General features: G+C 39.4%; 8 protein-coding genes across 11 annotated transcripts in view; 3 read left to right on the forward strand and 5 right to left on the reverse strand.

Moving 5' to 3' along the window:
* The window catches only part of LOC128357563 (uncharacterized), a 17,653-nt gene extending 13,151 nt beyond the window's left edge, over positions 1-4,502 (forward strand). The window contains exons 20-29 of the mRNA XM_053317927.1: positions 225-474; positions 827-916; positions 1,582-1,689; positions 1,743-1,756; positions 1,800-1,908; positions 2,022-2,192; positions 2,309-2,486; positions 2,592-2,715; positions 3,603-3,862; positions 4,249-4,502. Of these exons, the coding sequence (XP_053173902.1) occupies positions 225-474; positions 827-916; positions 1,582-1,689; positions 1,743-1,756; positions 1,800-1,908; positions 2,022-2,192; positions 2,309-2,486; positions 2,592-2,715; positions 3,603-3,862; positions 4,249-4,502 (1,558 nt within the window). The remainder of the gene's footprint in view (positions 1-224; positions 475-826; positions 917-1,581; positions 1,690-1,742; positions 1,757-1,799; positions 1,909-2,021; positions 2,193-2,308; positions 2,487-2,591; positions 2,716-3,602; positions 3,863-4,248) is intronic.
* Positions 4,503-7,782: 3,280 nt separating this feature from the next.
* Positions 7,783-15,464, forward strand: LOC128357810 (protein-glutamine gamma-glutamyltransferase 2-like). Its single transcript, XM_053318196.1, has 15 exons — positions 7,783-7,948; positions 8,320-8,505; positions 8,655-8,888; positions 9,152-9,270; positions 9,454-9,582; positions 10,607-10,775; positions 11,283-11,415; positions 11,596-11,699; positions 12,273-12,361; positions 12,591-12,744; positions 12,932-13,020; positions 13,520-13,703; positions 14,003-14,163; positions 14,754-14,890; positions 15,218-15,464. The coding sequence occupies exons 1-15, from the start codon at positions 7,939-7,941 to the stop codon at positions 15,381-15,383; spliced, it is 2,064 nt and encodes a 687-aa protein (XP_053174171.1). The 5' UTR covers positions 7,783-7,938; the 3' UTR covers positions 15,384-15,464.
* Positions 15,465-16,598: 1,134 nt separating this feature from the next.
* Positions 16,599-19,851, reverse strand: LOC128357564 (kelch-like protein 10). Its single transcript, XM_053317928.1, has 4 exons — positions 19,362-19,851; positions 17,968-18,611; positions 17,539-17,688; positions 16,599-16,949 (listed from the first exon to the last, which is right to left on the reverse strand). Exons 1-4 carry the CDS (start codon positions 19,792-19,794, stop codon positions 16,599-16,601), a joined length of 1,578 nt encoding a protein of 525 aa, XP_053173903.1. The 5' UTR covers positions 19,795-19,851.
* Positions 19,852-21,626: 1,775 nt separating this feature from the next.
* Positions 21,627-29,242, reverse strand: rprd1b (regulation of nuclear pre-mRNA domain containing 1B). The gene is made up of 7 exons (XM_053318198.1): positions 28,579-29,242; positions 27,818-27,947; positions 27,454-27,587; positions 25,483-25,601; positions 25,195-25,321; positions 24,788-24,963; positions 21,627-24,064 (listed from the first exon to the last, which is right to left on the reverse strand). Exons 1-7 carry the CDS (start codon positions 28,727-28,729, stop codon positions 23,915-23,917), a joined length of 987 nt encoding a protein of 328 aa, XP_053174173.1. The 5' UTR covers positions 28,730-29,242; the 3' UTR covers positions 21,627-23,914.
* A 3,430-nt stretch (positions 29,243-32,672) lies between these two features.
* LOC128357811 (taste receptor type 1 member 1) lies at positions 32,673-36,973 on the forward strand. Its single transcript, XM_053318197.1, has 6 exons — positions 32,673-32,836; positions 33,494-33,809; positions 33,894-34,649; positions 34,749-34,967; positions 35,365-35,485; positions 36,048-36,973. Exons 1-6 carry the CDS (start codon positions 32,691-32,693, stop codon positions 36,971-36,973), a joined length of 2,484 nt encoding a protein of 827 aa, XP_053174172.1. The 5' UTR covers positions 32,673-32,690.
* Positions 36,974-41,802: 4,829 nt separating this feature from the next.
* Positions 41,803-42,487, reverse strand: her12 (hairy-related 12). The gene is given in 3 exon segments (XM_053318199.1): positions 41,803-42,207; positions 42,321-42,433; positions 42,436-42,487. Coding segments are annotated over 3 exon segments (570 nt in total).
* A 4,458-nt stretch (positions 42,488-46,945) lies between these two features.
* Positions 46,946-47,627, reverse strand: LOC128357814 (transcription factor HES-5-like). The gene is made up of 2 exons (XM_053318200.1): positions 47,504-47,627; positions 46,946-47,389 (listed from the first exon to the last, which is right to left on the reverse strand). The coding sequence occupies exons 1-2, from the start codon at positions 47,564-47,566 to the stop codon at positions 46,946-46,948; spliced, it is 507 nt and encodes a 168-aa protein (XP_053174175.1). The 5' UTR covers positions 47,567-47,627.
* A 5,010-nt stretch (positions 47,628-52,637) lies between these two features.
* On the reverse strand, positions 52,638-101,195 carry ubr4 (ubiquitin protein ligase E3 component n-recognin 4). 4 transcript variants are annotated; one of them, XM_053318191.1, is made up of 104 exons: positions 101,071-101,195; positions 97,769-97,866; positions 97,539-97,642; positions 97,226-97,355; positions 96,820-96,962; positions 96,510-96,609; positions 95,725-95,866; positions 95,438-95,562; positions 95,020-95,144; positions 94,823-94,882; positions 94,441-94,631; positions 94,040-94,139; positions 93,678-93,815; positions 92,760-92,877; positions 87,912-88,099; positions 87,615-87,771; positions 87,444-87,529; positions 87,091-87,260; positions 86,548-86,827; positions 85,725-85,857; positions 85,378-85,457; positions 85,107-85,235; positions 84,541-84,723; positions 84,068-84,190; positions 83,750-83,979; positions 83,280-83,398; positions 83,085-83,182; positions 82,728-82,885; positions 82,336-82,542; positions 82,116-82,217; positions 81,935-82,035; positions 81,453-81,840; positions 81,218-81,281; positions 80,885-81,076; positions 80,325-80,395; positions 79,754-79,901; positions 78,298-78,531; positions 77,930-78,100; positions 77,619-77,801; positions 77,297-77,455; positions 76,922-77,074; positions 76,482-76,709; positions 76,092-76,249; positions 75,325-75,499; positions 74,958-75,159; positions 74,530-74,693; positions 74,192-74,408; positions 73,729-73,945; positions 72,965-73,028; positions 72,737-72,871; positions 71,856-72,030; positions 71,528-71,659; positions 71,153-71,274; positions 70,686-70,797; positions 70,281-70,411; positions 69,806-69,983; positions 69,337-69,441; positions 68,746-68,883; positions 68,322-68,490; positions 67,869-68,073; positions 67,681-67,794; positions 67,287-67,496; positions 67,050-67,199; positions 66,715-66,942; positions 66,385-66,463; positions 66,027-66,269; positions 65,704-65,872; positions 65,318-65,462; positions 64,967-65,052; positions 64,781-64,868; positions 64,482-64,675; positions 64,104-64,343; positions 63,871-64,009; positions 63,628-63,753; positions 63,276-63,404; positions 62,830-63,179; positions 62,495-62,585; positions 62,269-62,353; positions 61,661-61,788; positions 61,247-61,376; positions 60,970-61,130; positions 60,664-60,773; positions 60,211-60,352; positions 59,945-60,026; positions 59,629-59,802; positions 59,390-59,511; positions 59,074-59,271; positions 58,820-58,900; positions 58,581-58,668; positions 58,320-58,447; positions 57,850-57,957; positions 57,573-57,689; positions 57,248-57,438; positions 56,863-57,036; positions 56,641-56,740; positions 56,248-56,466; positions 55,997-56,110; positions 55,651-55,793; positions 55,414-55,539; positions 55,123-55,317; positions 54,733-54,957; positions 54,460-54,550; positions 53,915-54,077; positions 52,638-53,490 (listed from the first exon to the last, which is right to left on the reverse strand). In XM_053318191.1, the coding sequence occupies exons 1-104, from the start codon at positions 101,193-101,195 to the stop codon at positions 53,426-53,428; spliced, it is 15,474 nt and encodes a 5,157-aa protein (XP_053174166.1). In that variant the 3' UTR covers positions 52,638-53,425. The 4 variants fall into 4 exon arrangements, with proteins under 4 accessions (XP_053174166.1, XP_053174165.1, XP_053174164.1 ...); XM_053318190.1 differs by having other exon boundaries at positions 67,654-67,794; XM_053318189.1 differs by having other exon boundaries at positions 79,709-79,901.
* Positions 101,196-104,684: the final 3,489 nt, after the last annotated feature.

Genomic DNA, 104,684 nt, shown 5'->3' on the forward strand with positions numbered 1-104,684 from the left:
CCCCATAAAACCTTCCTAATATTCCCTGTATTGAGCTGATGCTATGAAAAACCATCACCAGGTATTCAAAGGACGAGATAAAATTAGTCATTTGTAAATATCATTGAAATAGATATGACATTAAATATATTGTTAAACTGTATTTATGTGCTGCAGTATGCTGAGTGTCATTCTGTTAGTCTATGTTTGAAATTAATAATTGGTTTCTGTCTCTGTGTTTCCAGGAGGTTGCAGCGTGTCCTGGAGGAGCTGGTGTTCACAGAAAGGGAGTATGTCCGCTCGCTGGGCTACATCCTGACCCACTACCTCCCTCTGCTGGATACACCAGACATCCCCCAGGACCTCAGGGGCAAGCGAAGTGTCATCTTCGGCAACCTGGAGAAGCTTTACGACTTCCACAGCCACTACTTTCTACCAGAGCTGGAGGCCTGCCAGAGGGAGCCCGCCATGGTGGCCCGCTGCTTCCTCAGACATGTGAGTAGTAACTGAATAACTTAATGAATAATTTTATACAATACCTAAGATTCATTCAGGAAGCTCAGTTTTATTGTTTGAGATTTTTTTTTTAGCGGATTATGTTTATTTTGTTTTGGTTATTATTGTGTAATTGATGAAACTGAAAAAGTTATTTAGTAAATTCATGGAAAAATATAAAACTGTGGTACACAATACTGAACAGAACTTTAAATCCTGCTTTTCAGACATGCACAGTAACAGGACAATAATAGCGGATAAATATAATATAAATATAATAAAAAGCAACAAGTTTAGGTTGTCATAATAACATTTATTTCCTAATATGGTTTAATTTGGGTTCTTTCCACAGAGTGAGAGTTTTGGCTTGTACGCTCTGTATAGCAAGAACAAACCTCAGTCAGACGCCCTGATACTACACCGTCGCCATGACATCTTTAAGGTCTGTTTATATGTCCTGTCTCTCTCTCAACTGAAAAATATCAGTTGCTGAGATTTCACACAAGCTTCACTTTCATAGCACACAGTATTTATACACCTGCTGACAGAGTTTGAAAATGTTGAATTCCCCCTTTCATACAACACAAGAAAAACACAATAATCGAATCTGTGCAGTAACATAGAGAGAGCAACTCATACGTTTTAATACTTTTTCTAATTTTGTTTTTTCAGAATGACTGATGAGAAAAATGTTCCTTTTTCTGTGACTGCACAAAACAAATCATTTTACAAATGTTGGATGTCATACTTCTTCCTATAATCTTACCTGGCATATGTAATACCCCTGAGACTTCTGGGGTCCTGAATACTATTTATGAAGTTCTGCAGTATTTGAAATATGTTTTTACACACAATATACGTTTGTGATTATCCTCTCAGGTTGCTCTTCGGTTCAAAAGATTTTAACAGCTGCTTTCCTTTGAATCCTTGCCCTTGAATGAACCTGTTTGAACAGTTTTAGTAATCTCTGTGTTGGACACAGCATTATACAAAGAAATACAGTTTCAGCTATGGCTGCAGTGGTCAATCCACTACCAACCCTGATAGCACAAGTCTCAGGTGCTACCCTTTCAAGCTCTGCAAGTCCAACTTTGTTTCCCCTCACAGAAAAAGCAACAGGAGCTCGGAGACATGATGGACCTTTCATCGTACCTGCTGAGGCCAATCCAGAGAATCAGCAAATACAGCCTTCTGCTGCAGGACATGCTGGCTCTGGCTGGTTCATACAGGCCAAAAGACATGATCCAGGATACACTACTTGCATCAAGTGTGGGTGCACAAAGTGTTTGTGGCCCCGGTGTATCTGTGCCTGATCTGACTAGCAGTGAGAGGGAGCGGGAGAGGGCTGAGATCCAAGCTGCTGCAGAGCTGGTTCGCTTTCAGATGCGCCACGGTAACGATTTGCTCACCATGGATGCCATCCAGGACTGTGATGTAAGATATTCAAATGTCAGATATGATATACAGTACCAACAGCACAATAATTCATTGAAGTTAAAAGTATTCTTTTCTTTCCCGTTCTGCTGAACTTTTCTCTGGTCTGTCAGGTGAATTTGAAAGAGCAGGGCCAGCTGATTCGCCAGGACGAGTTCACAGTTTTCTTTAGAAAGAAGAAATGTGTTCGCCGCATCTTTCTTTTTGAAGATCTCATCCTCTTCAGCAAGACCAAGAGAACAGAAATTGGAAATGACGTTTATGTCTACAAGCAGTCGTTTAAGGTCTGCATACATCTTTGTTTTTCGAAATGCTGTTGCAAACTTTATACATTACCCTGTTTTTAAGTTTTGTACATGTTCTACAACTTCAGATGCATTTTTTGTGTTTTCTCACCTAGACAAGCGACATTGGTATGACCCATAACTCTAGTGTGAGCAGTCTGTGTTTTGAGATCTGGTTCCGCAGAAGGAAGAGTGAGGACACCTACACTCTAAAGGCCTCCAGCATAGAGGTGAAGAAAGCCTGGAACACCGACCTGGAGAGGATTCTGTGGGATCAGGCCGCTCACAGTAGAGGTAGCAGCAACAAGACTACATAACTTTTTATATGATACTAAAGAGAAGACTTCCCACAGTATTTTACAGATTTAAAATATATATTGTGAATACACTATGTTCCAGAGCTGCGTATGCAGGAGAGGGTGTTCATGGGAATGGGCCGCAAACCTTTCATGGACATTCAGCCTAGTGATGCTGCCATCTGTGACCGAGCTGTCAGCTGTACTCTGCCTGGGAGAAGTAAGGAGCTGCTCACATCACATTTGTATCGTTACTCAACAGGGCTTCAGATCTTTGATGACATTTTTCTGGTAAATTATGATGTGAAGTTTGTAAATACTGGAAAAAGTGCTTTAAGTCACACTAGCGGAGAGGCTCCTGGGATCAGTGTACTACCATGACATTTTAAACATTCATAGTCCCAAAAGGATGAATCCTAATAACTTCTGATACCCTAGACTTTCCTCTAGCATCACCATGAGGTTCATATTTTTGGTTTTGAGTGAAATATCTAAACAATTACTGGAATGATTGCCATAATGTTTTTACACACATTCATGTCCCCCTCAGGATGAATTGAAAAAAATGGCTCTGACTTTTCACCTAGTGACACCATCAGGTCAACATTTTAATTTGTCCAATACCTTTTTTTTCCAAATACCTGCAAAACTAATGACATTTGCATCAGCTTCAGCTGTACTTTGTGTTCAAATCAGCAAATGTTAGCATGCTAACATGCTAAACTAAAATGGTGACCATGGTAAACATTATACCTGCTAAACATCAGCATTTTAGCATTGTAAACTTATTAGCATGCTGACATTGGCATTTACTAGAAGCACCACTGTGCCGAAATACAGCCTCACTGAGGCACTTGTGTGTCTGTAGATAGATTTTTACTTTTTAAAACACATTTTACTTGTTTTTACAACTTTTACCTTTTGTTTTCACTTCTAACTCAACAAGTTAGCTAACAAAGTGACTAAATGTGACAAAACTAAACTGTAGTCCAGAAATAACTGCAGCATTCATGCTTGTGCCCTCATTGCTCATTGATCCATCTCACAATTATTTTCTCATCAATGACATCTGTTTATGTGTGTCGTCAGTCCCTGTGGCGTGTTGTTCACACAGGGGCATAGAATATACACGACCGCACTCCATTGGCTCTGGCAGCACCGCCTCTACCACCCTCAGCCAATCATCTTCCTCCTCGGGCCGGGGGTCCCTGCCACCCACTGGTTATCCTGGGAACCAGTCACAGGGATTGGAGACCAGTCCTGCCGTCTGCTCCTCTCCCGAGGCTGTCACTGACAATGAACTCAACAACCATCATCTTCATCTTCATCATGACTGCGAACGCTGGAAATCAACCCATCACCCTCTGAGTGTCTGTCAGTGTCTTGTTCGAAGTGTTCATTACATGTTTTTGAAGTTGAATCTTTAGCTTAATAGCACCACAGATCTTAAAATAAACACAAAATGTTATGATAGAAATTACAATGATTGAATACACGTTTGTATGATTATCATCCTCAAGTACAATGACATTTGAATATGAGTTTGTACTCTTGAAGCCACTGCAGGTGGGATTTGAACATTTACTTTGGCACCATCTGGTGGCAGCATTGAGAATGACACTGTGACATTTTTGTCTCAGTGACCTATTCAGTTTTGCTGCCGTTTTGGATTTATGGACTGAAATTGACTTAGAAAATATACATATTCTCAATGTGTAAGCTTTCAAGGTCTCTCAAATATGTTTTTTTTTTTGCTTTAGTGGACAGCACTGATTCATCTGGAGAATGCGTCAACCCCTTCAGCAGCTCAGACCGCAGCTGTTTGTCTGCTCTTGGTGGAGAGGTAGTGGACGACTCCTCCTCATTCGTATCCCAGAGTTCAAAGCCCCGCCCGTCACTTTGTCGGACCCCCAGCTTGAGGAGAAACAGCTCGCCAGCAATTACCAGAAAGAAACCAGGTGTTGCCCCCAAACCTCCACACCTGGGTGATGCTCAGGTACAGGTGAAGGTGTAATGATATAACCGATTTTTTTACTGTATACATATTTTTTATGGGTGTGGACTCAAATGGTGTCAAACAGACGTTGTTTCTCTAATGTTAGCAGTTTTAAAGATGTGAAGCGTGTGTTAGTGCAAGGACAAAACACTAAATAAGAAGTTCTGTTCCTGAAAAAGAAAACTCAATATTAGCTACAGGCCTATGCTGTGGGGTTGTTCAGGACCACTATATGGAAGTATGATAAAAACTTTTTTTTTAACTTGAATTGCAGGGTGATGAAATTATAATCGGAAAATCAACAGAAGTTTAACCCTGGATTGCCAGCAGGTGGTAAGCATGTAGTATTCTTTTTATTGTGGGGGCCATTTACTATTTGTTGCTGCCAGACAAAAATTGCTCCAATTATTTATTAATTAATTAAATATTCTGTATAACAATAATATCAGTGTTGAAGTACAAAGAAGATGAAAAAATATAGGTAAAGCCGTCAAGGAAAGCAAACTTAACTCACCTTGTGTTGAAGGGAGGATAGGAAGACGTCTAGTTTATAAGGATCAGTCTTCTTGCTGCTATCCACAGCTTCAGGAACTTTTGATCCAACACTGACAAACACGATGAATTCATAACCACAACATTGTGTTTGTACATTACAAAGAGTTAGTGGTAAACATTTATTGTATTACAATATCTTACAATATACTTTCTTCACCATTTCTAGCATCATCATCAATGGCCTCTGAATTAAGAAGAATTGTGCCATAAATATTGTTGCAGATGATCGTTGCGCTGAAGCTGTTCAACCCTGTCAGAGGTTTTCTGGTCGTCCTGCAGACGATTTTACATTATGCAAGAAAGAAGAAGAGACTGCTGAATGAAGAGATGGATTAGTGATGTGGTGGAGAGATTCATCACGGCAGGAGAGATTTGTGAGCTGATTTGGGTTTTTTTGGGGGGGTTTTCACAAATATGAATCACTTCAATGCAATCAGCTGCTGAAAGACTTGACATATAAACATTATTTCATTTCCTATCCTCACCACCAGCAGTTCAAAATATATGAAAATTTACTTGTGTAAAAAACATGAAACACTTGTGAAAAAAAATCTGTTTTTCTGACTGTGTTCAGTAAACTAAGTTTGTTTTCGTATGAGGAACTATCTCTCCTACATACTGCGAGTGACTAAATGACTTTATTGTTTATTGGAGTAAAACCTGCTCATTATGTATAAGCATCATGTGTTTGTGCCACTCCACAATAACACAGCATCATGTGGTCTGGAGATATATTTTTTGGGATTCTCTGTGCTGTACAATACATACACAATACATTTACTTATATGCAGGGATCAATGTTGTATTTCTTCGTGTTGTGGAAATCAACAGCTTGTGTCGAACAAACACGCAGGACCAGCATCTGTATTTGTGGGAGCCCCTGTCAGACCAGTGTTTCATGCTATCAGGAAAAGCTTGAGATATGATTTTGTAACTTTATCCTGTTTACAATTGAATAACATTGTTTTGATTATAAAATAACAAGTGAAACTAGGATTAAGTTCAAGTATCTCCGGCAGGTTTCCACTGGCCATAAGCCCAGGACTGGCTGAAGACCATGACTTCATGATTATGACCATAAATGGAAACATTCATAGATGTGTGAACAAATGTGGAACCTTGATTGTGTTGTGATTGTGTTTCCGTTTATTTATGTCTGGCTTTTGTTTTATACTACTGCTGCAGGAACATTTACATTACTTGTGTATTGAATAATTTATCAGAAGGGATAGACCACTTGCTAACTGCAAAACCCATTCACATCTAAAAAAAGAAAATAGGAAAAAAAAGTGTTTTCACATCTGGATAAGAGCACTCTAAAGTGGCACTAGTTATTATTTCAGTAAATGCGACATTATGATTGCATACTAATAAACAGTATATGACTAATAACAAACAGGCAAAAAAACACTTACTGTTATTTAGGGTCCACTATTGGTTCCAAACTGATCAATATACCAGCATCACCCTCATGAAAATGACCATTACATTAAATGAAGTATCTTACAATCCTTTTTAATGTGTTTTTTAATGTTTTCTTTACACATTTTTAATGAAAAGTGTCTTTTGTGAGCTCTTTGATTTTATTGTATGTGCAAAATGTACAGTAAACAGATTGTACTGGGATCTTGGAAAAACGAAGGCCATGATATTGACTTCTGTTTTCTTTTAAAGCCACTAACTTTTTATGATATGATGCATTTTTTTTGTTTTCTATCGCTTTCTTTATTGGTAACTTTTTGAATGTGTGGTCAGTGCAGTTGTTTTATTTCTTTATTTTTCGAAAGATGTTTTTGTGTGGTTTCTTCCCTCTAAATTCTGTGCCACCTTTGTGACCAGACAGACTGCAGTATCATGTGGTTATTACACCATTCTTTACTTCCTTATTTCACAGACACAGTATTTCTGTATTAAAATAGCCATAGACACTTGCTGCAAAACCTGTCATTGCCAATGTAAGCTAGTTTAGATTGGTGATAACACTATTGCCCAAAGTAGAAATGACTAGTTCTTTATTTTATGTTTTTCTTGATCAAATTTTTCATGAAATACATTTTGTGGTCAAATTTGAAGAAATGTAGTATTTCTTTTTTTGGTTTATTTTCTTGTTTTGTTCCGTTGGTCTTAAATAAGAAACTGCGCAATTAAGTCACATAACACACCATAACCTTTTCACTTCTTCTTCTAGAAACATTAAACCCTAAAACGTCCCATTATGCTGACTTGAGAAAAATGTGTTAAGTATGTTACTGCAGAAGAATTTACATAAAAGTGTAATATGCTGTGTTCTTGTTTTGCATTATAAATCATAATTATAGTATAATAAAGTCTTTAATTAAATTTGAATTAATAAAGATGTTTATGTTGAATCATACTGTTATATATTGCTGCAACTACAAAAATGCCATAAATAATTTATTTAAAAAAACAAAAAACTTATGTTGTCTTATTTTTCTGTTTTCGGAAAAAGGGTATCTCGTGTTGCATTGCTGTATTATTATATAGTGTTAGTACTCTGATGTACTATGTTACACTCAACTAAATCAACAGAGAACTGAGATTTGCTGACCAGTTGCTGATCTGTTGCTGCCGTTGCCGTTTGAACGGAAAGCTTTTGTTTCCCATAGAGATATTTCACAACAACTTTCAGGTCGTGATCAGATAGAAGAATAAAACGGAAGGAGTACGGGAAGTCTCTCTGTCCTTGCTGGCTAAAAACAGAACTACTGGTGTGTCGAGTAGACGTATGGGGGCGTCTCGATCAGGTTTCACAGGCTACAAATATCCCCTCGGAACTTTTTACACTCCAGGGTCATTAACCAATAAGCACAGACTGCAACTGGAGTGTCTTTGATGACTTTGCACACAGACGTCGAGGGACAAGAACTTCAGTACAGACATGAGTCAAGGTAAGGAGAAAGAAAAATGATTTCGCTCGTATGAAATGTAATTTTATAAGCGCACTGAATGATCTACAGTTGAACATGAGTTACTTAACAGTGTCAGCTTTGACTGTGTTTCACACTGAGAGTCAAGTGTGAAATATGATGAGTAGGAATGGTGGATCACATTAGATATCTCAGACCTATAGCATGGAGTAATACTGTTTCATCACCGAGGAATGTCTCACTGATGATTTCTTTGATTTATGAAGAAACTTTGAGATGGTGATGAATTTTAATGGTCATCAAATTATCAGATCAAATTTTGATATTTTTGACTTTGCATATAAACTTTTTAATTCATGAGAGAAGTAAGTTGTTTTTCCATCTCTGCACAGTCTTGGACATCGAGTGCTGTGATCTGGACATCAAGAATAACAGCAGGTATCATCATACAGAGCAGTGTGGGGAGGAGCGCTTGATTGTCAGAAGAGGACAGCCTTTCGATGTTATTTTACATCTGAAAGCTGGAAGTCATGAGTTCCAAGCAAGTGAAACAAGCTTCACACTCATTGTTGAAACTGGTACGTTCCATGTTAAGTAGTGATGAGGTTCACAAGTGTGATATTTGCAAGTGGCATGCATACATGAGTGAATCAACTGAGTCAACGTCAAGATTTGTGTTTCCATTTTGATCCAGATTCAGTGCTCATTCCCATCTTTGTCTCTCCAGGTCCATTGCCCAGAAAAGAGTCTGACACCAAGGTTTGCTTTGGTCTCCATGTCTCCACGGTGGACACTGAGTGGAGCGCCTGTGCCACTAGTGATCCCTCTAGAAACACAGTGTGTGTGACAATCTGTTCCTCCCCCAATGCCCCAATAGGAGTCTATTCTCTGACTATGGACCAGGAGGGGCAGAAGACCAGTTTAGGACAATTCACCCTTCTTTTTAATGCGTGGTGCCCCCGTGAGTATAGTAGACATTTTTTTTCTCCAAATCATTTGAGATTTTATTTGTGTTCTGGGTTGAATTTCAGTTTATATCAATTTAAACTGGTGCTTCACCTGCAGCTTGTTTTCATTCCTTCTTCATGGTCCATATGTATAATTTCCAAAACTAAACTTAAATATTTACAACAGCCCCAAAATATCTGCCAAATGCTATCAGATGTGACGTATTAATGTAGTATGCTGGCCTGAACACGTTGGTTTGACTCTGTCGACTCACAGTGGATGCTGTTTACATGCAAAGTGAGATGAAGAGGCAGGAGTATGTTTTAGCTCAACATGGGGAGGTCTACAGAGGAACATACAAACGGATCAAAGGGACACCCTGGAACTTTGGACAGGTACACAGATTTACAAGGAACATCATTCAATTAAGTTCAGTACTCAGTACAAAAAAAAATTTAATCTCTGAAATATTCTTCACTGTGACCTGAAAAGAGCAATAAGCATGACACTATTTTAATACAGTTACACTTACCAACCTCTTAAAGTAAGTTCATTAATAATTGACCCTCTATTTTAAGTTTGAACCAGGAATACTGGATATCTGTCTGAAGATCCTGGATGACAACCCCAAATTTGTGTCTGATGCCAATGAGGACTGCTCTGCCAGGAGAAATCCCATCTATGTGACCAGAGTGCTGAGTGCCATGGTAGGTCTTTGTCGCACCCTGTAATAAGCCCTTTCTTTGGCAGTGCAGGCAGAGATTGCTATAGTGCCCCAGAAAACTCTGCCAGCTCATTTATATTCAGAGTACTTTATTGTTCTGCAGGGTAACCTCTCTACATATTCCAGAACTTTCCCTTACTCCCCGGCAACTTTTGTGTTAGACAGCCACAGAAAAAAAGAAAGTAACATAATGCGTAGCCTTCATTCCAAGCTAAAATGTGGCTATAAGCAGAGTAATAAACTAATAGTTTAATGTCTGCCAGCATGTTATTCCTGCTGCAATGCAAAAATAGCTTAAAGAGAAATCCAGGGCTATTTCTACTGAGTGTCATTATTCAAGGTCACTATACAATAAATTAAAGCTAGGTATGTTCCCAGACAATGTTAATAACCATGACTGGATCATGCACTATGTTTAGGGCTATATGATATATTTGAAAATGTGCTCACACAAAGCCAACATTACAAATATGTTATCTTCCTTCACTTTCTCTCACTAAATTCATGCACTGGTTTTGAACTGAAATATCTAGGGTGCTTTGATGTAGCATGACTAATCAGTGTCCTTTCTATCCTTGATGGGCTTTTTAAATGTTCACATTTAAAGAAAACAATCTGATAGTCTTTCTTTAAGCCTTTGAAGAAATATGTGTAATTCATCAGGGGAATTTCTGTCTCTGTCTCTTCACAATCAAGCTATTTTATATTACTATATATTTCTCCACATGCACTTTTCAGATAGCTACTCAGTTCTTCTTCTACTTCATTTGAACATCTTCAAATGAAGAACTTGAGGTGTATTACAGGGAAACACCAAAAATAACATCACGTACATATTGATGTGATACATACAAACTACTCAGCAGGCTGTGGCAAAATGAAAATAAACATCCTCCACTAACGATATGATACGATATGAAACTATACGATACAATATGATACAATATCGTCCACTTCTCCATTGATGCATTCTTTCTCTCTTGTCTGGTCTCTATCTGTGCCCTCAGATCAACAGTAATGATGACAGTGGTGTGCTGGTGGGAAATTGGGGAGAGATTTCAGATGGGGTTCATCCAGGCCAGTGGATTGGCAGTGGAGACATTCTCCATCAATGGGCTGAAAGTGGCCCCGTCCGCTACGGCCAGTGTTGGGTCTTTGCTGCTGTTGCGTGCACAGGTTGGACCACAGTATAAAAGAGTCTTGTTTTGATTCAAATGGTCATTTCATTTTTTTCTTAAATTATTGAACATTTTGTCAGTCAAATCATTTGGAGGTTGGTTTTGTTTTATTGTGTCCTATATTATATAGAGTTATTATTCACACGGTATATTGTTACATTACAATATGTTTGTTAAACTTTCAAAAGATTAAATAAACCAAGTCAAGTCTGATGTAATATAGAAGCAATTTCTTAAATAAATTACACCCTGATGGTACTGTACAAACAGTTTTCTGCTGTACTTATAAACTCACCACCTGTTTCTTCTATCCCACCTCCACAATCCAGTTTTTTTTAAATCAAAAGTCTAAATTTAGAACTTAATCTCACGGATTTGTAGCCATCTACCTCATGTGACATTTTTATGTGCTGTCTTCATTGTTTATCTTTGATGACAGACATTATCTCAAGTGTGTGCTTCAGTAAGCTGGTGTGATGAAGAGTTGCTTTCCTCCCTCTTCCAGTGTCCCGTGCCCTGGGCATCCCGTGTCGAGTGGTTACTAACTTTGGATCGGCTCATGATACTGACGCCAACCTGGTGATAGAAAACTTCTATGATGAAGACGGTGAGAGAATATCTGAAGGTGATTCTATATGGTGAGTGTATTATCCCGTTAATACATGTGCCATCACACAATCGTGTTTTTTTCATATTCTCTCTCTGTAAGTCTTCGATTATTGCTACATGATCAAACCATTCTTTTCTTAAACATATTTTCACAGATTGAAGCAAAGTGGTCATGTTATTGTTTTGTATTTTACCAATTTTCTTCCCAGGAACTTCCATGTTTGGGTGGATAGCTGGATGACTCGCCCAGACTTAGGACAGAAATTTGATGGTTGGCAAACCAGTGATCCAACCCCACAAGAGACAAGTGAAGGTGAATTTTAATGTAGTTTGTCCTTTACTTTTTCAATGCATCAGATTTAAATGTAGATCTGTGAGCTGACTTTTTCATGCTACCATGCGAGACCAGCTGCAGAAGCCACACACAATAATAGAAACACCTCGTATAACATGACTCTAACATCCAGACGCAGGGTTTATCCACCCTAGTGAGTTTCAACTTCTGACAGTAGTGCCAGCTTTTGTTTATAGTTATGGATCTGTGCCAAACTTGAGTCATCTTATGTTCTGCATGTTCACAGGACTCCTCTTAAGACTCCTTGACACAGAAAAAACAGGAGCTTTCTTTTTACTATTGCACCTGACGCAGAAAATGAGTCCCTTTTAACACTCTTAGACCTGTCCATGCTCTCTTAAAGTGTTGTAAAGTGTTAAACCAAACACCAAAAATTGTTTGCAAGGACAATTTAGTTTAGTTTAGTTTAGTTTTTAGTTTTAGTTAGGTGTAGTTTAGTTTTGTGCTTAAATGACTTGTGTGGCCAGAATGAAGTGTTGGGTGTCTAAAGTTCTCTCTGAAATCCACTGTGTTTCCACATCTGTGCTGCAGGTATTTTCTGTTGTGGACCAGCCTCACTGACGGCTATCAGGGAAGGAGAGCTGACCATGAAGTATGATGTTCCCTTTATTTTTGCAGAGGTGGGTTTTTGCCTGATCTTTTAGTGTCACAGTTTAGAGAACAATTCACAAATGTAAGCTGGACTTGTATTTATAAACAAGAGCAGCTTCATTTGAGTTCTGAGACTGATACCATGTTTGTACATGTACTGTATGTATATAAAATGTTTGTATAATATATATTTGTATAGTTGTATAATATCTGTGTTTAGTGTTATCACATGTTATGTCGTGTCATATGTGGAATCAGGTTAATGCAGATGTTGTGGACATGGTGCGCCTGTCAGATGGACAATTTGTCAAGTTCAGTGGATCAACAAAGTCTGTTGGACGTTACATCAGCACCAAAGCTGTGGGCTCAGATAAGAGGCACGATATCACACACCAGTACAAGTATACTGAAGGTACTACACACACACACACACACACACACACACACACACACACACACACACACACACACACACACACACAGAGATGGCATCAGCTAAAACAAAAATATAATCACACAAGTTACATGTCTGTTAAATCTAAATGATGATTGTGTTAAAGGAGTCTGGTTCCAAAGGTTTATAATGATGTTGTACCTAGGTTCGAAGGAGGAGAGGCAGGTGTATGAGAAGGCCCAGCACCACAACAAGCTACAGCAGCGAGGAGAAGAGCCAGGGCTCCATCTTAAGGTTTTTTCTATTCATACATAGATCTACAGTGGATACAGCATATAATGTAAACACATAATAGAAAAGGAATTAAACTCTCAGGTAACTTAATTAAAATGTTTCTGCCGAGTCTGGTCAGATTCATGGGTATGACAGACATACAGTACACACAATCGTGTCAAATACTGCTGCTCATTAGTCATTTGTTTACATGGAAGATAAATGTTTCATGTGTTCCCTTGTACAGCTAGTTGGATGGATGGATGGTTACATAGAAGCTCAATTAATATTTTTCACTTTATATTCTGCATTAGCTTTACATTTTTAAAACTTAACCATAAATATTTTATTATTGTTTCACCAGACGTTGCCATTTTACAACTGAGTTGACGTATAATGATCACAGAATCATTATTTTTCAACAAACTACCAGTTTATTATCCGTTAAAAAAAATGTGTTCCTATCATTGTGTTCTCCATGAATTAATTTAAATGAATCACCTTATGGTTCTCATTTCAGATCAAGCTTGCTGATAACATGATTGTGGGCTCAGACTTTGAGGTGTGCGCTGTTCTCACTAATAACTGCATAGAGGCAAAGTCCTGCACATTCCTGTTCTTCGCCAACACTGTCGGCTACAACGGAAAACCAGGAGAGGGCTGTGGCTTCTCTTCAGACAAAGTGGACGTGCCCCCTGGAGAAGGTCTGATCCTCTCACAGACACCACAGTGTCTGAGCTGTAAATTTAATATCACGTAGAAGTTACCCCCATATTGTGTATATGTCCCTCCATGAAACAAGGTTTTTATCTGCACCCACAAAAAGATTAAAAGTCAGCTAAATCAAGTTCATTCAAATGTACCACAGAAATATTTCTCTGGATATGGTCATACAACTTCCTTACAACATTTGTTGATTAAACACAGCCTTCCAAAATCCATTTCTTATGTGGAAATTGTAGTAACCTTATTAATGTGATGCATGATATGTGTGTTTTGTTAGAGAGGCTTCTGTATCTCACAGTGAAGTATGACAGTTATGGATCAGTGATCACCTCTGACCGGCTGATCCAGCTGTCAGCCATCACCATCGACAAGCAAACCATTGACTACCACAAGGCTGAGAAGACCATTGTGTTAGATGAGCCTGAGATAGAAATCAAGGTATGGATGGACAGACAGAGGAAATATGTTCATGAGCAATAAAAGCTTGTACCATTGTTACATTGTAGGACAAAAAACCAAGTGAATAAATTAGTAAATTGCATTTAAGGATTATTTACATTCTAGACAAACCAGTTTTTCAATAACAAGTCAGCCCTCACACAGACACAATCACACATTCATAACATTGGTACAAAGTACAATTTTATTCATCAAATTCAGTTTAATTTAATACTTTCTGATGACTTCAACTGATAAAACAGCTGCTTTTTCTATGTCAGTGTAGTACAGACATATGTCATTAGTGGCATCAAATATTCAATCATTTCCTTCCTCTTTGTGTTCAAGTTAAATAACGATGAGTGAGGTAGTATCACAGAAATGCTTGGATTTAACTAGAAATCATTCAATTTTTCTACTTTTATTGGTTACTCTGGCATTTATATCAGGTTAAAAAAACAGTGTTAAGTATTTTTAATGTTTGCATTATTTGATCATTATAATAAAATTGTACATTACATCATTTTTCAATGAATCATACTATACCAACATGCATGATGAAGCCTTTTTATCTGCCCCCTTTTCTGCAGCTGGAAGGAGAAGTCAGAGTAAACCAGTGTGTGACAGCAGAGCTCAGCTTGATGAACCCTTTACCAGAGCCACTGCAGGACTGCAGCTTCACAATAGAGGGGGTCGGCCTCACTGACAGCAAGCCCATAAAAGTGACGTATGTCAACTCTGTCCCACCTGTTGATACAGCAGATATGAGTGTATTATGTCTTTTAGCATTTATACATGACCGTGTGTTGTCTGTTTTTATGCACACAGTAATTCCCCATCACTCACTGATTCCTAGTTTTCAAATTAAAAGGGTTACTCACCACCACAAGTAATATAAGATGCTTTATTGTGATTTTTGGTGATACACCCAAAATCACAGCATTTATATAATGATGCCATGTGCACAAACTGAAACATTTTATATGTATACATGAGATTAAAACTAAGCAGAAAACGGAAACCTCCTCTCTAACTTTGATTATCATTCTTGTAGGATGGAAGATGTGGGCCCCAGACAAGAGGCCAAAGCCAGTGTTGGATTCTGTCCCAGCATTACTGGCTCCAACGTGCTCCTGGTGAACTTTGACAGTGACAAACTGAAGAACATTAGGAGCTTCATCAATGTAACTGTGGAGGAAAGAGCTTGTACAGAAATCTAAAAGCACTGAAAGCTTTTTTACAAAGTTGTTCTTTGGACTACACAGGTTCACTCTTAACATACTGCCATGAATTTCTTTTAAATGCACTTATTTGTATTCATTTATATACTAGAATATACAATACTGATATATACTACACTATATACTATCCACAAGAAAAACTTTTTTCCTGAGTTAACTTTATTAAGAAACTCAATGATCCACATCCACTAACATCATGTACAACGTCTCTGTAGTAGGCTACAATAGGATCAATAGATACAGTATAACATACTGATATAAACACATTTACTTTACTTGAATTTTGATTTAACTGAATTAAAATGTGACAAAAAAGTGATTGTTGCTTCAAGTGCCAGTAGATTGTTTAAGGGATCAGTGCTTCCTCGCCTTCTTCGAGGAAACATTTTGTTGTTGGTGATGCAGAAAAAAATCAAGTTTGCCAACTGAAAATAAAAATGTTGTTGTTAAGGCTGTGTTTAATTGTTGTCTTGTGGGCCAAGAGTCCCTGGAGAATCAGAATAAATTGTGAATGACTATTTTAAGGTACTTGTACTTTACTTGAGTATTTTCATTTCATGCTACTTTATTATATGTCCCTACAATTTAGAGGTAAATTTTTACTCCACTGCATTTCAGATTACTATTTTGCATAAGCTTATAAATGACACTTTATTGGTAAAGATAGTGATAGCCAGTGGTTCACAATCCTGCTGGCATGTGGGCCCTTACAAGAAATCTACATGTATTTGTGTCTGCTTTTCATGTTTCAGATGTCTATGAGTTGTTTGCAGTTCCAATAAAGATGGAGGGACCATTGAGAGCCTCAAAAATCCAGTATGAGTTAGGTTCTGCTTACAGAAAAGTATGATGTGTCTGAGTAAACAATGGAGAGTAAGACTGTTACTGCAAGCAGGACCAATTACCAGGTAAATAATTGCACATCAGCATTTTATTAAGATAGACTTAACAAAAAACCCAAACCAATCCTTTAAGGTGAGCACAGAAAAACATTCCTCTCTCCCTTCACCATGAAATAAGGGGGTCAAAGGTCGTGCAGCTTGTACATAGACTTATTTGTTTGTAACATGAAGTTTAAGAGGTAAAAAAAAGCTGAAAATCCTTGCAACCCCTTGATTAACATAACACAGCTTTAGTTTGATGTGTAGATATTTATTTACAGAATAATATAACTCAAGGTCAGCTGGATCTTCATCAATGCACTGCTTCCTCCTCCTCCTCATCGGACAATTGCAGTTGGTAATAAGGGGCAGCGTACTCTGCAATGTTGGGGAATCCGTACACCACGCAGCAGCTCAGAGCGCTGCGGGAGATCTCCATGTCATGGACGGCAGACCACTCACCAGCTTTGACATCGTAACACTCAACGTCAAAAGTGGTGGTGAAGCCGTTAAAGCCCCCGATCACAAACAGGCAGTCATCAATCACTGCGATGCCAAAGTTGCTGCGGGCGCTCAGCATGGAGGGCACAGAGTGCCAGGTGTCGGTGTGAGGGTTGTAGGCCTCAACAGTGCGCAGACGGGTCGTTCCAGTGAAACCACCAACCTGTTACATAAAGGATGAAATATGAAGACATGACTCTGTCTACTGATTTTCTGTCTTTTTGTGTCTCATTTTATACTCAATACTTGGAGAGAAAGGGCACCTGACCTCAACATGTGTGAATAAATAGTTGATCTACTCTAAAGGGTAAAACTGATAACAATATATTTGATTAAAACTGTTGATATTTTCTGGCAAGATGTTTTTAAATGTATATACATATACACATAAAGGTCCCATGATGCACTGCATCTATTCTGTGCATTACTGTATTTAGAACTACTAATAAAAAATATTTTAGTATTTTTTAGTCTGTTTATTATTTTCTCAATTCATCATTTGGTCTATAAAATAGTGAATAACATTTAAAAAGCTGGAAGAAGTGAATATTCATAACTTTGCTTAAACAATTAAAAAATAAACAATTTAAATAAACAACAATTAATATAAAGATAAAGGTTTCTATAGGGACATCATAACAGAGGTGTTCTATATAATATTGTCAAACTATATTAATCTTATAATAGTCCTATTTGAAACTCTGCTAAGTACATCTTCAGCTCTTCTGTGTCTCAGTGTTCAGTTTTCTTACTGCAAAGATTCGGTCTGCATAGGTGATGATCCCAACTCCACTGCGTCTGCTTCCCATGGAGGCGATGACCGTCCACTGGTTGGTTTCTGGGTTGTAACATTCAGCCGTGGACAGGCACTCGTTTCCATTGAAGCCGCCACAGATGTACACCTGAAGTGAATTAAAGAGGTAATAAGTAATCTTTTATAGACTTAAACATGTACTCTAAAACATTAACATAGTATCTATGTTTTCTACTGTATATTTACACAACATTAATACAAATATTAAAGGAAACATCTTGTGAACAGGAATCTCAATCTTATAATCTAAATCTTAATCTACATTTAAATTTTTCCAGCTCAACTTTCTGTGTTCCTTCAGACATGTGCAACCTTTGTGCTCTCAACATATAACTGTTATTTTCAGATGCTCTTTAGTTCCACACACCTTGCCATGGAGGGTGGTGCAACTGGCGTCACTCCTCTGCTCGTGCATGGGTGCAATTACTGTCCACTGGTTGGTAATGGGCTGATAACGCTCTGCAGTTTCAAGTCGATAACGTCCATCAAAACCTCCCATGGCATAGATGCACCCATCCATCACAGTGACACTGACATAGCAGCGGCTAAAATGCATTGGTGCCACCTCCTGCCAGGTATGTGTGCCCAGATCAAACTTGCGCACAGAACTGAACTGTTCAACACTGTCAAAGCCGCCGACACAGTAAACTGATCCATTGAGGAAAGCAGCGCCATGGTAAGCCCTTGGAGCTTCCTCACTGTTAGTTACATTGACCCAGCGGTGAGCACGGACATTATATGCCTCAATGCCATTGGTGGGACTGCCACCACTCCAGCCTCCAACAGCCAACAGGACAGCAGGGGGCAGACGTGGACGGGCCAAAGGGTTACAGAACACAGAGTCAGAGAAACTTTTTGTTCTGAGGTCGAGCATGGCCTGCATGGTCTTGAGGAGAATCGGTCGACACTCTTCACTCGCCTTCACCACTTCATTGTTGCTCACATTGTCTATGATATAGGCTGGACTCATTAGGGCCAGCCTGACCTGTACGGGGACATGAAGGCAGAAGTTGAATTCAAATTGTCTAAATTAGAGTCGGACTGACACATCACTGTCACTGATATTACAAGCTCCTTTTATCTTGACGTATTGATCAGCATAAAGCAGAATGGACTTGGCAGAGATGGGATATAATATTCATAAGTATGTTTTAATTAGTGTCCAATCCCATGAAAATAAAAGTTGTAAAATTTTAGTAACCTTAGAAAGAGCCATAGGGAGTTGGTCCTCCGCCATGTTTCTACAGTTAGCCCAGAACAGACAAACCAAACACTGGCTCTGGAGAGGGCATTTCATATTTTTTTGTGATTTTCTTAGTCACTGAAGGTTCTCCTACATGCTTGGAAGGGGACGGTTAGGGAAGATGTATTTTTTGCAATCTGCTTTTCCACCACTAGAGGCCACTAAATCCTACACACCAATCCTTTAAGAGACTTCTGGAACTCTTAAACTTTAATTGAAGTTTGATAAATAGTTTTTATTCTTACATTTGTGAGTAGGAGTAAAGTATTGTTACTTTTATCTCATTCAAATAGATAGATTTAAATTTAAGTAAAAATAATTAGAAGAAAAAGATACATTTCTAGATACAGATTGATTTTGTCCTCTCTTCTAATGTCTGGCCTAGATTTATTATCACCTGTTCTCAGATTTTTCTACGGTAGTATTGAATACAGTCCAGATGTTTTGTTAATGAGTCATTAGGAGAAAAAAATACATACTAATCAAAAGTGGATGTAGTTGTGGTTGAGTAATTATTCATCGTTCACTTACATTAGACAACAGCAGAGAGATGTAATTTCTGCGTTCCTCAGGCACATATGCAATCCAGCGGAGGATGGCCTCAAACACCGTCTTCTCCTGCTTCACATTGAGTCGGTCATTCTCAATGATTTTAGCAAGGTCCTCCACAGACAGCTGCAGGAACTCTTCTGATGTGGCAACAATCTCCTCAAAATGAGACAGTGTGAAGAGGTAGGCTTTGTGTTTCAGGTCGGGGTAGTAATACACATTTGTGAACCACCAGATGCCAATGCAGTTCTCTGGGGTCAGATGCTCTTCCAGAAAGTCACAGCACGCCACGGTGATGCCTGTGACATTGAACCGGTCTGCTGCTATAAGAAGATCTTGTACATTCTCTTTGGTCACATAAACAGAACTGGTGTAGGCAAACTCAATGATGACCTTCATCATTTCAGGCGTCACACTGTAAACTTCAAAAACCTGATTGTCTGGATTCGACCAGCGTGTGAAGAGAGCTCTGTAGGTCAGAAACAAGACAAACTCAAGGGACATAAAATAATAAATGATGGTGCAAATGTCTTCAGCCTGCAGCATCATCTTTAAAAGGAATATTTTTCAATTGTTTTATACTTACTGTCACTGTGAGCTGTTAAGTTCCCCAAAATATTCATCAATACTAACCAATCAACAACCAAACTTAACTTAACTGATAGCCTAGTACTGATCTAATTAAGAAAAAGACACTACTTGTAAATCAGTGTGTAAATATTAAGTTTAACTATGGTCACATTGCAAAATATTACAATCAAAAAGACTGGCGGTAAAAATCTGCATCTAAAAGGAAATTTTATTTTGTACAATTGTGCGGAATGTGTGCAGGCATTAAACCTGCACTGTTTAGTAAAAACTTAATGAAAACCATAAGTATCCTGTAAAATGTCTTAATGTCGCACATGTTCAATCATCTATTTTTAAATGTATTCTCTTGGTTCATACACTTTCACCAATTCAATGAATCATTGTCATTTAGTAATAACAGGGTTTTCTTCCCAGTTAGTTCAATTTTGTTATACATTTTGCAGAATCTCGGTGCTAACAGTTGAAAGCCAACTCACCTGAAGTTTGAACTGCAGTTGCAGAGGATGACTTTGTGCGCTTTAAATTCTACGCCGTCCACTCTGATCACTGCATCGCAGAGCTGTTGCTCCAGACGGAGCTCATTATACACCGAGCTGTTGTCATTCATGTTTGCTTTTAAGTATGAAGGCTTGTACTCTTTCAGTTTAAGATGCAAGTGTGTCTGGCTGTGTAAGTGGAATGATCTGTCACACAGATTATGACAGGATTCTAGAACTAACACTTTGTCATAATCAAGACCTGACACCGACAATGCGGTGCGGAAGAAATGTAAACCGATGTGTTTCGGGACCATGTATACCACTAAACTACAATAATGATAACTTTACCGGATTTGAAACACCTCGATAAAACCATAGACTGTATATAAGAAAACGAAAACGTTTGTGAGTTCAACATGTCGACTCTGTCTGGTGGTTAATCACTTATTTGTTTTGGTTAACCACATTATTTTTTAAGTTCCACTTCACGGAATACACCAGCAATAAGAGAGAGGGGGGTTAACCTAAAAGATAAATAAGACTTCTTAAGATATCTGCAAATAATTATGTATTAGTTTGGGGAGTGTTAGGGTGGAATAGGGTAATGTGAGACAGTTTTTGCAATTCTGATCGTTTTTACATATGAATCCAATATATTATATCAACACCATATATCATTATGAAATCCCTGAGATGTTTCCTTGTTAAATTAGAAGACATTTTTTGGATATTCTACTCAAAAGGAACATGGCACTTCTATTTATATTCCTTATGCCAAATTCAGAATTAGTAGATTTTGTAATGTGGGACACTAGTTTTTATGGTTAGAAATACTTATTTATACAAAGCAACCTTATCTGCCAGGTTAAAAAACTCATAGCCTGTATGTTCACGTGTCATTTTATAACTTAGACAGTACACATATACGAGTTAGCTTTAAAATAATTGAATAGAAAAACAGATAAATGTACAGATAAAGTTGAGTTGTCCCACTTTAGTCAATGTCCCATATTACCCTAATCCACCCTATGGGCCCTTTCATTGTGCCATCCCGGATAGACATACTCGTGTGTGTGTGTGTGTGTGTGTGTGTGTAACATAAGTTTATTTTGCTTTCAATGACTTAATACAAGAGCACAGATTTGTTCAAATGGTTCCAGTTTATTGGCATCCACTTAAATCACTTTTATTACAGAAAAACACTACCCCTACTGGTAGAGTCCTGCTAGTACAGTACGGTTCTGCGTAAACGCATACCGTACCACACAGCAGGTAAGTAAGAAAATATCTAACTAATATCTACAGTGAAGCACACCTGGGTCAAAATGTTGCCAAAATACTTCCTGGTGTGCAATGGTTGTTCAGAACTTTCTTTTCATATGCATCGTTAGTTTACCACTGAACTACATTTGAAACTGAGCCAAATGACAGATCAAAATTCCTACAATCGCTGTTCTTTTTCTTTTATAATTTAACATCCAAAGCCACAGAAACTTTATCTGACATCAGGTGCCAATAACAGGCCCAAATATCTGTTATGGGTCTCTGTCGGTGACTGTTATGAAAACGTCCTTTGGTTTAACAAACACTGCTGAAGCTGCTGCGATTCACATTTTAACCTGTTGTTTGGAATATTTTTTGGTTACAGTTGGCCAGGAGACACAAAACAATCAGAGATTTCCGAGAGGTTTTGCAGCAGCATTTCTCACCTGAGCCTGTTGCATCAGCAGGTAATCGTCAATACCGTCTTCTCTTGAACTGAAGACAAAGCTCATCTCACCAGCAGCAGAAGCCACAATCAGCTTCTGACAACTTAAATGAAATGAGGAGTTTATCTAGGTAAACATCTGTGACTTTTTATCATCAGACATAATCAAGGAAAATTTCTTTCTGTATACAAATAAGTGAAAATTAAATATAAACTAAACAAATGGTCCATGTTATTCTGGCCTTGGCAGAAAACTGTTCACAAAATCATTACAAATTGCTGTACCAAGGGTTATTTGGGGAACACCTCACTCTTCCTGACCTTATTATCTCAATTTAAAAAAAAAAAAGGGGGACTGCAGTGGTGAATCTGCAGTTGTTTTTTGTAAAATATTAAATCACTGAATGTCTATACACGATTGGGGCTGAGCAATATGTATCAGTTATTATTGCTCATTGTGATCATGCTGTGGGTGTTTCATATTGTGAGTCATTTATACACAATGGTCTTAAAAACTTGAAAATGCAGCTGAAAATAAATGACAGCTCCAGTCCATTTCACATCACCATCTAATGAAATGAACATAACTACACAAGCTGTTCTGATTCTTTACACCAAAACAGATGTTAGGTGATATATAACAATATATAACTATATCCTCTGACCTATTTTTCTTTGAAGTCCATATTATCCAATCTTACACACACTAAAACTTTTAATTTATTTACTTTGCTCTACTTTTTTGCCCTCTCAGGAGATACATTTTTTGAGTTTTGGGGTTTCATTTTTTATACAAGACCGTTTCTTGGAAAGGAAACTTCGTTGTTTTTTCAAACTACCAGTATTTCTTCTCAAAACCTTGTCTAGTACACACTTGTTAACATAATTAGCCTTATACTATTTCAAGCACAAACGTCCAAATTGAAGCATGAAAACAAACAAACAAACCTAAATGTATGGCCGTTTTGAGTCTCAAAGTCTGTAAATGAGAATGAACGATTGCTAAACGCAGTGTGAAAACCAAGGCTTGTGCAAACAGGATGATACTGTCCCACATGTCCTGTTTAATCACTGACTCTTGTCAAGTGTTACTGAAATTTGTTTGCTATGTCACTGCTGCCAACCAAGAACTCATGAAACAACCAAAAAAGAACATACACTGAACCCAACCTGAACTGTACACACACACACACACACATCAAATACACCTACATGTATCAGATCACCAACTGAAGGCCATAAAAAGAAACTAACAGTACATTCTCATCACAGTGAAAGCGCAACCTCTGAGAATTGTGAGAGCAAACTGTTGCTCGCTGCATCCAAAATACACCCCACAGAAAGACACTTGACAACCAACATTTCTATCGGTCTAAGCTTTTGCGTCTTTACCCCGCCCCCCCTCCTAAATCACTGACATTTCCAGCATTAAAAAAAATTAAAACTAACAGGAAACTAACTCGTTCCAAGCTGGTGGAGTGGAATCCTTGACGGTAGAGCGGGAAAAAATCCAGGCTGACAGAGTCTCTGTTCTCTGTAGAGCACTTCACCAAACCTTCCTTCTCATGTCCCTTCCTCCCTCTTGTTCTGCAGATTTGGAGTTAGCATGTGTGCTAGCTACTCTGCTCGGGAGAGGTTTGACCACATGTGCCTCCTTGCAGGGAATATTTTGTGTATCAAACATGGGGCTGGGTTTGGGCGGGGCGGGGGGAGCACGGGGGTAGTTTGTCTGAGCAAAGGCCTCTCAGTCGGTGGAGAAGAGGTCTCCGGCCGAGGGGAGCGGGGCCAGACCCCCGGTCACATTGGGCAGGAGAGAGAGGTCAGGGAGACTCTGGATGTGCGATTTGAGCTCTTTCCTCACTTGGGTCACCCTCGCCAGTTTCTGTTTATATTCCTGCAGAGAACAATCGTGAAAACACAGCATGGAAGATTACTCACTCATAACAGTTATCACAAAAATCTACAAAAATGTTTTCTGGCAGTTTGAAACACATATGGGTCACACTGTGGAGCTGTAAGGGATAATTAAGGTGTTTCATCTTATTTGTGTAGTTCTGGTTTAGTTATTACTTTCGATTAAAGTAACTGATGAAATCTAGAAATATGTACAGTCAGGAGACACAAGTATTCAAACGATCAGACAGCTTATAAACTGACCCTAGATTAAAACACAGTGAATATGTTTTCATGTGGAGACCTAAATCAGGTTGGCTATTCACATCTAGCTCCGCTGCAGTCTGAGCCAAAATAGGAACAATAAAGCAAAACCTGTTGGATTCACAGTTTATAATTGGCATGAGTTGAAAGAGTTCAAATACAAACTGCACATAGACTTCACTTTCCATTTTGCATCATATTACACATCTCTATTGGACATAATTTTGATTACATTAAAGTTATTTTAATGCCAATCAAAAGAAGAAAAAAAATATATATATATACACATACATATATATGTATATATATATATATAATACTGACTTTCTTGTCACAAGGAAAGTTAATTAAAAACATCTCACATATGTGGAAACGCTCTCTTATCTGATTTAACATTTATCAGTAAGTGATTGAAACACCAGCTTGTCTCCAGTGTGCTGTATATAATGTGATGCCTTGCCTCTAGTTTCTTTTCTCTCTCTGTCAGCGCCTCCTTCTGGCTGCTGATGTATTCAGTCAGCATGCGAGCCAGCTGTCTCCGGTCCTCCAACTCTGCAGCCAATCGGCCGTTGTACTCTGCCAGCAGCAAACAGGCTTCATCCACTGTCTTCGACAGCTTGTCTGCTGCCTCCTTGTCTAGATTGGGGCCAAAGTGGGTCATTAAGAGAGTGACATTTATATATATATTATATATATATATATATATATATATATATATATATATATATATATATATATATATATATATATATATATATATATATATAGATATATAGATATATATATATAGATATACACATATACATATATAAAACTTTAGACATGTTACTCTCTTTTTTCTGATCAAGTCGAGCTGTAAAGTCTTACCAGTGATTTTCTCCAGAAGAGAAACGTCCTGCACCTCCTGCGGCAGCGAGGCGATCTTCTGACGAACAGCAGCGTCACCTGATGCAGCGTTCTCCAAGTCCTGCAGGGCCTTCACCAGCTCTTCTGTCTGCAAGTTTGTTTAAAGGGAACAGAGGCAGCAAGTTAAAGGAGAGATCAAGTTACACAGGAAGAGGAGAGACAGCAGAATAAGACAAACAAACACCTTTCTACACTAACAGTTATTTTATTCCTGCTTGTTATGTAGTTGAAGCAGTGTTGGCCTCCTACCAGCTGAGTTGCGGTTGCATCTGAATTACGGGGGGAGTTGTGGCTTCTGTAGTCGTCGTCCTCATCGTCTTCCTCTTCTTGGATCTTCTGATAGCTTCGTTTGATGGCCTTCTTCTCTTCTTCAGGGTTAAGTTTAGACACCATAGAACAGAAAAATATTCATGTGAAACCAAACCAAGTAATTGTGTTTTAGTTATTTTTTGTGAACATTTATGACTGTAAGTTCAACGACCTCTCATGGTTGTGGTGATTAACTTTTTTTTTAAACCTGATTCCTTATGAGCCTATAATAAAGCTTAGACCTTCTTCTTTTCAGAAGTCTTCTTCGCTCTTTTACAATATGCATTACAACATAGCAAAAGACATTTCCGCAAGGCTTAAAATGAACCTAACCTATAGTCTGTCACAGGCCATATTTTGAGTTTTGTCTTGGTTCAAAAACTGACATCCCCAGAAAAGTTCTCATCTTTCGTGTAGCATCTACAGATTAATTCCATACCCCATATGTTATAATCTACTAAAGTTAGGCACAATATGAGATGAATAATTACCTGTTTTTATTAGCTTCACCACCATCTTGACTGTAAGGGAGTCAAGAGGAACAATAGAGTAAGTTTCAGCTAAGAGAGGCAGGGAGGGCTTTTATTTTGTGTAGTGCGTTACAACAAAATCCACAATGCTCGGTCACAATGCCATTACATTATTCTATGCTTCTTAAAGAAATATGAGACTATACTATACAAAAACACTTTATATGTGAAAAATTACATAATACTATACAAAAAACTTTTTTTATGAATCTCTACAAATCTCCACTGGTTGCACCTGGCAGTTGTGATGGTGTTGCAGCAGGTGCTTCACCACCCACATGTCCTCAGACACATCTGAGATCTGTATTCGACAGACTGTGCTCTTAGAGTTAAATAAAGATTGACTGATTGATAGTTCTACATATTACACTGCAGGTGAGACATCAGCATAACTAAACTTCTTAACAAAATCAATAATTATATTAAATCATTTGCCTTTTTTAGGATTTTTGAATGTTGAATTACACTACAGTTAACTTTAAAGTTGTTTGTATTTTTTGTCGTTTTATATATTTAACTTGCTGAGGATACGCAGGACTATAGACAAGGAGCCTATAGTGCTGCGTATCCTCAGCAGTACACTTAATTAAATAATAACTGGGGTGCGCTGTTGGTCGAGTGGTTAGAGCGCATGCCATGTACACAGCTGACCCAGGTTCAGATTCCGGCCGGAGGTCCTTTGCTGCATGTTAAACCCCTCCCTCTCTCCCATGTTTCCTGTCTACCAACTTCTCAGTAAAGGTGTCTATGCCAAAAAAAATCTTTAACAAAAGATAAATAAATAATAACTGCAGTCATGTCTGGCTTTTGAATGGCTAAAAAGTTTTTCAGTAAACAGTTGAAATGAATAACATGGACTACAGAGTTTTATATACAGTAGGTGTCAACTATATGCTTGCACTTGGACAAACAAATGGAGCCACACTTACACCACCAATGATACTAAGTCTTGTCTTAATCCATACTAACATCGATAGAACCAGTACCAAAAAAAGTGATCTGTCTCACGTCAGATTACGTTCTGGACACATGAAAAGACTTCATGCAGAAAGCACTTCAATACTTCAGAACATTAACGTGATAAACATTTACTTACTTTTAAAAACTGTCCCATATTTTAACATGAATGTGATTAAGTAACTAATGGTAAATAGTAATAAGAAATGCTTAATGTTTGGCTTAAGTTGTGTGGCAATTAAAACATGCTTAGAAGTAGAGTACTGATGATGCATTCACGTCATAAATCATGACACACTGCTCTTCCCCACATATTATAATAGCAGCTTCTAATAATAAAAAGTGTCAGTTTCAGTGTCTGTGGTCCGGGCCCACACCTAACAAATACTGTTTATGTGTCGCTGCTACAAAGAGATCATCTAACCTGGAGGTCTGGGGCTGTTGGAGTCTTCAATGGCCAGTTTAAGTTGTTGAATGAAGTCGGCTCTGTAGAGGCTCCTCTCCTTCCAGATGTTCAGCAATCTCTCCATGTGTTTTTTACAGTTCTCATCTGCATCACTGCAGGGAGGAAAAACGAGGCGTAAAGAGAAATACATTAAAATAAAGAAGAACGATTTAATACATTTCTCAACACAGCTCATGGATCATTAGAAAAAACAATGATTGAATCAGTTGAATGAAACATCTTTTGAATCATCCCATTATCTGTTGTATATTTTAGGCTGTGAGCACTTCCCCTGTCTACACACACACACACACCATCTGAAAGCATACAGTGGTCACGTCACCTGGCAACATGCGAGCAGGCGTCAACAAGAACAGACTCAAAGTCTTTGGTGAACTCTGGTCCTTTCTTCTTGCTGTTTTGGATGACATCATTGGCCAGGTAGAGGAACGTCAACTTCCTTGTGCTCTTAGCTGGAGGACAAGTGAAAGTGATATTTCAAGATTCACAAAGGAAAATCAGCAAAGACATTCTAAATATTTTGCAATTTAGTGTAATTTACTCTTATAATTTACCCATTTACTTAAACATACATGTCATTCAGTGCATTGATTGATTTTTAGATTAGCTCATACCTCTTCACTTAAAAAGCAACAGGCTTTCTGAGTGTGCTGCATTCTAGTCTATCTTGGTTAAAAACCTCTCAAACATCTCTGGTTTGTTCAGTGGTTCAAATCAAACAAAGTGTAACAACTTGTCAATTTGGTCTAAAAGGACATGATGTCTAGATACTGTTAATTATCTGCAGGAAGAAAAAACCAGCAACAAGGCACATCAACTGTCTTGACTATATCTTGATGTTGATTTCCCTCCTCTGCACTGAGCAGGTTTAGTAATAGTACATTTTTCCATTCTCCTTTTCTGTTTAATCATGAAAAACACCAAACATTTGCAGTTCACAGCTTCTGAAAAGTTGAGATTCGATTGCTTGATTCTCTCAATGTCATATCCTTGTAACTGAACACAGCATTTCAAACCACAGACCACATCCCCTCTTTGCAAAGTGATGGGTCCACTTAAATTGTATGCACAGTTCCACAGTACCTTTCTTCAGCTCTCTGTGCCACACTTTGACGATGAGACCGGAGTGTTTGCGGTGGTGAATGATCCACAGAGATAGAGTCTGGACGCTCTGCTGCGAGCTGCTCAGCTCCGACAGCTTTTTCTCCAGGGCGGACTCAGAGAAAGACGACATGTCTGTGTATGTCTCTGTGTGTGTTTTGATGTTTCCGACCTGCTCCAAAGCGATTGAGCTCTGAGCTAGTGTGGAGAAACTCGCACTGTCATCAAAACTGAAGTTGTGTCGCTAACTTACAGACATGCTCCTCCACTACTACTGCTTCTAACGTCGTGTTGGCTCTTCACAAGCTGAGATTACTATCCTAAATCTCCTCTGTAACTCACAAACCTGCAGCCACTGCCCCCCGTTTATCAGCAGGTACTCCTTTACAGTCTCGAGTGTTTGTTTACAGCAGCAGCTAACGCTAGCCAGACGAGCTAAGCAGCCATCTGCAGCTTGAAGCTGCGAGCTAACCTGCGCTTCAGTCCGAGTTTAAATCAACCAAGCGTCGCTAATAGTTGTGCAGAATGTAGATTCAGTGCGCCAACAGATTTAACAAAACCGCGAAAGATTGACGACGCAAGAAACTCACGGTTTATCTCTGCTTTGCCTAAACTAATCACATTTGTTTTTTCCGAAAAAATGGCAGCTTGCACTTTCACCTCGACATGTGCGTCGCACTGCAGTGACGTGGACAGAGCCGGTGTTACATTTGGTGTCCCATCAGATACGACCTGCAGTGTTGAAGTATACTGAATAGATTCCCTTTTAATTTATAACTGAAGTGTCAGGAAGGAATAGAGTGGTCTTACTCTCCTTAAACTGATTATGTTTAACAGATATGGACCGCCAAATATGTCTTGTGCACTTGTGGGTTTATTGTCCCTGTGTTATATAGCATATGGGGGTTAACAATGTTAAAAAATAATTTAAATGTTTAGTTTCATTGAAATACAACAACCTAACACACCCATGCACCATGAGAACATAAACAGGAAAATATTCCTGTACTGTATGTGCATTTTTTTAACCCTTATATAACAATATTGTCAATTTTTATCTCTCAAGTGTCCTGAGCTTTACATCTGGAGGAGTCTGGCCGTTGTTTGTCTTTCTGACAAAGTTCCTGGTCATTTTGCTATCTTAAAAGAAAGGAAGAACTAGATATATCACACCATGTATATGCCAACATGTGACAGCCAACCCCAAAAAGAATGTGACAAGCATCCCCAATTTGCCACCAGGAAAGCTAATCACATGTTTCAGTTTAGCTAAAAAAAAACAACAACAACTACCTAACTATCACTCTCTCTTCATACTTTTGAATGGTAATGATTGTTTTATTACAAAATCTTTGTGTGAAAGTCTATAGGAGAGAAACACTGAAGAGTTGGATATTTACATTTTCATGAAGAACACTTAACATCCTCTCATCTTGATGTCAAGCAGTTTATAACAGAAATCACCTCTGAAATAACATCAATCCTGAAACATTCAGTACCAACACTTTTTAACAGCGCCCTCTAGGGACCAAGATCTGATGAATGTGTCAACCAACCCTGTTCTCCCCTGCAAACTTTCAAGGTAAGACCTTTTGTTGCTTGTGTATTTTGAAATGACAAAACTTGTTTTCTCAAGACAATAAAATAATTAACTATTAACTATTGATCTTGAGAGAATGGCATTTTTTTTTATTTAAGTATGGCCGTTCTTGGCTTCCATACAAACATGATATTCACAAAGCCAGATTTCTTCAGATTCTTCCAAACAACATCTTGTTTTTTGTTGATGATTCTGTCTGAACAAAAAAAGCTTTAAAACACTTCACCTATTCAGAAACACTGACAGATTATTTAAAAGTTCTGTATCATTTCACATCATACAATTTCATTTCTGCTTGCGTTTTTGTGATTTTCTTTTTTCCAATACTGCCTGTATTGTTATTTGCATTGTAATATTACTGTGTTGTTAAGAAAAATATTTAAAACATTGAAAAACTTAACCATTACCATATAAATTCTGTATAGGCCATGCCAATAAATGCATTTTAAAATACTGTAATGTTAGTAATAAACATAAACGTATACATAGTATTGTTAATCATACAAGCTAAATTAAATAAGTAATTAATTCTTAAATTAAAATTTGAAATTATGTAGCTTCTAAAAACACTGATATTAATTACAGTAAATGCAATAGAAATGTTCTTAAATGAACAAAATAATCCTCTTCAGTATATAAATTTATCAGTTTTATAAACAGTGTTTCAATATGAATATGATTCATTTATAAACAATGAAGCCTGACAGTGGTAGTAAAATTACCTACCACATCAGTCATTCATACATGACTTTGTAAAAAACAGTCAATTTGACAGAAAGGTAAATAACACTCACATAACAAAGACCACAATCAACACAGCATATGTTATTAAGACATTACTTGAGTCGTTTGTAACGTATCATCACAAGAGCTGATGAACAGGGGAAATTAAATGGTCATAAAAGGATATTGTCTTTTTTTTGTTAAAATGGTAAAGCTCACACAATGCAAATATGTTCCTTCAAATTTTTATGTTTGTACAGACATGGACATTTACATGCCCATTTGCCTCCATAATAACGCGGTTAACAAAATGCACAATATTCCTGTCAAAACAATGGGTTTGGGTCCTGAAGGCAGGTGAGTGTCAGGCAAATAGTTTGTCAGTCCAACAGGTGTACTTAACAAAATGAGCCTCAAATATCAACCAACATGCAAATTCAGCCCCAACATTTTAACTATGCAGCAAAAACACAGGTACAAGTAATGACAATAATTTACAAAGGTGAGTTTGAAATTGCCAATTGAACAGGAGTGAGCCAGCATTGCTCATGATTCATACAGTAATCACTCTCTTCATTCTAAGACAAGTGAAAATGTCTGATGTGAAAAAGCCTGTCAGTAGGAAAACTATACCCATATTTTATTTTTGCTCTCTTTTCCCCGGTTAGGAGAGACTAATCAAAATTGGGTACGAGTATTGTAAGTATTGTAAAGCAAAAACAAAACGACAATCAAATGTCCTAGACAGCTATGAGTGAAGAGTAAAAACAGTTTTCTGATCAGATGATATTTTGTCTATCAAATCTTTTTCAGGGGTGAGATGAAATGATTGTCTTTGATTATTGTGCAGTGTATGAAATTGCTATTTCCATGGAGACCCTGAGTTAAACATGAGCTATTAATGAAAAAACAAAAATACAATTCTCAGGAAGAAAGACAGTGATGCCAGGTTTGCATGTAAAATCTAATCAGAATTGCCAGTAAGGCCAACTGCTGTTTTTTAAAAGCAAAAGTCCTTCCTAACAAGGTCAAACATTTGCCCTGATGAAGGTCCAAAGACAGAAATGTTGGCTTTATGTTAGATATTTGCAATGAAACTGAAGTCTGCAGAGCCTTGTTTTCCCAAGATGTGATGTTTTGCTCTTCTTGCTAGTTAGTATCGTGTCATGAGTGCTGTAAAACATCAAATCAAAATTAAAACTAAGACAGATATGATAAAAAAGAGATCATCAACATAGATCATCCAGTCAAGGTGTAGACAGATACTTTGAATCCTTGAGTGACCGTCTTGAGTGCTATTTACAAAGCTGACTTGAATCAGAGTTTCTGTTCAAACTCTATTTAATTAAACTTTTTGACAGATGAAAGATCATTTAATTTGGCTTAACCCACTTCTTCAATAATTCCTGCTATGACTTATAGATCTGCACAAACTGTCTGTGTTTGCTCTGGGTTACAGTTGCATGTCACTTGTCCAGGATTAATGGAAAAACACCGGTCTCCTTTTGCATGGCTTATTACATTTATGCAATTCATTTTAATAGGAGTGAAAGTCTACAGTCACACAAACAAATCAGACATGCAAATACGCTTCAGTCAACCAATACTCCCCGGAAAGATGCAAAAGTGATCCTTTCACCTTTCCATAATGATCCACACTTTGAAAAGCAGCCCCTGATCCGTTTTGCAAGCCACACTGAGCTCCACAGCAGCTGCGTGAACGTGGAGGTAAATGGATCTGAGCACTGTTTTTGTTTCCTTAGGCTGGCTGATGCTGCAACTAGCTGATGGGGAACTGGATTATGTCTCTCAGGGAGAGGGAATGCAGCTGCAGGGTGACTTCCTCATCGCTGGACTCTTTCCTCTCCACTATACAGATGGACCAAGTGGTTTGCCCGCTCTGATACCGTGCAATAAGTGAGTTTCCTGGACAACAGGCATCCACTGATCAAATGCATATCACCTGTGGTCCGGCTACAAATTTACTCTGAATTGTCTGGAGTGTTAATGATACTGTGCGACAAAGCTTTCATTGACTTTATTTGTCACATACACACAAGCAAATGCTGTATTCAGACGCTCTTATTGTCCTGTTTTTCATATTTTTTTCCCTGGTTTTTGAGTCTATATTAAAACAATAACCAGGTGCCCAAATGAACACTGAAACAGGGGCTTCTTCTGTTATCATCAAATGTGTTTATAATATAATTGATGTGGGAAAAATTATACAATCCTTGCTTTGAGAAAAATGTATTTAAAAGTGTAAAAGTAAGATAATATGAGACTTCAGCCAATTAAGTTATTCAAATAAAGTCTTGGTTTGACTCATTTGGGTGTCTTCAACTTCACACTAGCTTTAGATAAACGTTTAAATATCTTTTCACAGAAGGGGGACTGTGGATTTTGTTACCCATTACTTAGATTGAACCTTAATTATAAAGGCATCTCTTCATGCCCAGTAAGAACAGAAATGATTAGAGCAAAAACAAAAAAAACATTAATTTGAGTGCCTGATGGGTTTTGGGATATACTTGACAAACTGTGAACCTGACCTATAAATGTTATCTTGTCTAGCGGTACAAACAACAAACATGGGTTTCACCTGATGCAAGCCATGAGATTTGCTGTGGAGGAAATCAATAACAGCACTGGACCACAGTCTCTGTTACCAGAAGTCAAGCTGGGCTACCAGCTTTACGACATCTGCTCAGTACCAGCGGGTATCCTGGCCACTGTGGACCTGCTCCAGCAGCATCACCACAGCATCTCTACACCCAAGACAGACCCAAACTACAACAACAGTCAAAAGGCTGTGGCTGTGATTGGGCCGGACAGCAGCAGCAAATCTTTAACCCCCGCTGCTTTACTGGGGGCCTACCTCATACCACAAGTAAGTTTTACTCATGGCTCTTCAAATATTACCCATTCCACCTGTCACTGAATCATTATCCACATCCTCTTTGCTCTGCTGTAGATCTCTTTTGAAGCATCAAATGAAAAGTTGAGCAACAAGTACCTCTATCCAGCCTTTTTCCGCACAATTCCCAGTGACAAGAACCAGGTGGCAGCTATGATCCAGCTGCTGGTTCGTTTCAACTGGACTTGGATTGCACTGTTAGGCAGTGACAATGACTATGGCCTGGATGGCATGACAAGCTTGTCTGAGGAAGCACCTCACCATGGCATCTGCATTGCCTACCAAGCGGTCATCCCCTCACTCACAGCAGACACAATCCAGACCATGAGGAACATGGTAGAAAGCATACTGACAACCCAAGTCAACACCATTGTGGTCTTCTCCAGCAAGTCAAAACTCCGTGGCTTCTTCCCCTATGTTGTTGAGCGTAATGTGACGGAAAAGGTGTGGATTGGGACGGAGGACTGGTCAGTGGCTACTCTCATATCAGAGATACCTGGGATCCACACCATTGGCACTGTGCTCGGTGTGTCTGTCAAATATGCATCCCTACCAGGTTTTCAGGAGTTTGAGAGAAAGGTATTTGAGGCTTCAATGAAATACAATAACACACAGGAAGTTTTTGATGACAACAGCTGTCTACAGAGCACAGACCTGTACACCCTTGCCAGGAATAAGTTCTCTTTGGAGAGCTATGACATCACCTCTTCCTTTAATGTGTATAAGGCAGTGTACGCTGTGGCTCATGCTCTGCACCAAGCACTGAGTTGTGACACTGGACAATGCCAAAGGAGGAGTGTGTATCCATGGCAGGTGAGCAGATGTGAACTGTGTTTTTACCAAAAAAGAACATCTCTGAGCCATCTTCTTGTTTTTTCGACACCGATCTTTCCTCATTTGTCTCCACCACAGCTTCTGTCATGGCTCAAGCAGGTGAGATTCTCTCTGGATAACACCTCTGTGTACTTCGATATGAATGGTGACCCACCCACAGGATATGACATTGTGACCTGGGTGTGGGAGAGGAAGGACTGGTCTCTCCGAGTGGTGGGCTCCTTCAGTCCAAATCCCATTACACTGACGATCGATGCAGATCAAATTGAGTGGCACACCACCGGAGCTTCAAGATCAGTAAGGACAATACGCAGTATTACATAAAAACACTAACTTTTCAAATTATTTTATGTTTCTCCATTCAGTGAGAAAATAAATAAGTAATTCATTCTTAAATTAAAATTTTAAAATGATGTAGCTTGTAAAAACACTGATATTAATTACAATATGTGTGTGAAAAACTGTGTTGATCTCAGAAAGATCCCAACACATTTCTGGAATAAATTGCTTGTTTTGCTGCCTTCTCAATGTGTTTTGGAGAGGAAATATTTCAAAAGCACTAAATAATAACCAGGAATTGCAACTGAAAATGTATATTCCAGTGGATTACAAACCTACTGCACGAAGTCATGAATTGTTCATCTGATCTAATTTTAATTGCAATCTCTCTCCTCTCCATTTTCTCCATCTATAGGTGCCACAGTCCATCTGCTCTCCTCCCTGCCTGAAAGGCCACAAGAAGCTGCTGACGGGGCAGCACACATGCTGCTTCGACTGCCAAGAATGTCCCATTGCCACATTCCTCAATATAAGCGGTAACACATTGAGAAAGACTTGCAGGAGAAAAAATATATATGAATAGAAAAGAAAAATTGTACAGGTGTGAAGAAGAGGAAGATGAGATGAAATTAGAAACAGATAACACAACAAGCCAGGCAACATTTTTGCAATTCATAGAATTAAGAAAATCTTTTGTGACAGGGGAAAAAAGTATGTGTAGGACAGAAAGCATCAGATTGCCTACCAGTCAGAATTTTATCAATTTTCTTACAGTTTAAAGATTTTTTTCTACTTAAAATTTACAAAGGAAGTGAACAAAATATCAAGAAAAATATAGAGAAGCGTTTTCAGTTGTTGGTTGTGACTTTGACCTGCAGGTGGCGCACTCACACTGCATTATGAAGCAGAAGCCAAACAGACTCAAGAATTAAAATGAAATGTGTCACTGTGCCTGCATGTTTTTTAAGACTTATCTCACTTCTCTTGTAGAAGATATTTTATCTTGTGATTCTAAACCAGTGTTCATTTTGAACTCATCTTTTACGTCCAAATTTTTTCCAAAGTGACCTTTATTTCTGTGCTGTTTGTCCTCCTCAGAGTCCACTACATGCCAGCAGTGTCTGCCAGAGCAGTGGGCTCCTGCAGGCAGTGAGGAATGTCTGAGTAGGACCGTCCTGCTGCTCGCTTGGGACAACCCTCTCTCCATTGCCCTGCTTGTCTTTCTGGCCGCCTGTGTTCTCATGACCTCCAGCACTGCACTAATCCTAATGCTCAACCTGAACACGCCTGTGGCCAAGTCTGCCGGAGGCCGCACCTGCCTGCTGATGCTGGCAGCCATGACTGCCGCTGCCATGAGCTCTTTGTGCCATTTTGGCCAGCCATCTCCTCTGGCCTGCCTCCTCAAGCAACCTCTATTCAGCTTCAGCTTCACTGTGTGTCTGGCTTGCATCACTGTGCGCGCCCTCCAGGTGGTCTGCATTTTTAAATTTGCATCCAACCTGCCACCAGCCTATGACAAGTGGGCCAAAAAACATGGGCCAGAGTTAACCATTTTCCTAGTGTCTGTCATTATCTTGCTTATTTCTGTGGTCCGCGTAGCCCTCGACCCTCCACAGCCATCCCAGGATCTTGACTTCTACCAGGACAGCATTGTTCTGGAGTGCAGTAACACTCTCTCGACTGGTGCTGGCTTTGAGCTCGGTTATGTATCACTGCTCAGCGTCCTCTGCTTCTCTTTCAGCTACATGGGCAAAGACCTACCAGCCAACTACAATGAGGCTAAGTGTGTCACCTTCAGCCTCATGGTGTACATGATCTCCTGGATCAGCTTCTTCACTGTCTACTTCATTGGCAGAGGCCCGTTCACCATGGCCGCTAATGTTTTTGCCATACTCTTCAGCGTTCTGACCTTCCTTGGGGGCTATTTCCTGCCCAAGATTTATATTATTGTCCTGAGGCCAGAAATGAATACTACTGCCCATTTCCAGAACTGCATTCAGATGTATACCATGAACAAAAGATGAAGTTGTAATGATTTATTTCAATAAAAAGCAGATGAAGAGAAGCTACAGAGAAAGTCTACCAGGAAAAGTGACAGGAAAAAATTCCCTTTGATATTGATCTGATAAGAGTTTAATATGTGTATAGTGTGTGTTCAAATAAAGCTGCATTACATTGTCTCAGAATAAAAAACCTCTGCTTGAAGATCAGAGGTCATGCTTACGTATATATCTGTCGCTTGGAGAGACACTTGCTCAGGGACATTTTAACTTATAACTGTTTTTCAGTTATATACAGCTCTTGTTAACTTAGTCTTACTTACTTAACCAACTGTTTTAGTCTAATCATATTATTAAAATATGCAGCAAGGGGTAGTTTCACAAATATTATTTAGATATAATAATGTTTATATGTTAGAGTTCCACAAGCAAAAGTACATTTCTCTGAAGTTTCCTCAAAGTAACAACAGACTGAGAGAGGATTAAAACTCTTGGTAAAGAAATGGTTAATGAAATGTCAATCATAGGTTTGATTTCCTAGTTTGTGTAACTCACTTTTGTCTGTTTGTTTTTGTTTGTTTTGTTATTACATGAATATCGGGTATTAGGGCCAGGCAAAAAAAAAAGAAAAAGAGAATGAATAGGCTTTATGTTATTGATATGATACATTTATCAGTTACAAATACAGTTGCACCACTTCAGAAAATCACCTTCACACGCCAAAGATGTACACACTCCAGCTGCTGGCATAGTCAGTGGCTCTACTAACTTGGTTTGATCCTGCGGTACTGTGGACAAGTCTCTGCAGTAAGTTGATTTCATTCTCTTTTCTTTTTCTTTTTTTTTTGCCTGGCCCTAATACTCTGTGGTAATATCAGCCATTATACCACCATATTTGTCCTTTGACTTTAGCTTTGTGGTATTTTTAATCCCAGATCATTTGATATAAAACTACTATAACAGACCAGCCAAGGAGTCAGTGAAACATTTTCAATTAAATTAAATTAAATTCACTTTAATTGTCATTCTTATGCAAGTACATCCAATTTCAACACTAATTTCAATAGTTACATCCCAGTTTCAAATTATTAAATTATTTATTCTTTATAAAACAAACAGAAAGCTGAATTTGAAAGAAGAAAACCAAGCAGGCAGTGGCCGGCCACAAAATAAAAGGATGTGAGAGTTTGCTATTGAAGAGAATCAACAGGTACTGTGTTTTTTTTACCACAGCGCCCCCTGCCAGCTGCATGAGGGATATCAAACTAATAATTATTATTGGTTAAGTTATACTATATATAATATTAATAATAAAGTTTTTATGTTTTTAGGTAAGCTAGTTTATAGAATTGGGTTGGGTTGCTGCCAGGGGTTGGGGGTGTTAGTTAATTGTGTGTATGTATGTAAGTGTATATGTTGTTTGTTACCCTTATTCAACAATAAAAATAGTTGATAACAAAAAAGATTTTGGTTTTGATTAAGTGATTTGTAAAGCTTTTATAGTTTATAAATGTCAGTTCAAGTCACCAGAACAAGTGATATGATACGTTTTTCAGGGATTCAACAACAAGTGGCAGATGGTAACAGAAAAAAACAAGTTTCAGAATAGCGACACCTTGGCATAAAGTCTTGTTGCATATTAGATAAATAAATGCACAATTGTCCTGTTCACACACACACACACACACACACACACACACACACACACACACACACACACACACACACAGTCACTGTGCTGCTGTTAGCTGTTGTTTGAGAGAAGAGATGAAAAGGCCTTTTGTAGCTGGGAGGTCAGCCCTATTGACCAGTAGATGTGTGAGTAGAGTCCGAGCCTGGCGTTCCCACAGTCTGTCTGTCCACTCACAGCTTAATACCCTCTGTCAACAATTGAAGTGTGCCATGGGTGAACAAGCAGGAGTTTTATTGTCAGCACCTAACGGACACACAGTAAAGTTCAAAAAGTTTTATTTCACAAGTTGACTGATCCATTTTATTTTGGACACTAGGTGTATCCTCTGAAAATCAAAAGCTTGGGATCAAAATTACAAGCAGGAGTCAACATATTTGAAAGCACACTCTAGATGGCATTCAAATTACATAAATGGTATGTATTGTTTACTTCAGCAATATTACATTTTATTAAATTCCTCACAATATTATTAGTTTATGTTAAATGTTCTAAAAGGTATCATCTCAATGTGTAACAGTGACACTAGAAGATGTTCAGAGGTGTTTTGAGATATTTGCTGAAAAATTTGAAAGGGAAAAACTGCAATGCAAAAATCTGAAATGTCCAAACAATTGCAATGTAAGGTTGAAGAAATGTCTTTGTTCCCAAAATGTGGATTATTTCACATAAGTATTTCTGAATTTACACATCTAATTAAATCTCAGAAACATGCTCACTTGTATTATCTTTTCCTTGCATGCCACCTGAGCATTGAATCCTGCCTTTCTTTAATTATTCCCTGGGTCCCCATCAGGAACCACAGCCTGTGTTCCCCTGTGTAACTGGACTGTGAGATAAGAGATAAGAGACTGACAGCACATTATTCTCAGGCTGATATATTTATTGGGACTGGTTTTATCTCTACTGGCCAGTCTGTGTTAACTCCACCTCTGAGTTATTGATTTGTTTGTCATTGTAACAAACCCCAGCCCTGTCCAGTGATGCTAATATATCACTATAAAATGAGGACAGACTCGACAGAGAGATCACAGTGTACACTTTCATCCAGAAGGAGCTGCCCACTACACCTGCACAGATGTGGCTCCTTGCTCCACCAATTACTCTTCTGGTCATAAAATCAGGATCTCTGAGAAAGATAAAGTGAGTGAGTTGCAGCAGATATTTTAACAGTCAGATAGCATGTGTGTTACTGATTTGAATCATGAGCTTACTTACTATCTCCTTTTCCCCAGTTAAGAAAACATTTCAAGAGTTTGAGCTTCCTTTGCTCCAACACAGAGGCCTCAGTCGCTCCTCTGCAGGGCTGCCAGCAACAGGAACAGCTCCTCCAGACCCAAAGAGCCAGCAGGTCTTCTCTAGTCTGTTCCACCCTCAGGCCCACCATGCTGCAGGACAGCAGCATCAGCAGCAGACGAGGCCCGTGTGGAGGCCTTGACACTGTGAAGCCTGAGGGGAGCTGCACTCTCCCTCACTATGTGCGAAATATGCATTTCCAGCCTGCTCATTCATGCTGTTACTGAGTGTTTTTGTTTCATCATATTGATGAGCTTATGTGTAATAGGTACTCTGCCTCATTGTAATAACAAGTTCTGTCTTTTTTCATCAGTGTCTTGTTCCTGTAACTGAAAATGTATTCATTGTGTGAAGTTGGAATTTCGCTGAAGTTTAAAGTTTGACACATTATGTTTGAAACTAGCATGGTTAATAATGAAGATTTCAGCTGGCCACATATTCTCTGCAGCAACAGTTTGCTCTCTGGGAAAGGAAAGAAACAGAGCAAAAACTAATTTGTGTGCTGTGCATTATTATAATGTAATATAAATAAATGCTGTGTATTGGAAATAGGATTTAATTAATAAAAATGTGCCAGTAAATGTTTACTGTAACTTAAATTTTGATGTCAATAAAATATATATTTTACTTTTCTTTAAATTTGTGTGGATCTATGAATTTCAAATACAGTATGTACATTATTCAAGAAACAGAATGACCTCAGTGTGTGTGTGTTTTTTCATTGTTATGGTGGCTTGATTTAAACAAGATTGAACTTGTAAGCCTTGATTTGATGTTTTTTCATCAATTTTCTTTGGTAATTGGAGATAAAATTCATTTTGTCATGTGAAGATCAGTAAATTCCGGCAGATACTTTTCTTCTATGATTTACGTTTTTAAAATAATATATTAGTACACACACTTACTCAACACTTGCTTGTGTCTTAATGTGTGAATATTTTTATTGTTCAAGTGGAATGAACAAATATTTAATTAAATGTTGAGCTGTTTCCTGATAAATAATGTATGAATCAAAGAAAATGATTGCTTTTATTTGTGTTTCTACGTGTGAACATGACTTTTACCTCTAGTTTTATGTACTGTATGTACAAAAACTTCCTGAACCACACATCACATGACCCTCTCCAAAATAAAGACAACATCAGGGCAGTTTAAACTGGCCAAAGAGACACATATTTCCTTTAGTTAAAAGGAAAGTCCTCACTATACAGAGGTGTTTTTTTTAGTTGAAACATGAAACATGAAAATATGATCTCATGAACCATTTTTTCAATGATTGTATCTTTTTATTGTTAATTGTCATACAAAGAAATGAGTTTTAAGAGCCTAAATGTAATAGCAAACCAGCCAATAATCACTGGCACACACACACACACACACACACACACACACACACACACACACACACACACACACACACACACACACTCACACCATCAACACATCATAATCATCATCATCCTGATCCATAACATTAAAAGTTTGACATAGTTAATTCAAAACAGAAGAGAAATATTCTCAACAGCAGCCGTCAGTATAACACAGTATGGCATATATATACTGTTACTTCAAGCAGTCCAAAGATAAACTCCACTGGAGTAAACAATCCTTTTACAAGATTTGACAAAACCATCATCACTTAAAACTAGCTTTAAACACAAAGAAAAAGCAAACATCAGATGTGAATCAAAGTCAAAGCAGGACAATCTTCAAATAAGTGAGAGCCTTCGCTTTTACTACTTGTCCATCAATGTGATGAGACAATAAGGAAACCCACCATGAATAAGCAGGCTGGAAATGCATATTTCCTACATAGTGAGGGAGAGTGCAGCTCCCCTCAGGTCTCACAGTGTCTGTGTGTCAGAGTCTACCAAGGCCTCCACATGGGGCCTCTGCTGCTGCTACTGCTGCTGCTGCTGCTGTCCTGCAGCGTGGTGGGGCTGAGGGTGGAACAGACTGGGGAAGAGCTGCTGGCTCTCTGGGTCTGGAGGCCCTGCAGAGGAGTGACAGAGGCCTCTGTGTTGGAGCTGGCAGACAGGAAGTGCATAGAGTCCCTCCAGCAGTGAGAGTAGCCTTGGCTGTAGTCACCCTGACAGAGGCCTGGCTGCAGCTGCTGCCGCAGGAAGCTCACAGTCATCTCCAGGATGTCGGCTTTCTCCAGCTTGGAGTTGGGCTCTTGCTTGTGAAACTCCTTCTCCAGAATGATCTTGAGCTGCTCGATGCAGCTGTTGATGCGATCTCTGCGCATTTTCTCCACAACAGGTTTTCTTAACTGGAGGAGAGGAGATAACAGAAGTAAGTTCATGATTCAAATTCAGCAATAATCAGATATTACTACTACTGTAAAAGCTGTTGAAAAACATTAAAGTCTACTTCAATACTCACTTTGATGTTATCTCTTTCAGAAATCCTGATGTGCTGAATAGAGGAGTAGTTGGTGGAGCAGGGAGCCATGTCTGTGTAGGTAAAGAGAACAGCTTCTTCTGGACAGCAATGTCAGCTCTGATGTCTCTGGAGGAGTTGCTGCTCATTTTATAGTGTGTCATTAGCATAACAAAGCCATGTGGCTCAGGCCGGGCTGGGGTTCCCACACTCTGACCAGTGGGACTCCCAGCACAACAATAGAAGACATGTCAATAACTCAGAGGGTGTGTATCTGTGCTTGGCATGTTTCCCAAGATAAGCAACAGGTAATTAACACTTTATCAAGCGGTCAACAGAGATTTTTATCACAGACTGAAAGTCAAAATTAAATTTTTGGATGTAAAATAAGGGGAAATACAGGATACACACTAAAGAACATCTTCAAAGGAAGGAGGAGGAGGAGGGACTGCAATTAAAGACCAAATGCTTCACTGCAATAAAACAATATGAACTGACTACTTTTCTCTTCAAAGACCTTTTCCTCCAAAAAGCATTTTGGTGCACAAACTGGAACATTTGGACGCAGAGGAAGAAGTTTGATTAAATAATATTTAAACTGAGGGGAATAAACTGCAAAATAAAGGCAGAGATGGTCAATTTTAATTATGTGGAATTCAATAAAGATCTTTTGTAAAATAAAATAAAAAGAGTTTAAAGAGTTTAAAAGTCAACTGGCTGCAGGTGAAACATACTTTCCACCTGTTGCTTTTCTAACCACTCAAAGCTTTAAATGAGTTCATCACGGTTTCTTTTCCCCGCCAGGATCTCCCGCAGTAACAATGTGTGAACACAACACTGCTGATAATCTGAAGAGACGCTCTGATCAAAGGCTGAACTAACGCGCGTCTCAGGTGTGAAAGTGGCGCACGTTCTCAGTGGCGCGAGTCACGAGACCGCGTGCGGTGACAGAGGCGCAACAAATGACCTCGCGTGCACAGCGGGACTTTTTGATTTCGTTTGTGTCCCCTTTATAAAGATCAAACACAGACACATTACATAGGCCTATAAATGTTAACAGAAAATGTTTCAATATGTGAACAACTGATGTAACCTGTTTATGCCAAATACTTGATGATGAATAAATAAAGCTATGTGACGTCAGAAACAACTTTCATTTCTGATCATTGAAGCCTTACATGATGAAAACTGTACTGTCTGCACATGAAAACTAGTCAAAATGATATAATATACACATAACTTATCCAAAATGTACTCCCAAACTTAATAACAGACACCTCTAACACTATCAGTGCACCATTAATGTTGATTCAATGTGCAAAAGTATTACTTCACCTTGTTTATTACATGACACAATTCATAGCATGCAAGCAAACAAGCAACTCTCACTTCATTGTACAGATATTTGAGGCCAAACATGTTTCGTGGGAATTTTTGGTTTCAGAAACTGAACTGCATGTCCAGGCATGTTGTTTTTAGTCACATAATATAGTTACAGTGTTCTGCTGAAAGCTGTAAGTATGCAGCCTTTAATCATTAGCTCTTGTCTTTCTCCCCTGATGTCTGCAGGCTCTGTCGTAAATGAACTGTCTCAAATTAGTGTCAAGTTAATGGCATTATGAGCGGGCTGGCAATGTGCCTCTGAGGGTCTCCGTCACTGGCTGGCCCCAGATGTGAAGCCGGCCTTGTGGGTGCAGTGTGAGTAGTCCCGTCTCCCCAGTTTCCCACCAGTCCCCAACATCAGGGTAAATGAGCTACAAAAGCCATGCTGCTCCTCCATGCTCCGCTGGGAATGTTAATTGATCTTTTGTTGCAGGACAAACAGAAACTCTGTGTCCTGGTCCATCTGGGAAAAATCAAGTCGACTGGCTTCACTGCCTGGCACAGAGCAGCCTGCCTCCCTTTGGTCTGTGTTAGCTCTTTTAATTTCGGCTTTCAGCAGCTCATAATGGTGAAAGAAGTACTCAAAGCTTTAAATGAGTCAAAGAAGTAGTGCCACAACAGAAACAAAATCCTCCTTTTAAAAAAGATACTTACAGTCTTTATCAGGCAGTTAAATATAAAGTCTTCAAAAATATAATAAATAATACAGTTTTGATGAAATATACAGAGTTAATTCCCTCTTGTACACATATGAGCAGGTTGGTAACCTGTTGATATTTTTGGTGTTTTAAATTTCCATCAAGGTAAGATGGAAATTAGGAAGAGCGCCACGTCAGATATTTAAGATTGTAAACAACAATATTTGTTTACTTGCTCTTCGTTTGCATTCAGGTCACCTAGGTAAACATCTCTTGTCTGTAGCTTCCTTGTCACCACTGTAGCATTAAAACACAGCAATTGCCAATCTGTCTGGTCATTTTCTGGCTTTATTATCTGTCCTCTCCATTGATTTCATTGTCGACATGTTTGTGTGAATTTGTGCCTCCTCTGAAAGTTAGTGTGCACTACACGGCTGCTGGGGGTCTTTGTCTACAAGTGTGTGTGAAGACGAGTTCCCCTCCCACCAGAAGAGAGCCCTGAATTCCTGCCATAAAGTCTCGGCCATCATAGAGCGGCTTCCCGTCAGCCATCTCTCTGTGAGTGTGGTATCTCCCGTTTCCCACACTCTGTGCCTATTCACTGGCCCCTAGACAGGGACAATAGAAGTGTGTCTTGTTACACATCACATTAGCTATGGTGTTTGATCTCTTGTTGAAGGGGGAGGGGAGGCAGCTTCAGCCAGACCATCTGGCTTGGCCAACTAGACCCTGAGAAAGTCCCAGGCATGCCACATTCTCCACAACTTCTGCACACACAAATAGTTGTGAAAGACTTTTGTGGCACTTGAGACATAATTCAAGCACTAGACAGCATGCCACAGCCACCACAACAGAAGTGGGACGTGGTGATGTGCAGGGGTGTCGCCATACCCCCATTTCTCTTCTCTTTTTTAAAAACACCTGTGCACCAGCAAGACCAAATGAATGATCCCTGTGGGAAATATTGGATCACTGGAGGGAAAAATATGATACAATAAAAGACAGGTGCACAGCAAACTGCGATACAATAACATTTTACTTGTGATTTTTCAACTGATTTGTTGAAGTAAAATCACAGCCATTAAGGCCACATCCATTATAGTACAAATTATAATTTTATATATAAAAACTTTAAATGTGTGGCACCACTGTTCAATTCAACTCATAATAAAAATATATCCTCTCAAGATCTGTGCATGGTGATATTATGTTTTGCGTACACTTTAGTACCAGAATAAATAATATTTTGCTCTTCTTTCACAAGTGTGTTGAAGAATAGCAAATCATTTTGAATCTTGTAGATTGTGTTTCCAATCAAATTGTGACACTTTATAGTTTTACATGTAGCATCTATTATGGCTCAAGTACACTGTTCAAATAAATGAATACACTGATGTATTATTGAAGCAGCTGAATGTGAACATGTAGAGTTTTTAGTAAGCTATAATTACATGATAAACTGGGTCAGTTTTAGTACTTCCCAGACAGACTGCTACAGGATTCGTGCTCTCCCTCAAAACACAACCACCACTGTTCCCTTGAGCAAGGCACACAGTGAAGCTGCTTTCACTTGAGATAAACAGGTGTGACTGAATACATGTGCCTAATCCTATACAGAGATGCTGCATTTATTTCCTCAAAATCTTAATTAAAACACTAGCTGCTCCCTACCTGAATTCATTTAATCATAGCTGTATCTCATTCAGTTTTAACAGTCCTGCTTTTTGTTCTTTTCAGCAAACACACAAACTTCTGTTTTTATATGAGATTTTCTATGTAGTCTGTCCTCTGATAGCATTCTGCAGATTTCTGAGGAAAAGTAAAAACACCACTATTGTTTATGTTTGCAAAACTTCATCTGAAGTTTTTCATTTATTTTTTCAATGTTCAAAGACAATCTTCTCAGGGAAGCAATTCAACAGAGTCTTTTACTAAAGATCAATGTTTTCAGTACAAAAAGCCTTTATAAAAGGTAAGCATTTAAAGATGAAAAAACATCTATTTGAACATCACAACTGAACAGTAATCAGCAAGTACAGTAATTATACTCCTTCACACATAGGCCAAATTATGGTCACAAATAGTCATAATAAAGTATAATCATAAGAAGATTTACATTAAAAAAGGATCCATTGGATCCATTTATGGGATGTTATTGATTTATCAGCAAAAAGCTGATGAAACATGTCTGTGATACTCAGTATCAATGATAGAAGTTTAAACACATAAATCAAACAGTGTCTTAGACACTAATACGTTTTAACCCAATGTGGGTCTTACAACAAGTCAGTTCAGTAATGTTTGCAAAACAAACAACATTTGAGGTTCTCTTTTTCCCGGAGGAACAATAAACACAATCACAGAGTAAACACTTTAAAATATAAAGTGTACCATGCACACATGGTGTACATATTCAGTAAAACCTGAATCATTTCAGTCCTTCCAAAGGAATACCGGCACACTGTGCCTGTTTCTTCACACTATTAAGACAATATTGAATCTCCTGCCAAAGCAAAAGGAAACAGACTTCAGTGAGTCTTTAACTTGCTGTCCATGACATTCACAGACGTGGTTCTCTCTCTCTGTGTGGAGGCGACTATTTCCATCCTACCAGGGTCTCCATAGATCACAGCCAGCCTGGCTCACACCTTTGCTGGAGCTGACCTGATGGAGTGGTGACCCCGGGGGGGAGACTGTGCAGAGACTGTGGCTGGTCCTGCTGGATGCCTGCAGACCCTGGAAGTGGTTGAGCAATCGCCTGTGGGCCTGAGTCTGGACCTCACAGTGGGATAGGAAGCTGACGGCCTCCTGCACACAGCAGGAGTAGCCGTCATTGGCCGACATCAAGCCGGAGGTCATGCTGGCTTGCTGCTGCTGCTTCTGCTGCTGCCAGCTCCTCAGATAGGACACAGCCATCTCCAGGATGTCGGCCTTCTCCTGCTTGGAGTCAGGCTGCTGCCTGAGGAACTCAGGACTCAGCAGGGATTTCAGCTGCTCGATGCTGGTGTTAATGCGATCTCGGCGCAGTTTCTCCACCATTGGCTTTCTCAGCTGAAAATGAAAAGGAAAAAACATTTAGTTCATTTGAATATTGGGAATTTTTTTCAAACTAAATGAAAACAATTCAAAAATGGAGTTAAGTGAATTCATAGCAATAGTGTTTACCTTATGAGCTGGAGTCAGGTGATCCTTAGAGAAGTTTGCTTGTCCAAAAACAGTGGGTGCCATAGCTGTGAGTCAGAGCTGTTCTGCTCGGTTTGAAGAGCCAGTTGAATCTGAGCTGCCTTCTCCTCTGCCTCTGCCCTGTATTTATACACCCAAATCTCCATATGAATGTGTGGGTCTTGGGCTTGTTGGAGTTTCTCACAGTCCCCGGGCCAATGAGAGCACTGGGAAGGGCTTTGAGGAACGCAGGGCTGCCACATGCTCAATGAAGTGTTTATAGCCGTGGGGACAATGAGTGTGTCTCCGGGGAGCAGGTGGAGGAATAGACTGAGGGTGAAAGAGCCCGGGGTGGTGTGGTGGGGAGGGGTGAGGGGGGTGGTAGCTGGGAGAGTGACCCAGTGCTTGTGTTGATATGGGAAAGTGGTGACCCCAGAGGGAAGCACGCCGCTCTCTCATGTCATCTCCACCGCGGCGTAATTGAGCACAAAGTGCCTCTGCCACCAGGCACACGTGGGTGTTACAGAGGGCCAACCATTAGAAAAGACCAACATGCAGCCACTTCCACCAGTTTGACACGGCAGACTTCCCTCATGGAGCGGTGCAACAGTTGAGAAGGCTCAGAGATGGATAGAAAAATAGCTTCTCTTTAGGTTTTGTTATAAAAAATCTACTGGATAAAAAAAAGAGCATACACACCAAAACATACTGACACCATATTTTATTAATCAGATTCTTATGAACACTTGACATGACAATCATTTGCCAAAGTTAGATTTCTGTTTTCTCTGAGCTCTTTTTTATATTATATGATGTCGGCTATTTCTAATTTAAAATTAAAGGATAATTCTGCTTCATAATTATATTATTAATTCATATCACAGGATGTTTTCTCTAACTTAACAATTATTCAGATACTAACATTCAATCTTAAAGAGAAACATGTAGGATTTGAAAAGAAGTTTCGGATAAATCTACCATTCACAAAAGCACAAACTTAGAGTTACTTTGATGTTTTCAGATAGTTTGAAACATATCAGCTCATTGAATTGATATTAACTCTCTATTCAAATCACTGAAAGATCAGCGCTCACTAACACTGGATACTTTGCTGTAGAAAGGACTCAGTAGCTTTTGAAGTTCAGTCTGTCATCTTTAATTTATGGTAGATGAACATGATTTGAACTGTCAGAGGAGAAAAGTGCTTCAACTGTAAACATCCCAACAGCCTCCACACTCCCAGCACATGCTCACACATCAGCCATAGACTGACACACTCTCATTCACTTTCTCTCCCACACTCACACACTCACAGCTGGCTGACCTGCCTGCCGCTGGCCACGTCTCAGTCACACGCTCCCTTCCTGCCTGTGTGGAACGTGGGAGCCGCTGTGGTCCCAGGCTTCCCACACTTCAGTGTTAATGACACTGAGGCCAGCCGCACAAAGGAAGTGTGCCCCATCGAACAAAGATTGAGTGACCAACCCCCTCCCAACACACACAGACAGAGACACACACACACACACACTCACACACACACACACACACACACACACACACACACACACACACACACACACACACACACATACACACAGGGCTGTCAACAGGGCTTCCAGGCACACCATCTGGACGGATCTTACGCTATTGTCAGCCAATCAAGCATGGGAGACGCTCACCGTGAGAATTGGAGAGGCTGAAATAGAGAAGGAAAGTTAAAAAAGAATTAGGGTGTGTGTATGTGTGCGTGATTGTATTTGTGTGAATGTGTGTAGGATGGGAAACTTGATCCCCTAAGTTTGTTAAGGAAAACTTCTAAATTGTCTAGATAAAAAGTTCTAGAAGTGAATATTGAGTCACATTATGAGCTTGATGCAACAAAAAAGGAAAATAAACATTTAAGACAGAAATATAAGTTACCATAGATACCATGTGTTGTTTTGTCAACATAAAAAAAATGTGATTAAGTGTGATGATTTCACTTTTTCTACATTTAGGCCTACTCCAATTTTAAAAAGTAATTCAACTTCAGACTTAACATCTCTGTCCACTATTTCTTTTTCAATAGACATACTTCTTCTCCATGTAGGAGGTCTTCAGGCAGATGTTTTCCTCCATGTTCCCACCACATATCACTGCCAGTCTATACAATAACAAGGATATCTGCCTTGTTGTTGCGCATCAGCTGAGCGACAAGCAACAAGCGACCTGCGGAGGGCCCCTCCCACCTGTTTGTTTAGATTGGGGCCATTGTGACTCATGAATTCAACTAATTTATTCACATCCTATTGTCATAACTCTGCTTAGTGATTGGCTAAACACTGTGAGAACCAGCATCACATTAAATCGATGAGAGAGTTGCTATAAGTATAAAAAGGAGGAATGACTCAGAGGGTAAAATCATAACTCTGAACGCCTCTTGAACCCCACACCAGCCTGGACTGACGAGACGCCACCTCTGACTGCATATTAACCATGAGGGATCAGCACACAACGTAAGCTCTAATGAAGAAAACTCTAGAAGTTGTTGGTTTAACATCATCAGCTTCTTTTTGTGTGACTTTATATTCATCAAAAAGGTCATTCTAGGGTCAGAAATGTTTTAGTATCTTGGTTTTGTAAAGCCATCAGTGTTGGTGATAGAAGAATTTAATTCATAGATTAATTCTGTTTCAGTAATTTATCAATACTGATTGAAAGCTCATCTGGATTTGGGGTAGATGTTCAAAGTGATCTGTTAAAGGATTAGTTCACCTAAATGACAAAAAAACCTTTTTTCACTTACCTTTAACCATTTAACCAAGTACAGATGATACTGAAAGCAGTTTTTATAGGGATTATTGCTTAGAGGAACGTAGTTAATGAAAATCTTGAGATAAATGTAATTTTTCCTCTGTAATTTCACCTCTGTTATATTGTTGCAGCAACAGAAATCTCAGAGACATTAATCTAAAAACATGGACACGTTCAAAAAACTGTTTGCACAGTTACATGCCACCAGTGTTAAGGATGGAAATGTACTTAATGTGTCATTTAAAATAGATTACTAGACACATTTAAAACGGGTTTCTCTTCTGTGTATCCAACACTCATCTGTTTCTTCCTCTCTCTCCTCAGCATGTGTAAGATGATGATTTTGGAAAGGAAGTGCACAGACAGAGCAGTGAGGGTCTGCTCAGCCCTGGAGAGCCAACTCACCACTGGCATGTCCAGCTCTGACGTGTGGGACAAGACGGTCTCCTTCTTCACAGTGAAAAAAGCCTTGATTTTCCACAACGGCTATACCAAATCCTCCAGAGAGGCCATGCGGCTGTTCCCTTCACCTGCCGAGGATGTGGCACCGCTGTACTGCCAGTAAAGAATGGACACGTACATGATGAAATGAGATCTATTTACAAGTTTTGATGCACTGAACAAAGCAGCATTGTGTCAAGAAGATCCAAATGGAAAAACAAATCTATTTTTTTAAAGCCTTTTTTCTGTTTTAAACCTATTTTATTTGGGTTTTTCCTCTCCACAGTAATATGGAAAAGATGAGTTTCTTCCCATCATCTGTGACCATGAACACTGTGATCTTATTGGGCCAAAATGGGCCTTTAAATGTGCATTTTATGCCTTAACCCTCGGAACTCCTTGAGACAGGTCACTTAAAGACCATGTTGTTGAGGTTTTGTGGAATTAAAAGCCATATTCCTTTGTATAAAGGTGAAGTGTTTATGCCAATGCATACTATATGTTTAATGTTTTCAGGACATTGTGAGTGATGTTTCTTTTAGTTGCTGTGTATAAATGTTTCAAATCAAGTCTAAAATGAAATGTGCAATATGTGCTTTCATATGCTAAGTGAAAATAAATTGACATTGAATATTTACACTGCGTTGGTTTGTGTTGATTATTTCCTGATGCCAGTTAACAGATTTTGGCCATTCATAGTGTTTGGTAGAAAAATAAATCCTGTTATTCACAGTTTACACTGGAAATGGGGAGCTGCACTTGTCATGTCTCACACATCTCAATGTTTTAAAGAATGTCGCCTCCTAGTGGCCTTTATACTATAATGCCTCATATATAGGCAAAAACCAAGGTAAAAACTTCAAGATGCACAAGTGAAAAATCTCCATTGAAAGTCCTTGCAGCTTTTGCTACAGTTTCAGGTGTAATATAGCAGAAGACATTGTGGAGGTGAGACACTAATTTAGCTTTCAGAGCAACATGATCAGTTGTTGGTAACCCTGGTGTGTAGTAGTGTGTATGATCTGCTGGAGCCTTTACTTGTCATAGCAGGGAAAGCACAGGTGTAACTGATAACATTAATGATGGTTGTGTTATGTTACGTGTCTGTAAGTTGTGCCAGTGATCCAGCACCCTGAAACTGAAGCAGTTAAGTACATCTATCATAATTGGTATCATTTACACATGTGCTTCTCCTTATGTGACACTGTGACTAGAACAGAAGAGGTTACCCTGGATCAGATTTGGAATTATTACGGCTTTATTAATCATAGACTAAATTCAAAAAGCAGACATTCAGCAACATTTGAACATTGTAGCAGCGGGAATAGGCGAATTAACAATAAATTGGGTGAACTCCACACCATGCATTCAGCTCTCAAGTACAAGGACTCTGTTTTAACTGTATGTTGAGAAGGTGATCAATCGCTGAGGAGAAAACTCAGCGGCACTTTGCTTTCCAGAAATCAGTCCGGAGTGTTGCCGGTTATTTTGGGGATTACCCATATCTTAACAAACAGAGAAGAGAGGCTTAGTAAAGGAAGTGGTAAAAAACAAACTGAATGACAAAAAAAAGTCAAAGAAAAAAGTGTTTAAGGATATAATGCAAGTCCGTTTTATTATTAATTTAAACAGGTCTGAAATTTCATTGCAACAGGTGGAATCTTTCACAAGTCCAAAGTTCCCTTCGTCACAGGATGAAATTAAAACAAACTTTTATTCATCGTTATTTTCCCCATGTTGCTTCTGAGGTTGATAAAAGAAACCTTAAACATACGCACTAAATGAAACAAAAACCTTTTTTCCTGTCCATCACTCAAATTCCAGTTAGAACCTACATGAAGACCAAACAGCAAAAGCCTGGAAGAAAAGGACAAGTTAGCTCGCAACCATGTGACACTTCTGCCATTTTAAAAAGCCCTGACCAAAAACAAACTTTAACCCAAGAAACAAAAAAAGGAAAAACAAGATAAAATCAAATTCCACTCTCAATATGTGGTGGGTCAAATCCCAAAACTTGTTTTTAGTTATCTTAACATTGCACCCAATACAGGGAGGGGAAAAGCCTGAAAACATCCACCCTAAAACAGAATTCACAAGATATTCCCTCGGTTATCTATCAAGCATGAATAATTAGATTCTCTCGTCAGCACAGAAAGCAGCCTGCCGTTCTGTGACGATCTCTGATGTCCTTTAAAGACACAACAACGATGAAGCTTCAGGTTTGTTGGCGGTAATAGTCACGAACCAGAAAATACACACAATGTCTCTGGTTCTATTATCATCGGGTCCCAGATCTCGTCTCAAGCTTGGAGAGAATCCGAGTCACGTCCTCAACTCTGGATCAACGTGGTCTCAATCAGAAGAGCGACGTGTAAATTCTGTTTTAGAGTGTGTGTCCCCCCGTTCTTTAACAGCGTTGTATTTTTTTTGTGTTAATGTTACATAGATGTTGCCAGAAGTGGATGATTTTTAGACTACACATAGTTTCTGCTTAAGTTTAATTTGAAGTTGTTGTATGGGGAGGGAGGTGAGTAGGAAGCATGGTGTATACTCTGTGTGTGTGTACTCTGCGTGTGTGTCAGTGTGTAAAAAGAGAAAGAATTTTGGTAGGTGTCCCGACGTTATTTTGCAGGGCTGCTGTGTTTTTTTTCTTCTTTTTTTCTTTTGGAGGGTGTTGGGTGAGGTTGGCCATCAGGGCAAAGAGTTCAACAAATCCTGCAGGAAGAGGTCTGGGTCGGCGATATCAGAAAGGAGACCTGGAAGAGAAACATCATTTTCTGTTAACATAAGCAAGCAGTTACGATGACAAAGTAGAGACATTCTAGCTCTGTCAGTTGAGTCATCGTAGGCTAGTCGTGCTCTCAAATTAAATCAAATTTTTACACCCACATGACTTAGTAAATAAAAATGTGGGCCAAGTACAAACTGTCATTTAACCTGCTGGCAGCAAACACTCCAACTAGAGAAAGATTACTGACACTTTGGTCTTTTCTTCCAGTTAAGTCACAGACAAACATGACATGCACACAGTCTGTATTGGACTATTTAAATGACAAAAGTAGTAATTTTCTTTGATTAACATTGGGAGCTTCTGAGTCGCTTTTAAAGGTCTTTGTATTTTTCAGTTTACACAATTGAGCAGGTAGGTATAGAGGTGATCAGGCGTGAATATATACTGACCTACTACATCAAAGAACTCTGACAAGGATTCGGCGGGCATGAGTTCATCCTGGAAGGACCTGAGCACGCGCTCTGAGGCCTCGTAGATGGGCATGTCGTTGTGACGGACATATTCTGCCAGCGAGAAGGACCAGCCCCCCTCTGTGTTGCTGGTGGGTACTTTCTGCAAAGCCAAAGAGAATAGAAGAAAGAGGCAGTGTGATAAGTTCATCAAGTGACAGCTGACACATTTTCAAATGTTACATCATCTGTGCTTCCAGTAACAACACTGTACGACTGTCCAGCTGCAGTCAAAACTTTGGTTAACTGCATTAAGAGATTTTCCTTTTGTTGCATCACTGTTCACCAAGCCTGTGTTATGAGTTACATTTGATTCACACACTAAAAAGATGGATTAAACATGTCTCTATAGGTGATTTCTCTAAGACAAATCAGAACACAGTCAATAAAAGCATCCTGATCTCATGCATAGTACAGGAGAATATCATCATGATGCGTTTGTGGCATCAACATGAACAATGGTTTTTAAATCTGAACACATTTACCCTGAACATGTCGTAGACGAGATCCACCAGGCCCCAGAAGAGGAGAGGCGAGCGATAGACTGCATATTCCTTTGGTGCTTTATCTGTGAGTCTGATAATCAAAGCAAAAAAAAAAAAAAAGAAGAATGTTTTACTGAATATGGTTCACAGCATTCAGTACAATCAAACACAAATCTGCAAGCAAATATTTATGTAAGACATGCTCCTAACTTTTTCCAACTATAAATATTTCTGTGTAAAAACAAAGAAAATGAAAAAGCAAAAGTGTCGTACTTGTTGGTGCCGACTGCTGAGACCTTGCGGGCGTGTGCGGTGACCAGGAGTCTTCGTAGGAAGTATAAACGTGAAGTCCTCCAGCGTTCAGGTGGCATAATGTGCATGGCCAAGATGGTGAAATAGTGCGATCCTTCAACCTCGTATGAGTTCTCCACCCATTTCTCACATGGCTGCTCCTGGAAACTCTGCAGGTTCTTCTCCTCCCGCGACGTAGCTCTCGTACTGCAGAGGCAGAGTTTTCAAAGGGAGATAGTCAATACCAGCCAAATTTGATTACATAGAGGGACTTATAGTTCATGTGTCATCTTTATACCTCATGAAACTCTAGAAACTGGTCATTGGAACTGACTGAATGGATTTTTTAGAGTCAGGTAAAAAGGTACATACGTGTTTAGCACATAGAGCACAGTGTGGATGATGTAGGGGATGAGATGGATGTTGCTCTCTCGGCCTCCTCCTCCTGTGTCCACGCTGAACGATTGTTCGGTAGCAAAGCGAAGGAACAGCAGTTTGGTGTCGTGGATGTTGAGTTGGTATGTGGGCTCCCGCTGGCCTGTGCACTCTTGCAGATATGTGTTGTGCCTGTGTGTCAGAGAGAAATTCAGTTGGGAATGATTTACTGTCTGCTTGATGAAGGAATATTATAATGTCTGTCAGTGTGCTGATTTATATTTTAACCTTGCTAAGCATGTAGCAAATGCTGATTCTGGCACATGTGGCCCCCACACAGGAAGCAGTCCATTGCACTTGGTGTTGGCGTTCTGGAGAGCGGCACTTTCCCACTCCTCTCGTCCACGGGCCAGCCTGCTCCGGAGAAAAGGAAAATTAAAAATCTCTGTAATACTGAATGAAACATCACAGCAGAGAATTTCTGAGGTCTTCTGAACGTCAGCAGGTAAATGTAGATGTTGTTACCTGACAGCTGCCAGATGGCAGTCGTAGTGAACTATGTTAAAGTGCGACACAGTGCTGTAGCCCTGCTGCTTGCGAGGTTTGTTTTCATAGTCCTCCAAGGCCACACGTTTTGTGAAAGTGTAAATCCCCAAGACTTTGGTTGGCTAGAGAAAGAAAGACAAGGATCGAGACATTAATTCAAAACACAAGTTGGTTCAGTATACATGAAGATTTGTAAGTCAGCTGCAATCATGTTTCATATTATTAGTTATATTACTAGTTATATCAGTGAGTCTGATAATCAAAATGATCTAATCCAAACTAAAGAGTGCAACTTTCTGTCACCATCTCAGCTGTGTGGTTGTACCTGGAACTTGTAACCTTCTCTACAGATACAGCAAGTTAAGCCAGGTTCCTCTATGAGCTCCTCCATCTGTTTCAACAGTGAGGTCTTGGTCACCACTTGCCCCTTCTCATTGGTCTGAAAGACACATACATATAAACAAATTCATCAGTTTATCATTGTGCTGTATTAATGATGGCAGAGGTATAAATGAACAGTAGTTAAAATACAATGAAGGAAATAAAAGAAAAAGTTAAAGAACAGAGGAAGAGTACCGTCATGCCCAGTGTTCCCAGAGCTTTCTGTCTCATGGCCATAGCCATGCGTTTCTTCTCTGCTCTGGTTTCCCTGCGGGCTGCTTCAATCTTCAAGTTGACGTCACTGTGCTCCCTCAGTGCCTCCAGGAGGTTTTCAGCCAACGTGCCAATGCCTTCGTCACTGGATACCTGCTCCAGCTTGTGCAAGTTGGTTATTGAATCAGTGCCTATCAGCACCTACACAGAGGAAAGAAAACATCCAGTCAATACAGTCCAAGGTTTTTGATGCTGAGTTTAGACGCAGATCAAATATTTGAATTGTCCGTCTCTAAACTTTGGTAATCGGCATATATGGAGATTTTCCTGCGTAATCAGCTCCAGTGGAGTTTTTCCAATATGAATATTCAGTACCTGTGTGGGGGGATGCTGGGTAGCCAAACCACGGAGCAATCTGAGGATGAAGGGTAGAGCTGGCCGAGAGAGGAACTTCTTCCAAACATCTGCGTCCAGACTAATGAGAAAGTTCAGGACAAGAAGAAAATGGTTGATCTAATCAGGCACATACTGTAGATTTGATTACATCACAGGTTTTGAAGGACAATCTTTGTGCACTCAAAACTAAATGAGACATACTTTTTGGCATTTGGGATATGTTTCTTCATGTAGTCCAATGCACTCTGAGTGATTCCTTTCTGGAGAATAAGATCTTTCAGCTGGTGGCCGTTGCTATTATTTTTGATTCCAGCAGCAATTTTACAGAAGCAGTCCAAAAACACTTTGTCATCAGCACTATGCTCCTCGTCGTACCTTAGGAAACAAAAAAAGAGGTCAGTTTTACTCAGTCACAAATTTCAATACCAAAACTCATCGCAACTCTGTCTGAAATTTGAGATTCCCTCCATAATCAATCAAACAACTTTTCTAATGGGAGAACACAGCCATTTAAAGCTTTATCATTATCCATTTTTAAAACTCCACATATTCTCTCATTTGTAAGTGAAAGCAGAGTGATGCCCACTTGTCAAAGCTGCAACATGGTTTGAAGCGCTCCACCAAGATCCTCATCTTCTCCAGTTCACCGAATGACAGGTATGGAATGATGCGCAGCAGACCCTGCAGCACACTGGGGTTGGAGCGCACAAACAGGGTGTTGATCTGGTCTAACAACATGACCAGTTGATCTTTGTCTCCAGTGAGCAGCAGGTTACCCTGCAGAAAACAAACAAGTCCAGATTTAAAGCAAACAATTTAGGAGGATTTTTGAGGTTTTGGTAATACTATAGTGTCAGAGGTTTCTATATTTCTTCTTTACTTGGAGGGGTGAATGTGTTTTCGATGCTTACCTTATCCTCTGAGATCTCTGCATTGGCTTCATCCAGAATGATCTCCATGATGCTCAGAACTTGCTCTGCTATGGAGGCTCCTCCACTGTCCTTACTCTCCTGTTCTGCCACTAGAGCCTGAAAACAGACATAGAAATGTACTGTTTTAACACACTTAAAAAAAAAACAACTATATAGCCTGGAGAAAAATGAAACAAAATTTGGTTGTATTTTTCTGCACCAGATTGAACCTCCTCCACACTAATGTAACCAATACAACACAATGTTACACACTCACCAGGTTTAGAGTTCCCAGCATCACGTTAAGTGTGTTCATCTCTGGTTTGACAAGCTGCTGCCTGTTGATCTTCACCTTCACACAATAACTGAACAACTTCAGCAAAACCTGTGAGTGAAAGAGACACTAGTTAACTCTGCTGCTCTGTGGTTGTTGTTAATGATTGCACAAGCAACTACTGTATCTTTTCTGCTCCTGTAAATATCAGACTATACAGCCAATGATGGAGTTTCTATGTAAACTACTGAAATGGCTAACCTGTTACAAAAGAGCTAACGCTGATGGGATTAAAACTTGAAAATGTGATGAATATACAGACTTTGATCTGCCTTCCTTCCTAACATTTTTGTTGGAATATGTTACAATTTATTTTATCATTATAATCAATTATAAACTGCTGCCTGAACAATAACCAAAGAAATTTCAGTGTTCCAGTTTGCTTTGAAGATGAGAGAATAAAGATGTCTTACAGTGAGCAGGTGCCGTCCTTGCTTAAAATCTTTAATTCCAGACAGCCGGTTCAGCATACACTCCAGTCCTCCACACTGTGCCATGACTCCTGCCATTTTGTAGACCTCCTCATCATCCTCCTCCTCATCTGTAAGAAGGCATTGTTGTAATGAGATGTTACACGTTCATCATTTCTTGGTACAAGTGACAGCAAAGAACAAGTAGATTATGAGACGTGAAAGAAGCTTTGACTCATAATTATGAACAACTGTAAATCTAACCTGTGGTTGAATCCAGTGACTCTATGAACTCCTCAGTTGCATCTCCCAGCAGACCTCTCATTCGATAAATGATTCTCATTGGCTCACCCTAAAAAAAAGAAAGCAGACTCAATTACTAACACTAAATGCATTATTATACTACTTTAAAGAGCATTATAAGAACTGAATCTAAATCTAAACAACTTCAGATGACAGTAAAAAGGTAATTCTTTCACTGACAAACTAACTAGGACACTCACCTCATTTGTGGGGCACCAGACCTTCTTGTAGACTTCTGCTACTGACAGATCCAAGCTAATGATTTTGTTGTTTACCAAAAGCTGAGGAGAACAAGGTGGCATCAAATATTTGTTGAAACTTGTCAGCTTTTAGAATTGCATGGAAAACAGTGAATAGTTTGATAACAGCTAGCAACAAAACAAGAAATTGAATTATAAGTATGAGGAGGATGGAAATAAAAATAAGACAAAGCAGCTAAAATATGTAATTTTACCTCCATGCCACTGTCGTCTTCAAGAAGCGCCACCAGGTCACAGTCTTGGCAGATCTTGTTCTTGATGTCCCTCATTAGAGGGCCTATCCCAGGCTCGTTGCTGCTGTAGGGGTTTCCTGGCATGCGGCCCTGGAGGAAGTCTTCCTGTTGGGGATCTTTTTCCAGGGTCACAAAGAACTCTGTCACCTCATTTTCCTCCTGAATGCAAAGGATGACAGAAGTTTCAGATGAAGGAAACTTCACAGCTACACTGGATTTCAGAGGAATATCTGTAGGACTTTTTAAACTGAAATACAGCAGGATAAAGCTAACTCACAGGATAAATAATGCTGCAGAGTCTCTCAAAAATGAATACGGGTGTCCTGTAGTCATCCAGATTGTACCGCTTTGCAGTCTCTATGCACACGGCCATGAAGGCTTTGGTTTCAGACTCAGTACCTATGAACACAAGATTGTTTTAAACACATATTGCTTTTTCTGCATTACTTTATGACAGAAGATTCTTTGTGGAACATGGTCAGATTTCATGTCGGCTGAACTTGAGTCAGTGCAGACCTGTTGTCATGTCCTCCAGCATCTCAAGCAGCATGTCCTGAGTCTCATCGATGAGCTTGGTACGCTGCACCACCAACTTCCTCAGGCACAGGTAGCCGTTGAGCACTGTGCCGACCAACCTGCTTTTGAAATGCCGCTTAATGGACTCAACCTCCACGAAAGAGGACAGCAATCCTGCAGAGACACCCATCACACCAATTATTAGAAGTCTGCTTGTGGTATAAAAATCTATATCATTTATTCTATAAGGTTGGGAAAAGTGTTACTCATGTTGAATTTGATTGTAAGATCAACAATTGGATGAAAACTAGCATACCAGTCAAGCTCTTGAGGGCGTAGCCTTGCTGCAAGTCTGTGCTGAGTGTAGCCTCCTCAAGAGCCAGCAGATTGGCTATTTCCTAAACAGAAAATTAAACAATAAATTGAAAGCTATCATTATATTTGGTGAAATTGACATTAAGTATAACATCAGTTAGGATACCAAACATTTGAAATGTATTTAAGTACAAGAAATTAATGCTCATTTTAATGAATTTCGCTTCATTTAATAAAACCTGTAAAGCAGCTAGGTAAAAGTGTTACCTTGGTAATCAGGTTCCCGATGTAGGGTAGGACTCCCCGAGCAGCCAGGTAAACCTTCCAGTGAGTTGGCTTGATCAGCTTCTGGTACAGACCCAGGTACTCCACCGCACACTCTCCAGCCACGCTCAGCTCATCCAGGTAACTAACAGACACACAAAGTGATTTTACACTATGTCTGACTTTCAGATAAACTTTATGTGCCTCAATCTTGGGGTTTTTATTTTTGGTCTTTTCAACAGTTTTCATACTTCAGCTTAATAGGTTTTGTAAACTCCAACAAAAGCTAAGCATACGATAAAAACAGTACAATAAATTTTACATTTAATAACATTTCACATTAACTTTTTGTACTAGGGAAATCTTCCTGTGATCTAACGACAGTCTGTGTATATCTCATAATACTGCACAGTGGGATGTTTGTTCGTCTTGCTGCTTTCTGTTTGAGGCTCATACCTGGTTAGCAGGTCCAGGACTTGTTGCTTGCGGCTGGGGATTGTGGTCAGGGCCTCCACAATAGTGCAGGCTGCCTGTCTGGCTGCCTGAGTGGCAGGCGTGAAGAGGACCTGCAGCAAATATAACAACAATTTTGTTTAAAGTAGCTGCACTGACCAGTTAAAGAAACAACAAGGCCAAACATACTATTACAATTTCTCGATGTTAAAATGGTCACTAGCTCATAATCTGGTTTCTAACGGAGGGTATTTATATGTGCACTAATGAGGATGATAATCAGAGCTTCAAAAACACTTCTTTTTTTACCTGCCGCAGCCAGTTGTTGTGGCTCAGCTTGAGCAGGCGAGGGAAAAGGCTTTCACCTTTTCTGGACCTCATGAACTGTTTCCACTTCCACACATACTTCTCCAGCAGGTACTGCTTCCGCAACTCAGCCTTCCCCTGAGGCTTCGACATGTTCTCCTGGCCTGTGATGATCAAGATAAAATCAGTTGTGAAAAACGAGTCTTAGTTTTCATTATAAAATTTAGACCACTGTGTTTAACCAATGATGTACTGACTATTTGTCCAAAGCTGTACTTACATCTTGCTGGGAGACATTTTTTCCAGGCCTCATAAGATGCTTTGGGGTCCTTCTTGAGCCACAGTTGGGCCTGGGCATGGATTTCATTACTATACGGCCTGACTGTGGTCAGAGACTCAATTGCAGCATCCTTAAAACAAACAGACATCACAAAGTGGTTATTGAATGTGTAACTCTTACATTTCCTGAGCTGGCATTTCCTAAACCTGCTTATTTTTAAAGATTTTTTTTTTTCTGATTAAAATAAAAGGGCATTCAGTGTTTTTTCTTCTAGAACATATATTGCAAAATAGTCTCTGGTACTATGTTTGGTCCTTAAACTAAAATGCACCTGTGACATTACACACGCCTCACTTAATGCAGAGGAAACCATAACTTAGCAATAGCTGGGCAGCAGAGTCACACAATATTTACCTTGTTCTTCTTGCTAGTGGGAGCTGGAGGTTTGATAAGTTTTTGCAGGATTCTCAGGCACATGAGAGTGATGTTCTCCACCACCACAGGCGTCTTTATATTCACCGACATGAGGAACAAACTGAGGGCTACATGAACAAAAAACGCAGTGCTTTTAGACACAGACCACACTTGCAATTAATCACAATGATGTTTCTAACGACGTAGAGGATAGATGCAGGATAGCTGAGTCAAACCATGACTGTAGCACCATACATTCATTTACTGTCAAATATAAACAAGATAGTAGCTGGTTGTTCCCAATGTTGAGTCAACAATGGAGAGGCTAGACAGAGTTATAAGTTCCCAGTTAATATTTAAGCAATCTCTCTCCTCCCTGACCAGCACTACAGAGTTTAAGGATTGTCTGTAATATTAGTGGGTTGTTTTTTTGGTGTTGTTTTTTTTAGCAAGCTCCACATTGTACAGAAAAAGACAAAAATGAATGGGAAAGAAGGATTTAAAGCCTTAGTAACCTGGAAAAGAAGTCAAAACTATGATCTGCCCCTCAGTGAAAAGTGGACAGGCCACATGTCAGCTTTCAATCAGAGATAGGAAATCAGGCTTACCACATCGCAATCGTAACTCCCAGCATCCTCCCTCCTTTGAAATAGAGTCTGTCAGCAGCAGCATTTCATACTGCAGATTACTAACCTGTTTGGAAAACAAAGACATCATATTCTAATTAAATTCTCAAGTTAACAAGGCAAGTTGTTGTTTAAATTTAAAAAAAAAATTCCCCAGTGTTTTCATTTTATTAACACTGGTTTATGTAGGATATGGAAAAGGACATACCAGGTCAGGATTAGCCCAGTGACCTTTGAGGGCAGCCGACACCTTGGCGATGATGAGGTCATTCATCTGTTGAGTGGCCTCTGGGTGATCTCTGAGCCAGAAAAATATGAAAGGAATCAAGAGACAAACCGTTAATGAATCACCATTAAAACATACTTTATGTGCACACAGCAAATAGTTTAATTTATTGTTTCAATATATTTTCAGTTGGATTTACTGTCCCAAAGTCTGTCAGTGTTGAGAGACGTGCTTTAGCCACTGAGCTGAAGTTATGTAAACATTCAACTTCTAGTCAACTCTTCTATTTAACTACAACATATGGAGGAGGGAAATACCTGGTGAGGAGACAGACCAGCTGGCGTACCTCCTCCCTCATGGCTGCTGTGCCTCGCCGCAAGTTATACTCAAAGAGCTCACGGATGAGCCCCTGGAGGACCAGGATCTGTCTGAGTGCTGGGTTAGTGGCCAGTGCGCGGAGCAGTGTGATACAGTGACCTGTGACAGCTGAGGCACAGCCATAGCACTTGTTGGAGGAGGTGTGGCCACAGCCGAGCACAGAGAGGGCACGGTACTGGCTAGCGGTGATGGTGGGCTGGTGGCTGCTGCTGCTGCGAGATGACTTGGTGGCAGCCTCTCGCTGCTGCAGATCATACTCCAACAGTTCTTTACGAGATGCAAGAACTTTCTGTGAACAAGAACAAAAAGCCAGAGTTATGAGCACAACAAACAATAAAAAAAAGCCAACAGTTGCAAGAAAAATGAACTTGTTTTCCTCTCTAACCTGTATAATCTTGGAGAGTTCATCAAATGAGGTCTTGCAGTCTCCACTGTACTCTTGAGCCAGCTGCTGAATGTATCTGTTCACATTGGCAGATGACGCGCCAAGACCTGCACCTGCTCCAGTGTCATCCTGGAAGGGAAATAAGAAAAAGAAGATATGAATGTGGATGGAATAAAGTTGTAGACAAAAAAATAGAAGACTTTTTAAACTTTCTATTGGACTGTCTTCAATCAACTAAAATAACACTACAATGACCTAGTGCCACAACTGTAGCAGTTCTGCTGGAGGGCTTTAAATTATGTATCACTGCTATTGCAATACACATACACATATATATTTATTTATTACTGACCTGTGGCTTCTCTGGTGCCGCCTCATTGACTTTAGACAGAAGGCTCTCCAACTGGGGCCGGTGGCCCATCAGCTGGTGGTAGACCCGGTCAGCTTTGTCCAGCAGGGTGTTGATATTGGTAACAGCCTGCAGGGAAAACCAAAACATTAAAGATTAAAAGAGGGGAAGGTTACGTTGAAAGTAGAGTTGGAGACTATAAAAGTGATTCTTTTCACTTTCAGGCCTTTACCAATACTAGCTTACTTTTTTCCTGTCTTCCTCATTCTCGATGGGATCCACAGCACAGCACGGTTTTGCATACAGCATGAAGTCAAATCTGGCATACTTGCAGAAACCACAGGCATTGCACAGGAAGGGGTCTTTCTCATCGTAGTTGATAGACCTGAAAAAAACACCAAGTTCAAATACGATCAACTTCAGTGTCTACGACCATTTCTCCTCATTTTCTCACAACTGCAAGGAAACCTGCTGCTCACCTGCACTTGTGGCACTGATACACATTCTCGCCACAGTTGCCACACACCCCAGGGTTGGCTGGCACAGACGCACTGCAGCGTGGACACTGCAGGGTCTCAGTGGACGCCTGGTAGTTCTCATAAAAATCTGAGAACTCGATCATCAGGTTGGATGCGACGATGGGTAGGGGAAGGTCAATCTTCACCTCTGTTTGTCCCGGAGTCAGCTGAACTTTCTTCGCTTTGTGCCAACGTGCAGGCCTTAAAACAGAAAGAGCAAGAGCTTTAACTATATACTAGAATTAGCTTTATAAATATGAAAAGGAAATGAAAAAGGGAAGGTGAATAGCAAAAAATAAAGAGAGTAAAAAGTTAGATTAACAGAAAATGGAAACATACTTGTTCTTCAGCTCCACAATAGCTTGTACAGTCCTGTTGTTGTAGTAGAGGTTGATGGTGCGGACCATTTTGGTGCGTTTGAGGTCACCGATCTTCACTGTAACTTTGCTGATGGTGTGGCTGCCAATCAGCTTGACGACCTGTTGTGTGGTCGTGTAGCGGGTGTCCACTTTGATAGATGACAGTTTGATATTCTGGAAGAAACAATTCATGTTTAACTAAAAACAGTAATAGTGTTTATTCCAAATAGTTTTTGAGCTTGAAGTTGTGTCTGCTTAATTAGGTTTTCTTGCACATACTGAGAAGGGAACTTCTGGATTGTTGCACACCAAGCAGGGGTCACTCTCCAGATAGAAGCCGTCAAACTCCACCAAACCTGACAGAGTGCTGCAGGACAGAACATAAATGAGTACACTTTCATGCAGATAAGGTCCATTTATTAAAATTGCATTCTTCTTGCCACCAGACAGCATGTTTAGACCTACTTGTAAATGTTGGAATTGGGGTGATTTGTCAGGATATGGTTCTGTGCCCTCAGGATCTCCACAGCCTTCTGGGAATACTCCTTCAGCTGGAACAGACAGAAAAGACGTATCAGCATTATTACTGAAAGTATTCTACTGAACGAGACTTAAAACAAGCATGGGCATTTTTAAATTTTTTTTTTTTTTCATAATTCATACATTGAAAAGTTCTGTTAATGTGTCAAATTGCCTTTGTATCTTAAGCCAGAGAGCCTAACAACATGAAAGAGCAGCCAAACAAGCATCTTTTGTTTTGTAAATTAAATGAATAAAAATCAGATGAACAATAGCCTATAATGGATTCAAACAAACCTTTTTCTCTGTCTGAGGGGTCTTGAGTGAGAAGTAACCAAGCAGGTCGACAAACTGGGCAGCTTTGCGGCCATATGCAGGGAGCTCAGGCCAGATGGCCCAAGTCAGTTCCAGCAGCAGCTCCTGCTGAGATTTACTGGAGTTCCTACAGAGAGATTCAAGAGAAAACCACCAACCTCAGTTATGATTTCACCATTTAATAATGTTTCTGTTCACAAACTCATGCCACTGTTTGTTCACGGGTGCTTTATTTATGATTGTTAAACTAGTCTAAAATTAAGATGAAATATTTAAATAGGTTTTCTTGTGTAAGTGTGTGTGTGGGAGAGAAGTGACAGTATGAGAGTGGGACTTCAGTGAACTGTCTGTATGTGTTTAAACCGTACCTGTAGATATGTAATGCCAAGCAGTGGGCTTGCCAGCGTACAGCAGATGAATTAGACTCCAGCAGGAAACAGCGCAAGAATTGAATGAGAGTCTCTTTGTCTGCAAACTTGTTAAGCTGACTGACCAGAGCCATACACAATTGATCCTCCTGGCTGCCAACTCCATCACCTGTAGTCAGTCCACAAAAGTACAACAATCAGGCATCTACTGTTCATTTTTTGATATCCATACATCCTGTTCAGGCTCATGTGACATGATAGCATTCGTTTTATCTAAATAAGCAGCAGTATGAAGCATGAAAAAGCTTTAGTTGTGGCCTCACCCTCTTTGTCTTTCTCCTTGTCCTCTTTTTTGCTCTTTTTACTGGAGGATTTGCTTTGAGAGGACTGAGAAGTCCCCGTCTGCCCAGCACTACTGGAGCCTCCTCCTGAGAATGACGAAGAAGAGGAGGAGGAGCTGGCCAGCACCTTGCTGCCACACAGGGCACAGGAGAGCAGTTGCAACAGTACTGGAGAAACACCTTCATCTACTAGGAAGCTGACCTGGAGCAGGAAGTACAACACAGCTGGAAGGAAGAGAGAACAAACGACAAGAGGAGAGAGAAAAGACACAAACAATGTTTACAACTCTGGCCTTAAGAATGTGTTAGCATTTACAAAAACGGATTTAAATAATCTTACAGTCATCCTTCATGCAGAACTTCTGCCAGTTGATTGTCCTCTGTGTGGCAATCTCAGCACAAGCTTTCAGGTGTTCCATCTGAAGCAACAGAAGCATGTTACACTCAAACAAAGTGACAAAAACCTTAATACTTAAAGCAGCTGCCAGAAATATTACAGAGCAGAGAAATATACTGTACAGAAAAATACAATAAAAACACCACCCAACTATGTAAACCAGATATTAGCTTATTAATACAAAAAAACAATTCAGGGGATTTACATTTTATAGAAAGCATCCAAAAAAGCCTTGAATGAGTAAATCTTAGTGTCTGTTCAGAAGACACTCACCAGACTGATGAGTGTGTCATACTGTAAAGCTGAGCCAGACGTGGCTGTGACCACGCCAGCCCGGAGGAAGATGCCCTGCTCCTCTAGAAGCTTCTTAATGCTGCGCACATGGGAATCAAGAGTGTGCAGATCCCGCAGCTGACGATATTTTTCCTTGGAGCCACAGATAAACAGCAACAGCTTTCTGACTTGTCTCCTGACGAACGGAGTCTGTTGGATCATCAGATACTGAAGAGCAAAAGGAGAGAGAATTGACCGGTTGTATTCAAGTCTTCTGTGGAGACAGTTGTTGAAAAGGAATATGGCATAGCTGGCCAATACACTCAAATGCTTACTTCAGACAGATAGTAGAACCAGGAATGGTCAAAGACAGGAGGTGGGATACGTGGGTTGGTGTCAGCAATTTTCTTGATCTGATAAGGCAGTCGGAGCACCATTTCTGTCAGCAGCTGGGAGTAGGCTTCAAACACATCAGCAGCATGTCCCTGAAGGCAACACAGCAAGTTCATATTAACAGTCTTCATACAAATATTTGATTTTCTTACAGATAAAGACATTTTGTTATGTTATACCTTGACATATTGCCGCAGAAAGAAAGGGCTCATGTCTGGGGGAGAGGAGGCTGTGTGCGGGCGGAGGAGCTGGCTGGTGGTCACAGGCTCTTCTTCGCCCTGTTGGCTCTTCCAGAATTCCAGTAGCGACTTGAGCACATGGAGACAGTAATCAATGGCACCCAGGCTGAGCAAGGCTGTTGCTGTGGCGTTGGAAATCAGCGAGGATGACTGGAAGAGAGACAAAGGGGAGTACGCAGCATGTATTACACTATACAAGTAGTACTGAATACACATGAAACTAGGACGAAAAAGCTCACACATAGAAACTTTTATGTTTGCAATGCAAGTAGCTACGATGGGCACATTAAGGCGCCTTTGAACAAACCATAAAGTGTGAAGAAAGATGATCTACCTCAGAAGAGGATTTGGAGCCAGACTTGGTTCGAGACATGAAGACGCTGAGTAGTCTCATGATGACCAGGTGAACCTCATTGATGGAGCAGCGCTCATTCTTTTTGGACACGTCCTGCAGAAGGACAACGTGGTTTAGTAAAATAATGACACATCAGACCTGATTCATCACAAAGAGACTGTGGTTACCTTCTTGTGCATGCCAAGCTCGGCAATGAGCTGTGCAAGCAGGTCATCCAAGGCCCCCTTATCCTTCTCATCCTCGCCATCCAGGTCAGAGGTCAACATGAGGATAACCTGCATGTATGGGATGGCTTGGACTCCTCCTACATTGTGAAGCTGAGAAAGGTGCTGAAGCAAGCGCTCCAGTAGCATAAGACGAACCATGTGCAGCCTGATGAGACACAAAATACAAAAAGTACATTTGTATTTGTAACATTTTTCCTCTGCAACAGGGTCAATCATATTGTGCTTCCTGTGGTATTTTTTACGACAACAATCTACTGCTTTCATTTCTAAATTTCTGCCCTCCCCATAGTCATGCGGGATGGTAGAGATCGAGTATCTTAACACAAAAGAGGAAAGACGTCAGCAGAGCTAAAACTTGAACTTAATTTAACACGAATGAATGAAATGTCTGACCTGTTGCTTGTGTGGATGTCTCCTTCAGTCTCTCCTTCTCCCTCAGAGCCTTCACCTTCCTGCTGGGCTGTGGTGGTGCTGATGGCTCCAGTGCTGGAGCTCACACTACCTGGACCTGCAGGGTGGCCCTCCACTGTTGTGTCACCATATGCACTGCTGCGCCCTGACACTGTACACACGCAACATGCAACTAAGTAAACTGGAAACATGGTCAGGTAAAATATGTTTGGAGGGAGTCCTAAAAATCACATGGTCTAAAAATGATTCTGCAAACCTATACAAACTGATATGATCTCATTTTTACATGTATATCTAGAGCACCAGTCAAATGCTTCCACACTTTGACTGGTGCTGTATAACATTTTCAACATTAATTTAGTATTAAAAAAGTATCTCGCATTTGGTTGTGTTCAGGGTCACCCACCACTGTGCTCCCCTGCTACAGAGTCGATTGCAGAACCTCCACTCTCTGAGCCCACACTGCCTCCATGCTCAGCTGGGGAGGTCCGCAGCGTGGAACCATCAGTAGCAGCTGTGCTGCCCTCATCATCTGATGCCGGGGCTGAAATAATAGCAATAGCTGTAACAGTAAATACAACGCAGTCATCTGGCCAGGGTATGTGATTTTTATTTATACTTTGAAATAACAATGATAGTGATAATAATAATAATAATAATAATGATAATAATAATAATATGAAATATTATATATATATTTTTTCATGTTGAACCATGTTTTTAAGGTTTAACTAGCTATCTTACAACTAATTGAGAAATTGTAACAGACTAAATTTTAATTTCAAAATGATGAACTAAGACCACAGACTGTGACACAGATTACATCGTGAGATTTAAAGTGGAATGATTTTATTAATAATTATTTCAATGTAAGATACCTTAGAGAAAAATATTTTTGAAGTGTTGTATCTTAAGAATTGTGTAGCTCCTTTGACTTGAAGAAATAAAAACCTAGCTTTCTGCTGATCACATACTATTGCAGAGATGGTCCTATTACCTGATGCGGTTGTGTCTGAAAGGGTGCCAGCATCCAGTGAAGAAGAGCTTGGCGCCTGACCAGACAGACCAAGGCTCTGAAGGCCAAGGGCACTGCTGCTACTGCCTAAGAATGCCAAAAATATGCACAATACATTTAAGCACTAGCCCAAAATGTGTTGATATATAAGGAAGAAACATTTGCAGAGTAGAAAATCTGTGTAATTCAAGTTAATGAGAATTTAGGTTAACTGGTGTTAATTCAGTTGCAGAGAGGTTTCAATAACTAGGCTGTGTTTCTAGCTGTAGGAAATAGAAAATGATAATTTTGTAACTAAAATGTGTGAGTTTTGTTGATGTTGTCATCCCCAAGATTTTTTTAGATCCTTGATCTCAACTTTCTGTTTCATTACTGCTGGGGATATTTTCTAGATGTGTTTTGGCAGCTGGGTTGGCACATAAATTATTGTTGTTGTTTTTGTGCTGCTGACCTTGTTGATCCTGCTGGAGGCTGAGAGCGATGGCCAGCTCTACCATAGTTTCATCATCTGCATCAGGAGGGATGTCCAGCATGGGAGGGAAACCCTCGGCTCCAGCGAGCAGAGCCTCCAGGGGAGATGGATTTCCATTGTTGACATTCTCTGCTGTCTCCAGGACCATTGACTCTGACTGATGAGGCCAAAAAACAAAGGTTTGTTATTTTAACAACAATGTACACTATAAGTGGCTTCTTTTTGGGCTGAGTTCATTCATATTTTTTATGCTGTGTAGACTGAATGGTACTTCAAAAGATATATTTGACAGTTGAACACAGCAGTGATGCTCAAGGTTGTTATGATTACTGTTGTGTTGTGAAAATAAATAAATAAACTAAACCATGTTTATTAGTTGCTTCATTATTAATGACTAATGAGCAGGATCCACCACTCATCATGTGCCATGTCAAATACAACCCTCTTTGCTCACCACCATCTCAAAGTCGCCGTGGTCCACTTCACTCTGCTCCTGACTCTCCTGTCGTCCCTCCTCTCCTCCTGTCAGCACTGATGACTGCATTTTGTCATCTGCATCATCATCGTCATCGTCATCCTTGTCTCCTGATAAGGGAAATGAACCAACCAAGTCTTCAAGATCTAAGTCCACTTTCTTTCATAAGAGCCTTAACACAAGTTCAAGTTATTTGTTGAGACATTCAATTTGTTCGACTACACTAAAACAATGGTTCAATTTCGATGGTCACAATGCTTTTTAATACAATGCTATGTTTAAATACCCAAGTTCCATCAAACTATCTACAGATAAAGATCCTCCCAGGTAGAACAACATACAGTGAATACATGGGATCTTTATGTAAAGCCTGCACAGACATACCCATGGGTGTGTTGGAGCGTGGGGGAGATGGAAGGGTAACATGTCGCCGTTTGTTTCTTGGTCGAAGCACTCTGATCAGAGCCTGCTTACAAGCAAAGCTCACAGAAGTGTCCTGAAAATGGTTCAAACAGAGATTCATTGGTTACCTGACACAGTAATTACAGTACTCCATGTAAGAGTTCCAACTATAATTGGGAGAAGATATTTATGTGAATTAATTTCTATATATCATTATTCTGTACATTTTCCTGTTATTTAAATAAATCATTACATCATGATAATGAATAACCCTCTCTGCATAAATGTATATTAAAAAAATATGTATTCAGATAAACATTTAGTCAAAAGCAATGGTAAGGATGTCCAAGAATGATCTATCAGTGACAGTGATTTCATATTTCAGAACTTATTCCCAAGGTACCTAGGTGAAATGAGATTTTATTGAGGAACAGATGTACTGTACTTACAGGGCATAACAACATTTGCATGTAGATTTTGGAGGCGACATTGATGTAATCAAGTTCACATGTGCAGTATGCATGGATGATGTCCACCAAGGCATTTACGGTTGCTTCGACATGAGTTAGACCTTAGATGGGGGAAAAGAAAAAAAAACACATTCACATACTTTGATTCTTGTTTGCAATTAGTTATAAAGTATCAGAATCAAAATACTTATAAAATACTAAAAAATATACATATATTGTGTGTAAATGTGCTACATGACATTACTACCTGAGTCTATAACTAATCATGTTCACAATCACATTATTTATCAACACATGTTAAACTTAGTCAGTAAAAAAGCTGCAAAACTTTGGGGTCTGAGTGTTTGCACATACCAGGCAGGCAAGCAGGAGCAAGAAAGGCGTTCTTTGGTTTCAGGGCATGGAGCTTCCAGAAGTTATTCATCAGCTGTGTGATGAAATTACAGCTTTCACCATCCACATGTTTTTGCCCATCTTCTGTCATTTCTGGATTAAGAAAAGAAGAACATCAATAAGTCTTCTCTGGCACTGAGGTTATTTAGCCTCTGAGCAACACACACAGTCATTTTAACCAGTAGCTGCTTAGAAGAGTTTACTTTGAATGTGTCTGCAATTAATGAAATCATAATTACAAACAGTATAATGATTTCATGCAACATTCGTCAACAGCAGTCACTCTTACCGGACTCAGGGTGTAGTAACTTTGTTTCAGTGAAATGCACCAAGTTGTTGGGTCTCATGATTGCAATGGAGCGGGCTGTGATCACGAGCCTCTGGAAGACATCAGGATCGAGCTCCCTCCCCTCACGGCTGCAGCTGTTCAGACACTGCACTGCATTACTCAGCAAGGACTGGTCCTGATGAGAAGAGAAAGATAAGTGCTGCATTAGGTCTTCTTAAGTGATGTACAACATTTAATACCGGAAAGTATTTGGGTGCTCAGAACACATAATCTAATGTTAGTATGCTCGTCCGAGGCTGTGGTTTCTGAATAAATGGATTAACTGTTGACAAATGATGAACAAGCAGTTTTTTCTGCACAGCTTGCTACACGCTATTCCTATTAAATTATATTCTCCAATTTCCCTGGCTCACCAACTGTCTCTTCTTCCATTTAAATATAAGCCATATTTAATCTTTAATTCATCTTTAAACATTACAACTACAACCTCACTGATATTATACATTGGTATCAACATATGTTGTCTGATTGCGCAAATATATATTTTCTTTCTTTTTCTGTATATTATATTCTTAATTCATATTTAAAATATATGTATCTGATTTTTTTGTTATTTTTGGGGGGTGGTTAAATGTGTTTCTTTATTCATAGTTATATTGAATAAATTCCCAGTTAAGTTTACAGTTTCAGTAGACTGATGTCATTTTGGATGATAACGTTTATTGTTAAACTGTAAAATACCATGCCTCCATCACATATCTTTATCACGACTGTTCAATAACTTTTTAGGGATTATTGCAAAAAAATTATGTATAATATAATGTATAACCACCCCATGTGGATGGAGAATACTTGGATTTTGATATGACATATTGTTTTACCTTGTGGTTGTGGTAGGCAGTTCGACTGGTGTGCAGGCTGGCAAGAAGTCCCTTGGTCTGCTGCTGCACACCTGCGGGGGTTGGCATGGACAGGAGCAGAGTTGCCAACTCCAGTGCAGCAACCTTGTTTTTCTCCTAAACAGAGTTAAAGACATGCAGTTAATTATGTTCCCTCAAGAGAGGCATGACTGGTATTTTTATTTAGATATCTTATCCTTATCGGTCTACCTTTTCATTAGATGAACCGACTGCAAAGCAGCTTTCCAAAGCCTCAAGGGAGCTGACCACCAACCTGAAATAGAGAAGAAAGATCAACACTGCTCCTACTTCAGTTTTTGCCTTAAGTTAAACAATCAAACTAAAGAGCAAAGAGCAAATCTCAACCTGCTACAGTCTGTGCTAATCTAAATGCCAAAAACAACAATGCAAGAATAAATGTCAGAAAAAAAATTAATTGGTTGCTGCACAATTGTGGAGATGGTGCGTGGCATGTTCACAGTCTCAGGCATGGACAAACAAACTGGCACACATGCACAAAACCATACAAACAAGCAGAGAAAGGGCAGTTACTAACCGGTCCAAGGTTGATAAGGACTCAGTTTCACAACTTTTTATTGTATATTTGGGAGCAAAAGAAAAAGAACAAAAAAAGTGTGAGGATCACAGAAAGAAACAAGTGAAATTAAATGATTCAGTTGAACAAAAGAGAGGCATGCAAGAAAAGATGACATCACGATAGCCATGCACTAAATACTCTACAGAGAACCCAACCCCCGATTTATTAAAAGATCAAGTTTGTCCTCAAGGTCAAAAGGGTAAAGATACACTAGAAGAGGACAATATGACTAGAATTCATCACACCCATCACAGTATGTGAATCTTTATTGCAAAAACTTTATAATTAAAGGGTCGAATACACCCATAGATTAATATGATACCAGTAGTTTCGTTGTTTGTTTTGACCTTATGAACCTGGAAGTGGAAGCTCATACCTCTCTAGTACAGTGCCACTGGTGGTGGTTGGGGTGGTTATGTCTCCATCAGAGGTGCCATTGCCCTGGTTGAGATTGGGACTGCAGACGTTGTTAACAGAGGCAGAGGAGAAGTCCTCTGGTGGATCCTCAGGCCAGCCAAACTGCTCCTTGGTTTTCCCATAGATCTTGATTGAATCAAGCATTGTGACTCCAGCCGGGTCAACAGAGGCTCCAACTTTAAAGAACAAAACAGGAAGGTGAAACTGTATCTGATGATGGTTTAATATTCTGCAGCTAATTCAATATGATCCAAGTTAAAAGAACAGCTGAATGCAAAATAATTAACCTTAGTTTAAAAACAGTCACGCCGACCATGATGAAACTTCAATTACTCAGAGTGTTAGCTAAGAATGCATTTAGTTAATTTAAAATGTAATCATGCTGCACAAGAAAGTCAAAGTTTATGCGTTTTTGCTCTTACTAAAGATGGACAGCTTCTTGTCGGCCTGTAAGGCTTCCTCTCTGGTGAAGGGGAAGTCAAACCAGCGCGCTCTTGTCAGGTTTATCTGCATGGTGCGGCCAAAGACCTCCACGTAGGAAGGAGCCCTCTCGATGGCCTGAGTGCCCACCTGCACCCGCATGCCCGTCATCACCATTGAACTGTTGTTGTTGACCGCTTCCACTGTGAATCCCCCGGGCTAGGACGAAACAACCAAAATCATGCCAACCGTTAGTTAAATGTAGAATATAGAAAATAGCATAAAACAAACACATGCAGGACTTTTGAAACACAGACTCCTTTTGTTAAAATGTCCGTACCTTTGTGTTAGCCACATACATCCCAGTGGAGTTGAGCCTGTGTTTGATCTGCTGTCCATTGTAGACGTGCAGCAAGTCATTGCCCCCAAATTCCACCTCTGTGAGCTGCTGGTTGTGTTCAAAGAAGTCCACTGGGAATGTCACCTGACTGGATGTTCGCGTGGCTGAAAGTAAAGTCATTACATTAAAATTTGAACATTTTGGCAGGCAGATGGCTCACTTTTATCACAGCTATTTTTTTTAAGTGAATGCTGTTCTACATTAAGTGTACCTGCAGAATGGAATATACACATGTAAAAGCACTCAATGATATAGCAGAAATTTTAATGAAAACTGAATAAACTGCACATTGAATTTTTATATATTTTTTTTAAACTTCCGATTTTGGTGTTAAGAAAGTGACTACACTTTATTGGCCTCAAACTCACTGGTAGCAGCAGCTTTGCGCTTGCGGACAGGCTTCATGATACTGATACCACAGCTGGGTTGTAACGAGGGCTGGAGCCAGTAAGAGGTGTTGTCCACATTGGCCATGTAGATTCGCAGGCTTCCATCCTCACAGAGAAGAATCATGGTAGTGCGTTGTTGCTCATTACTGGCTGTGTGTCGAATAGCTACCATGTCTTGAATCTGGGGAACAAAGAAAATACATTGAAGTTAACCTTACTTTTTCATTTTACTAGAGGTTTCCTTTTTCCGTTTAAGACATTGTTGATTTTTAATTGCTGAAAATCTTTTCACCATTTCTTAATCTGCTGCGGACTGTTCCCTATTACTACAGTAAGCGACTCTTACCTTAGCTTTGGCTGGTAGAGTTTTAATCTCTTGGATGAGGAAGGTGTCAGGTTTGACCATGATGACCAGTGGTATGCCTGTTGTCTGCTGCACACAGCACACCAGTCCTGGGTGGTTCATGACCTCGGACCATTGGCACAGAGCTGGTGACATCTTACTGCTGCCGCCATTAGAGCTGAATAAGGCGGGAGGGCAAGAAAGAGATAAACATTAAAAAATCAGAAATGATGGGAAAGAAGCGAAGTAGGAGAGTAGGACGGTGGGTATTAGTGTGCGCATCATAGCTATCCTCATTTCTCGAAATTAATACGATATGTCTGAAAGATGCACTTCAGCACGACTGGTGGGGGCAGAAAGTAAGGTCAGCAGCAGACACAGCAATGGAGCCTAGAGATTGTCTGCAGCTACCTACATTCATATGATGTCCCCATGCCACTCCATGGTGACAAATAGGCACGCCCAAATAACTGGTGTGAGATCACTACTATGTTGCTGCCTTGGGCGTGGCTATGCTTTCTGTTTGTTGTGCAAAAGTATAAATTACCAAAAGATTTTATATATAGATTCATTCTAATCATAACTTTTTAATCTTCCAGGTATACACAAAGTACACAAGCATGTAAAAAATTATGTTGTCTTTGTGTACTGTATGGGTTGGTAAAAAAAAGCAAGTATCATATATCAGCAGCCCTAGAGTTAGCTCTTCCTATTGCCCATTACATACTCCAAACCCAATGCAACAATTAAAGAAGTGAGGAGACCGTTACCCTTTGACATTGATGTGAAAGAGCCGCTGCACTTCTGTGGTGCTACGGCTCACTGTGGCAGCGAAGGATTTCCCTTGGCTGTAGCTGAAGAAAAGCATCTGGAGCACATGGGAGTAATAAACGGACACACCGCCTCCAGCCACTTGCCCGTTGCTGTCCTGGAGTCACACAGAAAGAAGCTACGTCAGTACAGCTTTTTGCCATCCAGAATTTTCCAGAAACATCAAATGTGGTGTTCAAGTGGTGTGTAAAAATTAACTAGACATTCCGAAAAGTGAAAGCAGACCCTTACAACAAACAATAATATGTTTTGCTGCTGATGTGTTAACACTGGTGAAGTGGTACAACATTAAATCGTTCTGTAGGTATAATTTTATGTGGCCCATTTACCTTCAAGTCTTCATGGGTTATCTCCAACACGTTGGTGACATAGAAAGGGCCATGTTGGGCACTGCTAGACTCATCCATGATCTGGGTATACATGTAACCTGCTGAAGACATGATGGCGATGATGTTTTTCCCATCTTCATTGAAAAGGAAGGTAGCGTCACGGATCTTGGAACTTGGGAGCAGGAAGTAGTACATGGGACTCAGGGCATCCACTGATAGGTCATAAATCTGTTTGACAAGGGACAAAAATGTGACAACAAAATACAAACAATGTATCATTTGGTTTTTCATCAAGTAATATTTGTGAGCACTTCTGTTTTCTCAATTCAAAAGAGAAATCTAATCAAATCATCTATAATACATCAATACTAAGGTACATGCAACATATAAAACAAAAGGTGCCACTCAGCTACCAGTATGTCCATTCTCCTAATGCATACCTTGACAAAGTCAGCAGTGATGATGGCCAGTTCAGTCTGTGAGCCTGGTAACCAGATAGCTTTGATAATGAAGTTGCCAGTAGCCAGTTGTGGGTGCAACACCAGATGGTCTGACACAGAGCCTGTGCTGCTGAAAGTTAGTACATGGCAGTCCTGGGGGAAAAAGGAATCAAAAAGTCAAGACAGACACCAAATATAGCAGTCAATCATATACAAAAGGTATTTTCCAAGGTGAGCAGACAGCTGATCTGAATTCTACCATAATTATACACTAGTTTAACTGAGTAAACGTAGTTTCTTCCTACTCATGGATAATGACTACACTGTTGCCTGCAGTGTTTTCATTTGAATATGTTGATTTTCTTGTCTTCTCACCTTCAGGCCACACACAGCAAGGTAATCTTCATTACAAGGGTTGCCTGTGAGACTGAGGACAGTGAAAGGGACTGGGGCAGAGGCCAGACGTGTGAGTGTCAGCTTCCTCTTGCTGGAGTCAGCCTGCTTCAGGAGAGTGGACAGCTGGAGAACTGTTATCTGTGAACCAGGAGATGGAGAAAGGTTGGATTATGCAGTGTTCTAACAGTGAAGACACTGCAACCTCGCGATGAACATTATGAAAAAAAACTTAAATGAGTTAATAATAACAAAAGCAATAAAACAATTATAAGAATTCAAATTACTAGTGTGTGAGGCTCACCTTTCCCTTTTCATGGCTGACTGCAAGGTGCTGGCGACGGCCGTGGGGGGAGGACAGGACACACATGGCAACACGGCGTAGGACATGTGCACTAATGAGCTGGCGTATCGTTTGCCCTTGGTCACCACTGTAGTTCATCCTCACATTCTCAAATGCCCCTTCCTGAGAACCAAGTGTGGGCACCTGAAAAAATAAAAACCCAACGTAAACAATTTGTAATATAATATAGTTTCTAATAAGGTTTGAATAAATTACCATGACTTAAGGAATTCAGTGATTTTTTTTTCGAAACTGTATAGAGATCATCATACCATTAACTGGTCTGTCATCTCCACATTTTTGTCTTGAGTGTGCAGCTCATTGAGGGCTTGCTGAGCCCGGCTGCTGCTTCCCACAGCTGATGCCTGCTGGAAGTTGGTCTGAATGGCTTCCATGAGAAACATGAGCATCTCCAGTATGACGGCTGCAGTAGATGATCCCATCTGTTGTGGAGAAACCAAGCCAAAAGTATGAGTCACACAATGCACACTGCAGTGGATGTAAAAAACACAAGACCCATAATGTTATATCCTTTGGCAGTCTTTTCAGAGGGAAAAAAATAAAAGTGGTAAAGCTAACAGACACAAGACAGAAACACATTGAGTGAGGAATCAAGAATGAATGACCATAATTTTCTCACCACTTGTGTTATCAACTCTTCCTGGCAGCCCTCAATGCTCTTGCACACACTACTCTTCTTAGGTCTGTCTTCTTCACCAGGTTTGCCATCAGAGATGGTGGTCTTACTCTTGTCAGAGGGTGAAGCATTCTGGTGGCGGATAGCACTCTCAGGCATGCGTAGTTCACTCTGGAACGCAGAAGACTCTTTGAGAGTGGAGCCCATGCCACTGCTGGGGCTGCGTTTGACCAAGGCCTGTGGATGACACAACATACAGTAAACCAGTGAGAAAAACAAGTGTCAATACTAGCAAGCACATATACTTGAATATGGCAGTGCATAAAATAAACATTTGAGCATCATCTTCAGGGTTTCCACCAGTGTACTCCAAGCCCGGCGGCCCACCAGGCCTGAGTTGACCCTCTGCCTAAACATCAGGGATTCTTAAAAATGTATTTTAAGATGTTTTCTAAACTCAAAAGTGTTACACAAGTAGTGCATCTCTTTTAAAGGAAACGCTCAGTGCGTGATGAGTGTGTGGTCTAGAGGGAGGAAGTGTGAGTATGTGTGTGACAGTGATGCTGCTACCAGAGCAACCCTCCTACCATCTGAGAGCAGGCTGAGCAGGCAGAGCGGGAGAGTTTCTGCTGAAAACAAGCCCAGAGAACCATGGAGAAATGCTGCTCACTAACAGTGACTTGTGTTTACAGCAGAGAGCAGGAGGGAGGACAGACCTCCCACTGTTACTCTGTGCCACCCTCCATCCCCGTCGGGCCAAACAAGTTTTCTGGCGGAAACCCTGATCTTCACAATTAGAATAACTTGATTTTATTTTACTTTCTTAGCTCTTCCACATTGTGGAGTATATAGTAAACAAAAAAGATAGCCACAGATATTGTGATATTGTGTCGGATGGAGGAATTCTCTATCTAAACTGCTTCCAAAGGCAAAAATCACAGATTGATGAGAAATCTATTGAATTTGCTGCATGCCACTACCTTATACCTGTACTTTCATATTGTTAACCCCATTCAATTTAGTACAACTCAACTCATGATCATCCAACATGTATAATTGTAAATGTACAAATGTGAAAAAAAAACTATTATGAGCCATTTTAATTATCAGATTGACAGAAGAAACCACTGTAATCACAAACACAAAGAAAGAATGTAACTGGTCTGTCATACTTCTTACAAAACCCTAAACTGAAGGTAAAATGTAGTTGATGGTTTGTTCATCACATGCATATTCAAAGATCCATCATTTTTAACTAAGAAAGCTGGCCTTTTCAGTACACAACACAGACAACAGACATTCATAACATGATTTATCTCTTTTTCTGGCCATGTGTATGGGCTAGCTATAACCCTGACCAAATGAAATGACTGGATGGAAGTCAATGGGGGAATGACTTGCAAGCCAAAGTTACCGCTGTTGTTCTCTTCCCATGATGACCTGAGGTATTCGGTCTCACCTGGCAGCTGCCATCCTCTTTGGCACCGCAGTCACAGAAGAAAGAGCCATATTTGGCATAGGAGATCTCATGGTCTTTGTGACAGACCTTGGCACACACTGTGCACACACCTACCCCATCCACCATCTTACAGGTGTGACAGTGGTACCTGCAGAATGAAAGTGAACAGGTCAAGTCAGTATACAGTACATTAGTTTAGTACTGTCACCTGCATACTGTATTTCTATAAAAGATTAGATCACTGATTAGTTGCTACTTTTCCTTTCATCTATATAATGATTACCTATATTACCAATGAACATTATGATATATGTATATTATGTATATTGTTTCTTTACTGTCAATGGTGTGCAGTTGTTCTGTTTTTTACGCTTTTAACAGTTGCCAGTGACTTAAAAGATTCATGTAAATCTACAATATGTAGAGTATTTTATATACCAATATTTCCTCCTTTTTTTTGCAACATTTAAGGGTTCCTGCATGATAAATCTATTTTCAAGTATAACAGCCTACCAATTTGTACCAAAAGACCTACTACAAACCCTCAAGCTGATCAAAATCATATTTTTACCAGTGCTGGTTCATGAACTCCTTCTGAGTGATGGTGAAAGTGCAGAGCTTGTTGCAAAGGGAGTCTTCATCCTGTCAAACAATGACAAACATGTAAAGATGGATTGTTCAAACTGACAGAGCAAGACTGAATAAGGGAAATAAAACATCACATAAACATGTTTCTGCAAAAATACAGTGGTGATTTAATTAATAATCTCATATTTGATGCAAGCAATATAATTCTTGGGTTTTTTTTCACCTTCTGAACCCACTTAAAACCTAAAAGAATTTAGGGAGTTAAGGGGGGATCTTAAGTTAAAAAATATGAGTTTAATTCATATTGTGATATGAATTGTGATATGAATATGCATCACTGCATAATAATTTGGCTTTTGCATTTAGACCAAAACCGAAGAGATTATTGTATATAAACTTGCTGCTTCCAAGCTACACATTTAATTTAACAGATAGTATGGACAACATAGATCATTTGTTTTCAGATTGTAAATTCAGTTCTGTATTCTGCTCATTTACATGGCCCTGTTACAGGAGAATAGACATAAAGGGATGTGATCTCACAGAGTCCTCTGCCTGGGAATCATCCTCCTCCACTGCAAGTTCCTCCACCCAGTCAGAGTCCACTTCCATTGCCTTTTCTTCGCCCTCCACCAGCAGTGCTGATGTGCCTTGGCCACTGCTTTGCCTTAAAGCATTCATCACATCAGCCAGATAGGAAATGATGTGGCAGGAGCATTCCAGCATGCTCGCGTGCTGAAATCAAGGAACAGGTGAAAATAAATTACCTGAAGGTTTAAGATCTTATGACTCCCTTTGGAACCTCCAAATGGGAATCACATGTGTTTAAAATGGAATTACACCTGGTGGAATATACTGATAAATATAAAACCGTACCTTTCCTTGGGACAAGTTTGTGCTCACTTTTTCCACGACATTCTTTTGTGTTAAATACTTTTTGCTGCAGAGAAAAAGAACATCCATTAAAATAATATCTTTCAAACACACTTTCCCATTCACATCAATGAGAAAGTGTGTCCAAACTTTTGACTGGTACTGGTCATCAACACGTCCTTTTACAGAGCAGTTGCTGATGGCTTTAGCCTACTGATGGCTTAAAAAAAAATCTTACCATCTGGTCAGCCAGTCGATAGCAGCCCTGTGCAGCTGCAGGTGGCCAGCCCCCTGTCCAGCGCTGGCAAGTGTTGCCATGATGACCATGAGTTCAGGAAAACCTGTTCCATCTCCATTGGCCAGCATGTCTGTTGCCATGGGAACAAGTGTGCTGAGGAGTACAGTGCACACTCCTTCGCCCACCTGGCTGTTGTCACGTACAATATGAGTGGTGAGCACCTGCAAAAGCTGACGATTTTCCTGCACTATTTCCAGCTGCTCAGAGTCCTTTGGTGGGGTGGCTGTCATTCGTGTCAACCAGGACTGCAAACGAGAGGGCTCCACACAGGCCAGCTGGGCCAAAGAGCCACACAGACACAGCAGACTGGGGTTTGGGCTCTTCTCCGCTGGGGATGACGGCAACATAATTTTAAGATTATGATTTAAGCATATAGAGAAATCTAATGTATTTGTAGCTTTTAACATATGTTTTAGACTTACTGAGCTGAAACAGCTTGGTGAAGAATTTCAGTACTCTGTTGCAGAACTTTGCTGATAGGTTTTCATTGGCTGTTGCCATCATAATCTGGACAAGCTCACCACTGGAAATAAAGAGGAATTAAGTAAGGTAGCTGCATTCACATGCAATAACGTCGCCTGCATCATCAGTCGGAGTATATACCTGAATGAAAAGAACTCTTCCATGGCCTTGCGGACTTGACTGCTCTCAAGCTGTTTTTCAAGGTATTGAAGGCATTCCTCAAGGACAGACTCATCCAAACCACTAAAATGATGAGGTCAAAAGTTGAGCAGTGAGACTAAACCAAACTATTAATGTGCAGACTAGAACAATATGCTACATTAGGCTAAAAGCTACACAGAGCTGTATAGTGTAGTGCTACCTGTTGGGGTCTGAGTGACTGGCAATGATGTTGTAACAACCGGTCACCAGACGCTCATAGATGCGAGCTAGGAAGGCATCTGACTCCGATGGGCCGAGGATGCGCTCCAGTGAGGTGCTGCTGATCTCAGCCACACTCTCTGTGCTGCTCTCCAGGAGGAGGGGCAGCAAAGTGCGCACAACCTGTGAGGGATTCAGCTCCTCTGTGCTGAGGACGCAGACATGCACAAAAATTAAAATTATTTTAAATTTCAAGTCTTTCATAAAGAAACTTATCTACATCTGCTTCCAAGCTGCATATTGAACCTATCTGATTGCATGGACAACTGGCTGCTGGTTTTATCACACTTCCTAAATGATTCAGATTTTAATTAGGACTGGACAAGCACTTACACAATGAGGTCACCGGTGAGGCGAACCAAAGACAGCAAGATGTGCTTAAGAGAGGAGGCCAGAGGCAAGGACTGGCAACTCAGAGTTCCTAGGTGAGCTGCTTGGATGGCACTGATGTAGCTCTCTGATGGAATGGTATCATTAGCAAACGCATTTCGCTGAGAAGGAAAAGAAGCCAAACTATTAGTTTCATGATTGCTAGTACAATTATTAATTTACACTGAATTATATTTTTCTACTTTTTGGTAATAATTTAAATATTTACTTGAGAGCTTCAAGATATTTTAGACAAGAAACATCATTTTAAAAAATGGGACCGGGTGTAATTTTGGGACACAAAAAATGCAGCTCACATACCCACGAGCCGATGTTAGGGAATTCATTGGTGTGGATGCCGTTCCAAGTCTCACATATTGTCTGTACAGCTGATGGCAAGTTCTGCATAACACTGTGGCCTGTGAATTTACATTTTAAAAAGTTCAGGTTAAAACACAGAAATGTAATGAAAATGTACAGTTTAACATTTTTATTGTGAGCAACTCTTCCTCATACCCAGCGTGTTGGCTTTGCAACGGGTGGAGCCGATGGAGAGAACTGCAGCATAACCTTGGAGCTTGGCATCTGTGAGCTTGTTTTCCCCTTCCTCTGGGATGTTCATTAGCAGGTAAGACCTGATTGAGACAAATTTGGTTTAATAACTTGATTAAGATATGCATGTTTGCAGATAAGGTTTAAAAGGTAATATCCATGTGAATATTTAGGGTTAGGGTTAACATAACCACACTTTTATGGATTTAACACTTAAAAATACAGCAAGCCACTGTCTATCTTGTGCTCTGAAGATACTAATGTTTTAAACATCTGATTGTGTACCAAACCCATATGTCTAGGATGAGATTAAAAAAAAAAAAATACAGTTATCAATTACATCCTAATATTCCAGTCTGCTAAATTATATATGACCAGCTTGTCCCATGGTCCCATGTAAGTACAGTGGAGAGGTTAATAATGATCTCTGTCACCTTGTGAAGGCTGTGTAAACATCAGTGAGCTGTAGTGTAGCAGAGAGCAGATTCTTTGCGATCTCAGAGGACTTGTGGGTGTCTGCCTCAATGGCAACCTTGGACAAATGCTCATCTAGGGACACCTGCACTTTGGAGATGACTGCATCCAGTGTATAGATGGCTTGCAGAGACGGCAACTGATGAAGTGGAAGAATAACATTCGGGTCTACACTGGAGAAAGTGGAAATCTGCAACAGAAAAGTGACAGTTGAGTTAAAACTTAAACTGGACAACAATCTACACATAGGTCACCAATGACAACATAATAATCTTCACCTGTCTGGCAATGTATTCCTCTGCTAGATCCACATCATATTTAACGGTGCTGCACTTAGCAGCTGTCATCTCAACCAGAGAGGCTGCTTGGTCTGCTTTCATTCCCTGCTTCACCAGGTGCTCCTGTCAGTGATGACACAGACATAGTCACACATCAAATTAAACCATAATGAAAGATTATGATCTAACAGGATTACTTCACATCCTATGGTGTAAATTTGAAGCTGGACAAAAAACAAGAAGCGAATCATTTCGGAAATGTAATCTGTAGCATCCAGGGGCAACTGACGTTTTGGAAAATGTAATCATATAATTATGAGTTGGATTTGTTATTATGACTAGAATAATAATTTGTAATGATAAGTAGAATAATCACATATATACCATGAAACTAATGTAATATTATTTATTTCTGTCTTTGGGAATCGATCATGCTAATTGGCATTCAGCAGTACTTTCAGATGTCAACAGACCTTGATCCAGTTCACATAGGTAGACACCCGCAGACGTGAGGACCATCGCAGTGTGTGCAAGATGTCGCTCTCACTGGGATCACTGCAGCCAGTTTTTAGCTGCTCCATGTAGGCTTTTGAAGGTGGTAAAACCCCCAAGATCCTCCACAGCACTAGAAAGTAGTACTGAAGGGAGCAGGCCTCCTGTGAAGGGTGATAATCAGACATACAGTTATTTAGATGGTTCAATTTCATTTCATACTTTCCTGTCTCTTTGTACTTTCAATTTTCAAATAAAGGCAAAAATAATGTTTTAAAAAGACTAAGATTGAAAACTACCCACTTATTTTTCTTAAAATACAAAAATTGACTGAATTGATTGAAATAATCACAGCGATGCATTCAGGACATGCAACCTTAGTCATGGAGTCATCTTTATATAAAAAGGTATAGTCACAACAAGCTGGTAACTTGAAGAGCTGTAGGAAACAGCTGTTTGCTGACATTTAGGCATATCTGTGATACCACCTACATCATATTAACCCTGTTTGCACAGTTCATGATTTGTTCATGCGGTTTGTTCTCACCATAGGAGTGATGGGCTTGCTCTCCTGTCTTCTTGCAGTGTCGAACTGAGAGCCTGCTGCCAGGAGTGAGATAAGCCACGAATACAGTTCATCGTATTTAACTGCTCCATTGAACAGCTTAGGAAAGACCTACCAGAAAAAAGGGAACAGGTAAATGTATATCCTCAAAATACACCACATCAAAAACATACACTTCCAGGTCTCTGGGGTCACATCACTCTATGAATAAAAACATTTCATTAAAAAGGTATAACAAAGATTAAAGTCTCACCTTGCTGTCTAGTCTGCTGATATCATCTTCAGACGCTTCAGGGGACAAAACGCAGTAGAATTTGGGCTGAACATTTGAATCTGTGGAAGGGTGAAAACATAAATCATTTTGTCATCAAGTACCAACATGAAAACACATCCACATCCTCTTCACACATAAGTAGTAAGAACACAGACAATATTAATTACATGTGTGCAAGTTGCAGAGGATGGGAGGTCACTGCCAGCAGGTAGAAAACCAGTGCTCAGACAATTGTTATGCTAAAAAATGCAGTTGACAAGTTTTAAATCTGCTTCCTTGTTCTGGGCTGTGGGCTTATAAAAGTACATTTCAGCTCCTAGTCTTACCTGCTGAACAGTGTTTGGCCCAGTTCTCTTCCACCTCCTTGAAGCCGTAGTAAAGAGGGAGACTGCTGCGTTTGCCACCTTCCTGAATAGAACTCGGTCCAGTGGATGGTGGAGTAAGTAGGTTGTACTGCACCTATAAATAACATTTGTGGTAGAGAGAAGCTAAATCTCTTTTTCCTGTCATCACATTTATTCAGTGTTAGAATAACATTGATTTATGTAACTAAGTGGAACAGTACTTCATTGGGCTATCATGTTACTCCTACAGCATGTTATTATCCAGATGTGATGCTAGTAGCTTCTCCTAAGGCAATCAATATTTTTGATACACCAGTCAATTTGTTACATGTTATATTGGCGAGTTCTTAAAAAAATTTGTTTTCAGGAAAGAATTTTGCTTGAAAGTATAAATCATGTAACAAATGCAGTGTTTCCCACAGATCTGAAGGCAATGTGTGGTGGTAGGCCGGCGACCGCCGGGGGGGGGGGTAGAGATGATCTCGCTGATGGAGACGGAGGGGAGGGGCTGTGTGTGTGTGTCTGAGCTATGTGAGAGAGACGCGTGAGTGACAGAGAGACGCAGGGAGAGCAGGGAAAGGAAATGCAGCTTAACGAATGCGATGCGTATTTTTTAATTAGCGTTAAAAAAATAATTAATAACGAAACGCAATATGTGGCGGCCGGTGTTGAATCTGTGGCGCACCGCCACGAATTAGTCTATGTGTGGGAAACACTGAAATGTTTCCAAATAAATACAACCAAGCTTAATCGATGCACTTTGCCATCAGGATAACACAACAGGCGTTTGAAAATAAGCATTTACCTGTTCAAAAAGGTAAACGGGAGCCTTGGAGTAGTGGCGCAGCAGGTAGTCAAAGACCAGCAACATGCGGGCCAGGTTGAGAGGCACAGCCTTCAGCTGAGAGTCTCTACTCTGTGCCACTTCAGTGATGGCCTGAGTGACCAGGGTGAGGACTGACCGTCGCCCACGCTCCGACAGGTTGTGGAAAAGGAGTAGCAGGAGCTGAAGGTGCTCCACATTGAGGTCATCCTCTCCATGAACAGACCCCTGGATAGTGTGTTGCTTCAATGTTCCCAAAAATCTATGACAACAGGAAAGGAAATGTGGAGGAAAGGAGAAATGGGTTAAAAACAAACATACAATAAACTGTGTGCAAATGTAAGCTAGTTCAATGAGGTATAGCAAAACACAGCTCATTAGCTAATATGATATTTAGTTGTTTTTATCATAATGAGTCAAAGATTGTGCTTGAGTAGCTTTGCAAAACAATACATCTGATTTATATTCAATTTAAACCAGTAAGGTTCCCACAACAGGCAAATAACAATGTCATTGTTACCATACCTTTCCCAGACTTTCATGCACTCAGGCACATCTGGTTCTCCTTGCACATTGGCTTTGTGCTGCCATATGAGGAGAAGTCTGGAGAGGACTGACAGCGATTGAGGGTGAATGTAGAGAGGCCAGGGACCCTCTGAAAAGGGTGCAACACCTAACTGTTGAAGGAGGGTGTTCTGGGAATGATAAGACATACAGTAATAAGACATAACAAAACAACTCATAGGATCTTTTTTTAATTTATTTTTAATTACCATCATGCAAAGGACTACATGCAATACATTAACTTAATCAGAGATGTTTGGTGTCATTTTCTCTAGATGAAGAAGATCCTGGCAATACAAAGAAATTCCTCTTACCTGCAGGGCTGGGGACGGTAGATCTGATGTTACCAGGGTGTGGTTGAAGTGATATAGAGCTAAAGAAAAAACTTCATCTGAGGAGCCTGGGGAGAAAGAAAATGCATTAAATCGAGCAGCATGTTAAAGATAATTTGCATGATAAGCAGTGAGTCTTTTCTTCAGGCATACCTTTGACATCTTTGTCCACATCTTTGATGATGCTGGCCAGAGTAGCCATGTGCTGCTCTGTTAGAGACACACTCAGGTAGTTGCGGATGAAGTTGTTCCTTGACTTGAGCATTGAGGTGGTGATGAAGTTCAGAATGCTGGAGGCTAAACTGAGGAACTATAGGAATAAACAGTTATGAGTTATTCGGTTGTTTAAAATGACTGAGACTTTAGATGCACTGTGTCCTCATGACATAGAGCAGCACTTGATTCAGTATGTGGACAGGTATATAAAAATGAATCAAAACACATCCTCACCAACTCTGGGTCTTTACGGCCGGCTAAAATGTTGCCATTCTCGCTTGGGTTCTGCTTGCTTGGGCTCTTCAGTCTGGGAGAGGTCTCCAGGGGTGGGGGCGGTGGAGGCGGTGGGGGGGCTACTTTGTCTTTGGTGGGTGAAATTGTCTCTTCAAACCAAAGCCCCAGGATGGGTTCACTGTCATCATCTGAGTGAAAGACACATTTATTTGTATTAATTTCTTATGAGTGGAGGTAAGAAATGTTCCAACAATTACAAGACATTTGTGGAGTGGTGTTATCAAACAAAAAATGTAAGAAGCTTCAGACTACTTTATGACACCTACAACAATGTGCAGGCGGTGAACAATAGCCAAAGACTACAGTACATAGTGAACATATACTGACATTCTTTTGGTGAATATCCACTTAAAGAAGAATATTTTTCTCAAAAAATCATTGCTATTACTTTAAATAAGGAACAGGCTGTTTAATATATTCGCCTTTTTCTTTAATATACTTATCACATCAGACCGTGAATTGATAATGACAGAGCTCATCATGGAGTGTTTTTCTGTCATCCTCATTGTAGATTCCTCATTTTAGATTCAACGTTTAACTAAAGTTTAACATTTAACTGAGGTAAGCTTTGCTGCCAATGCTAAGTGGAAAAACTTCACACAGAAAGAACATAAAAACCTCTTCCTGCTGAGTCTTAGTTAAATCTTGTGTATAACTCCAATAGTAAAATCCTCTGAAATATGGAATTTGGACACAAGTGTTGTTTTGCAAAATAGAATAAATTTTTTATTATTTTTTTATTACTAAATGGAATAAATCATTATCATTAAATATTAACAAATCATATTTATATTTTTAAATTTTAAATTATAAATCAACACATTTAAAAGCATGGCAATACATGCTAAGTTCAAAGTTGACTTAAGCTTTATTTATAAGTTAGTTAGTGTGCTTTTCTTATACATGCTATTGTGCTATATGCAAAAATGAGAAAAAATGCAAAGGATCAGCTACACACTTGATGCAAAACATATACTGTTATTTTCTAATGGAAGCTGTATCTGCTGGACTGGGAACATATCACTGCTACAATATCACATAGTAGAGAGCACTGTGTTACCATCAAAATGGCACAAGCACTGGATCATTTATTTTTATGCACTAGCAACATGCACCAGCTACAACTAATATTTATTTTATTGTTGTTGTTACAATTGTGTGGTTTTAATGCATCATTCTTAAGCACTAGATTAACTATGATCCTGGTATAAAAATAAGGTTGATTCTGCCACACAACCAACTCTGTCTCTCTTTGCAGCAGTATGGAAAGCAGGAGCTGACGTATCAATAAGTCTCATCGATAAGTCACTAATACTGCAATTTAATGTGATTTCATTACATTGACTAATTATAAAAGATAGATGGACTGTATTTACATAGCACTTTTGTACAAAAAAATGCTTGAAAATTTGTGCCTCTCATTCACCCATTCACACACTGTACTCACACACCGATGGCATCTGGCAACCGTACATGGCCTAACTGGCCAGACTGGCCTAACCATCAGGAGTAATTGAGGGGTCTGTCTGTGGCATGTGAACGAAAGAAGACTGGGATCAACCCTGCAAATAGTGGATTACCTGCTCTACCTGCTCTACCTGCTCTACCTGCTGTGCCACAACCATCCATGAAGCTGCAAATTAAATGTGGCATCTGAACCGTTAATGAGCGTTACAATGAGAACTGGACCAACACACATTATGAATGTCCATTTCTATTGTATCAAATTACTGTTCATGGTTACAATCAGCATTATCATGACAACTGTTTGACAACTTTCCTCCAACAGCAGGTTTTAAGACATTTCTGGCCACACCTCAGGGCTGCCACCACAGCAATTCAGGATTGGAACAGGGCTTTAATTGTATGTCCCAAACCTCAGATTAGATGCAAGAAAATTAGATATTCTTACTTCAGCCTCAAGACAAATTTAGATTTTTACCAAGTCTATCCAGCATGCTCACCCACCACCTGTCCAAATCATTACACCAGGTGATCATCAGTTGGCCGCTCTGCACCTTTATTCAGTGTATGACATGTTTCTGCAAACATGATCAAATGGCTGAGAAGTCAATCATATCCCTGGCACACACATAAGTTGAATTGAATCACGGAGCGATTAATTTGGGCATTACATTGTGTACATATGTGTGTGTCGGTATGCACGTGTCTGTGTCTCAAGTGCCTAATATATGCAGGGAGATGCCGGCGTGATACTGTGACAATATGCTACGGTTGAATATATTAATGGGAAACCAAACACATTGTTCTCTGTGCGTTGCCCTACAATACATTTAAATGTGCCATTTTGCTGACATATTTTGGCTTGGCCCAACAATGACTGCAATTATGAAAAAATGCCAATTCTACCAATGCTCAATTTTGGACAGGCATACAAGAAGAAAAACAAACTCTAAAGTTTATATATGAACCGTGAAAAATTGAAACTATAAAATTAATAGCAGTGACTATTTCTTTCTCCTGGGAAAACGCGAATACAGCAGCACTCAGCTGGGTGCTTGTGCGTTTTTCCAAACGAACGAGTACTGCCCATATCCAAAGATTTGGTGCTGTGTGTGTAGAGGTGGAGCAGATCCACATGAACATGAACATCAACCTCCCAAACTAACACTAGCTTGTCACCACCAGAGAGGTTGCATTCAAAAAGATAGTCCTTATAACCCAGGATTCAGGAGGGCCTTCACTGCAATACACTGAACCTTCACACATACCCTTGCGGCTAGTGGCTCCACAAGGCGAACTAGTTCAATAGCTATTAAATCAATCAAATACATTTCAGCGACATAATGATCAGATTAGAAAAGCATCTCATTGCAGACATGGCTAGTTGAGGTATTTACAGATCATTTGAAATATAAAAACAAACTACTGTTAGATTGGAAAGGAATATCACTTTAAGTTGATATTCACATTGCATGCAACACACAAAAATCATAACTTTTCAAGTGACAGCAAGACGTAGCATAGTGTGTTTAAGCCCATAGTTTACAAGCACAACTTCAATATATTGTATCCAAGAATAATACCACTGTTTTGACGTGGGTTCCACATACAGTTTTGTATTGAGAACATTTCAAACATGTGGGACCAGTAATGCAATGACAAGTAAGAAGAATGATGGCCAAAGAAAAAATTTTTTTTTTGAGATAGGGCGATATAATATGTCCACAAAAATCAGTGCTACTATAATTTTAAATATTCACCTCAGTATTGATAAATCATTAAAGAACAAAAAAACTAAGTTTAACTTTAGACTATAATCTGCTACAAGTTTACCTATGAAAGTATTACCATTAGTGGTCCTAATGTTGGAAGTCACTTCATCTACAATGACTGTACAGAACATAGGGGACAAGGCAGGGCCAGACTGGATGATGACAAAGTAGTGACATATTGTTTTTAGGAAACAGTTTTCAAAAGAACCATAAACTTCTATAGAAAGTACCAAGAGTAGCAAAGATTAGTCAGTCAGCTACTGTAAATGTTATTGGGGTTTTTAATACCTGAAAAAACAGCAAGGAGTTCCCACAAAATAACACCACTGGTATTATCCTTTGTACCACACCGAGCCATAGATGAACCTTCTTTGAGAAAACATTCAAATTTAGCTCAGGTCAATTATTACACAAAGCATCTTTCAGATGAGGTTCAAGTTTTGCCAAAGGCTCTTCATCTGTGGCTCTGTTATTTTCTTAGCTGATGGAGCTACAGCTCATAGCCTAAATTGTGAGACATACAATAACAAAATGAATCTAGGACAGTGAAGAGGACACCAAGTCTTTGACCCGAGGACAGAAAACTGCTGACCTGAGACACAAGCTGCACTTGTCTTCTCCTGTCTTCTTTCTGCTGAAATAGTAGACACTGTCAACTACACTGTCATTGTGTGATGACGGGACAACAGTTTTTAATGACAATATTGTGTGTCTATGTAAAGTATGTATTTACCCCTCACTGCTGCCATAACCTGACTGATCCACTGACAGCACACCTGCTTCAACTGAAACAGCTCAGCACTGACATTAGCTCAGAGATCAAACATGACTCTGCCGTCAGCAACTGCACCACACGGTCATGGAGAGAAATCTGAGGCATAGCTTGGAGTCTTCTAACAAGAAGCTTTCAGGATATTGACTGTTTGGTCAATTTACTCATTAAGTCAAAAGCACGTAGAGGATGCCCTGATCATCCTTCAGTTATGTTCCATAAATGGATTATACTTTATATAAATAAATAACACTTATTCTAGATCCGATAATCAGTATAAATGATCATTTGTGATCATGAGACGTATTTGGATTATTAAACAGTACATAGTCCTTGCACTGTCCAATGCTACTTAAAAAATGACATTGTTTCAGTCATCGTTTTATCCACAATATTTAAAGTTAGTATTTAATTCAACACCCCAATAGCTACCTGTCCTCTTTTTATTAAGTTAATAAATTGTGTGCTTTTGTCAACATCAGTCCAAGTCCTCTAGTATGTTCAAGTTGAATTAAAATGTTTAATTCTCCATGTTAAGTTGTTCATGAATTATCAATGTGGTGCAGAACAACATGTGTATTGATTGTTGTATGATCTGTTTGCCAACAGCCAGGGTTAAAGTAAGAAGTGATGTCCAGATAAGAGCCAAAGGTATGATCTTCCCTTGTTCTGCCAGTCTAAAGCTGCTATGTGGGTGCGTACTTTTGGCATGAACTTTCAATTTTAAAGAGGCTTTCTTAAATGCTGATGTTGTTGCTGAAATCCAGAATGATAAAGTACCTTGGCTGCTGTCCTCCTCAGTGCTGCTGAAATCGTCCTCATAGTAGGTGTTTGAATCTGTGGAAGCGCTGGCATCACTGCTGACGGAGCCCTTCCTCTGGCGTTGGAGAACACAAGCCTGATGGAAGCAAAAACAACGGTTTATAACTTCTCAGTCTTTCAGTCACACTTTTTCACACTCTTTTCATCAAAGTCCAATTTTGTTTCAAAGTAACAGTATCTGCTGTATCTTGTATGTACATTTTATTGTGACTATGAACGTCCATGTTACCTTTTGTGTTACAGTATATCACTAATAAAATATGAATACTTAAATACTTCTCATTTGACACAGGGAGGGCTGTGTCTGTTTCTATAACTTTCTGAAACTGAAAATAAACCTTAACACCAACTTCATGCTGTGACTGACCAGTTGTGTGCAGGTGGCAAATCAGCCATGGTTTTAAATTATCTTCAGCTCTATTGTTTACACAACTATTTGTCAGTTTTCGTGTGTACAACCAAGTGCATCATATACGCATATAAACACATATTAACATATTTCACGGGAGAATTTCTCAAAATGTACACCCAATCCTTTTTAATGGCAGCTGTCTTTTTACTCCACCTTCGGGTGTGGCCTTTTGGAACAGCTATACACACTTTGAATTTTTTTTTGTCATCTTCTGGCATTACCGGACCCTTAGGCTGTGGTGCAAATGCAAGTTTACCAATTAAAATTAAAAGAGGAAGTAAGTTTATGTTTAAAATAAAGAGGAAATTAGGTTTCCTCCTTGCAGGCAGCTTGCAGATAAACTGCAGCCCCATCTTTTGCCTACTTTGCCAAAAGCAGCACTTTCATATTATCCACAGTGAAGTATAACACACCATAACTATCAATTGTGCAAATTATAGGTATGTGAATGTAGATGACTGCACCTTTTTGTAAGAAGTGGAAAGCAGAGTGAAGAGTAGATTGGTCAGGGGCACAGAGTCGATAAGCCTTTGGACCCTCTGGATGGAGGTGCTCTGTGCCATGATGTTGAGCTCAGCTGGTGGCCCATCACTTGCCCAACCCTGCAGGTAGGGGGATGAAGAGACATGACTATCAATACAGGGATCCTTCACAGGTTTGTTACGCATAGGATTTTTCTTCTGTTTCTTTCAATTTGCAACCAGTTGAATAACACAACTGAGAAGCCTGACTGAAGCACAGGCTGTTTTTTGGTTTATCAAACAGGCTAAAGGCTCACATAAAGACACAACAGTAAGTCATCACATTTGTTTGTTTTTTTACTAACCCGGTGCAGGGCCTCAACTTGCAGATCTTGGAAAAGTGAAGTCAAAAGTTTGATGGCGTGGTTGGCCAGGATTACAGATAAAACTCCAAACCCTTGATGTCTTGAGAGAAAAACAGTAAAAAGAAAAAACACAAAAAGAAAAAATAGCACATTAATCAATTTTGTGTGACCTTTTTCTTGAGCATAAACTACAGTAAGTACTACATTTATAACAGTTTTTATCACGTTGTCTGGAGGTGTTTACAGATCTTCCACAGCCATGCCAGCAAGCACTCAGCCTCTCAGCAGGACTGTTGTCACTACCCACTTCAGCAATTCCAACAAAATACAACATTTGTACAACTGACAATGAAGGACAGACAAATGACCCCGCAGTGACACTAGAGATATTTTCACTTTACCCTTTGCCAGGTCCTAGTTTAGGAGATCCTGCGCCATCCTTGGTGCGAGCAGCAATATCCCGAACACGCAAGGCAGCCAAGGGGTCCTTCTCTTTCCCTTTATCCGCCAGGGCAGTGGGGCTCAGATTGAGAATCAGATACAGGCTGTTTAAAAGGCACCAGGCTCCAAGTAGCTGGAAGTTCTGATAATGCTGCAGAACACAAATATGTACAAAAATGATCACTAGTAAATGAACAATCAGTTTCAAAATACCACTCGCAATTCCACAATCCAAAGGGTAAATGTCTAAAGTCAGTCAAGCAGCGCTAAATAATTGTTACTCTTTTTCTCTTTTTTTTAAGCAACACTGCAAATACCGTAGCACTCAAATCTGGTACTCACCTCTCCTCCAGCTCTACGGGAGTTGCTGATGGCTTGCCCGATCATTTCATAAATCTCCAGCTGTTACAAACACAAATTTGATATTTGTTACCATTTTAAATATATATTTATATTTTGTTAGAGAATAGGTTTCTGTGTAGCACCAAACTAGGACTTCAAAGCTAAGTCATAGAGAAAGTTATACTCATAATACTCACACATTTCTGGACAATTGTGGCTGCGTCATTTTCATAGTCCTCCTCTTTAGTCCCAGTGGAGGCAGAACGAAGCTGCAAGCCGCTACCTACCTGCAGAATGGCCATGCAAGTGGCCACACTCACACCTAAACAAGAAAAATAGATTTATGTAAATCATGAAAACAAAGTCGTTGCATTCCACTGTTGATTAAAAAAAAAATATTAAAAAACAGGGTAAAGAGCAGTAACACATGTTCTAGCCGGTGCTAGTTCAATCACATAATGTCTTATTATAGCACTGCTATATATTTAGGTTGGTGTTTACAGAAAACTGGTTTCACTGTCCCTTCTACAATTCCTCATTGTTTTTTGGAGGTTATAGCAGTTTGAATATCTGGACAGTATAATTTTAGCTTATCCAACGAGAGTTATCACCTACCAGCATAGAGACAGCTCAAAGCCAGCACAGTCATATCCAGTAATCTCCCTGGTGTCAAGGGCTCCAGTACAGGCAGGGAAAGTGTGTCCAAAGCCATGGTCACGTCTATCACCAGTGAATGAAATCTGTGTATGGGATTTAAGTATGGAACATTAATTTTATGTTGGTGGGGGGGATTTCCAAACATTTCTTATCAATTACACACACAAAAAGATTATACTGCCTCTATTATACTAAAATGTGGCATTAGATCATTTTAACCTTGTACATAAGTTTTAAAAACATACCCATTGCGGACAGCTGTGGCATCAGCCACTGTGGCAGGCATGATAAAGAATGAATTGGCTGATACTGCATCCTGGAAACGGTTGATGTAGCGTAGAAAGTAGGGCAGGTTGAGGCACACTCGTAGCAACTTCTCAGACCCACCTGGGTAGACAAATTATGAAAAAAGCAACTATTAGCTCAGTTAAGAGCAAAGAACAAAATGAAAAGAATAAAACTTCTCATGTTATATTGCAATGTCAACAGCAAAGGGTACTTTGTCAGGTCCCATGGATTTAGAGCTACAGAGTACAATTTTTCCACTAATGGAAGTGTAAAATGAACACTTGTGACTGTCATATGGCATGAAAAGATTGAGGGAAAACATACTAAACCCAGAATCTGTTATAAAACCAGCAGGATACTGCTAAAAGGTGATGGCTGATTCACATTTAAAAACAGTGTTTGTCTGTGTTTTTTATATATTGAGTGGCAACACAAGGAATGGGATTACAATGAGAAGCCTTAAAATTATGAGTGGTTACTACTTCAGGTGGCTGTGTTGGAAACATTTAACTGTAAACTCATTTCTAATATACTTTAACTGCTATATGCAAAATTCTTAGTAACTCTTTGTGCATATTAATTAACAGTGACCTTCTAAAATATGAGACTGAGTAAATGTCTTTCAACGTGTTTCAGCACATACATCTAGATTAAAACTTTAATATTAAGAAATGCATAGTATAACTGTAAACTTAGTGCTAATAAACCAACATTGTCCAACAACAAAGTAACAACCACTCACCAAGTTCCTGTAAGCTTGACACATTCTGAGAGACAAAGGCATTTTTCATTTTGGCCTGAATGGACTGATCTGTGGTTTGGTCATCGCAATCACTCTCAGCCTGTAATTAGAAAAAAAGAGCTGAAATTTATAATAATTCAAATTATGGTCATCAATTACAATCATCAAAGCAGTGACAGAACAGCTGTTTCAAATACAGCAAATTAAGACAGGTGAAGAGTGAGAAAGAAAACACTGAGGAAGAGAAACATGAACAAAGTTGTGATTAGCTTCAGCTATCGGTTTCTAAAGGAGTGTCTGTAACACTTACCTGCATGTGTGCTGATGGGGAGGCCAAGATGGTGGTAAGGTCAGGGTTAAAAACTGAAGTCAGCTGATTAAAGAAGTTCATTTGTACTTCTTTTTGCCGAAGCTCTGGGTTCACAGCACTGGGGACCTCCTTCTGATCTTCCACTATTGAACACAAAAAAGAAACATATTTTCTCTACTTTTCTTCTACTGAACAAATCTGCACAGCAATCAATACAGGAACATAATGAACCATAAAATAAATACAATTAGATCAGTCATGGATCAAAAATTATTTACCAATTGGGCCACTGTATTTCCTAATTTTTTTATGATTTTTGTTTTTTTAAATGAATGAAACATTTTACTACCATTGGTGTTTTGTAAAGTCTTGCTTAACTTTGGGCTGTCTGTGGAGGCACACTTACCATCTGAAAGGGTCTTTACAGTTTGAGGCAACTTGGCAGACTTCATCATAGCAGTGAAAGTTATGATTTCTGTACGATCTAGTCTGCTGCAGCCAGTGCAAAGTCCTTTTATCAGAAGAATCAGGTGTTTCTAGAGAAAAATAAACAACATCGCTTGATTCAACATGAGGGATTTAAAAATGATGTCCTTACAAACAGAAATGAGAAAACTGACACATGTAACCAAATAAGCAGCTGATGTAAATTTCCTATTTCCTTAAAATTGATCTGAAATGTTCAGTTGATTATTTCCCCTATTGTTTGTTCCTCTCACCTGTGACACTGCACATGCTTCATCTGGGTTCTCCAGGCGCAGTAACGAGAATTCAATCAATACTTTGCATGCTGCAGCAACCGACAGCAACTGATTTCTCGGTACTAGAAAGACAGAGCAAAACATTTGCTGGCTGTGAGAAACACAACCTATAAACACTGAAATATTTGACTGAACGGCAGCAGTAATTCAACAATTATTACACTGAAGAGAAAATGAGAGATACATACTCTGTCCACATACTGTGGTGATGTAATGTGCAGAGAGTGCCACAAATGATGAGTAGAAAGGCTCATACTGTTTGTCGTGGTGCAGAATGTCTGATTCACTGAAAATGACAAGTGGAACATCTCATTAAATAATGTCAAATATTATCAGAATAGCACATTTTTCAGCTCTGGAGAAGTGAGCAGGGAAACAGAACAGACAGAAACAATAACATTGCGTTTGAGAAACAATTTTGTCAATTTAACTTAATACAACCTATGACAATCAATCCAGACAATCATTTGCAAAAAAATCTGATTTAGACAGAAATCCTGATCTAGAACTGATAATTACCCTTGATTAGCACTAACTAAGCATTATTAAAACCATGCAAAGGATAATAAGTGAACTAGAGTGTGTTTGGTACTATATTAACTTCAGGTTAATCTTGTGTGTGTCTGTGCAAAAACTAAATCTTCCCACACATGCTATCTTCAAACTATTATTGTACAAACATTGTATTCATTACCCACACTTCATAAACTATAATAGCCTTGAGTTTTGATAACTGTATTCTCACATGAATAACAGCGGGACAGAAATGGCATGACATGGTTACGCTGCCTTTTCTAAAATGTCTGATAGATCCGCTCTCAGGCTAGTTGAAGTAACCACCAGGGAAAACCTGTTTGTGGTTAATTATGCAGCTACGATGAGCCTGTCCATGCCCTAAAAACACCTGGAAACCCACAACTCTGATAATAGGTTTCTGCTGATACAGAACTGGCACAAATTGCCCAAGCCAAATGACATCTATTCAATCTGAGATCTGATCATATACTACCAAGCAGAATGAAAACAGTATGTGTTGCTGGATACCGACCTGTGTGGCATACTGTAAGTCCTCAACAGGAGCATGGAATCTGCTATTTTCCTAATCTATACTCCAAATATTACTGACTTTTTCTGCAGGTTCCAATACGTCAATCTGCCCAAGTGACTGTATATAATCACTTCAACATGCCACACCATAACAATATATAGTATCCACGATCACCTACACAACTAAATGCATCTCTGCTAAAATGTCCTACTATTAGTAAACACAATCTGTCAGTCAAGCGCTGAAGAAAGTACTACTGATTGGGTTGTTTGCTTTTTTTTTTACTGACCACAAAGAAGCTGCACATCATTTAGGTGCAAGAAAAGAAGAGCTCCCAATTAATCCATAACATTTCTAAGACCAGTCTCTTAAACAGACTATAACGTTAAGTCCAAGTGTTTGCCATTTCTGCTCTCAGATGTTTTAAGATGGTTATGGTAAATAATGGCAACTTAACTTGTGCTTTACATTATGTCCATTAAACAACTCTGCTAATAATGTAAAACTGAAATGCATTGCTGTGGACTCTGACAACAAAACAGTCCAATTGTAAACATAAACACACATGTTAAAAATGTCAAACTACTTTTAAGTCATTCAGCATAGTCCAACTCTCATTCTCATAATGTTTAAAACTTGTTCATGTCCAATGACCTACAGCTGAAAATATAATAAATTTTCAAGTGTCGCTAATAGGTGAGCATTAGAATAGTCGTACCTATATCACACCTGTATACTGGTCCATCCTCTCCATAGCACCATGATAAATTAGTATCTAAAAAGATTACTTTTTCTTTGATTCCAAACAATGAAAATTAAAGTCAATTTGACTCCATTCCTTCACAGCTAAGCACAAGCTCCAATTGAAAGAAATGGTGTGTATTAAACAATGACTTTATAAATAATAATGACCATCATGAACATTGTATGTAAAATAGTAGAATCAACAATTACACAGATGACTAAAATGCAGTAACACAAACAATGTGATGTGAAATCTCTCATCTATATTTATTTAATGTTTGCATGGTTAGCCAGCCCACTGACACATGCCTACTGTATATGTCAGACACCTAATTAGACATAAACCACCTCTTTTTATGCTACCATCAACAGAACTTGACTGGGTGTTTATATTAGGTGTAATCTGATATTTTCACATACTTAACTTAAATACCTCCTTTAATTTTTTTTAGGTTACTAAACTAAAAGGCCAGATATCTGCATTTTCTACAACATTATTATTACAAGGCAAGTGATATTTCATAGTGTTTGTTTAACATGTTAAACGTAATGGACTAAGAGGGTTGTTGAAAACTCCTCACAAGAGAATGCAACCAAACTACAGTTTTACTTGTTATTTTTCCTGGTTGGAGGTTTTACTAGAAAACGAAACTAACAGGCCACATAGCAGTGGTGCTTAGATGTGCAGTTTGGTAGTTGCTTCGGCAAATGAAACCAAACATCATCAAAGCCCAGTGGGGTCAGCTGATGTCACCACTGAACAAGGGTGTCAAGTGACAACCTGGCAACTCTACAGGTACCGGCTTGATAATCTCTCCATGGTGCATTGGTACTTTGCAAGTCAAAATGTGCATATACTACGGAGTTTTAAGACAAAAACTAATGAAAGGTCCCTGATATTGATTACGCCTTGCTATTCACACTCCTCTGCGCAGCCGGCGCTGCACCAGGATCTGTGTGGTTTAACAGCAAGAGCACTTACCCACAAGACCTTTACTCTTAGTTACATTTCATCACAAAACAGCAGCATCGCAAAGTTATCATTGTATTAAAACTGTATTCAAGGCGACATCCAGGAGAGAGTACACGGTCCCCGCCTACTTTCAACCCAACCACAGACATGTTTACAGCGGATAACATTATGCTGACTGACTACCTTGCTAACCAGTTAATGCACAAACTGTCTACTGACATGCCCAGGGTGGTTGATAACCTCAGCATACAGTTCTAACTGTACTTAGGTGACTTAAGTTAACTGACAATGTCATATAGTACTGTGACTGGTCTGATTTCAACGCTACGTTATCCAGTCCAGCTGAAGGCCCATTAGTTAGCCTCACGGCTAATGATGAAGCACATTTTCTGAACGTTACTCTGCGACGTTGGCTAACCTCTATACAGCTATACACTGAAGAGTAATATCCGCAGATCTTAGGAAGTGCATTGTTTTAAACGTATAATGCGTTACAACTCAGGTTATGCTTGATAGCATTTAACCAAGTAAGCTAACATTAGCATATTAGCTAACGTCAGCAACTGCCTGGATGCCTGTGTAAGTTAGCAGTTGCTAGCTGCTAATGGTAGCATTTCCCGTCTAACTTCACTAACCAGGCTGAGTTAGTTAGCTCACTCCTGAGTGGACAAGGCCACTAACCGAGCAAATAGAGGCCCACAATTAATTGACACATAACCAATTACCTGTTGATTATAGAGCCGATAAGCTGAGGTAGCTCTTTCGTTTCAAAAGCGGTGTACGAAGCCGATAAAAGCGGCCGTACTGCCGCTGTCCATTCGTGCTCCCCATCTCCTCCGCTCGACGCCATCTTCAAATCCCGTAGAAGAAGCTCACTGCTGGAAGAAGACACGGCCAGTAAATCACAGGGGGCGCTCACACCCTACAAACATCACCTCACACTCAAACACCAGTCATTACCATACAGTCTATGGTCATTACATGTTTAAAGAATAGATGTGTCACTGTTAAAGGGGTTGTTTTATGGAATAACCGTGATAGGACATAATAATATGCAGCACACTGTGTAGTACACTTTGTGGATTCAAAAGAAATGTTCAAAAAAGCAGTGAACAAATGTAAAACGGAAGTATGAATATAATGGTGAATTTTGTTTTTTATTATTGTTGTGTTTTTAGGGCAGGAAAAATAAGCTAAAGCTTCAGCATACACCTTTTCCTTCAATAAAGTTTCTTACTTTGTTTGTTTGATATAATTTGTTATGATTTATCTATGTATAATGTATGTGCATTCTTTTGTAATACTGTTATTTTATTTCTTTTTAAAAATCCATCAGGTCATACACAGCATCTCACCACAAGGATAATAAATGCTAATGAAACAATTTCTAGTTTGTACATAAAAACAAAATACAATTTTTTTCTCTTATCTCTTATCTCTCTTTCTCTTATCAGACTCAGAATCATTTTTATTGGCCAAGTATGGTTACAGGAATTTGACTCTGTTTAGTGGCTATCAGTGTAGGTACATACAATAACAACACAACAATCTTCAGAAATATACACAAGGAATAACTACAGGGGAATCCGTTTCTCTGAACTTTAAAGAGGATACAAATAGCGCAAAGAAGTGAACTATCAAATGGTGAACAAAAAATTACATGTCACTTTATAGATAGTAGACTGGAGGAGAACTGATCAATCGCCCCAAGAGCAACCTGCTAGAAAAATGCCTGTCAGCACCCTACCAATCAAGGAGGAGTACCTGCTGAGTGGAGGCCAGCATGACCTGGACCATCATCGGCAAAGTAAGACAACTACATTCATGTTTTTCCTCATTGGTGCATCTTCCTAAAAGGTTTAAAAGCTTGCTCAGTGCAAAAATTAACATCATTTGTTGAATCTTAAAATGGACAAGTACTAGATTTGTAAAATACAGATTGGGTGATACAGGTTGTTTTCTCAGTGTAAAATTATTATTGGATGGTTGAAATGCATAAAAGTCCCAGGAAAGTTGGGGAATGTGTGTTAATAGTTGTGTACTGATTTGAAAACAATGTTGTTTAGGTTTGAGGACATTAATTTAATCAAGTTTGGTGTGGGAATGTTTTGTTTTTTTTAAAGCATCTGGGCCACTTTTCATAAAATGCATAACATTTATTTATTTATGTAACTACGGAGATGATGGAAGTATTAGGAGAGCTTTACATCACATATTAATGCACATGTGTAAACAATCCAGAGTATGTTCATTCTGTGTGGACAGCTGGGTTCTATTTCCTCATTGAACTAATTTTCACATATTCCTCCCAACACAATAATGAACATGTCGAAGTTGAAGCAGGTATGTTTTTGGACCCACAACCATTGTTGAGTGTAACACTAATAATTTGTCTAACAGGAACCTTATCATTTAGCCACACTTGTATTGTATTTAATTATATTAGCATTAAAATATATTTCCTAGTGAGAAAAGACAAAAGAAGCCTATTTGTTGATTTGTTATGCAACTGTGACTCAATGTGTGCATCATGTGTCCAGGATGCCACAGTTTCCTACACGCTCCATGATGTAGACTAGGCTACAACTCATAAACTGGGAGAATAATATGCAAATATAGTCTGCACAGAGGCTTAAATGTTTGTGTTGTTATTTTATAGGAGCCCTGTGGTTACTCAAGGTTCACAGGGTCCAGTGTGCGTAATTATGCATGACATATGTACACCAAAGTGGAAGGCTACATCTATATTAAACAGTTCTTGCAAACACAGTTTACACAGTGTCATGAAAGATTATGAACGGTCTGTTTCCAGCGCTCTGACGGTAGTCTCATTTCCAAAGGAATTGCTTTATGAAGTGATGAAGCAGAATTGTGGCAACATTATTTAGCTAAATTGCATTGTGCTCATCTTATCAATTAACATGTTATTATCTGTCAAAATGAAAGAGCTGCTTGTTTCACATACAATGTATCTGGATATGTGTGTATGTTTGTCGTTCTTGTTCTTGCTGTTTAAAGGGGATATAACGTTGGAAAATGCTAATGTTTGGTTTATTATTTTAAGATATTACTTTTGATGTAATATTAATGTAAAATAGAAATAGTAGAATGATTTCAAGCTGTGTCACATAATTATAGATCAAAACCCATCACACTTACTGTATATAACCACTGGGATTAGCACTCTGGACAGCGCTGCTAACAGGGGATGTTGTCTATTCAGCAGCCTTTGATTAGCCTTTTTCACAGCTGACATCTTGACTTTACATAGTAAGAAAATCAGTTGTGTCACTAATGACATTGTATAGACAACTCACTGAAATCAAACTTCGCACCGTCATGCCTTCATGTGCCTTCCTGTGCATGAACCCATAGTACAGCGGTGGTAACATTCACTTTCACTCAGACACTGACATTGGTCTTATGCTTTTATTACATCATGACAAGTTAAATCTTGTGTTTGTATTGTGATGCATAAATCAGTACACTCAATTTCCTTTTACTGTATTCAAAAACAGAAATTTAGATGGTTTGGTGTAGTCAGAAAAAACTTTTATTCCCAAAGTTTTAAAAACACTGATATACCTTGTGGTTGACACCAACCATTTATTAATCCATTTCCACAGTTTGATGGTTTGAGATCAGTCATCTTCAGTGTGTTTGTGTTCGTTCTAGTTGTGGTGTAATATAAATTACAGCATGAACTGGACCTTCCTTCCAAAGTATTTAAATAACTGACATTCAAATTTAACAGAAATGTAAATCACTACTAAAAAAAGGCTCTTAGAACTACACTGCCAATGAGAGGATAGTCCTGGGAACACTGTCCACTGCACCTGACACCGTGGATGTGTATTTTAAGACCATTCTTTTGAACCAAGACACTTAAATTTGTTTGTGGAAGAAGTTATAAACCAAAACTATTAATATATCTGAGTAGACTGTTGGCTGTGTGGCTGTACTGATTGTTGTGTTAACCCTACAATGTGCATCAGCATTTCTTGGACTGACCAGACAATCAGTACTCATATTTTTCAGTTGTGTACCATCATATTATCAGATTACTATTACTGAGGTCTATCCAGAATAACTCGGAAAACTGTGCTTCAGTTTGACAGTCTGTAGCAAATATGAACTATAAATGAAGTAACCTCCAATGATGACCACATTATAATTTTTCAAATTGCTCATATTTGTGAAAGGACACTAAATAAATAAATGTGCCTAAATACATACAGTAATAATAAAAAATCCTAAAAATTCACTTTATAACCTCCAAATGGGACTTTGGAAGACCAAGGTCTGAAGAGTAAGAATACATTAATAAAGTGAGTGAAAT

Source organism: Scomber japonicus, chromosome 4 (assembly GCF_027409825.1).
Source record: "Scomber japonicus isolate fScoJap1 chromosome 4, fScoJap1.pri, whole genome shotgun sequence".
Taxonomy (NCBI): Eukaryota; Metazoa; Chordata; class Actinopteri; order Scombriformes; family Scombridae; genus Scomber; species Scomber japonicus.

Excerpts from the sequence above, each read along its gene's own strand:
- LOC128357810 (XM_053318196.1), top strand. Across the intron at positions 12,362-12,590 it reads TTCCCTTTATTTTTGCAGAG|GTTAATGCAGATGTTGTGGA; the intron begins GTGGGTTTTTGC and ends ATGTGGAATCAG. Across the intron at positions 12,745-12,931 it reads CCAGTACAAGTATACTGAAG|GTTCGAAGGAGGAGAGGCAG; the intron begins GTACTACACACA and ends TGTTGTACCTAG.
- LOC128357564 (XM_053317928.1), bottom strand. The coding sequence starts at position 19,794 with ATGATGAAGGTCATCATTGAGTTTGCCTACACCAGTTCTGTTTATGTG. Across the intron at positions 18,612-19,361 it reads GTCTAATGTAAGTGAACGAT|ACTTCTGCCTTCATGTCCCC; the intron begins GAATAATTACTC and ends AATTTGAATTCA. Across the intron at positions 17,689-17,967 it reads GCACCACCCTCCATGGCAAG|GTGTACATCTGTGGCGGCTT; the intron begins GTGTGTGGAACT and ends AATTCACTTCAG.
- rprd1b (XM_053318198.1), bottom strand. The coding sequence starts at position 28,729 with ATGTCGTCTTTCTCTGAGTCCGCCCTGGAGAAAAAGCTGTCGGAGCTG. Across the intron at positions 27,948-28,578 it reads GCACAGAGAGCTGAAGAAAG|CTAAGAGCACAAGGAAGTTG; the intron begins GTACTGTGGAAC and ends CTTGTCCTCCAG. Across the intron at positions 24,065-24,787 it reads AGAGAGAAAAGAAACTAGAG|GAATATAAACAGAAACTGGC; the intron begins GCAAGGCATCAC and ends TGTTCTCTGCAG.
- LOC128357811 (XM_053318197.1), top strand. The coding sequence starts at position 32,691 with ATGCTGCAACTAGCTGATGGGGAACTGGATTATGTCTCTCAGGGAGAG. Across the intron at positions 34,968-35,364 it reads CCACCGGAGCTTCAAGATCA|GTGCCACAGTCCATCTGCTC; the intron begins GTAAGGACAATA and ends CTCCATCTATAG. Across the intron at positions 35,486-36,047 it reads CACATTCCTCAATATAAGCG|AGTCCACTACATGCCAGCAG; the intron begins GTAACACATTGA and ends TGTCCTCCTCAG.
- LOC128357814 (XM_053318200.1), bottom strand. The coding sequence starts at position 47,566 with ATGGCACCCACTGTTTTTGGACAAGCAAACTTCTCTAAGGATCACCTG. Across the intron at positions 47,390-47,503 it reads ACCTGACTCCAGCTCATAAG|CTGAGAAAGCCAATGGTGGA; the intron begins GTAAACACTATT and ends TTTCATTTTCAG.
- ubr4 (XM_053318188.1), bottom strand. The coding sequence starts at position 101,195 with ATGGCGTCGAGCGGAGGAGATGGGGAGCACGAATGGACAGCGGCAGTA. Across the intron at positions 97,867-101,070 it reads ATCGGCTCTATAATCAACAG|TGAATCAGACATTCTGCACC; the intron begins GTAATTGGTTAT and ends TGTCATTTTCAG. Across the intron at positions 73,029-73,728 it reads AGTGGCACTGTACTAGAGAG|GTTGGTGGTCAGCTCCCTTG; the intron begins GTATGAGCTTCC and ends TCTCTATTTCAG.